Source organism: Coffea arabica, chromosome 3c, assembly GCF_036785885.1.
Source record: "Coffea arabica cultivar ET-39 chromosome 3c, Coffea Arabica ET-39 HiFi, whole genome shotgun sequence".
Classification (NCBI taxonomy): Eukaryota; Viridiplantae; Streptophyta; class Magnoliopsida; order Gentianales; family Rubiaceae; genus Coffea; species Coffea arabica.
This window is the reverse complement of record NC_092314.1, coordinates 7,573,871-7,717,105: the sequence shown is the minus strand read 5'-3', so window position 1 is coordinate 7,717,105 and position 143,235 is coordinate 7,573,871. Positions and strand designations below refer to the sequence as shown.

The following is a 143,235-nucleotide window of genomic DNA, read 5'->3' as shown; positions in this document are numbered from 1 at the left end:
TTTAACAATATATACGTCTTGATAATGAGAGTATACAGGTGTTTGCAGAGCATTTAATGGAATTAATAATGTTTGAATAATTGGTCCAATTATTAATTGGGATATAGTTTAAATTCAGCTGCTTGATTTTTGGTACTTTTGTGTACCTGCGTTGAATTGAACTGTTCCTTTAAACTGCCCATCTTTATATGTTTTCTTAATATTAATTGCATTGGAAAGGTAAGATTAATCAAGGAAAGTAAATAAATACTCCCTCCATCCCACTTTGATAGTCCTGATTTTTTTTTCCACACAGTTTAAGAAAAAGTAGTTAACTTTGTTGGAACAATCAATTTACGTAGCTATTTTCTTAAAATACCCTCACAATAATTAGAGTACAACTTTATGAAAACTTGAATTGATGGTAAAAAAAGAATCAACTCTCATTAAATGGAGTAAGTTTATAGTAACAATAACTTACACTGAATAAGGGTATTTTAGAAAAATTAAAATACAATTACATTCTTCAATTGGAAAGTGGATTACAATTTGGGACGGACGAGAAAGGAAAATAGGACTATCAAAGTAGGATGGAGGGTGTATAAAAAATGGTAGGTAAGATTAAATAGAAAAAAGTATATAAATACAAGGAAAGATAATAATTATTAGTATGTGTATATGTACATGATAGGTTACGTGAATTTTAAGTGCGTTATCGAATGCTTAATACACATCCGTGGAACACCTTATGTTACTCAAGTAAAACCGACTGTAATTTTTGAACCCTGAACATTAACATACCTTGAATATAATTGTTCAAAATTTTGGCAAGGATTTAGATAAAGCATAACAGGACATTTTACCATTAAATTTAACCAAAAACGATCGATTTTATCCAAATAATCTTAAATAATATGAGCAAACATTTTTTCTAATGCATTGACAGTGAATTTAATAGATCTTTTATTTGTGAAATTCCTGTTGTAATTTTGTCAACTTATTGTGTTATTTTATTGATTCTTCCTCATGATTAAAAGAAGCTCAGAAAAGGGAGTCTGGAAGACTTGTTAAGAAAGGACCCATCCTAGGCGTGTTGGCCAAACTTGTGAAATTGTTTTATCTTGTGAAGGCCACAATTAATTCTCCTGTCTATTTGAATCATCGACTTTTCGCCTTTGGGAGTTTGGACATGTGCTTTATTTCTGATATTAATACTCATTCAACAACCATCCTATTTATCTTTGTTTGGTGGTTGATAAGAGATATTTCTTCTTTTGAGTAAATTATCTGAGAGACAATTAGAATAGAATAAATATAGGCGAACAAGGAGAGATCAATATCTCTTGACAATTCAACTTTTCTTCTTCTATATTATTTTTCTCTCAAGAAAACAAACTCTAGTTTTAATTTTTCTTGGGGACTTTCTCCAGGAGGAGTGGCTAAGGTGTTTTTCTAGATAATCAAGGCTTTTAAGTTCAGCAATAATTGTGAAATCTAATTTGTTTTTACTGTTTTATATATTCATGAGTATTTGTATACTTCTTGAATTAATTGTTGATGGTTATGTTGCTTGACTAGATATGAAGGGCTCTCGATATTTAATTAACTAGATAATCTACTGCCAATTAACACGTCAAATCCGTAATTGTTTGATAATTTTAATATTTGTGGTGACTAGCATAATTGAGGTCGTGTCAAGAGAGTGCATAATCTAATCTAAATGAACCAAACTTGTGAGTTTGTTAGTTAGTATTGGTGAATGTTGTCGGTATATTAAATTCTAAGAGTTTATTTAGAGTTGTCTATTCACAAGAGAAGTAACTAAAGAGTTTGTTTTAATTACCGAGAAAATAAGAAAAGGCAAGGAATGTTGATGACCATAACCAATTGATTTGTGAATATATAAATTGATTTTTGCATCGATGATCTATTGATTGAATCAAAAGCCAAGATTAATCCTTTGACTAAAAGGTTTGTTTTCATTGATTTAGTTTTACTTAATTTTTCATTATTAATTTCTTTTATAGTTATTGCGTGGTTTAATTTCTCCAGAACCCTTCATTTTAATTCTTGAAATTGCAAAGGAAATAAATTCACCAATCCCTATAGATACGACCGTGCTCACCATTATTCACAAACTTATATTTTTGTTGAGTAGGTATTTTTACTTTGTTGGATTTGATACCCACCAGTGCACCAATGAGACCTTGATCTAATAGTTAAATTTGACGTCTTAGGACTTAGATGCCCTAGGTTCGAATCCCCCTTCTCCATCCCTCACTTCTTAAATCCAACCTCTCCCCTGCTAGAAATTAAAAAAAAAAAAAATGAGAGCATGGGAAATGCAGGACCACTTATACTCGGATTAGGAATTGATATATACCTTCAGACTATCTCTAAAACAATGACCGCAAATTTAAGAGGTCATTTGACAAACAAATGCAGGTCAAAATGAGTGACCTATATTTTTCTGTAGTGGGCCAAAGAAAATGAACTTGATTTTAACTTTCGACTTAAGGCATGTTTAGCTAGAAATAAGTAATCAGTTACGTAATACCAATAGTACCATCTTCCAAAGGATGTAGAGGGGATAGTGATATAATATCCATCTCTTTTTTTTTTTTTTTGTCAAAATATAATATCCATCTCATTGCACCTAACATTGACTGAAAGCTATACTGAGGATATCAAACCTTATATGTGTTTTATCTCCTCCTAAAGCATAGGGCCCATCTTTGAGGGGAAAATGTTAGGTTTTTTTGGCTGAATTTGGGACAAGGACAATGCACTACCGTCACGCCTTCTATAGGCAGGTTAGAAAAGGCGCAGTTTTGTGCATTTGAAGGCACGCATTTAATTTAACAGAGAGAGCTTAAAGCCTACGTTTTCGTCGCGAACATATGTTTCACGCCTTTTAGTAGCGCATGCGAAGGCACAGCTTCATGCCATCAACAGATGATGCCATTATTAGGAGATTTTGAAGCCATGTTTATTTTGCGCCTTCATCCCACCTTTTGAGTCAAAGCATTCGAAGCGATGGGCTCTATCTGAGTAGAAACTCCATCGAAACTGATCAATGAAAACCGTCACATATTATGACAAATTTTGTGGAAGGCAAGGTTCGAACCTTTGATCTCCCGCACCTCCAAGCCTAAGAAGGCTTGGCAATTCTGACACTCATTTTTGGAATTTAATGATAAGTAGTGATGATTTCTTACATAATTAAACCTCAACCACAGCAAACCAACAATTCAAAGACGAATGCTAAATTTTGCTTCGAGCCCTCCAACTTACGCTCTACTTCCGCTGTTAAACTACATCCACCAAGTACTTAATGATTTTCTTGATGCTTAGAGAAAATTACTAATTATGCTTTTGTGCATACAAAGGCATAGAAAACTGGTTCGGCAGTGTACTGACAAAACTGCAATCTCCCAACCTACTCTACAGCATTCTGTAATGGGTGCAGGAATCTTACTTCATTCTTGCTAAAAAACGGATTAATTCTCAACGGTCAGGCTAACTTCAAAGCAAACAACCAGTAACCATTGCAGAGTTATATACACCATCATCGGTCATAACAATTATAGTGTGAAAAATGAACCTGTTTTGCTTGATTCTGATCTTTTGTAGGAGAGTCGAGCGATGAAATGTTTGGGTTTATGAATCACCACAAATGACTCGCACTTCAGGAGGAGGACATGATTTAGCACAAAGTATAATCAACTCTGCTGATGATAGAAAGAAGAGGATGATGTAAATTTAGACAAACAACCAGGTATTTTATCATGCCTATTACAATTTAATCAGAAACCAATGGCAGTATCCAGCCAGCCGTACAGGCCATTTGCCATCTATGTCTTCAAGAATTAACAATCATAGAGCTGCGTATGGCGGTGGAAAATACGCCCTTTAAAAGAAAAAGGCAGCTATAACTTTGTGATTACAAGCCGATACAGCCTAATGTAAACCAATTTGGCACCCTTTGTCGCCCTCATGACATAACAGCACATTTAACGTTGATTTGCATGAAGAAAAGCAGTCTAAGCAAAGCTGGGAGCTGGGAGGACCACCATGAAACTTGCTTCGCTTATGTAGCTACAGCTGCCAAAGCCAATTGGGGTTGTGACAGATTGAGCTCATATTTCCTTGGGAAAATACCCAATGAGAACCACAAATGCACTGATTTGAATTCTATAGTATACTTTTGCTCTGCAGTAGTCGATATATCTACATCCAGTCACCTCATACGCTTTATTTTTCTAGCATCGTCTAAGATCTGGTCTCGCAACCCTTGTTCTAGCTTCAATAATCTGGAAAGTTTGTCGGGAGCTTGATGAAAACAATCATCCTCAAAGCCAGCCTCTGTATTAAGAGCAAAAATAACTATATTGACATCCTCCTCAAGTTGAAGGTAGAAGACGTGGGTGAACACCTGATGGGGATGAACACAAAACAGAAATCAGTTGGCATGCTGATAAAAAGGCAAAGAATAGGCAGCAGATCATTTTGCTAATTAAAATAGAAACGTTTGCCAACGCATATTTTTCATAAAGCATCTCTCTTTGGTTCAACCAGTAACCTCAAAAAAAAAAAAAAAAAGTACAGCAAGCACAATTCAATAGCACTTAGACAAGAAACAAACCACTAACTAAGATAACCACAATTCAGTGGAGACTTTCTTCCACTTATATGAGATTAACTTCATCACATAAAACTCTGAAAACATATTGCACTTAGACTGCCTCTCATTCCAAAATTCATGTCATTCAGAGTTTTTCCAACACAATTATTCAATGAAACTAAACAGCTAAGGGCCATTTGATTGCATGACTTGTATTAAGTGTTATGTGTTAGGTACACAAAAAACAAAAGTCATGTTCTGTTCTAATGATAATAGAAATACCAACATGTTTGACCAAAAAATAAAATCTAAAAACCGTGTTCAAAAAAGCATCGGTAATTTTGCCCAACCACCTCCAGACCGTGCAGGCTTCCACCATCACCCGTACTCATGCTGTATGTTACCCAGACTTTACAAAAGTCCCTTAAAAATTTCCACTCCTCCTATTGGAAGAACCATCTATCAGCTGCCATACTTCATTACCCATTCCTGGCAAAGAGATCTGCTAACCTATCCAGCACCACTCCACCAAAAAGTTTGGGTAACCCAAGTCTTCACCAAAACAATTTGTTTTGAAATATTTAGACTTTGGGATGCATCATCATCCATCATGCTCATAAGAATCCATCACAATCAAAAACTCATTATTGAAATGTAAAACACTACAATAACAATAATTGAACATATGATGCAGGAGCATGCTAGAACTCAGAATTTGTAGTTGGCCAGTTATGCTTTATTGCCAGCTGTTTCACAGTTTTAGAAAGTGTTCTTTTTGTTGCTGGAGCCATGTGCTAGGCATGTACCTCAGTGAGGGTATTGCCAATGTGTTTGGAGCCCCAAAAGTACCCACTATAGGTACTCCAGCCAGCAGAGAAGGTGAGTGCTGTTGTAGAGCCTAGATACCTTATTTGTAGCCAGTGACATCTAATGGCTCAACCTTATTAACAAAAGTATGGTTGACATCCAAATTTCAAATTACAAAGTTATGAAATGATAATCACCAAACACCTTCAAAGGGCTTAAAAGTACTTTTCAGTGAAAGCATCACCATCAAACAGGCACTAAATATGTATACCATGGATGCTTGATGAAAAGCAAAGCTGTTAAGTTCATACCAATTTCATTCTTGAGAACACCAAATCTTTGATAGTGGACGATCTTGAAACCAAATTAATCACAAACAGACCTTGCTCAGAAAGAGAACTTTTGGCAGTCAAAAGAAAAGACTCTTCAATGAAGTCTGCAGCAGGGCAGGTCAAACCAGAGCTGTAAATTAAGAGAATGTGAAAGGATGTACCAAATTACACCAAGGAAACACAATGATGACCGTATCATTCATGTATCAAAGTATCAAAATTTAGCCACAATCACCTAGAGTCAGAAGAGTCCACATCCACAATAAGTAGATCAGTTTTTCTCAGACTTGTGCATTCTGCAAGGGGTACAGTGCAACTTCCACTTGAAACAGAGGATTTTCCCTCAACAAGACAATGATTGAATGTCGTTAAATTAGCCAACTCAGAATTTGCAATCTCCATAACATACTTTATCCCATCGGTAACATGTACCTAAAAGACAGAACAGAATGAGGAATAATATGCATCACAAAGATGACATATTGCCTTAAAGAAAATGACGACGGTATTGCCCTAAAAAAATTATGACAGTATTCGCACATTCATAGGAAGATATTAACCAAAAGCTTGTAAAAGGAGGGAGCTCTCTCAGTAAAAGATTGCTCTGATAACTCTCAGAACACTACATGATAGGACATCCTTTGTCTGTTCCAAACCCCAGACAGGATTGGCAAAATACCACAGTGAGAAAGGAAAACATATAAGACACAATGGATTACCTTCAAACGTGTATCTTCTTTAAGACCAAAATAATCTCTGGCAATATCTAGAACCATAGAATCTAACTCCACAACCTGCCAATTAAACACTTTGGCATGTAATTATAAGAAGTTAAAACTTGATAAAAATCCATGTCTGCGGCTATCTTACTTCGATCTCTAGAAAGGGCAAGCATTCATGCAGAAACATAGGAAGTAATCCAGCTCCCAGTCCAATTATGACAGCTTTGGCCTATAAAAGCAAAAAAAGGTTATATAATTTAGCTTCCTCTCATACTTGAAGTGCACACCAAGATAAAGGTGGCAGAGAACACCAAATGCAGTAATCTTATAAGCCTCCATTTTGACACATTTTATAAAAGTCTGCACATGTAAAACAATCATAAGTTTACAGCAAAAGAATCATAACCATTGCAGTCATTCTAGAAACCAAAGGTACCAGCTACTTCCTAAAAAAAAGAATATCAGACTTTCATTTACCCATTAAATACTGATAATGCAAACCAAAACACAAAGATATTAAGCAAACATTTGATGCATTGAGTGGCCAGCATCCCGAATCTAGAAATCTCCTCCCATTTCGTGATTGCATCCTCTATATGCTAGTTTGTTGTGAAAAGAAATCAAGATCTCTTGTAGCATGCATATCAGCATGTCAAGTGCCAATAATTTTGCCTCAACTCAAGCCTTGACCTTCTAGAACATGCTAGCAGCCCATTGGGAGCATCAATAATATCTCGTCACAAGCTCAGAACATCTTTTAAGGAGGAGTAAGAAATGAGGACTGTCTATATAAATCCGACTCTCAGTATCTTTAACCAAACAATGTGATGATACCTTAAAAACCAAACTTAGAACATAACTTTTTTCTTGAATGATTAAAAAGGGAAAAAAAAGTTATGATCTCATAACAGATGTATATACAAGAAAAACAAGAGAAGAGAGAAAGAGCCTTGTTACCATGACTCCCTTTGATGCCACGATGTCCAAATATGAAGAAATCAATAAAAATCCAGAGATAGTTCCAGAGTGATACGAACTTGCCAAGTAATTGTGGTTAACTCTTAAGTCATTGTTTGGTTCTGTAACACAAGAAATGGAAATGAATATAGTGATCAAGGGAGATGCATGTGAAATTGAAAAAATGGATGCAGTTCACTTGAGGAACATTGACATATCAACTCTCTCATATAGCACTAAGTGAAACTGCCATCAAATATATGTGCTGAATTTAAATCCTTTTTGCAGGATTTTGAAAAAGATTTTATGCAAGTTGATTACTAGCGGCAGATTAAAGATGCATACCTACAGCCTTTTAGATTGTGCCCCGAAGCAAAAAGTACAAAAATAATGTACCAACCAAGATCAGTTAGAATGTGTGGACAAAAACAGTTCGGAACCAATTATCATGCTGGAATCCAAGTTAAATTTAGATCCTATCAGACCAAGGTTCAGCTGATTAAGATGCTGGGACTGTTGGTTTCATTATGTCTAGCCAAAAGTAACATCATTATCACTTTAGCAGGACTAGTTGGTTTCCTTTTTTATAACACCTACAGCATTAATATGGGATTAATATTTGACCATAACCTTTTGAGCAGCCTCCTCTAGAAGCATGCCACCTCCAAATGTCCATCAACTATAGATGGTCTATCAATGAGAAAAGTTCAAAGTTTGCATGTTACCAGCCACGACTGATCTTCTCTGGTTTCCTTTTCTTTTGTGTTTGGTAGAGATACGTGTTTTCTTCTGCCCAGTTTCACCAACTTCTTGTGATCCTACTCTTGTAAGAAGAGCCTCAGATTGAATTAAATTCTTGCTCCTTTCAAAAGTGAGGCGGCGAAATATCACATCCATGCACGGAAACAGACGGCTGATATACTCATCATTGTTTTCATAAATTACATCTTCTACCATGATTGGACCAGTCAAGGAAGATGTAGCCTGAAAATTCCCAAAAGAGAGATTCAAGAAGATAAAGTTAAGTTGGTTAACTTTATCAAGATTGACAACACAATTTCAAGTCATTAAAGTACATACATGACATTAGCTATTCAAGTGAATAAGCACAAAATCATAAGTGCAACAATAGCCTCATTCTGGACAAACAGGTAACCAAATTGCAAGTTGAAAGGTTCATTTCTTTGACAGCTGCAGTCAAACTCTAAGTAGCGAGTAGAAAGATTTGATCAGAACTTTAATAATAAAACTCCCAAAATAACCTTATAACAAGTCCTAAGTTCTCATTCAACCAGCCCATAGAATTAATGGGATAAGAAAAAGAAATGAACAAAAGCTATCAATGTGATAGAAAGCCTTGCAATCTTGGTGCCAAAACATGTGAGTAGTCAAGGCCCTAATTTGCTTTCAAATCTCAGAAAAGTGTCCGCATTGGTTCCTTTGATGCTGCATCAATAAGTCCTATTTTCTTAAATACCTCAATGTCCTGAACACCTTAAGTATTTCTCTGTGAAACTAAGATAATCAATCCAAAAAAAAAAATTGCAAAAACATAAATGGAACTAAATTGCAAAGATGAATTCATTCACTCTAGCAGCATACAAAGGACAACTTTAAACTGATGACACAGAATCAGCAAGGAATAAACTGACAAGTCGTTCAACCCAGAAAACAAGAGATAAAACCACTTTTGCACATAGAAATGATATCCTATGTCCTCCTGTACTAAAAAACCTTTCTCACCACAGAAGCATCACAGTAAACATGATATAATAGTTAACCATAGACAGTAGCAAAAAATATCTGCATCCAACAAAGTCATAGGACCTTTAGATATGGTCTTTGTACAAAGAGCAAAAACAAAAGTTTGGGGAAGATGAACCTTCAAAATTAAAAAAAAAATTTCTTATGAACCTGATGCACAATCTTTCGTTGCTTGAGTCCATCACTTGCAGCCATAAACCTGAAAAAAGTAGCATTTAGCAATCGTTAGTTGTTAATAACATAAAATCTTCAAACAAATAATTCTTACAGAAGTTCAAGCACATATAGCAATGCATATCTAGTTTAAAATCGACAAAAATATTAACTACATTGGTAGCTTAAGTTTATTCTTTTCTGAACCATAAAACTTGGCAAGGAATAATGCTATAGTCAAAGTCCAACTTATCAACAAAAAGAACCAAATCAGTTGACCATTCCAAACCTCCAAATTGAAAAGTGTAGGTATATGCAAAGAGTGCCCATAGATATAGATCATTCTAATATTGAACGCATTTATTGCAAAAAATTCCAATTATCTTCATTCATTTCAATTCTTGCTATGTATAAATTTTCTTAGTCAATCAGCAATTTTTTCATTACTCAATACACCTCATATACTTGAACTTATTTCCATTTGAGATGTAAAAAGTGTATGCCTGCTTTCTAAGCTTTCACATGTGAAAGGTGCTTAAAAAGAAGCATATCCAGCTGGAGTTCTACAATAAAGTCTTAAACCATTTTGTCTTCCAAAAAGCCACAAACAAGTAGGATATGGAATCAACTAAATCAGTAAGCAAATACCAATACATGGAGGAAAAATATAACAGGAGTATGGAGGAGGTGAAGATTGAGAGAAAAAGAAATAAGACTCCTTTGAAGGGAAGACGTGCCAAAGGATTCCATTGAATTGCAGCAGAAGTTTAATCATAGTACAGAACATACGGAATTTGAGCTCCATTCTCACAATCTTCAGGTTCCAACTGCTTTACCAGTGGAGAGAGATCCCTCTGAAAAAAGACAATGATGAAAAAGTACTGTGACTGTTATTATCTAGTTTCTCCACCATATTATACCAACCAGAAGTAAAAGAGAACCTGGATATCATCCATGCTTGCATCACTGTGGCTGGAGTCCAGTAGAATCTAAAGTCAAACGAATATGAACCGGTTAAAATATAAGATCTAATTTTCAAGGGCAAAGACTATAGAAGCCATATAAGGTTTCAAACGTCACTTAAGTACCATGATTAGACGAGCCGCTTTTGAATTATCAACAATCACCCATTGCCCTTCTTCTGAAGAATATAACCACTCATGAGCTCGAGTCTGAAATCTAAACCTCGGTTAAATATTTCAAATTAAAAACAAATAATTCAAAAAAAATAAACATAGCTAAATGGCGGAAAGTGAGATTTTTGAGATCAATAAGGGAAGAAGCAATTAGGAAAACATTCATAGGCCACATTGCTCAGCCTTGTCTCCCCCTCAGAACTACCTCCCACACAATACTACACTAGTCCTTTTATGGAATCTATGTCCAACACTACATCTAAAGTTTTGGAAGTGTCTTGAGGGGTAGGAAACCAAGAACGAAAAGCGAGAGGGAGAAAAGAGTGAAATGAATCTATTGTGGTTTAAACAACCAAGGGTGCAGGAGTTACAAATTCATTCTGATTGCAAAGTAATCTATGCATCGCTTTTAGGTTTTTTTTTTCCCTATATGCTATTTTCCTCAATGCATTATCAACAAAAATATCTTTTTTACACTTGTATTCAAGTTATATGGGCCATAAAATATTTAATAGTCAGTTGTAGATAGTAATATTCGTGTAATATATCACTTACAGAAGATCATATAAGACACACCCCTACCAGCTTCTGATCTTTGACAGTGTCACCCTATCCTATTAGAAATTTAATGAATCTCACCCAGGAACATACCCATGTCTAACACTCGTACCTGAGTCCAAGCAACATAGATGTGCATCTATGGTTGTTACATGTAAAATATAGATGCAATCAGTAACAAGAAAGCTGGAGGTCTTTAGTATTTCAATCAACAGACAAAGTAAGCCCAATTAGAAATTTTACGGAATAAAAATATAGAATCAGTAACCATAAGAGTATAGGGACTTATATATGTGATTCACTTTGTGCCAATGATGGTAATGACTGTACCAACATTCTATGCAAGACATCAAAGAAACAGCTGACAGAAAGATAAGTTCCCCTTCCAGATTTTCATCTATTAACTCATTTTGGAGAATAAGCCCCAAAAAAAATTAATTTACTACTGGTAAGAGAACTGTAGTTAAATCAGATTAGACAGCGATCGAGGCAAATTACCTTTGGCACAAGAAAAACTCCACAATGATATGAAAAAGGTCCAGAGCTATGTGAAGCATCGAGAAGCACAGTCTTATAAGTGAAACGAGAACAACCGGGTTCACCTAAAGTGAGTTGGATCCGCCTACCCGGATTGAGCTCTGCCAAATTCCCTTTAGCTCCTAGTTTGAGATCTTCAAGCGAGTATAATACATCAGAACTGCTGGAGTATGTTGAACGAATTTTATTTTCACTTTGAAGTACTTCATAAAGCCCACGAGCCTAGAACAAATCCAGGAGCTTAAATCAAATTTTCAAGCTGCCACATAGCAGACTTTGCATTTCATTTACATCAAACGGAACTATACTCACCATAGTCAAAACCTGCGTCTTACTTACAATAAGCATGGTACCATAAACCAAACTTTGTCATATACATCAGGTCACTTGTCAAAGAAGAACAGAAAACCAACAAAGAAGCTTAATGAACCATCTCGGATTGGAATCATTAATTCTTTGAATTAGAACCATTAATACTTTTCATTTTCTCATTAAGTAGGGTATACATCTGAAAATGTAAAAAGTCTGCTGAGTGGATTCTTTGAGTGGATGCCCATAGTAGGAAAACTTTGATCTTGTGCACTCATCCTATCTGTTTTAATTTGGAAATACTATTCCAGATCTGTAACATAGTCTAATATGTGAAAATTCAACGAGACTGTCCTTGAACAACCAAGAAGGATGTATTTTGATTGACTTTGGTGCAAAGGAAGAATAAAGTAATATGAAATGTTATTTATGCCACATAAAAGCAACGTATTCATTAATGTTTACACCTCCCATTACACCCCCCCCCCCATGTCAGTTATCTCCCAGGTGCAAAAAAGTTCTGTAGAACACAGTAATTCCAGAAAGATAACAGACACAGGCTTCTACCTGATTCCCATTCTTCGCAATCAATGACTGATCAATGGATGACGATATCTGGGAAAAAGAAGTCAAGTTGTCTTTCTCGGCAATCACCATGAAAGTCAATAGGCTAGACCTATCAGTTGATTTTTGAGGAATAGCATAAATACTCATTCTCCACCCACATCGAAACTTTGGGAAGAATAGACCTGATTATAAAGCAAAAGAAATTAATAAGACAAACACGACAAATAGCATAAACAGCTACCCAAATGAAAGGGCTAGACTAAAGATTCATTGAACACAACAGCATCTTCCAGAACTCAGATGTTTCAATACTCACAAATAATCTGAGCAATTTACCTAATACATGAGCTTCTGCCAAGGTGAGACATATAAACTTTCCCCCATCTTTGAGAAGTCTTTTCACCTGATGATATGACAGATAACCACAGAATCAAACACATGAATGGTTACATAAAAATAGCCAAAGTTGATCCCTACAGAAAAAAGTTGTAAATAAATTAAAAATATACATTAAACTTAAAAGCCAGGCACCTCTGATAAATACTGATTTCCTAATTTAGGGCCAAGCTCTGGCTCCATTAAAGCATCCAATCCTCCTTTGTCAAGAACAATGTCAAAGCTCTCCTTTTCAAACTAAATTCCAGTTACAAGCATTAGAAAGGCAGAAAGAAAAAAGAATACCATAATATCATGAAAAGAGGTAAACTGCCAACAAAGAAACTAATTACTTGCAAGCACAAAGGTTAACCATGCAAGTAGAGACGATTAGCTGCCACCTAGTAGAAATGCAACTACGTCCAAAGAACTAATCACCCACAAGCAGAAAGGTTAAAGATGCTAGCAGAGATGGCTAGCTGCCACACTAGAAGAAATGTGTATTTACATGACCACAATATGGCAAAATCCCATTGTTCAGATCCCTGGATATATTATTCAGCATAACATTCACAGACACAATCACAAGAGTATATACATGATGATAACATTACAAAATCCCATTGCCAATCACCTGTACATCAAGCTTATCACATTCATAAACATGACCATATGTGTATATACATGATCACGCATTCCATAGCCAAACCCCTGTACATAAGTCAAATGTACAATAATCAAAAAGTGAAAATTGTAAATTTACATCCACAAAGCACCTGCATTTGAGTCATATCCATAACCCTCCACTTCATTTCCGGCCGCAACCTCACATTCCTCCTCAGCATATCCAAGATCACAACTTTCGAGAAATCAATATTCGTAATATTTCGATAACCTTCATCGTAAAGATACTCAGAAAGCTTCGAATTCCCGCAACCAGGTACTAATATCTGAATCTTCTCCGCCTTTCCACGGCTGCTGCTGCTGCTTCCACCACCGTCACTGGTGGCTGCCGGTGGTGATGAGAGGTGGGGCAAAAGAATATCTTTAAGCTGCGGCCACTCGGCATACCATTCAAAGGAATCATCATTACCTCTAATTGTGAAAAATTGGTCCCAATTCTCCTTGCTGGTGAAGTCTCCTAGGGTTTTGAGGAGCTCCTCTTGCTTCTTATTCTCTTTGTTCGTCCCCATTTTTGGAGGGCTTTTGTGGGATTTAAAAAAAAACCAAAAAATAGAGAAAAAAATTCAGGCTGAAAAAAAGGTTGTAATGCAATTAGGGTTTTAGCTAGGGTTTTGGGAAGGGGAAGAGATTTGGGGAGATGGCCTAATGATCAATTTAGTGTAAATTAAACAAGAACCCTCTTAAGTTTCCAATATTTCTAGAAGAGTCATAAATTTCTAATAAATTTCATTTATAGTTAAACCTTAAAAGACTCTTGAAATATCCCCGTTTGGATTGCTATTTTTGGAAATTTTTGTAAAAAAAATATAGATACCGCAATGATTTGATGTATGTGAGGTAAAAAAATAATTAAAAAATATGTTCACGAAAAATGTAAAAACTTTTCTACAAAAATCACAATACAAACTTTCATGTCTTGAGGTACTATTTTTTTTGAGGATTTTTACCTCATAAATGCTTAGTAATTGAGAACATTCCATTTTCAATTGTTGTGCTTAGGGATGGACAAAATTATCTACTAACCCGAAACCCGCCATATCTGATTTGATCCTATTAAAAAATTAGAATATCCAATTTGTATTATTTGATAGAATCAAAAGAGGGTCGGGTACCTGCTAAGATGTCGGACGAGTTAGGATCACATAATTAAAATCTAGCGGGTACCAGATTCACCCCGCATATATATATTTTATTTTTATACGCATACTATAAAATAATATTTTTAGAGTTAAATAAATAATTTCATTGAACAAATTGCATTATAAAAATGAGAAACTATAGTTTATCTATAAGATTCATTTGTAAAGGTCATGATCTTATGTTTTATAGAAAAAGTTTAATTACTTATTTCAAAATTTTATTGATTTTGAGTTCTTTTAATTTTTTACCTTTTATCTTGTATTCTCTTCGCATGCTTGTTTCTTGGTGGGAGACCTTTTTGAGAAATTTTTTTTAATTAAATCTTAGATGAATATATAAAATATAAAATTAAATTAATATACATAATTTTTTAAAAAAATTAAATGATAAGTGGGATGGGACGAGTGCCTATTGATCCGACCCTATCGCAACGGGTATATTATAATCGCCTACTTGCTGATATGCAGAACGGATAAGGGTCGGAAAATGACTGACTTGCAAAATATGGATCGGGTCAGTAAAATGGTGGACGGGACGGATACCCGACCCGCGCCCACCCCTAGTTGTGTTTGTATAAATTATGCAATTACAATTCTCACATAAAATTTGAGAATGAACTATATGTGGTGCTTGAATTGTAGTGAAGTAATAGAACAATGCGCAATATATTATTTAAACTTTTATGACAACTTTTACTTTAAGTGCACCAGAAAATTAGTATAATGTAACCGTAGCACAAATAGTATTCCTTGAAATCATTTGACTATTCAAGGGGAAATGGAAATACAATATGAATTTCTTACCAAATAAAAGTGAAGCACATACAAGTCCAAACAAAGAAAAGAAAGGAAAAAGAAAAAATTGAGAGAAGATTTTTTAACTTTGCCTTTCAATTATTAGAGATATGGCTTACATTTCAAAATCGACCATGAGTAGAGGTCAAGAAATGTTACTGCTCTGGTTTTGAAGCCACTTAATTAAATGAAACAAGCAAATGTTACTTTTGCACTTTTTCTTTGCTTCCAATTTTTCCCTTTTTTTCCCTCCTATCTTCTTCTTCTTCTTCTTTGTGGTATATTGAGTGGAAAACCGGGCTGCATCTTCATTGTCACTCTGATTATGCATGTTCATATTTTTTTTGCTTGGTCATTAGAGTACCACTGTCAAATAATTTTGTACCTAATTACCTACCTCTTGGCTATTAACAACTAAATTTAGGGGACCCAAAAAAAAAAACTAAATCTAAGATTCAAAATGGTAGCCATACAAAGCAGATCTTTGCAATCATTCATGGGTAGAACGTCAAGAAGTTAGTAATTGCACCATAAGTGAACTATGTCTCTCTTCCTCTTACCCTCTAAACATGTTTAGAAAATGTTGAAGAGTACATTAGCGTCACTCACCCTTGTCTATGAACAGATTTTAACAATTAATAGTGGTATTGAACTTTGATAATCTATCAATAAAAAATTGTAAATTAAGTTTTTCATTCAAGTGAAAGTCAATATTACACGTAGATGCGTATAACACATTATCATCAACCCGTAAGAAATCAAATTATGGTTGCTATTTATCATATGCAAAGGTATTTTTATCAATGACACCCAACCCCAAGACCCCATATAGACTGATATGATTTGATGGGCTAGCGTAAATGTGCTTTTTTTTTTTCTGTGCTCATGGCTTATACTGAGAAGAAGTAGACAACCGTCATATCCATCCTACCTAAAAGTTAGTCATGGTTCACTTGCTATCACAAAAGGATCTGTCAAACACAAAAGATTTCAACATATTTTGTCTCAACCCTTACTGGCTAATTCTGTTCTCAGTTGAACATGCAAGAACATCGACCTTTGATCAAGTTTTTGTTGGATTGATGAAACCTAAACCTACCTAGATGCCGATCGAGCCTAAGTTTAACAGCAATGGTTAATAGTTGTAGAATTTCAAAGTAAACAAATTCTAGCACAGGCAAGCAAACAAAAGATTGATGCCAGATAAATTGAAGCCAGTAGTAATTGTCCATGGCCATGTTGCTATGCCTACCAGATGGCTGTTTTTTTTTTTTGGTAAGAGCCTACCATATGGCTGTTGGTAAGTCTATTGGTAGATAATTCCAAAGAAGTACGTGAACATGGAAAAGTTCATTGCTACATTGTGATAGTATTTTTTCAACTTTTTGAACCAAATTATTCTTTTTCACGTCTCTCCAACTCTTATTGTATTGAGAGTAGAGAAAGTACAATGTAAAGTCCAAATAAGCACATGAAATGGACATCCATGTGAGGAAAACCCTAAAGAGTAGAAGCCCTTTTCTCTAGCTGACCATTGGTGTCAAAACAAACAAAAATAAAGAGTGAACAAAGCCAAGAAAGGAGGCGCAATTGCATGTTTGTCTAATTGTGCCTCTTCAAATTTTTGTTTGTGGGCATTCATTGTATCACTAAAAGTTAATGTGGATTGTAGCTGATTCGAAGCTTGGAAAGGTACTTGTGTGTGAAGTGTTTCACCTATTTAAGGCAAAGATGAATATCGGGGATAAAGTTTGATTGATGGTTGTTATTACAAGCTAGGATGATGATGTTTCTGCCACATACGTTGGGCTCAGAACACACACAAACAGACATTAGAAGATTCTGATGCCCTCAGGGCCATGTCAAACAAGGGTTTGATAGGCTTTTTTGTACCCATGTTTCAGGTGAAAAAGACTACTTTTATTATGAAAAGTATGGCTCAATTGCTCATTCGAAGAATCAAGCCACTGCATGATTTGTGGAGTGATAGAAAGTTTACCAGATCTCAAGCATTTTTCTACATTTTCCCAATTGTTGGGTATTTGGATGAGTTGCTTTCCAGCAAGGCTGAACTACTATTGTCCCGAAAGAGTCAATTATCTCAACTCAAAGATTAATTCTCTCTTAACCATTTAGTACTTTGGTTAAATGTACTGAAACGTGTAGTTTTTCTGTTTGACAAGCAAATAAAGCAAAGTTAACCGGTCAAGGCAAGTGACAAGGATGGCACTTATTCAGGGTGCCAAACATCACAAAATCCAAACAAACTTTTATTATAATTCTAAGGTAGATTTAACATTGGTATATGTCAGAAACTAACATATATATATATATATATATATATATATATATATATATATATATATATATATATATATAGATAGACACACACACATACACACAGAGACACGCACACATTTATGACAAAGTTAAAAAATGGTAATAATTTGTTGGGGTATTTTAATAAAATAATTAAATTCTCAATTAAATGTGCATGTTACAAGAAAAATAAATTGGTAAAATTTTCTGCAATTTATTGGTGTTTGAATGGTTTTGAAGAAAGACTTATTATATGCAATTATGGCTTCTCAATTACAATAAGTTTTTGTAACCTACAATACAAATTTGAATGTATTTTGAATGGCCAATAATTTTAGCATTTACTTGGTGTCTTATTAGTAGTCTAGGTTATATTTGCCTAACTTTTCTTCACCTATAAATATGCATAGTTGAGATGGCAAAATATTACCACAAACAACTTATGTCTTGTGAGTTTAAATCCACTATTTTCTATCTCATAGTTAGGCAAGAAAAAAGGTGTTTGCAGAGCTATACTCTCCTAGTTGTGCAGACTAGAGAGAGTGTCAGCAAGTATAGCTGGACCGTTGTATCCTGAGGGTGACAAGCCGAAGATTCTGCTGTACCAGAGTTGATTATTTCACAGAGGCTTGAATTACCTTAAAGAAAGCGAAATATCCGTATCTCAACCCTCCATATTTGTACATCATTATTATATTAATATTTTAACTATTTTATTATAGTTAATTTTATGAGTGTTATAATAATTATTATTATTATAACTATTGTTAATTTTTCTATTTAACATTTGTAATTTTTATTCTAGCGAAACAACATAATGTATGAGTAACATATGGATCCCTCAGCTGGCAGTTCAATCACTGAATCTTGAGAGTGGTAAACTATTGTAATGTTAGGAAGCATCCTGTCTTAACGGACTGATCAAAACCTCAAAGAATTCAGCTTCATATGCTGCTTCAGATGCAAGTCTAAACTGAACTGCAGGTTTATATAGTGTCATAGTTCTTTTTGTGGCCTTTTGGCCATTACCATAGCAATAGAAAGAAAAAAATCACCAAAATGGTCCCTTGCATTTCCAAAAAAATGTTTCATTGACGCAGACATTACAAATATATCGTTGATTCTCTTAAATGACTGTGTTAGCTAGAAGAGAATCAGATCCCAGAATTTCCAAGAACACTAAAGCCATAAAGATTCTGATTAGCAACAATCTCTTGTTCTGATATGGTTGTAGAATTATGTATGCGTGCATGGTTGGTTGTTCATGCAGTGTTAGCCGGCAAAATGTACTTAAAAGTCATTTGGTAAATGAGCTCATGAATTATAATAACTTTCCTCAGATGTCAAAATGATCTCATGAATTATAATAGCTTTTCTTAGATGTAATAATATTCACGGTTAGACCGATCCATGGCCCTTTTGGTCAGTAAAGTGGAAATATTTATTCATGGTTCTCTCTTGAGTCTTGAGGCAAAATAAACTTTAGGGAGAAAGAAATCAAAGCATTAATTATTAATTCTTGCACAAACTTTACATACAGGAAAACAAGAATAGTTACAATGAATTCTTGCATTTAGTTGTAAGAGGAACAATTTGAACACTATTTAGTGGACCAAACCTTTTTTTTCCTTTTTCAAAATTATCGATCGAATTTTAACACTTAAATTAGATTTTTAAGTTTCTAAGCTAGAAAGTGCCAAGAAAATTTCATTTGACCACCTACCCTTTCTATTTTCTACCTTATATTGATAAACCATTAGGTAATTTGGAATTGATATTTCATTGCTTTCAAAAATTGCATTGAATCTTCCATATGTGTATAAATTAGTTTTTTCTTGTTTTAAAAGGCAATTTGGAAATAATCTCGTCTAAGTAATTACTCTTAATCTTTTATCACCAAATAATTGTGGAGAGTAAATTACCTATTATTTAGTCCTCCAAAGAATCTTAAAATGATAAATCACATTTGTCTTTAGGCAAGAAATCAAAGCTCTAGATTTTTAACACTTAAATTATATTTTTAAGTTTCTAAGCTAGTAAGTTCTAAGAAAATTTCATTTGACCACCTCCCTTTCTATTTTCTATCTTATATTGATAAACCATTAGGTAATTTGGAATTGATATTTCATTTCCTTCAAAAATTGAATTGAATCTTCCATATGTGTATAAATTAGTTTTTTCTTGTTTTAAAAGGCAATTTGGAAATAATCTCTTCTAAGTAATTACTCTTAATCGTTTATCACCAAATAATTGTGGAGAGTAAATTACCTATTATTTAGTCCTCCAAAGAATCTTAAAATGATAAATCACATTTGTCTTTAGGCAAGAAATCAAAGCTTTAGATTTTTAACACTTAAATTATCGATCGAATTTTAACACTTAAATTAGATTTTTAAGTTTCTAAGCTAGTAAGTTCTAAGAAAATTTCATTTGACCACCTCCCCTTTCTATTTTCTACCTTATATTGATAAACCATTAGGTAATTTGGAATTGATATTTCATTTCTTTCAAAAATTGCATTGAATCTTCCATATGTGTATAAATTAGTTTTTCCTTGTTTTAAAAGGCAATTTGGAAATAATCTCGTCTAAGTAATTACTCTTAATCTTTTATCAACAAATAATTGTAGAGAGTAAATTACCTATTATTCAGTCCTCCAAAGAATCTTAAAATGACAAATCACATTTGTCCTTAGGCAAGAAATCAAACATGGGCTTGAAATTTATTGTGCTTAGTATTTCCAATTCATAATTTCTATACTCTTTTACTCTATTTAAGTGCAAGGGTTAACCTAAGTTTTAAATAGGCTTTATACTTGCCTACTTTTATTATGTTGAAACACTTATTTATCATTCGCCTCAATGTCCTAATAAAAAAGAAAACAAAAAGTCTTTATGTTTTTAGAAAAAAAATAATAAATAAACATTTACTAAGATCTTGCTTTAATCCCATAGGCCCTTAATATAAAGTATCTCACTTAAGATCAACACTGATGAAAGAATTCTTTAATAATTAGTATTAATTACTGCATTACTTCATGCAATTTTGAATTTCCATGAGGAAAATGCTAGTGCATAGCATCCATCACACCAAAATAAATCTACATAATATTGGATCTCTCAACATATAAGGCCTAATTAAAATGTTTTCATTGTATTAAAACTCCAAATTCCCAATTTACTCTTTTTTGTCTCACATTATACATGAAAACACAAGTTTAGCATCTTAATATTTCATAGAAAATACATTTGCTCATATTTCTTCATTTATAGTGTACAAAGAATTTACCATCTAAAACAATTGATAGCTCAACCATTTCGCAAAAATATACCATCTTAATAAAAGGAGAAACATACTCCACTTTAGATGCATAGATATAGTAAAAGTAACAATTATTATTAGTTCTTTATAAATAATCATCATGATAAATATTTTTTTTGAATAAAAAGTTCTGTTTTGGTGTTGAATTCAACAACAGCAAAAATCAATATTTTTGTCTCACATACATCATATCAAAAAAGTATTATAGTATTTTTTTCAAAAAATTATCTCAAATAATTCTCGATCCAGACACGCTTAATCAGTATTCATTACTTGAGCAACACATCTATTTAACCCTTAAACAATTCCAATTTTGTACTTTTTTGATAAAATATTCATTTATTAACTTTTCGATTCTACTTGACTGTGTGAAAAAAAAATCTATCATTTTTAACAATTTAACCCCAAAGAATTAAGGTGTATCTTTTTCAAAAAAAAAAAAAAGAATTTGGATGCAAATAATAGTACTCCCTCCGTCCCAAAATTTGGGATGTTTTTTGGGAAACGCACTTTTTATGTACAGTAGCATTACAGGACAGGCTTATCTGATTCTTCCAAGCGTACCCTTTGCTGTTTGTGGAGTGAAACAACAAATTGGTGGGACTACTTGCCATTAAGTCACTTTGACTAAAAGGCGAAAACAATCAGAAGGGTATAACTTCCGATGATGTGTTGTGGTTGGGTCCATCAGAATTGATTAGTGCAATCTTGACTTGTCAATAGAAGGGTATAACTGGAAAATAATTATAAAAATGATTTGACTTTTTCAAAGTGACTCAAATTTTGGGACAAATAAAAAGTGGAAATATGACATTAACAATTGACTATACATGTTTATATTTCTCTAGGTGGATGATGCACAGAAACAAAAGCGCCCACCTCGCATTGGGAAGCGGACAACCTTGAAATTTGTAACAAAACAAACAAATTATTCTCCCAAAATCACTCACTTCTATTTTGGTTATGGGGCCCGGAGGGGGAATGGGGTGGGGTATGGGTAACTGGGTGTGTGGGGCAGGGGTGACCCAATGTATCTATATGTATGTATATGCAATATCGGTGCATGACCCATTAAAACTTCATACAGATCCGTAATCCACGTGTCACTCCGTTGGCCCCACATTTAACTGCCATCTGATTCTCCCTCGCCTCCCTCCCAACCAATCTCCCCTTTCTTCCCTATCGGGTTTATTAGCTGAGCTCACACGCACAACACACAGTCACACAGTGACGCAGCACTCTCTGTCATATATCACCTGAAAAGGAAGAATGCTAGAGTTCAGTCCTAACAAAACTCAAATGGCCCAAAAGGGATGTTGCATGTTGGTTTTTTTCTTCTGATTTTTAACGCGAAAAAGAAAATATAGGATCACTATAAAAATTCTCCTTTCTCTTTTTTTTTTTTTTGTATGGTTTATTGGTTTTCTTGGTTTTTTCCCCCTTTTTTGAGCGCAAAATTTTATATCCCAATACTAGTCTAGTCTAGAAACGAAAAGAGATCTTGCATGTCGGTTGTATTCTGATTGTTGACGTGAAAAACAGTTGGAAAAATATCATGTATAGGACGTTATATAAATCCCTCATTTCCTGGTTTCTTGATTTTCCTGGACTTTTTCAGGTGAAATCTTTGCTCCTAATACAACAGTAGAGACGAAAAGGGATCTTGCATGTTGGTTTTTTTATTTCTGATTTTTAACGTGAAGAGGAGGGGGAAATAGAAATTTTATTAAGCTGTAAAAATCCCTTCTTTGGTGTGCAAGTCTTTTGACTTTCTTGAATTTTGAGGTGAAAATTTTCCCTCCTAATACAAGAATTTCTTCGTGGAAAAAAAAGTGTGGAAACTATCAGAAATATCAAGCTATAGAAATCCCATATTTGATTCTTGTTTTTTTCTGGTTGGCGTTTGAGGTGAAAGAATTGATAAGATGGCTGGGAATGAGTGGATAAACGGGTATTTGGAGGCAATTTTGGATAGTGGGGCAGCAGCTATAGATGAGAATAAGGCCATCAGCTCTGTGAACTTGAGAGAAAGGAGTCATTTCAATCCAACAAAGTACTTTGTTGAAGAAGTTGTTACAGGGGTGGATGAGACTGATCTTCACAGGACATGGATCAAAGTTGTTGCAACAAGGAATACAAGGGAGAGGAGTTCAAGGCTGGAGAATATGTGTTGGCGCATTTGGCATCTCACCCGCAAAAAGAAGCAGGTAATTTTTGGTTTATTGACCATATATACATGCATATTGTGTGTGGATTCTTTTTATTTGTTTGTGGGATTCAATTTTTTTTTCTAATGTAGTTTGGCTCTTTCTGTAATAAATGTGCAAATGTTCTTGTGAATAGGTAACTGAGTAATATGTATTTTTTGGGAGTGCGGATGTGTATTTGTTCGTGTTATTTAATCTGTATGTCATTATTTGTTTTGTACTTTCATTCTTGTTATTGACTGGGCGATTAGTTTCTTCATACATGTAACACTGTCAATTATCATAATCTTTTTTTTTTTTTTGTAAGTTTTAGGAGAAGGGGTAGGAATAATTCTTTATGTGTTTGTGGGTTTTATTTTTTTTGAGAGGATGGAGGGTAATGTAATTATGGATTGCAAATTCTTACTGTCCCGGATTAGAAGAATCTGCCACTTGATTGGGATTTTTTAAAGGGAATTATTAGGAATATAAGGTGCTTTTAGTGATCTCATGGCCTTTTCTCAAGTAATTGTGGCTGAAATCCTAATTTTTCTTGAACAGGGTATATATTATCTATTTGCTCAAGTAATTGTGGCTTTAAGTGTCGCAGTTACTAAAAGCTGTCTTCTTGCAACTTGAGAATGAAAATCTCTAATGTTCTGTCATTCTTGCAACTTGAGAATGAGAATCTCTAATGTTCTATTCTATTACTTGGTATTAAACTTGATCCTTTGCATTACGCACTTTAACAGCCTCCATTTGAGCTAGTATCTTGCAGTTCTATCACCTGCATATAAGTCAAAGAAGAATAATCATCTCAAGAATTGCCATAAGATATATAAGCTTCTATCTAGGTTTTATTCTTTTGGGGTCTGTTGCGAGTTTTGTTCTCATATGTCATTGAAAAGGCATTATGGATTGTTAGCTTCTCTGATATAGCAAAAAGATTTTTCAGAATGCTCATTGAAGAGTCAGGAATCACCATTATTTCTTAATTTTGTATAGTTGGAATTGGAAGATATCCAACGCTTGGCCAAACGTAGGTGGGAACGAGAACAAGGACGCAAGGATGTGACTGAAGATATGTCTGAAGATTTGTCTGAAGGAGAAAAAGGGGATGTGTTGGGAGAGGCAGTATCGCTAGACAGCCCCAGGAAAAAGTTCCAAAGGAATTTCTCCAACTTGGAAGTATGGTCAGAGAAGAACAAGGAGAAAAAGCTTTATGTTGTCCTGATCAGGTACAGTACCCCTGTACCTGTTAAGGAAGTAGCACATAAATTATCCAATTTCTACCAAGTTCACCTTTGTGGTAAATACTTCCTAAGGAAATGTTTGCCCATTAAAAGGATTTTTCTGTTGCCTTTTCATATCCCTTTTTGCTCTAGTGTGGGTATTGCCAACAATAATTTCCACAAAAAATCAACTCACAATTTTGGGCACTTCTCTTCTACATTGACCAATTTCAACGTTCATCCATGACAATCCTAATCACTGGTTTTTCCAACTTGTGCCAGTGGCTTGTTAAGCATAGTTGGTTACTGGCCTAAAAGAACAAGTTGATGTTGACATCTTTTAGTTTGACTTTCTGAGCCACTGATTAAGTTTCTCTTGTAATATCACACACTTATGATATAGATTCTCTAATATCTCACTGAAGATTTCGTGTTATCCTTTTCATCAGTCTGCATGGTTTGGTTCGTGGTGATAATATGGAGCTTGGTAGGGACTCTGATACAGGTGGCCAGGTAAGATCAGCATTCAAGAAAAACTAGAACTCCTTTTACCTGTCAACTCTCATCTTATTTGGCCTGACCTGCTTTCATGAAAAAATGCCAGATTAAATATGTTGTTGAGCTTGCTAAGGCACTTGCTAAGATGCCAGGTGTTTATCGGGTTGATCTGTTCACCAGGCAAATCTCCTCTCCAGAAGTAGATTGGAGCTATGGGGAGCCCACAGAGATGCTAAATACTGGTCCCGAAGATGGTGATGGTGCCGATTTGGGAGAAAGCTGTGGGGCTTACATTATAAGGATACCATTTGGTCCTCGTGACAAGTACCTAAGGAAAGAATTACTGTGGCCTCATCTTCAAGAGTTTGTAGATGGGGCGCTAGCTCACATCCTTAATATGTCGAAAGTTTTAGGTGAACAAATTGGAGGTGGACATCCTGTTTGGCCTTATGTAATTCATGGGCATTATGCAGATGCAGGGGATAGTGCTGCTCTTCTTTCGGGTGCTTTAAACGTTCCGATGGTTCTGACAGGGCACTCACTCGGTAGAAACAAGCTAGAACAACTTCTGAAACAAGGAAGGCAGTCAAAAGAGGACATTAATTCTACATACAAAATTATGCGTAGGATAGAAGCAGAAGAACTTTCACTTGATGCTGCAGAACTTGTTATTACAAGCACCAAGCAGGAGATTGATGAACAGTGGGGACTATATGATGGATTTGATGTAAAGCTTGAGAAAGTTTTGAGGGCCCGTGCAAGAAGAGGGGTCAATTGCCATGGTCGCTACATGCCAAGGATGGCGGTAAGCATATTGTTGAGAAATTAAATTGATGTGCTATTGCTTTAGCTGAAACTTGTGCATTAGTGTTGGTTCTTAAAATAAGCAAAGCAATTTAGATAGTTATTGCTTCTTTGTTTTTTTGTTCAACTAAAGTAATTCCCTGGAATGGTAAGCTACTATGACAAGGCTCATTACTCCAGTGCAGTAATGGTTTTTAATTGATAGCATGCCTCTTTTGAGGAACTTAGAAGATTTCATTAGACATGTACCTTTGTTATTTCCTATTAAGCACTAGTATGGCAGTTGGCTGTTGTCAGCGAGACTATGATTTTCACTGAGGTTCTTGAATTCTGCAGCCAGGAGAGCATCATGAGAAAGTCTAGACATCTGCTCAAGTGTATATACATTTATGAAGGTTCTAATATCTGCTAGTTTTAGCTACATTTTTCAGGTTATCCCTCCTGGGATGGACTTCAGCAATGTCATAGCACAAGAAGACACAGCCGAAGTCGATGGTGAACTTGTAGCACTAACCAATGGTGATGGTGCTTCACCTAAAGCACTCCCTCCAATATGGTCAGAAGTGAGTAGGTGGTTTTCATAACTGATTTTGCTCTTATCTGGGAATGTTTACCTTACATCGTAGTAACTGTTTTGACAGGTAATGCGGTTTCTCACAAATCCCCACAAGCCAATGATTCTAGCATTGTCAAGACCAGATCCAAAGAAAAATATTACCACACTTGTGAAAGCTTTTGGAGAATGCCGCCCATTACGGGAGCTAGCTAATCTTGTAAGTAGGCAGCCACACTTGTCGATGAATTCCATAGAACATTTTAAGAACATGGTTGAGCACCAATAACAAGCTAATAACAAAATTAACATCCTCGTGTGCAGACACTTATAATGGGAAACAGGGACGATATAGATGAGATGTCTGGAGGCAATGCCAGTGTGCTCACAACAGTGCTGAAGTTGATAGATAAGTATGACCTTTATGGGCAAGTGGCATTCCCAAAACATCACAAGCAAGTTGATGTCCCAGAGATTTACCGTCTAGCTGCCAAAACAAAGGTTCATTAGGACTTTCAACCTTACATATGTTGAAAGTTTCTGGTAGTAAATACTAACCAGACATTACTGATATAACAGGGGGTCTTCATAAATCCAGCTTTTATCGAACCATTCGGACTTACCTTGATTGAGGTTTGGCTCTAATTCTACAGTTTTGTTTATGCTATATTTTTCTGTAATCTTCTTTACCATATCTTGAAAGTAGTTCAGAATTCCTTTATAAAATAATGTAGGCTGCAGCACAAGGGCTTCCAATAGTCGCAACAAAGAATGGTGGTCCAGTTGACATACACCGGGTAAAATTATCTTTGTCTTCTGCACTCAACATATTTTGTTGGATGAATAGTCCCATGCCCTCCAGTATTACCGTCACATATGTCCACAATCCACAGTTGAACGGTTCACGGATACCGTAAACAACTAACTCTTGTGCAGCCTTTAATTTCTGAATAGGCAAAAAAAGGTAAAAAAAACTCACAAGGTAAATAATGGAGTTTTCTACAACTGGAAGATGAAAAAGATGGTTCAGCTGGTATATATAGGCTAATTATGGCCTTGATTGTCATAAAAGCTTATTCTCCCAATTGTATGCCTCAGTTAAGCTTCAACTTTTGTATTGTAGTTGATAACTGCAAGAAAGCATTTTTCTCACCCCACCCTTCCTGCTGCTCACTGAATATTTTAAGCATATGGGAACTAGTTAATGTGCTTTAAAGTGCAAGAATAAGAAAAAGGAATAAAGAATAAAGCCATTGAGAGGTTGACCCCCAAACTCAGTATGCCGTCTTCAGATGGGAACCACTACATAGCTAAATTCTTACCCTTATATGCATTTGATTTCTTCAAAAGAATAAGGCAAGTGAACGAGCATCAGCTGGTGCAACTGACTTCTGAATTAGATAGGCTTCTAATATTTTCATACAGTCTAGGGCCTTAGCTATTCGATTGACATCTGTTTCTTCATTTTGACTAGGCACTAAACAACGGTCTGCTCATTGATCCTCATGATCAGCAGTCAATTGCGTCTGCATTACTTAAACTTGTATCTGAGAAGAACTTGTGGCATGAGTGCAGAAAGAATGGATGGAAAAATATACACCTATTTTCATGGCCCGAACACTGTCGCACATACTTAACAAGAGTAGCTGCATGCCGAATGAGACACCCACATTGGCAAACTGATACTCCAACTGATGAGTTTGATCCACAGGAGTCCTTCAACGATTCACTAAAAGATGTGCAAGACATGTCTCTCAGGCTTTCTGTTGATGGGGAGAAAACATCATTAACTGAATCACTTGATATGGCTGCAGTCGGTGATGACCGGCAACTGCAAGACCAAGTGCAGAGGGTGCTGAGCAGAATGAAGAGGCAAGAACCTGGAGCTCCTGATTCTGAAGTTGACAGGAAACCAACTGATAATTCACCAAGCAAATACCCAATGCTTAGGAGGCGACGCCGATTGATTGTTATAGCACTTGACTGCTACGACAGTAGAGGAAATCCTGAAAAGAAAATGATACAGATTGTACAGGAACTCTTTAAAGCCATCAAGTTGGATCCGCAAATTGCCAGATTGACAGGATTTGCTATATCCACTGCCATGCCAATCTCTGAACTGATGGAATTCTTAAAATCTGGAAATGTAAAAGTTAATGACTTTGATGCTTTAATTTGTAGCAGTGGCAGTGAAGTTTACTATCCTGGTACATATAGTGAAGAAGATGGGAAGATTTGTCCAGACCCAGATTATGCATCACATATTGAGTATCGTTGGGGCTCTGATGGTTTAAGGAAAACCATTTGGAAACTGATGAACACGTCAGAAGGTGGAGAAGCAAAATCTATTCATAGTCCCATTGAGGAAGACGTGAAATCAAACAATTCGCATTGCATATCCTTCTTAATCAAGGATCTCAGTAGGGTAAGTATAAACTTCACATAGACCAATGCCCAGGTTAATTTGTCGTGGATATGGGCTAGCATTTTATTTGATGGTTTTTTCAGGCCAAGAAAGTAGATAATATGAGGCAAAAACTTAGGATGCGGGGTCTTCGGTGCCATGTGATGTACTGCAGAAACTCTACAAGAATGCAAGTTATTCCACTTCTTGCATCTCGATCTCAGGCTCTCAGGTAATAATTTTCCATGGAAATGTAAATGAATGGGAGATTGCATGGTAGAAAAACTATAAGGAAGCCATTGGCTTTCCTACCTGAGTTGTCTGGCCAAATATTTTCCAACAAAATTTACCAAAAAGATAATGGTCCCATGTCATTTGAAAGGAAAGTGTCATTATTAAGTAGGAAATCTATTAGGCCAAGCAAAAGTATGTTGAAACCAGAGAAAAGTGAAACGAGAAACTGCAGAAGTATGGAGATGAACCATTTTTTCCCCTAATTTCTTGGTGGGTCTAGTAATTGCTTTCCTGCATGGTGAAATGTAGAGAAATATCACCACCCTAAGCCCCACACCCCTTTCAAAGTGCTTTGCGAGTTTCCCTTTTCATAACTTTTGATATGGTTCATTCTATTTCCTCATCTCAAAATATTAATCATCAGACTAACTTAAAGAATTTAATCAGTTGTAAATGAACTAGTTGTATTCCATGTAATGTTAGCTTATGATGGTTGATTGTATCTGAAGATTCCTTCTTCCCAAAGATCATGGATCCTTGTCCAAAACCACTAGAATAACAGAGCTAGGCTAATATTTTCTGGACTGATTAATGGCCGCTTATTGTGTGCATTCAACGAAACATTCTGCAGACTTGTTGCAATTATAATTAGAACTCCCTTGATTTTTATTTTTTTTTATTTCAAACAGATATCTGTTTGTCCGCTGGAGGTTGAATGTTGCCAATATGTTTGTAATTCTTGGTGAAACTGGAGACACTGATTATGAGGAACTGATCGGTGGAACTCATAAAACGCTGGTCATGAAGGGGGTCACAGAGAAAGGCTCTGAAGAGTTGCTCCGAACAGCAGGTAGTTACCTAAGAGATGACATGATTCCAGGTGAAAGTCCATTTCTGGCCCATTTAAACGGGGATGCAAGAGCAGAAGGAATTGCCAACACACTGAGGCAGCTTTCAAAAGCTGGAATGTGAGACATCTGAAGGGCACTTAATCCTTGTGTTTGTTGTCGAGCAAGACTTCATATACAAACAGGAGCATTATGGAGTAGTTTGTTGTATAGCTGTTGTCTCAAAATATTTTGCAAGAGAGGCAGCACTTATAGAATTGTTCTATAAATGTTACTTTGGAGAATTATTTGCAACAAGGTCGTGAAACAATACGTTGTTTTGTTCATATTTTTTGTGCTCAAATGATAACATATGTCATGTTGTGGAAGTGCTGCTCATGAGATGTCCTAAATTCTCTCATTGCATCTCAAGAACTCGTAATATTTTGCCCAAGATTCAGGAATTTGATTGAATGAATATTCTGAGCATTAGTTTGAAGAGGTTCACATAACTGTTGCTGCTAATTTCTTGGTTAATTTTGAGGTCAGAGCTTAACATGCTCAAACAAGTCATCCGGAATTCTTCAAATTTGAGGTAAGTGAAAAAGGGAAAATAGCCATTTTAGTCCTTTCAACTTTTTACTTATGTCAATTTAGTCCCTTAACTTTGTTTTAGCCTTAATATAGTCCTTTAACTTAAATTTTGTATCAATTAAATCCTTTTACGGTGGCACCTCCAATTAAAATAATTTTGATCCAAATGTCTGCGGGTAGTATAGGAAATACAGGTGAAGCCCAATATTAAAATGAAGAAAAATAGTTTTTTCATAACTTTCGGGAAGAACGTAAATTTACTATTGAATTAGGGGGATAAGTAGAAAGTTCTTGCAAAAACAAAACCCTACAACAATTGGGTCATCTTCTTCATAAACTCACAAAAAACTTTGAGGATGAACTAGAAACACCACCTATTTACATTCTTCATCAACTTCAATTAATCATCCATCACTCAAAAACAACTACACATTCTCTTTCTATCTCTAAACTTAATGAAGTCTCACATACTTTCCAACTCCACCACCGTTCTTGAGCTTCTACGGCTGTAAAGGTTCACAACCACCTCCTCCACCACAGCCGCTCACATCCACCATCATCCATCTCCAGTGTGGGCGCATGATTTGGAACTACACAACCCATCATTGAAATCATTGGAGATGCTGCAAGTTCTATGACCATCCCTTGTTACTTGCAAAAGTTCTATTACATTTTCATTAAAGTAACTTGATTAAAATAAAAATCTATTGGATAAAGGAAAAATAATAGGGGAAAAGAAACACTACTCAAATAAGGGAGAAAGATTCTGGTAAGAAATGAAAGTGACAAACAACAATGATCTAGAATCAAGATTGGAAGAATTTTGGGCTCTTCCAATGACATAATCCATGTTGTCATTGCATTTGGCTTCATATGAGTAGAGTTACTCTTTGGAGTTTGGAAACTTCATTGTGGGGATTGGCATTGGTGGTAGTAGTGTCCCAGTATTAGTGCTTTGAGAGGACCATGATGTACTAGGAGTTACAGAAAAGGGTGCAATTATATGCAAATTCAATAGAGCTAATGTCACTACAATTGTAGCAGGAAAAGTGACAACAGGATAACAGAGGACGAGAAAGAAGTATAGGAGGCTTGAATAGTGAAATAGGGACATGCATTGAAGGTTTTGGAGCAAGGACGTGTAAGAGGTGCTGGTCGAGTCAGAATGGGTGCATAATTGGATGCTTCTTTGGACTGGTACTTAATATTAAATCTTCCTCCCTAATTAAATTAAAAACCAATTTTTCTCCTCTAACTGACCAAATCTTTATTTTCTTCATTTCAGTATTGGCCTTGACATGTAGTCCCAATATTACCCTTGAGTGGATGGTGACTTTTGTACCGAAAATGTTTTAATTGGTGGTGCCACCGTAAAAGGATTTAATTGGATACAAAATTTAAGTTGAAGGACTAAATTAGGCTAAAACAAAATTAAGGGACAAAATTGATATAATTAAAAAATTGAAGGACCAAAATGGCCATTTTTCCCAAGTAAAAGTCGTAACTGGATTTTTCACCTACCAGTCTATCATTGAGTGCATTATTTCACACATTCCGTGCTGAATGCACAAAAGGAAAGCCCGATCGTTCATTGCAACTTGCAAGACAATCATATCAAGTTTCTTTACCATATTTTAAGGTCCTAATATCCTTCAGTTTTGCCTTGGCCTGCAAATGTAACTAAATAATTCCAAAATCCCTGTGAAGTGGCGAAGAAAGTACTCCACAATGTACAGCGCTCCAAATCCACAGGACCTTGTGATTTCTACAAGCCGCATTCACCCTTTTTCACACCTCCCTATTCGCGCTCCAGAACTTCAAACTTTAAATTGTAACACATATATAGCACGTAGTAGTTGGAACTTCGTAGTGAACAGCTATTTGTAAACAAATAATAGACTATTTCAAGTCGAGTGAGTTTCGGCCTCCAATGTAACTGTCCATTTTTCAATTCAAGTGTCCAAGGCACTTCGAACTAACCTATGTCCTCAAAATAAATAAGTGTAAACGGAAAATCTGTAACTGCAATTAAGCACCAATCTGCCAATAAATCTTGTACTCTTGTCAATATATTACATTTCATAATTCCAAAATTGATCTGACAATTGAAACATGACAACCAAGCAGAACATTAAAATATCATAGAAAGCAAAATTGTAATTCAAATGTTTTTCATTAGCAAATTTCAATGCAGCAATCACCTAATCTTCGCTTCGTTGAGTGATGAGACTTTGCAAACACCAGCCGAGGTGGTGAACGGGATGCCCTTATAGCAGGCCACCAACTCCTCATCTGTCCGCAGATCGGGTTGAACGGTTTCCCACACCTTTTTCTTAGGGTTCAACTGGTCATCAGGACTGCCTTCACATCCTGGAAACTTCACTCTTTCACCAATGACAGCACCTTCAGGTGGCTCAACCAATTCAACCTACCATGTGATAAGCATTCACAATGATTAACAAGTACTGTGAACCTATAAGACTTCTTTCCAAGTTCACCAATGCATTTGGCACAAGCACTCTTATCCGTTTCAACAGATTGTCCAAAAAAAAAATGCGATCATCCGCTTTTCAATTAACTAGAAGCCAAGCCCTTAATTCAATGCACCATGTTTTGCAGTTTAAATGTATGTACGCTGAAGGACACATCAGCCCAGACAAACGAATAATCTGAAGCTGAATAATGGAGGTAAGCAACAGAGGAAGAGATGAGCTATATATGTATTTTTTGGATCAGTAATCAGTGAAGGTTGTTTGACTACAAGTAATCCTCTCAGTCTTTTCGGTCCTTTGGCGAAAGCAATGAATGCCTGAAGGAGCAATTGAAGGGTAGTCGCACTCTTGAAAGCACGAGTTCCAGACTAATAACTTAAAACAGTAATATTGTTGCTCACCTTGGTGTCCTCACTATTAGAAGCACAAAGAACCATGGCTTCAGATTTTACTCCCCGCATGTTTGCTGGCTTGAGATTGCAAAGAACGCAAACCTTCCGATTCTGACAGATCAATCATCATTAAGAATATTAAACAAGGAAATCATAAACCTCAGAAATTTTTAAACAAGCACATACAAATATATGGAAAAGAAAAAGGTGATGCAGAAACCTGCATTTTTTCTAGAGGAATGTACTTGACAAGGCCACTAACTACTTTTCGTGGTTGAGGTTCACCAACATCAATCTCCTCCACATACAGTGAATCAGCAGAAGAATGTTTTTCAGCTTTTTTAATGAGACCAACACGGATATCAAGTCTACTAACTGATATTTCTGCTTCAGCAAGGGAAGCAGTCTTAGATGCACCTTGAGCGGATTTTTTTGGCTTTCCCTTCTTTGCATTCCCATCTAGAAGAAGAGGCAGAAAAACTTCAGGTAAGCAACAATTTCACTAGTCAGGTGTCACATTGTATATTCTGTAGCCAACTTGCAAACAGGTTTTCATCAATCATGCAAAACATTCAACGAAACTATTTTACAGACAGTACTTGACACATGATAGTTGTGGTAAGCTGATTGGGAGCACTCCAGTCAGCATTGGAACATATAATGCTTCCACTGACAATAGTCAAAGGTGTCACAAAGCAAAACACCACATTGAGGATGCTGAATTCTATAAGAGACAACTGATGCTGAATTCTATAAGAGACAACTGATGCTGCAATGCTGATGAAAGTATCAAAAAGGCTGGTATCCACATTTCAATTATTAACAAACCTAAGGACTGCAGAAGCCTGAGAATTCACCTCAGACGTACTGCTCTGGACTGGACTCATCCAGCCATTGGAAATTAAAGAAAACAGCCAAGGAAACAAGATGCAGCAAAAGCTAGCCCCATTGAATCTTATGTTGGTAAGTTGCAGGAAGTGGAGTAGAATTGTTCTGAAAAGCAAGTCAAATTCAACTTTGGAAAACTAAATCATGAATTTCTTAGGTGATCTTGCAAAAGGATGAACTTGTAGGATATGTAAATCCAGTCATAGGAAAAATGATTGCCCATCAAACGAAACCAAAAGAATAATACTGTTGACACCTATTAATGACTCTAGCAAACCAGGACAGAGATTCAAATTGAAATTATATCACCCCATAAACTGCCAAGACTGTCTATTTCATATTTCAATGGTCAAAATATCATTTTAACTGCTTTCACTTAGCTATAATCAAATCAGAAACCACTAAAGCAGCTAGATGAAGCAGCTTCGAGATTTAACCCCCAACAAAGTGGCATATAACAAAAAAGGTTGCCTAACATATTTTGATAATGACAAAATATCGAGATACACAGAAGGAAAGCACTCCAGAACAACTTATGACCAATCACAGGACAGATGATAAATATAAAGCAGCAAAACCTGAAAGTTTTGCTTTGTTTAATTGTTCACTAATCTTTGCCTCGGCTTCTTCCTTCAATTTCCTGTCAGCCCTATCAGCTTGACTTCCAGAAAATTTCCCTCTGTACAGTTCAGCTTCATCTTCTTTCTGCAATCACAGGATTTTCAGTCATTATAATCAATCACATGTTTGTTGCATCTTAGATTAATTACAATCAAAACAGCCAATCCAGGACATATCCTCCAACAAATTAGAATCTATACCAGCTCCTTGAACAATGGTTTAGGAGTTCCAATTCTATGACCTGCAGAAAGAATCTCCCATGGCCTTTTGGCCCTTTCAATATCACCTTTTTCATCACAAAGTGAAATTTGTTCAAGAGGCAGGTTGAGCTGCTTTAGAACCTGTGTATCACATAGAGCAAGACATCAGAATTTCAGAAAACAAGTCCTAAAACAGAATCTAGTTTACAATGCTACAATCAATTACCTCGATGGAAAAAGATGGCATGAAAGGTTCTAAAAGAGAGGCAATGAGATACACTAGTCCAGCAGAAGTTCTCATAACTATGGAACACGTAGGTTGATCATCCTTGTAGAGTCTCCAGAATTCATTCTCCTATTAACAAGATTGAATAAGTTATTCTTATGCTTTAGGCAAATCAACAATGAGAAACTGTCAAATAGCCCCATGTTCATCTTTGAGACAAGAAAATCTCGAAAGTAACCCTGAATCAGTAGAACTCAAAAGCCAACATTGACAAATTGAATTCTCACAAATGCAAACATGTTAGAGGCTTACTTGCAGATAACCATTTCCCTCTGTGGAAATAGCCATAGCGATCTTCAAACCTTGCTTTAATTTTACCTTCAAGAAAAGATGTTTCATTGATAGCATGAAATGGAGAAAAGTTTTCCAAGCAAAACAGTTCATTTACAGGACCACATGGCTCAATCACCTTCTCCATGGCTTCTACATATTGCTCAACAAGCTCACCAACTTTATCTCCCAAAGCTTTGGTTGAGGGATGTGATTCTGCATCCTGTGCATCAGGAAGGATGGAACCATATCCTAAACCTGTAGCACCATATATTGCAATTGAATACAACATGAGATGCAACAAGGAAAAGTTCAAAATATGGAATATTGCTATCAATACATAATATGTATAAGATAAGTCATACAGGGACAAAACCTACCTGGAGCTTTTGCAATGAAGTTCAATACCCGATTGATGAAATTGCCAAGATTTTTCAGCAACTCATTATTTAATTTTGCTCGTAAATCATCCCAAGTAAATAAGGCGTCTGATACCTATACGTGCCAGGTCATAAGAACTGCTGACGGAAAATATGTGCATCTATATTTGTGTATGCAGGGAGTGGGAGCAGAAAAAAGATTGGTTGCCAATGTCCGTCAAGTGAAAAAACAATATTGAAGATGGCAGTAAAAAGAAAGCACCTCTGGCCTATTTGTCAGTAAGTAATATCTCCATACTTCTATAGGAATATTTGTATCTTTTGCATCATTTCCAAAAACTCCAATACCCTTACTTTTTGAAAACTTTCCTGCATAAAACCAACCAGAAAAATCAGACATGGCAAGCTATTATAGAATGAAGAATGAGCAAAATGAAATGCAGAAATTATTTGTCACATTTTGGCCTAAAAAATTATCTTCAGGACACATAGCATATTCAATTTACAAATCTAGTAGTTTCTTTGTTAACCTGATTCATAGTTCAGGTATTCCGTTACGCTGATCGTCTTCATCAAAGTCCAATTTTCACCAGTCCCAAGAAGGGTAGAAGGGAACATCACCTGAAAGGGGGGGGGGTTTAGAGAAGAACTGTACATGATCATGAGCAACATAAAAGAAATGAGACACAATAATAGAACTTTTAATAACAATTCCTCAGGCATTAAGTTGATTTCTTTTTACAAATCTAACAAATCAAATCTTAATTGCAGTGTCACAGAAGAAACATTGTTTGTTTAAAGGGGAAATGACCCTTTTTTTTGTTTTTTTTTGGTTGGGGGGGGGGGAGATTGAACTTTGGAACTAAGAACTAGCCAATAATCCTACCAACAAGGGTGCATTTTAGTACCCACTCAAACAAGAACAGCAAAATCACACCTGTTCTAGGAAAAGAATTTCGTTCACTGTAAAAAAACCCAAATAGTTATTTCCTTCTTGAATGGATTCCAAAAAGATGACACAAAATACTGTGCAGAAAGGACATAAAAATATACACGCATATAGCAAGAATTGTCAATTAATTTAACCCATCACTTAGGTTAAAATCACAACCATTTAATGCAAATGCATGAGTAAACCGGTAATCACCACCCCACCATCCATGGAAAATGTTAATATTGCTCAAGCATCTCAAACTTCAAGAGCAAGTTACATACAGTGTGAAAAGGAACATTATCCTTGCCCATAAACTGAAACAACTCCACTTCTTCAGGGTTTTTCCACCACTTTTCCCACTCTGTTGTGTAGCATGCAGTGATTGATACATATCCAATAGGCGCATCAAACCACACATAAAAAACCTAACCATAAAAAATAAGAGTAAGTTTAACAGTTTAAATATCAAACAAACACTAGAGTCAATAGTATTCTCACCATTTATAAAGGAGATACTAAGCAAGGCATTAACCAACCCTTCAAATTTTTCCTCAACTAACCTTGTCCTTATATTTCTCATGTGGAACAGGAACTCCCCACTTCAAATCTCTAGTAATGCATCTTGGTTTCAGTCCTTCTCTAAGCCATGCATTTGTTGCTTGGATGGCATTTTGACTCCATCCTCCAGCCACTGACATTTCGTTTATATATGCCTCTAATTTGTCCTTCAGCAAAGGAAGCTCCAAAAACAAGTGATCCGTGTCTCGAATGTGTGGAGCCGATTTACAAACCTGCTCAGAAAATAGAAAATAAATTGTCATCACTCAATTACGCTGTATGTAGCTCGAGCAAAAGGAAGAAAAACAATAAGCATTCTTTTTCCTTCAAGTTTCCACCAAATTAGATTTGTAAAAGTCAACACTTGAGCCTTGAAAATTTTGGTATTAGCTAATTGCATGATAGAATTCTTGCAATAGATTCAATTAAACAGCTTCATTTTTTTGAAAGAAAATAAAAGAAATTAGTGTATCTTCTTTCGGCATCTATGAAGTAGGTCACCGTCAGCAGAAGAATGGCTGTTACAAACCACCTTGCATTTTGGATCCAGTAATTCTGTAGGATTTAAAAGCTTTCCACAATTTTCACATTGATCTCCTCGGGCAGAATCATAATTACAATGTGGACAACTACCCTCCACAAATCGATCAGCTAAGAATCTTTGGCATGTATCGCAGAAAAGCTGCATTCACAATGTAGTTCTGGTCAGCACGCTCCCATATTGCAAACATGAAAAATTGCCAAATGAGGCTGATAAGAGGAATTAAGATCAGCAGCATTATCCTGTTCTCGGAAAATATTCAGGCATGCCATAACCTTTTACCTGCTGCATTGTGTTCTCGGACAACCAATTGTTTTCCAATAATTTCTTGAAAATTGCTTGGCAAACCTTGGTCTGTTCAGGACTTGAAGTACGTCCAAACTTATCAAAACTAATATCAAACCACTCATAGATGCTTTTATGGATTGCATGGTATCTACAAGAAGAAATAAAATACCTCAGTACAAAAACATGCTCGTAGTAAAAGTCAAAGTGATCATATTGATGAGTGTTGTATCATATAATTCAAGTAATGAAGAACTGTACACACAAATGATACAGCAGCAACAGCATGTCATTTTCTATCGAAAGAGTACCTATTACCAGAGAAGCATGAGAACACTCAGAACTCTAGAATCAAACTGCCACCAAAACCCATCTTGTCAGTAGAAAATGATGAAGTGCTAACAAGAACTTTCATAATCTCAAAATCGAGATCAATCCCTTTGCAGTTCATATCTTACATGAAAAAAGAATAGTAATAGCTCAACTAGATGGACTTAAACTCTTTAATTTCCGAGTTCTCAATGAAGCATGGAACTAAGTTATTACATACCTAATCTGTATAAACTTTTCCATTTTCTTAGTGCGACCTAAATTTCCAATCAATAACAGGAACTGTACTTTCTCTAACAGATACTGAATAATTCTCAACATAACAGGCATAAAGTAAATGCAAAAAGAAAAGGATAAATAATAAAATACGAACTAAGCATCTATGTAGAATCAATACATACATCACAATTAACACTCAAAAAATTAAAACTAATGAACCAAAATTGTAAGCCCACAAAACCCAAAAAAAAAAAAAATTACTTATCACAAATTTCCTGAGGAGTAACTCCCTCTTCAAGAGCCTTATTCTCTGTAGCTGTTCCGTACTCATCCGTACCACATATGTATATCACATTGTACCCTCGTAACCTACAGTACCTCGCAAACACATCCGCACTTAACACACCTACACCAGAAAAAATTTAAACACAGAATCACAACACCAATTACAGCACAAGGATGGATACATCAATTTAATTACATAAAAAAAATTCATCCAAAAAAATCAGTAAAAAGAATTTTAAAAAAATTTAAACTTGAGAATACAAAAAGGAAAATTCAACCATCACAAACATTACACACAAAAACCAAAAGAGTTGTTCAAGAGATAAACATATTTATCAACACTTGTAACAAAAAATCACTAATACCCCAAAGCTGAAAATTGAAAATCAAACAAACAATTTAACCATGTCATGAACATACGCAAAACAATTTAACAAAAAATCATTAAAACCCCAAAACTGAAAATTGAAAATCAAACAAACAATTTAACTATCTCATCCATAAACGCAAAACCGACTAAATTGGTCAAGAAGACCACATATTATAAAAAAAAAAATTAATCAAAAAATAAGTAAAAATCCAAAACTAAAACTTGAGAGTCAATTAAAAAAAAAACAACGACTACATGCACACAAAACAAACTAAATTGTTCAAAATATTCATCATAAATCAATGAAACTTACAGCCAATGATATTGCCGAGATGAGGAACATTGTTCACATACGGTAAAGCACTTGTTATCAAAATATTCCGCTTCCCGGGGATCGGTAGCTTAACATTTTGGGGAGGATTATTCTTCCCCGAGTTTTCCAAGTCGCCCATTTTTCTGGTAATTGTCGAAGAAAAGCAACGAAAACTTAACAATTTTGAAGGCGGACAACAGTGTGTGAGCGTGTGTAGTCTAAGGAGGTGAAACGGACCGCGGCGGAGGCGGAAGAGCTGGTGGAGGCGGTGGCAAGAGAGGAGAAAGGAAGCTATGGTGAAAATGGGAAAAATGAGGAAAGTGTCAAGGCTAGACTTTTTGGCTTAGTGAAGGAATTTAGGGTTTAACAACAGAATCAGAATAGATAAATTTCGGGTAATAAATATTCGTTTCTTTTTCTGGATTCCGTTATTGCCGTTAAACTACGCGATCATATGCAAGGAAAATGAATATAGCTCAGTAATTTCAGACTAGAAAAAGTTGAAAACTTAGGATGAGAAGGACGTAAAATTAATATTTTAAAAATAAATGTGAAAATTTTATTTAATGAAATATGGTAGACGTTTTAAATAATTTTTTTCAAATCAAAATCATGAATGATAAAAAAATTTATTTAACGAAATGTAATAGACGTTTTAAACTATTTTTTCAGATCAAAATCATGTTAAAGCATTTGTTCAAGAGTGACACTCAATTAAATTTTTTTTTTTTTTTTGTATGCTAGAATAACTTTTACTAAATCTAGTATTTTAAGATGGATTATGTTGAATGCTTAAAAAAAAGGATGGATTATATTGAACTAATTTTTGCATGTGAGAAGGTTTCATTTACAATGAAAATTTTGTGTTATTTTCGTTATTAAGGAACAAAAAGTAAAATTTGATGCTTGATGCTTTGATAGTTTGCTAAGATGATTTTCGCATGTTGCAAATGGAATAAAGTGTTGGTTCTTTAGTGGTAGCATAAAAGATGTTGACTTTGACTTTCTTAGTGGATTTCCTAATTCTTAAAATCATATAGTAACACCGCTCAAAAATATCTAAAAATACATTTAAAAAGCATCTGAAAATTATTCAAAAAATACATTCGGACAAACTGATCAACAATGTTTGAATAGGAGTTTATTTAAAATATTAGTTAGAATAATTATTATAACATTTTTTATGATATGATATATGTGAAATAAAAAAATTGTTAAAAAGATTAAAATATGTATTAGAGAATATATCTCTGATGATCCAAGTAAATAATTTTTGTGCAAATAATAGCTATCCAAGTAAATAATGTTGGATATTTCAGTTTGTTTGGATTGGCATGATTTCAGATAAAATAATTTGTTTCACAAATTTCAATCACCTTTTTATCTTTTCAATCATTTTTTTATCCTACATACATTACATAACAAAAAATACTATAATAATTATCTCAAATAAATTATCCAAATAAACTTCCGTCCAAACAAATGTAATTCCTTTCCACCTTAGCCCACACCTCTAATCCCACCTTGCTCCCTTCCGCAACCCCTTCTCCCTTATTTTTTTTTTTCCCTTTTATTTGGTGGCATGACCTAATCACATGACTCAACAAATTATAAAGTGAGGGGCAAAATGAAGAAAGGCGGCTTGGAATAGGGCTGAAGAGAAAGGGCGGAGGGAATGCGAGGTGGTAAGGAGCGGAGCCACAGCGCTGTGATGATTGGTAACTGCCCCTCCATCTCCCTCAAATTTAACAAAATTAAATTACAATTTCAAAATTTTCAAAAATTTTAGATTTACGCCCCTTACATTTTATAAAATTCTTTCCTATGGATGAATTTACCCTTACCTTTCCATTAACTACATTGACCCCTAGAAGTACACAAACTTTTGTAATAGTAATTATTTTAATAGAAAAATAAATTTTACTCCAAAACTAAACATTGCCATTATTTTAATGGAGAAATAAGTCTTTGATCTATTTTATTCAGATACAAAGGATAAAGAGAACCATTTAAACTTAAGATATATACAATAAATTGAAATGACAACAAATTTTAATTCATTTATATTACATTTAAGAGTTGACCGTTGCTTCTTTTTGTTTGAAGTCCTACATTAGTAGAAGAGGAGGAAAGAGAGAGGTGGCAAAGGAGGACGAGAAATGGAGGCATTAAAATAGAGGTGGCGGCAAAATTAGGTCATTGTCTCTTGAACAAGAAAAAGAATTGGTACTAGAATGTGTCAAAAACAATAAATGCACGGGCCAAATTAGGATAACCCCAAAAAAGGGGGAACTAAACTCTCACTTTTTGAGAAGGAAACCAAGTCACCTGAAGAGTGACTAAGCTCTAACATCGCCACATCAACACTTCAATTCACCACCGTCGATTCCCCACTCCGACGCTAAAAACCACATCCAATCCAACGGCCCACAACGCCCACAGGTGTCTGTCGACTCACACGCTGCACCGCGCTATACACTCGCACACGCGCCTAGGAAAGTTAACGTCTAAACCGCGTGTACAGTGACGAATCTAAAGACCGGCGTTTTGGGTTCTTCTTTTTTAAAAGTTGAATTGAATCCAACATCCTTTTCCCCAAAACCCACCCAAAAATCAAAAAAATGAAAGGAAGATTTTTGTTTTTTTTGGAATAATAAAAATTCCGACTGATATTCAATTTTTTGAGATATAATATCGTTGATATATCTTGTAATTGACATAAATTGTAGGGTATAAATAGGGGAGAGATAGTGTTGATTCTGTTGAAGGAGGAGAATGGTGGCGAAATAGATCTGATTTTCGAGAAAGGTTAGTCGTTTTTTTTTTTTGCATTTTTTCCTCTCGAGTATGTGTGGTTCTCTGTGTGTGTAGTGTGTGTTTTTGTAGTAAAGGTACCATGTTTTGGCTGGATTGCTATTGAGAAAGGTGAAGGGTTGAATTTTTTGTTTTCCTGGTGATTTTTGTACTTAGCTTTGATAAATAAATTGGAAGAGTATGGAGCTTGATGTTGGTGAATGCATTGTATTTTTGTTTTATTATGTTGTTTGATAAGTGTGTGTTGTGTGTGTGTAGAATGAGGGTTTTGTTTATATGGTAAAACACGAGAGGATTTATCCAGTTATTGTAACTTTTCTTGTTTTCTTTTAATTAATTGCAAGATTTGGTTTTTATGTGTTTTTGTTCCTTTAGTCTGGGGTTTTTATCAAAAGTTGAAAATTTTAAAGCTGTTGAATCAGTTGAATATGTGTTTGTTTGATTTTAGTGAATAGCTTCAAAGTCGAATTGTAGTAAGAAAAATTACCTTTAGGGGTGGAAGCTGTATTTTGGGGCAAAGGAATTTAAATGATGGGACATGGTGAATGACAAGGTGGAAAATTTTGGTGGTACTAGTCCAGTCCGCTAGCGTTGTTGGACAAGTGTTCGAATTTAGGCAAATGAAACTATTTTGGAGTTTAGGGAAAGTCGCTTGCATTGGATGAATGTGGAGTATTTATGTTAGTCGTGTTAGTCATCTCGTCACACGTTTCCACATTATTCGCTGTGGGGCATGTTAGCAGTAACTTAGTGTAGTGAAGATCTTACTGTGGTGCGATTGTCTCCTTTATGTTTAACGGCCTTCTTAGTACTTAAGAGGAGATTTGCTGGAAATTTGGTTACTATTCTGGATTATGGAAACAAAGGTGTGGATAATATGTATGCAAGTGCACACATTAGAATCCTGTTTGTCTTAAATAGGTTGTCTCAGTAATTTTTGTTGATTTGCTATGGTTGGCGCAATGTGCTTTTTTCTGGACAGACTTATGTGCATAGCGTTATGGGATTCACGGAGATTCTATCTTGTTTTGACTTTTCCTTTGGTTCAATGGCTTCTCTTCGTGTTGCTTCTACAGCATTTTGACATTCAGGAGAGACCTTAAAATGGTTTGCTTAGAGTGACTCTAAACTTTTAGGAGAGAAGCAATGGATTTTCCCTTTTCTTGTATAGTTATGGTTTAGGACAGTGTCAATAGTTTATATCTTAGCTAGGGTGGAGCCATACATAGTACTTCCAAAAATGGAATCTAATGAAAAGGAATGTGATGTGTCAAGACAGTTATACTTGACCATGTGATGAGAAACTCTTAGGGGGGTCGTGGATAGCGCACCCTGAACTTGCTCTAGACAATTTTTACAAGTCCCCAGTAGAATGACTTTCATGTTCTTTTTGTACAAGTTTCGTGTTTCTTATTTTTCCATGTCTTCATATTCATTGCAGCAATAAGTGTGGTTGGATTGGGGATTATTTGACATTATTTTTTGAAAAAACATTGTAGCACTTTTTTGATGTGACGTATGTGAGATAAAAAGGTAGTTGGGAAGATAAAAAGGTTATTGAAAAATTTTATGATGCAATCAAATAATTTTTGGCAAATGGGAAGCTATCCAAACACACAATATGTTTTAAATATCTTTTGTCTTTCTTTAAGCTGTAGATTTGGGATACTTGTTTAACTTATGAAGATTTTGTTTGCATCAAGTCCATGTTTTCTGGATCTTATGGTCTACATAGCTCTTACCATTTTATTGTCCGGAAACGGTGTTATGATAATGATAGAAATGATAGTGGGTGGTTGGATTTAATCTTATCAATTATCTGCGATTTTCTTCATATAAGTGTCATTGGCTTGTTTCTTGCAGGTCCCCTGAAATTATTAGCTTCTTATAGCAAAATACAATTTTAATCAGATACTGATATAGTAATTAAGGGATGGCAGATGGAATATCAAGCTTCTGGGGTCCTGTCACATCTACTCACGAGTGGTGTGAGCCAAATTATCTCTACTCCTCCTATATTGCAGAATTTTTCAACACTCTCTCTAATTTGCCAGCCATTCTTTTGGCGTTGGTTGGTCTTGTGATTGCCTTGAGCCAACGGTTTGAGAAAAGGTTTGGTGTTCTTCACATATCAAATATGATACTTGCCATTGGGAGCGCACTCTATCATGCAACATTGCAGCGCATGTAAGTATCTCGTGCTGTTGTTTTTCTTGATTGCATGGATAACTGATTTTGCTGTTTCTAGTTGCTAAAATTGCTAAATTTCCAAATTGGCTGAAATATTCTAGTTAGTTCATAACTACAAAAGCCTGCATAATAACCTCATGCTTTATCAACCAACTGGAAGACATCTGATGTAACGATGAATAGTCAGATTAGAACCTCTGTTTCGGCTAGTACGTGATGCATTTTGAAGATTGCAACATGTAGCGCTCCTCAACCTCCAAGAGCATATAGATTTAGGTCTTTCTTGAAGTTCCAGCCTACACCTGCAAGTGTCTGATATCTTCCAAGTGCTATTGTTTGAAACATGATTTCAAGCTTGTCAGTTGTAAGTTTTATAAAACTCTTAGTGATAAGAAGTGCACGATATATGCATGACATTCGTGTCGCAAGGCCTTATGTACGTGGACCTTGTTTTCTCAAGCTTTGAGGAAAATTTCCTATTATCCTCTTCCTGAGTGTTGGATATGTTTCCTCAGCGTCATTAAGAGTTACAACCACCAAATTTGTTTTGTCAGCCTAACTTCTGTTGACTATAATCTGGTCATTAAAGGGCTCATTTCATGCCATTCAGCCTCCTTTCATCACATTACACCAACTCCTCTGTTCCAGTCAGTTGTAGAGCTGGTTCTTTGTCTATTTGCCCCTGTGGCTTATTATGTCATGGCCAGTTGTAGTTGTTCCGAATGGATTTTGTGGTGTAATGCTGAGTAATTTAGAAAATCTTGATCAGCGGAAATACATCCACAGTCCTTTTCATTTAGCCTAATTTTCTGTCACTGTTTCTTTCAGTAGCGTGTGATTTCTTTCCAATTGCTTGCTAAAGTTTAATCTTTCGAAGTCATGCATATTTTTCTGGAGACTCAGATATTCAAGGCCCTCATCAAAAAAGATGGTCTTCAAGCAAATATTTGCAGTTTTTCAAAAATATGGTCTGCAGACTCTGTTATAACCCATTGTGAGGCCATAGCATAGCTTTTCAACACCTGAAAATAGATATGGTAGGCTCTGTATTTTTCATATAGAGATATGTTCAACCAGTTTTTTTTTTTTGTTTTTTTGTGGGGGGGGGGGGTATGATTTTAGAAGGCTGTTACATTAGTTATCTCAGGGAAAGGAAGTTGAAAAAACTCACAATTATGGCAGAGATGAATATATATTTCAAATTGTAATCTCTGTATCATCTTTGTTTGGCAAAGTGATAATGATTTCAAATATTAACACTCCTCTTGTAAAAGCATACCTAAAACAACTAGTTTGCTGCACTTAATAGTGGCTTGTGTTTTTAAACTGCATTATTAACACCTTAGCTTTGAGGGCAAGTCTATGGTAGGAAATTGCTCAACAGATTCTGTCTGAGACGGTGCTCAATGTTGTGAGGTAAAAAATGGTTGACTCTCTATTGATATTATTTACATGAGTTGTTTCTTTTGTGTTGGGTTGTTTGATGATTTAACTTAGGGTATTGTTATGTTAAATGCCATTGGGATGAAATGAAATTGCCAGCATCAAGATTTGATGTATTTAAAAACATTTTTTTGACGTGATGAAGGCTTGTGTGTCAAGGATATAAATCTAGGGTCACCTACCTTCTAAGAATTGCTTTGCGGTAACCGAATCCCGGTATTCTTTTCTTTTTTATTGGTCTCATCTTACTATGTCGCGTTGAAGAACCAAATAATCTCATTTAAATTTTTATCTCATGCAACTTTTAATAAATCTGTCTGCTGTATGATGTGTTTGTATACTCATTGAGCTGGCATAATATGGTTCTTCTATCTTTTATGACTTTTGTATGTCCTAATTGCTTCAGTGGTCTTAATCTGCAACTTATTTTTAGGCAACAACAAGGTGATGAAACGCCTATGGTATGGGAAATGCTTCTATACCTTTACATCCTTTACTCTCGGGATTGGCATTATCGTAGTACAATGCCCATTTTCTTGTTCCTCTATGCCATAGTGTTTGCCTTTGCACATGCGTATGTCCGTTTTGGCGTTGGGTTTTGGTTGCATTATGCACTACTATGCCTTCTGTGCATCCCTCGGATGTACAAGTATTACATTTACACAGAAGACAAACTGGCAAAGCGGCTAGCAAAGCTATATTTAATCACCCTAATAGTTGGGAGTGTCTGCTGGCTCTTTGATCGACTATTGTGCAAGGGCATTTCACGCTGGTACTTCAATCCACAGGGCCATGCTTTGTGGCACGTCTTCATGGGTTTCAATTCCTACTTTGCAAATGAATTTCTGATGTACTGCCGTGCTCAGCAAAGAGGGTGGGATCCAAAGGTCAAGTATTGGGGAATCCTCCCATATGTGAAGATTCAAAAGCCGAAGGAACAGTAGATGTTCAGCTGGATAGGAAACAACCCCTCTTACAAAGACAATAGACGGGCAATGACTTTGCAGAAGCGCGCAAAGAAAAGTGGTCGTGATTCTTTTTTCTTCGTTTTCTTTTCTTTTTTTTTTTCTTCCAGCCAAGACATTTTCAAAACGCGATGTAAATGACTGCTCGAAATTGTTTTGTTTGTCCGGACGGTGGCTCAATTTTGACTGTAAAATTAGTAGTTCCCCAGTGTACCATATTTATGTACTTTTCGCTGGATACAACAGCAGACCGGTTAGCTTGATACAACACCTGACCGGTTAGCTTCTTAGTGTTTTCTTCTTCTCCCTTTTCATTTGGTCTCTAGAAAGCTTTTTCGCTGAAATTTTGACATGATTTTCACTCTCTGTTCCTTCATTTGTATGTTTAATTCTTCGACCTGAAGTATCAATACACGTCATATGTTTTACTAACTGATAAAGAAGGCTAATCACTTGGCTGATTATGTTTTGCTCAATAGAACTTTGTCCTGAACTTTTATGTATATCAAATCCTATAATGTATCGTTGGTGACTGCATGCCTGGTTGAAACTTTGCAGATGTTGAAGTATTTTTGTAGCAGTGCTTCAACGACTTGAGGTTGCTAATTGCCTTAAATCTGCTACAGCTGACTGAGCTGCGATACAGAGCTCAAGGCCAAGGTGATGGACTCCCAAACTAATATGCCATGGAAATTAGAGTTTGATACTCAAGTACTTTGACAAATTTCAATTGTATTGCAAATGCAAATGGCTTATGAAACGAGGATATCTACATTCTTGAGTATTTATACTCGAACAATTTAAAACAACATATTCAACAATCTTGAGGTTCCCCAGCCTTAAATCCACTACAACTAAGATACAGAGCTCCATCAAATCTTCCTCTTATGGATCTTAGCAGCGAAAACTCAAAACCTGGCACAAGCATTTGGCTATCCATAAGCGAGCAAGTCAAGAATGCACTTGAGAATCATGGGTTCTTTCTGGCAACTTATGACAAAATTGCTTCAGAAGTGAAGAATGGTTTACTCCTTGCACTAGAGGATCTCCTCACGGAGAAGACAGAAACTAGTATGGAAACTGTTGAATGCTTCATAGTTATGTTTTGATCCTCTGGAGAGAAGGATTATGCCTTATGCCAGGTAAATATTTATTTACACTTTGTAATCATGTAACAAACAGTATAATTTATGTACACAATACACATTTTTTAGTCAATGATATCGACAAATTCTTTTTGGGTTCTTGCACACATTTTGAATATTTTTTTCAGAGAAAATAGCGAGCATGTATAATAAGCAAACTACGTCAATCATCAGGGTGTACGAATACCATTGATTTGACTGTAATTAGGGAAACTCTGAACAAAAATCAAAGTTGTGGTGCAGCTTTGTTCTAGACACAGGTAACAACCCATGAGATGGGAAGGAGGTAAGAGTAACTTTTGAAAGAAAGGGTCAATATGCTTAGGATAATTTAACATCATGAATGTCTTTGTAGTTTACTTGTTTTTGTTGTTTTCTTTTGCAACTGTTTTTTTTTTTTTTTCAAATTCTTGTTTCCTAATGATCAGCGAAACTATGCATTTCTAGTCAATGCAAGTGGCAGAGCTGTATGAGCTGATACTCAGAATGGCATTTGAAAGCTATGGTGTTGAGAAATACTATGAATCTGTGAAAGAATCACCAGCTTATATATTTCGAGTCATCGAGGATGGAGCGGCCGAGTTGAATGAGAAAGGTGCAAGTTTGTTTCCTCATCATACAGACTTGAGTTTTACAACCAGACTTCATCAAAATCAAGTCAATGGTTTGGTGGTTGAGTCCAACGATGGAAGTTGGATTCCAGTTGATCTCCATCCCTTATCCTTCGTCGTCCTAGCCGGTGATGCATCGATTGCAGGCCCTTTCTTCCATATCCTACTCTCCCCCCCCCCCCCCCCCCCCCAAAACCCCCTTTTCCCCAATAAGATAACATTTCAATAATAAAATGAATATCTACAACTAGAGAAAACTGCTCTTTTAGATCATCCTGAGTAGCATTCATCAGCCAGGCAGGGAAAAGGTCTCCTTCCAAACTCCTCCATCACACAAAGTTCTGGCAATTTTTGCCAAAATGTGACTAGTCTTATAACAAAAGAAAAACAGCATTCTTGAAACATTTCACTATCTTCCATGTCTTCTAAAACCCTGTCATATAGTCCTTCATAAAGGATTTCCTTCTGGATATTCATTAGTGCAATTTGACAGTAAGACTGCACCTGAATGCGTCTCCAGCTTCTCTAGCTCTGTGTAAAGAACTTCTGATCATTGTTGCTCGGACTCAAGTATGGTTGTTCAATACAAGTATGTGTCTACTGTCTATGTATCCTCAGTTGTAAGTAACATATTTTGGAAACAAGGCAATATCAGACTTGTCATGTCAGATACAAATTATGGTTGGAAAGGAGAAGTGTCAGAATAGCAGAGCTTCTGATGGCTAATAGTTCTTCCAATGATGGCTCAGAGCAAGTATTTTGAGGTGCTGTCCAAGTAGTTACTAATCTTCCTTCCGAGTCACGAACCATTACACCCCGGCTTGCCCTATCATTCAATTTACAGCATGCAGGATTGGTATTCAGCGTTAAACTTGATTGTTCCAATTCCTGGGAGAAACCAGCCAGCATCTTCTGCAGTTTTGTCTACCATATTTGAGTCCCTCATCATTTTTCAGCTCTTCCTGGGCTTTCTGATTTGATCATTACCTGTTGAAAACTCAATAAACAGACATTATCTTGAAATGCATCAAACCTCTAAATCAATTCAATTACATATAGCTCATTGTCTTTCATTGAAACTATGCTAACAAATTTCAACAAAAATTAACCAGAAAATTCTCCATTTCTATGTTCAGGCACCAGGATTATACTACAATGTTTCAACCACTTCTGGACGGAGTAATCACCCTATTACATGAGTACTTGGTGCAGATAACTCCAAAAATTTTCTAATGATCAAAATTCAGTACTGAAGCCATCGTTATGCAATCTAGAACCTCAAGAATCCTACAAATAAACCCATCAATATGTTCAAAGAGATGTTATTATGTAACTCCAATTTTAGGAGATGAAGGGAATTTTCAAATAACTCTAATTGTATATAATAACTAAATATGATTGCAATTCCATACAAGGATAAATTCTTTGATTTGAATTTCTTAATTAGTTACCATACTGATTTCTTCATAGAAATCCAAGCAAAAGCACATGCTATAAGTATGATTGATCAAAATTTTGATCAAGAATGCACTCATAATTTGAAAAATGCAAATACTACTATCAAGTAAAACAACATTCCAATTAAGGACTGAAAATTTGTGCCACATGCCGAATCACAAATTACAACCTTTCAAAGTGACCACACGAACACAAGTTTTACTGAGCACACATTGTAAATAATTAGACCACCTTCGAATTTGATCTTTTTGATGATTTTTCTTCCCTAGGCTTGTCAGTTGCTTTCCTCTTCGTCCCCTCAGGCTCGACGGATGCTTTCCATTCCAACCCAAAGTGAATCAACGCATTTGAATGAGTGTTTACTACCTTCAAAAAATTCTCCCAATCCAAAGCTTCCAATTGCTGCTCTCTTTGTTTCCCTGCGTAGTATTTTCTTAAGTCCCCCTCCCAAACTAGACGGCTCTTAAAGATCTCGACTTTCAGTCCCTTCAAATTGTTCTGCCAGAACTTCAATTGTTGCAAATTGTGGGATTGTTCTTGATTTTTTCTTAGTATTAACCCGTCATAGAGGAGCTTCAAAGTCTCAATGTTCTTCCTCAAGATGTCAATCCAATGTTGCCTTATAGTTTTTGGACGACAAATCTGAAAAAGGACGTCCAACACGGGGACTGGAGATGATAACAAAGACTCCCTGTGGCTGTTTAGAGTCAATTCGTGCACCTCTTGAGGTCCATGATATGTCAAATTATCTCTAATTTCATTGAAATCAAATGACATGGTGCCTCCAACCTCAAGACTAACTGAAATTTTCGACTGAACTAGACTTGCCAACAATCTCTGCAATTTGAAAAACCATGAAGTGTCTAGATTCCCAACCCAGGATATACTTATATCAGAAGTCCAATGACCTGATGCAGCTATAAAAGACAAAACTGGTATGATCTTGCATTCGTTGTCAGCAAATACAAATCGAACAATGCTTGGGATGTCAAATTGTGCCTTGTTCAATCCCCAGTTATCTGCCAACTGTATTTCTTTCAGGGAGTCGCTCTTAATTTTGATTCTTTTCAAGTCTTGGCAATATTGGATTGTCAAATTTTCAAGGTGAGGAAATCTATGTTCCATTTGGATCAAAATCTTGTAACAGTGGCCAACAGCATACAGAACCAAAGTCTTCAGATTTTTGTACTGAGACGAACGCAAATCAAGCCAACAAGGTGTCCAATCATCAATATTGCGGATAAAGTCTTCATGACTCGAACAAAATAGTGATTCAAGGTTTGGAGCCTCATGCAGGATCAAACTTTGATCACGCTTTAATTTCACAGTAAACTCCCAAAGATTGTCTAAATCAGGCACATCAAAGTACTGAGAAAATTCGTCACCACCACAATAAGTAATTTCCAAGATCTCAATTGATAGGCAGCATGAAATCATGTGCTCAAACGTGACATTATCTAATTGAACCATGTATAGAGAGAGTCGCTTGAGATGATCAAACCCTCTAATGTTCTCCATCGATTGCTCAACCAACTCGAGCTCCCTTAGGCTTACATCAACTACTGATTTAGCTTCGAAGAAGATTTCAGGCAAATAACTTCCGCAGAGATCAAGATAGAGTTTCTTCACACCGCTTGTAACAGCCACCTGCAAGCACCTCTTAATAAGAGAATCCCACATAAAAATACCCCTTACAACAAGCATGAACTCCTCTATGCCCATCTTTTCTTTGGTGCAGTTCTTCAGGGTTCTTCTGACGTGTTTGCTGAACTTTCTATTTCTCTTATCTTTTGTTCTCGTATCCCAAAATCTGTAACCTCCTTCTTCCTCCAATTCCTCGGAGAAGTTTTCATAATCCAACGTCAAACTGACCGTGGGGCGTGCCCGCCATGCATTCAGCCATGATTTGGACAAAACACTTGTTTTAGTTGCTTGCTTGTATGAGAGGAAAGAGCTAATATGATTTATAATGTCTTCTGGCATGTCATCCATTGATGCCATCTCCAAGCTTGATCCTCGACGTAAAGGCTGAAATTTTCTGCAAGGAAAAAGAGTTGCCGCAGCGGAATACTACTACTGATTTTGAATAGGCGGCTAGTCTTGTATTTATACGTTTACCTAAGATGGGCTTTTACAGAATCAAATCTGTATAATGGGCTTAAATATCAGCTCAGCGAAATTCCATCAAGTTCGTCGCCCTCTTTTTAGTCCTTATCAAGGAAGGAGGCATTTTAAAAAAATATACCTACATTTATTTTTTTTTATTTTTATAAATAAAAAATCTTGAATTTAAAATCTCTTACTTACAATCACTCGCATCAAATCAAAGATAGTTATTCAGGCCAATTTTCATTAGAGTAATACGTAACATATAAATAGACTTAATTAATCAAAATTCTGATGTATGTTACAGGATAAAACAATAGAGAGCCTCAGCAGTCGGCATCTCTCAAACTGTTCCCGTAGTGCTTAGTTTATGGTCTAAAAAGTTGTCAATTGAAGTCAACAGCTCAATTAACAAACTGCACTGTGACAAAAATGACATTTTCTTCCCCCAAATAACTGTAGCAAGGGGCCAAATTTTATGCCCTGAATGGTTTAACACAGCAAACTTCCAGTACTAGTAAATAGTTCACGTACTTTGCAGTGAATGTAATGACATCTTTTATATACTAAAATTCATTGTGAAATTTTGATTATATATCTCATAATACAAGTTTTGTATGTTTTTCAGTTTCTTTAATCCATTACGGCTATAAAGATTATTCAAATTTAAACTTTTTGACCTAAAGCTTTTTAAACTTTTTTGAGCATTTTTTTTTATCAATTTTGGATTGAACTTTGATAACGATTATTAACACTATCATATTTTACCAAAAGTGTTGTGATTACCAGGACTAAATTACAAGATTGTATTTTAACAACTGAAAAACTAAGATTTGGATAAATTATTAAACACTTCTGAATAGTACTTACAATATCGATACTTATGACTAATGATCTTTTTGTTTTTGTTTTTCTTGTTTCTTTTTGGCAAAGACAAACAAAATTTAATTGTAGACTCATAATTTATTGATTATTTAGGAACAAAGCACATGAACAATATTTCCTTTTTCTTTATACTGGAGTTTTCTACAATTTTTATTTCACATCAAAATCTAATTCTTAGTATGTTAGACATTATTATTTTTCATGTTATATGAGTCGAATTAGTTAGTAGCTTTCTGAATTCAATGTTTGACTCTATGATGTTTTTTCCTTTGATTGCTATCTACTTAATTAAATGAAAATGCACGACAACTATTTTCCATGGGCTCTTCAATATAACATGAACATGGCATGATTTTATCTACCAATTAACTTTCAAACTTATAACATTAAAGTATTGGTTTCCAAAATATATACGGGATCTATCCTTTTTTTAGTATCCATAAATATATACTTTAATTTCTTTGAGAGCCCAAAACTGAATTACATATATATATTTTTTATAATAAAATAGAATAATTTTATTAATCATGAGATCAAATCTGCAACAAGTGCAGAACAAATAAAAGATGGAGGAGAGTTTCTCCATATACAAGAGTCTGAAAGATTAACAGTATACTTAGCAAGGTTATGAGCAGGAACATTAAACGACCTAGAAATCCATGAAACTTCCAAACACATGAAATCTTGACATAAGACAATGGTATCATCAATCAACAAGCCACATGATGAATCATCAGATTCCAAACGGTCTAGCATTTTGATGACTTTTTGTGAATCTCCTTCCAAAACAATCTTATTGAGACCCAAGAATTGTAGTAATTGAATAGCATGTTTGGCCACAAATGATTCAACCACTTCTGGTTCCAATATCCCAGGAATTTTCTTGGAGAGGCCAGTAAAAAAACTTCCTTTATCATCTCGGATAATAACACCAACCCCTGATGATTTATCATCCATAAACACAGCTCCATCAAAGTTTGCCTTAAAAAAACCCGCATTGGGTTGTATCCAATGACCTATTGATAGCCTTGATTGAAGAGAGGTAGGCATATTGCACTTATCTTTGGAATTTGCTTCATGGAATTGATTCGAGAATGCTATGGACAGGGAGACCAAGCTAAGAGGATCTCTGTAGGGCCCATCAAAGATTGCTCCATTCCGATTATTCCATAAATTCCAAAGAATAACACCCACCAATTCCATCTCTTTGCTTGATAGTCGTAAAAACTGGTGGGGAAGCTAGGATGTTATATGATCAGTCGATTGCAGTTGAACTTTATGGGTTAAGAAACTAAGCACCCACTATTGCACAGCTACAGGACAAGTTAAGAAGGTATGATCAATATCATCAACTGGAGCGAGACATAAAGGACAAGAGGTATCTAAATGGAGCCCTTTAGTATTGAGTTTTGTGCTGGTTGGTAGTATATCTTTACATGCCCTCCATAAGAAAATTTTAATTTTCTCAGGAAGATTCAAATGCCAAAGCCGAGACCAAACATTTTGCTTTAGAGTACTACTACTTGATGGCAAATTCTCCCAATTAGAAGATCGTTGCTTGATCAAGTGATACGCACTCTTCACAGTAAAATATCCATTCTTTGAAAAGTGCCAGATTAGCTTATCCCTATTATGAGTGTCTCCAATTGGAATGCTTTGAATTAATTCAATCTCCTTAGGCCAAAAAATTTCCTGCAATAAGTCAACTCGCCAAGTCTTTCGCTCGTAGTCTATTAGGCAATCAACTGTGGAATTCTCCAGCAATGCAGTAGACCGCGACACGATTTTAAAAGTAGATGGCTGTGGAAGCCACCTATCTTTCCAGATTTTGATAGACTGGCCAGAACCAACTCGCCATTTGCTTCTTGCTTGTGTATACTTCCTGACCTCACATAGTTCGCGCCAAGACCAGGAAGGCCGTGATCCTTCTTGAGCCTGGAAGAAATCAGTATTGGAAAAATATTTAGCTTTATATACCCGATGAAGAAGGCTAGATAGTTGTGTAGCAATACGCCACGCTTGCTTAGATAACAATGCAAGATTAAAAGTCTTAAGCTGCCTAAAACCCATTCCTCCATCTTCTTTTCGGTTGCAAAGTTTATCCCAACTAACCCAGTGAATTGGTCTAGCCTTATTTCCATCACCCCACCAAAAACTGCTCATCATTGATTGGATATCCATTAGCAAAGAATCTGGAAATTTGAAACAAGACATCGAATTTGTGGGAATTGCCTGAACCACTGCTTTCAGCAAAATTTTCTTTCCCCCTTTTGATAACCGTTGTTCATTCCATCGTTGAATTCGTTGCCAAATTCTATCCTTGATAGAAGAGAATACGTCACATTTGGAGCGTCCAATAATGGTGGGAAGACCAAGATATTTTTCATGTGCAACCATTTCTTTAATATTCAGGAACTGAGTGATATCTTGTCGGGTTGAGAAATCTATGTTACTACTGAAAACCACAGCTGATTTCTCAAGATTGATCTCTTGCCTAGAAGCTTCCTTATATAGTTGCAAGATATCCTGAATATGTTGAGCTTCTTGTAGGGTTGCTTTGCCAAATAACAAAGTATCGTATGCAAATAATAAATGAGAAAGCTTGGGGCCACTCTGACCTATTCAAACTCCTGACAATGTACCACAAGCCTCTGCTTCTTGTAATAGATAGGAAAAAATCCTCTGCACATATGAGAAATAAATACGGAGAAATTGGATCGCCTTGTCTAATGCCCCACTATGGTCGTAGATAACCAAATTGAACACCATTCAGCTGAAAAGAATATGAAATAGTAGAGAAACAACTGGAAATAAGATCAACAAAAGATGGATGAAAACCTAAAGCCAACAACATTCCTTTAAGAAAAGACCACTCAACCCTATCAAGCGCTTTGCTCATGTCCAATTTAATGGACATGGATCCCTTTTTGCCTGTAGACTTTGATTTAAGAGAGTGGTTAACTTCGTAAGCGATCAAGATATTATCTGTAACAAGACGACCAGGAATAAAAATAGACTGAAAGGGCGAGAGAATTATTGAAAGAACTTTCTTTAATCTATTAACTATAACCTTAGAAGCTAATCTATAAACTACATTACATAAACTAATTGGAGGAAATTGAGTTATATTGGATGGACATTGGCATTTTAGGATAAGCAAAATGTAAGTGAAATTCAATCGATCATCAAAATGCCCATTGTTCAGGAATTCAAGAACACGTTTCACTACATCCTGACTAACAACATGCCAAAATTTCTGATAAAGTATTGGGGACATGCCATCAAGACCGGGAGATTTAAAATGATGCATTTGATTTAAAGCTTGTGTTACCTCAAAAGCTGAGTAAGTTCGCATCAGTGAATCATTCATTCGTTTAGATACCTTAGGTTGCACTCTTTGCAAAACCGCATCAATTATCTCAGATGGCTTTGAACTGGAAAAAATGGATCCAAAATGATCTAAGATAATGTTCTCCAGATCATCATAAGAGTTGCACCACTGCCCCGCATCATTGAAAAGGCCATTTATTTGATTTTGTTTTGTCGCTTGGATGCCTGTGCATGGAAGAAAGCTGTATTCCGATCCCCCTCTCGATACCAGTGAGTTTTACTCCTTTGCTTCCACATAGTATTTTCCCGATCCAAAATATCCTCTAATTGATTTGTTAAAGTCCCAATTTGAGATTTAACAGCATCAGAGAGAGTCCTTTGCTGCAGCTTAGCAATCTTTTTCCTTAGGTCGTCTACTGCAGAACAAACATTACCAAATCTTGATTTGCTCCATTGTAAAAGACCCATTCGACATTCATCAGTTTTCTTTAACAAATTAACACAAGCATTATCCGCAGATGTACTTTCCCAAGATTGTCGAATTACATTTTCACAATTATCTGCCTTTATCCACATGACTTCGAACATAAAACGTTTAAATTTCTTCGTCTCATTTGTAGTCTTTGAAGATTTAATGAAATTCTCAAAGCTAAAAACTAGAGGCAAATGATCAGAGAATTTAGAATGCACATGCTTGAGTTTTGAATCAGGGAATAAGTCCACAAAATCTTGAGTTGCACAAGCGCGATCAAGTCTCGCTCTAATCGTATTTGGATATGTCCGACTATGGCACCATGTATAAGTGAAACCTTCATAGCCCACATCATGCAGATTACTATCCATCAAGGCCCGACGAAAATTCATGATTTGCCTGTTATTTCGTGGACCAAAACCTTGAAATTCGATTTGGCTAAGGACTACATTATAATCACCAATACAAAGCCAGGGGAGCCGAGATTGTGTGCTTAGTTTTCGGAGAGAATCCCAGGAATATTTTCACTTTGAAACATCAAGGATGTCCATAGAAGCCAGTGAAATGCCATGTGTAATTTGGCATATGAACATTGGCATCAATAAAATTACTTGCAAAGCAGTTCAATGATATGTCAAGATCTTTTTTCCACAGGAGAGCTAACCCACCAGAAGTGCCCTGTGCATCCACACCAATATCAAACCACCCAATTTGCTACTTCAATTTCTCCACAAATCTACTAGAACACTTAGTTTCTATCAAAAAAATAATTGAAAGTCTTTCCCTCCGGATAAAACTCTGGATCGAGTTCATGAACTGTGTGGAGGTTTTTCAACCCTCGATAGTTCCAGCTTAAAAGACTCATGATTCTTGGCGGGGCTGGTGACCAGCCTCCGCCATTGATATACCATGTGATGTGGTTGAACCAGCTGTATTAGATTTCTTGGAAAGAGGAACATCCTCCATATCAACATCATCAGAGAGGGAAAAATTTTCAAGATATTTCACCTTGCTGCCTAATAACCTTTTATGAGAAGATTGAGCCGTAGACGACATCAAACTTGATTTGGGACTGTCAGTGCTCTTTCTCCGTTTGAAGGTACTAGCCAGAGACCAGAGTTTATGGGTGTAGATGAATGTTATACTCTTTCTAAGATAAGAAAGATAATGTCATAATTCTTTCCACAGGCACGGAGCAATGGCCGGACAAGTTGTAGTGTTCATCAAGTAACAAACTAACAATAATGTCCTCAGAAGAGACAAGGCAGTGGATCGGATTGTTTTTGTTAGTGGTATATTGACTTTTGGTGAAAACCATCACCTATTGAATCCAAAATCTTTATAGTGATTATTAAGAAATAAATTAACAGTAAAATTGCAGAAGCATACCTGGATTCATGTTGACTAACTGGTACTTGAATTCTTCGAGATTTTGAGATGGCCTTCCAGGTCAACACTTATCCGCTAATCCCTTGAGAGAGCTCTTGGGATGACGATCTGGTATATTTTCTGATGATGAGAAGAGGTATTTTGTGATACTAAAAAAAATATGAAAATAAAAATACGTATGATTCGGTGATCATAACTCTATTTATAGATAACTTTCTTAATATTTTTTTTTAGAACTCTTATTTCATCCCATCATAAAAATAGAAATTATCCTTAAGTTTCTATACATTAAAGTCCCACATCCTATTAGATACAATAAAGCTAAACTATAATTGATCACTTTAATTGGATTTAAACTTATTTGACTGTCTGCAACATAATTATTCACATATAAATCCAACGTCAAATTAAGGATCCAACAGTTTTCCTACAGCAAAGGGATAGTGGAAGCACCAAAACAGCTAGTTGATGAGCAACATCCTTTATTGTTTAAGCCATTTGATCATTTTGAATTGGCTTCTGTGGTCTTCACAAAAAGGTTGAACGGAACGTAATTGAAGATAAACTCATAGTCCTGTGTGGCAATTAAGGAAACCATTTGTCCATCTTAAAGTGTTTTTTAATTGAGGATCAAAATTGTAATAGTAGTAAAAGATTGTTCAGTTCTAATGGTTTGGATCAAATTAGTTTTTCTGTTAGTACGTACTGTTGTCTAGTTGTGTGGAATGGGGATCATTTCAATCTCTTCCTTTTCTTTTTGGGGAAAATGCAGTTTTAATTTGATGGGAGCATACGAACATAGTTCAAAATGTCCTGCAGCATTTTATTCAGTTGGTGACAACATAACTAATTCAACTTTTTTAATTGGAAAAATTAATCTATTTAACAAGTATATACTTTATCAACACTTCAATAACTTTGAGGTTCCTTGTAGCCTTCAATCTGCTACAACTGAGATGCAAGGCTCAAGGCCAAAGTTATCGACTCCCAAACTCCATCAAATCTTTTCCTCACGTAGGTCTTAGCAGTGAAAACTTAAATCCTGGCAAAAAAAATTTTTTTGGCACAAATATTTGGCTATCTACAAGCAAGCAAGTGAAGAATGCACTTGACAATCATGGGTTTTTTCTGGCAATTTATGACAAAATTTCTTCAGCTGTCAAGGATGATTTTTGCCTAGCAATAAAGGAGTTTTATGAGCTCCCCAAAGAGAAGAAAAGCCAGTCGTGATGATCAACTTCCTATTCTTGAACTTACAGCCATTGGAGATGCAACTAGTATACAAGCTGCAGAAGGTTTCACAAATCTCTTTTGTCCTCTGGGAAGAAGACTGTTTAAGGTACAATTTTATCCGTCCATGCTTATGTACAATAATTTACTAACACACACACACACACACACACACACAAAGAGTAATGGTCCAACTTGTAAGTTTAAGAGAAATCAATGTTGTTGGAAAGGTTATAGACTAAGTCACATGATGTGAAATTTGAAGAAGGCAAATGTAATTTTAAAAGGGGATCATTTCAACATTTGAGGTTTTGCTAGCCCTGAAGTTTATAATATTATACTGTCTCCCCAATTTCGAGTTTAAATTTTAAAAAGTTAGTAAATCGAAGTATCTATATAAAATGCTGAAAGCAATTTTTATTGCTAAATTATCCTTGAATAGCTCATGAAAAAAAGTGATATAAAAATTTAAATTGAAAAGGGTATGACTTGAACTAGTTGAAAAAAGGGAAAATTTTAAAGTCAAAAATTATTTTTGGCGGGGTGAAGAGAAATAAATATGTTAGTCTTGATGCTTGGAAACATTTAGGCTCAAAGAAACTAGAATAACACATTTGACTTCAAAAAAGGGTTTGAAAATGCAAAAGCAAAAATGAATAAAACTAAGCGTCAAATGAGTTTTAATTTGAAGAAGTCAGCGAATCCAAATATATTTTTGGAGTGCATTTGGATAATTGCCATAACCGGAAGTACTTTTCATCATTGGTTCATTTTGCTTTAAATAAGAGAGGAATTGTGTAAATATTTTGAAACGGTAGAGACGTCATGTATTAATATGCAAAATCTCATGACATTATTGATAATTTACCCTAACAATTATGATGTTGATGCTTCAACAACTTCATAAATTTGAATATTACTGTAAATGCAAATGACTCGTTAGACAAGAATATCTATTTTAACTTTTTTAATAAATGAAATTATTTACTACTAGTTAATACTCCATATGATAGTGTGACTTGTCACTTGTATACTGAGAAAGAATTTTTTAGCCACACTCGAACAATTTACTTATTTTTCTCTTGGCTTGTTCTGTTTGGCAGCAAAAGCGGACTGGCTAAATGTTGACCTGCTCCTGATCATTTTAAGATCGGCATCTTCCTTCCCATTCTTGTACGTTGAAGAACCTATCCACCAATCTTGAGCTTCTTTGTAGCTTTAAATCTGTTACAACCGAGTTTTTTTTATTCCAGGGCTCAACAACATAGTCATGGACTCCCAATTAGCTCCATCAAATCCGCCTCTCATAGATTTTAGCAGTGAAAACTTGAAACCTGGGACCAGCATTTGGATCTCCACAAGCAAGCAAGTGAAGTGTGCACTTGAGAATCATGGGATTTTTCTTGTAACTCATGACAAAATTTCTTCAGAAGTCAAGAATGGTTTTTACCAAGCAGTAAAGGAGTTCTATGGTCTCCCCATGGAGAAAAAATGTCAGTTCACTTCAGATAAACCTTATTCGGGTTATTTGGGGAAAGCTGCTGATGAATTTCCCTCGTTTGAAACTACTTCTATTGAAGATCCAACTAGTGAGGAAGCCTTTGATGGCTTCATTAATCTCTTTTGCTCCTCCGGAAGGAAGGATTATGTCAGGTTAGCATTTGTCCTTGATCATGATCTAGTTATTTTACTTATATGTACTGTTTATATATATATATCAACCGACTCTAGAGGCACTTGGGATCCTCGGTGACATGTTTTCTATGCCAACCCAATGCCACCAATAGTGTTGCGCCAAGTGTCTTGTTATTATTTAAACTTTAATTTTCTAATAATTCAATTTGGCTTGGTTTAACACAAGTTTAAATAATAACAAGACACTTGGCGCAACACCATTGGTGGCATTGGATTGGCATAGAAAACATGTCACCGAGGATCCCAAATACTCTAGAAGTGGCCCGATGAACCTAAAAAGAAAACAAGTCAAACTCAGGTCAGAAATGGGTTGACCCATTATCCCGTTTAGGAAATAAAATAAGTTAATAAATATATAAAAAAATTTATCTAAATAGGTTTTTGTATCTGTTTCATGTGGATTGTAAGAATTGATTTTAAACTTGTATTTTGCTAGCCGCCTTTTGTTTAGATTGTTCTAATTTAATTTGTTTGACTTGTGTGAAGTTGGAGTTATTATTTTTGGATAGATGAAGTGTTACATTATTTTCTACTCTTAAGGTGTCTTAATTTACTTTAGATCTAACTTGGGATTGTTTTATTATGGTCTTTATTATTTGATTATGTAAGTAGTCTTGTGTGGAATTAGTTTTGTTAGAAATTATAGCAATAGATTAGTAAATTGGAATTATATTTCGGATCATTTGGCGGACTCGCCAATCTGAAAATTTTGTATTCAGGTCAGACATGTTGACCCACCGCGGGTTGGCAAGTTGTGTTCAAATCAGTGGGTCTCCTGTTATATCTAAGTTTTGACCCGACCCGTCAATCCGTTTTTTACCCTATTGCCACCCCTAACCAACTCCTTAAAAATTGAACCAGAACGGAACTTGCTGCTCCAAAAACGGCTGGTGATATGGGGAAATCCCAGCTTTTTGATTTGCTTTTGTATAACACATTTGAGGCCTTTTCTTAAGCCTTTCCTGTTCATAGCCGAGTTTTTTTTTAATCAACTTTGAAGAAAAAATCGTTATTCTAAGAACCTTGTTTGGATCATGATTTTTTATAAATACATTTCTCAATTATTTTTTTATTTTATATACATTACAAAACTCCTAAAAATAGCAATCTCAATGGGATAAAAAAAAATTTTGGCTAAGCTTCTGCAAAAGTCAAAACTATAGGGACCGATGTTCACCACAGAAGACGGACTTTTCTTGCTAATGGGTATTCAATTTTGACTATAAGGCCCACATTTACACTATTTACCAATATACCACAAAAATATTCCTATATACTAATTTTAGCATGTTTATATTTTACTACACAACTAATTCATTAGCTTCTCGAGATAAAACAATTTATGAAAGTAGAATCATTCATAACTTTTCATTTGGGGGTTGGAGGGAGAGAACCAACCTCCAACCCCCAAACCAAATAGGTGATTTAAATTACGGCTCAATTCACCATTTAGATGCACATATTTACATTTCTCGTCCCTTTGCATATATGAATTTGGTGGATTGAATTTCACTTTTGGAAACACAGACACCTTAGGCCCTTCTTGACCAATGCCTATTGAGCAATCCTTACATAAATCTTTTTCTACAGTAACAAAAGCTTGTCAGAAACTAATTCTTTTATTACACTAAGAAAAATTGGTTATCAGAAATGTTATAGATATAACCCGGCCTGCAGTTTTGATCCTTCTCATGTATAAGTAAATATGATTGTAATTGTTCCTTTTTTCTTCTTTTCTATTTTGTTTATTGAGCTTAATGATCAGTGAAATCATGCAATCCTACTCAAAGCAAGTGGCAGAACTGCATGAGGTGATAATCAGAATGGTATTTGAAAGCTATGGGGTTGAGAAATACTATGAATCTTTCAGAGAATCAATAGCTTATGTGTGTAGAGTCAACAAGTACAGAGCAGCAACCAAGTTCACAGAGAAATATGTAGGTTTGGTTGCCCATACAGACTTGAGTTTCATGACCATACTTCATCAAAATCAAGTCAATGGTTTGGAGGTCAGGTCCAATGATGGAAGTTGGATTCCGGTTGATTTTCCTCCCTCGTCCTTCGCTGTTGTTGCTGGTGATGCATTGATGGTAGGCCATTTCTTTCATCGATGAGTATTTTCCTAATGCAAATTTACTTGATGAGTATTTTCCTTTCACTGATAATGATTATTTTTTAATCTCGATTTAAGCCTAAATTTCCTGTTAGAAGCATGATACGCAATCTCTATTTAAATTTTAATCCTTTTTTGCTAGGAGCGTTAGAGTCATGGATTTATTCTTCTTGTGTAAGGTAAACTTTACACTGTCTATATATATATATATATATATATATATACATATATATATATGTATATATTAGCCAAAATGATTGAAAAAGCTAAAAATAAGGAGTATTATTCCCTTACACGAGCGTGTCTAAGTAGATAATTCCTTTGACATTTTTTTTTTTAACTGAGGAAAGCTGAAAATTGGGAGTACTACTCCCTTACATGCACACGTTAAATTCCTACATAGATGGTATTGTCCAAGTTAACCAATACTATGCCTGAATATGTTGAGGCAATTTAGAGAAGGAGTCGAACATTCCTTGACCCCCACCTGAGAGGCTCGCCAGAGCATCAGCAACCGCATTGGCCTCTCTATAAATGTGGCGCAACTGCCCAATTTCGCTCGCTAACAGGATCCTTATATGCTGAATGACATTCCTTACACTGTCTATATGAAAAATGTTACTCTTTTGAAAATGTCTGAGTGACTAAAAATAGACGGTAAATATAATCTCGAGATCTGAAATTTGGAGGGAATTCAGTGGTTCAAAAAATCAAATATGACAAGTATAAAATATTGAGTCTTGAGTTTTGAAGCTCCAAAAGTAGTGAAATGGTCTCTTGCTGCTTCCCTGACTTTCACACAATGCAAAACCAAATAATGGGAGGAATATTAGCCAATTGAAGATTACAAGAGTCTAATTACATAGTGCTTATGCAACACCACCTACTCTCAAATGAAGAAAAGTACTCCATGGAAATCGGAGAATTAACAGTGGAGATTACGGAATTCCATCATATATTCTATCCTTACCTTGAATTGCCCAGTTGAATTACGGTAAAATTCTCGCTGGATGATCTAAGTTTAACTTTATGACATTTATCCTTTGGTTCTCATCTACTTGTTACATGCAATTGTGCCACAAATATTTTGCAATGGCATGCATAGAAATAACGTCTTTTGAGAGCCCACAACTCGTAATCATGTAACAAGTGATGTGCGTTGATCTATGTTTAAAAATTAACTACACTGCCAGCGCATAAAAAGTTAATCTTTAATTAGTAATCCTTTCCAAGATAAGAACGATTATGATCAAATATTTCTTTCCACAGGCATGGAGCAATGGCAGGATACATTCCATTCTTCATCGAGTCATGATGGCATCAGAAGAGCCAAGATACTCGATTTTGTTGTTCGCCTACAAGAAAGGGATGGTGGAAGCACCAGAAGAGCTAGTCGATGAGCAACATCCTTTACTGTTTAAGCCATTTGATAATCTTGATTTGGTTTCTTTGGCCTATGCAGAAAGGGTGATCGTAACTGAAGATAAGCTCAAAGTCCTTTTGGCACTTAAGGACGCCATTTGTCCCTCTTGAAGTGCTGCTGCTGGCTGCATTACCTAATTTACATGATACACATTGGTGTTCAAGAACTACATATATATTATAAAGGATACATGTTTCTGATTTCCAATTCTTAATTATGCTTCAGAGTGCTTAATGAATTGGGCACTTATGGTTTGTAATTGAAAATCAAAATTGTAATAGTAATAAAAGAATGTTCAGTTATAATGCTTGGATCAAATTAGTTTATCTATTAGTACCTAATCTTCTTTAGTTTTACCTTTCCTTTTTGGAAAATTGTAGGAGTAGTTTTAATTTGATGGGAGACATGACACGCATAGTTCAAGATGTCAGTCCAACAGCATTTAATCACAACTAAATCAACATTTTTCGTCGGGAAAATTAAACATGATATGTAAACTTGCCAGATGTTGTATAACAAGTAATTTCTTTAGTAATACTTCAATAACCTCAAAGAGCATATTCAAGAACCTTAAGGTTCCTCGTAGCCTCAAATCCTGCTGCAACTGAGAAAATAATCTACTTACACGTTTCTGTATGTGTATATATGGGTATATAATTTGCTCATATTTGCATAGAATAGACAGACATGCATATGTTGTAATGGCAAGGTTATAGACAGAAGTCACATAATATAAAATTTAAGAAGTTAAATGTAATTTTCGAAATGGATAATTTACCCCCCAAAAAAAAAAAACCTCTCTTGGGGTTTCTAACAATTTCATTTTGCAGCCTGAAGTTTAAGCTATTATCTTGCGTCCATTATTTTGAGTTTTAATTATGACAAAGTCGGCCAAACTCTAAAAAGATCCATATCAAATGCTAAAACTATTGTTACTCCCAAAGTATGCTTGAAGGCTCATAACAATTTGATACAACAATTTAGGTGTAGGAGAGCATGACATGAAAATGTAGGAAAAAAAAAGGGAAAAGTTGATTTTAAATAATCATTTATGGTATATGGCTCACAACAATTTGATACAACAATTTAGGCTCATTTCCTAAATGAGTTGAGCTTGGCTCGACTCGCAATTACTTCGTTTAAATTCATCTACATTTATACATTTATGCAAGCTAGTATTACTAATTTTTCTTATTAATTATGTAAATTTATCACATCTCTATTGTGTAGGATTTCATTTTGTTTAAATATTGGGGATCTTCTTATATCTGCAAAGAAGATTTTTTCATTCAATAGGCAAATTAAATTGATCATTTTTTTTTAAATTTCAGAGTTGTATAATATATTCGAACATATTTGAGTTTTTTGAACTCGAGCTAGTTCAAACTTAGCTTATTTACGTCATACAAGTAGAAAATTGTGTTCAAGTTGAAAATTTTCTTCTAGATTTTATTTGCTTAAATAATTATTAGAATAGCACGGATAATTTGATATGCGGTTGGTGTAGAAAGGTTAAATAAATGGGATGGTTTAAGTGCAAAAAAATTGTTAAAATAGCCATTTTATTTTAGCATTTTTTATTTTTCTCTTCCATATTTGTTTGCTTGAAGAAGTGTTATAATGGCGAAGGTAATTTTTTTTCAATGTTGTAATAGTGATTAGCGGTCTCATCTCCTGACATAGAGAGGTAAATGATGATTTTGAAACTTCAAGAGGGCCAAATAATATTAGCATATACTTCAGGGGAAGTTTCTAAAACTATTCCAATTATCTTTACTCTCCAAAAATTAGTTCTTAAAAGTTAGGGATAATTTCACATACCTGCCCTGAGATTTTTAACAATTGTAGAAAACACCCCTCAAGTTTTGAAAATTACACTTAACTCCTCTATTTTCATTGTCTAAGCAACATTTTAAGTCCAAAAGGCTAGACTTTTTCTTAAAAATCCTATAATGCCCTTGAGTTATAATTCACAATAAAAAAAAAGAAAAAAGGGTTCACCGTCTCTATTTTATTCATCATTACTTGCTATCACCATTGCCTACCTATTAATATCCAAATCATCACTAAGTAAACACTTACCTTTGTTCTAACGTCCTTATTTTACCTAAAAATGTCCAATGCAAACAATCCTATCAACTACAAAATACCACATCAAATACCTAAAAGCTTACTTACAATCTCATATCAATATCAAATTTTGCTTAATACAAAGCAATAGTCATCAATATATCTAAATTTCAATTCTACAGCTGCCACATTTCTAATATAAAATAGTCTAAACCATCACTACTAATATCAATATTCAATATACTCCATCTGCATAGAGTTCAAAATCAATCAAATTCTCTCTATAAGAACAACATCATTAATAATTGCAAATAAAAAATAGAAATACAATGAAGTTATAGATATACAAGGAACACTTTTTTTTTTCATAACAACCATAATAGTATAATCTTTATTTAGTCCCTATTTCACTTTTTATCCTTAATTCCTTATTTTTTATACTGCCATTATCTTCATCTCCATCTAGTTATATAACGAAATCATCACTCAACTATCATTTGACAATTTCAATTTGCTAATATCCATAAAAAATTGGAAACAAAAATGTGTGCAAAGAAGCTATTTAATAGTAATGAAAAAGAGAAAATTGGGAATAAACATCAGAATAGTTAAGCATTAGTGGTTGGAATGTATGATGGCCTTGTTACTAGCATTAGTACACATTTGATCAATAATAATAAATAAATGTGTTTGGAAGGAAAACAGATGTAGGAGGAAGAGGATAAAAAGTTAAATCGGAAAGATTATAGTTTGAATTATTGATTGATAATAGATGAAAGAGCTTTAATTTTTTTTATTAAGTTTTTCAATAAGTTGACAATTAATGAAGGGCATTGTTGTCTTTTATCACACCAAGGGAGGTCCTCATAATTATATAAAGCTCAGGAGAGCTAAGTGAAATTATTGGAAACTTCAGGATAGGTTTCTGAAATTATCCCTAAAAGTTAAAGCCATATTTTAAAAAGGGCAAATTACACTTTACCCACTTGTGGTTTAGTATTTTTTTACATAACTTCCCTATGGTTTCAAAAGTTATACATAATCCCATCATGATTTGAATTAAAGTATCAAAATGACGAAAATGATCATTCGTTATGGAACCTTTAAAAATGTCGAAATTACCCTTATAAATACATGACACACTAATCTCATATGATTTTATGTTTTATCATATAACCTCTTTATGGTTTAATACTTTACTATATAACCCCTTTACGGTTTTCAAAATACATACATAACCTCCCTTAGTTAATAAATAGTTTTCAACTTTGCATAAGGGTATTTTTGAAATTTTAGGTTACTGTGTTACCAATGATGAGAGGGATATGTACAGCTTTTGAAACCATAGAGGGTTATGTAAAAAACACTAAATCACAGGGGGTAAAGTGTAATTTGCCCATTTTAAAGGTATGCTTCAGCCCTTTAAGCCAGCTACGACTGAGATACAGAGGTCAACAAAATAGTTATGGATTCCCAATTAGCTCCATCAAATCTTCCTCTCATAGATTTTAGCAATGGGAACTTGAGACCTGGCACCAATATTTGGATATCCACAAGCAAACAAGTGAAGAATGCACTTGAGAATCATGGAATTTTTCTGGCAACTTATGACAAGATCTCTTCAGAAATAAAGAATTCTTTTCACCTTGCACTAGAGGAGTACCATGATCTCCCCAAGGAGCAAAAAGGTCAGTTCACTCCAGATAAACCTTATCTGGGTTATTTAGCTGATCAACATGCTACCTGTGAACTTACTGCTATTGGAGATCCAACCAGTATGGAAGCTATTGAAGGCTTCACAAATCTCTTTTTCTCCTCTGCAAAGAAGGATTATGTCAGGTCAGTATTTTGTACTTGAATCATCAAGTCATATATAATTCTATCCTAACATCTTTAAAGGGACAGAGAGTGCCCTTAGGAACAGTGCATCTTCGTCCCTTATACACACCTTCACCAGTGGGCCGATGAGGAATTTTACTTGTTGGTTAGATGGGTAAATTGTCAATAAAAGTATGGAACACAACATGCCCATATATCAGCTGGTTTCTTTCTTCAAATGCATCTTAGTGTTTGTTTGTTGTTTCTTTTAATGAATTAGCTTCATTCTTACTAATGATGAAGTTTTTTTGGTTGTATTAATGTTTAATGTAGATCAAGAACTTAGAAGTTTTTGAAATAAGGCAGTAGTGGATAACAATCTCTGTTTTTGTTAGTCATATAATAGTGCTTTCCCATAGGATTCAGCTAACACTGGTCATGCCTAACTTTACTCTATACAAATTTAACTACTCGTTAATAGTGCTTTAATTTGCTTTCAATTATAATGATCAGCTTCCTTTGTGCGTACCATACAACAAACTCTTTACGCTACAACTCAAACACAGAGAGGTGGAGAAAACTGACCTTTTGAAATAGCTTGAGACTTTTTTCTTTACATAAGTGCAACCATTTGTTCTTCACTTTGGATTGCTCAATGGGACTGTTATTGATGGAATGAAGTTTCATTTTCTATGCAGTGGCATGTTAAATTATGCCCATATTGAACTTTATATTACAATTCCAATTGTACCATACTACCTAAATGAGAAACCTGATGTTGCCCAACTCTCAGTCAAAGACATCGTAACTTTACATTGTGCTTCTTTGATTTCATCTGGGAATTCTTGCGTCCCAAATTAAAATAGCTTAATTATATGTGTTTCTGTGTATATAACCGGTGCCCAGTGGCATGGATCAGTTCATATTTTGTTTCTACAAACTGCAACAATATTGATATACTCCTATATTACTGGGAGTAGAGGACGCCAAACTAGGCCATTTGCAGGATGGAGGGAGAAAACCCGCTTTAAGACCAGAAAAGTAATTGCATTACACTGAATTTTACCATTTAAATGCACACAGTGAGATTTCTCGTCCCTTTTGCATATAAGACATTCTGCAGATTGAATTTCACTTTTCCGAACACAAACAACTTAGACCCTTCTGGACCAATCCCTATTGAGCGCTCATTAGACAGATCTTTTTATACACTAAGAAAAGTTCAATTTATGATAAGCTAGGAAGTATAATGAAAACCATCAGAAAGGTTATAGATATAACCCTGCAGTTTTGATAAATCTCGTAAATATCATTGTAATTTGTTCCTTTATTCTTCTCTGTAATTCTGTTTATTGAACTTTAATGATCAGTGCAATCATGCAATCCTACTCAAAGCAAGTGGCAGAACTGCATGAGGTGATAATAAGAATGGCCTGTGAATGCTATGGGGTTGTGGAATACTACGAATCGCTCAGAGAATCACTAGCGTATATATGTAGAGTCAACAAGTATAGAGCAGCCAAGTTGGATGAGAAAAATGTAGGTTTGGCTCCTCATACAGACTTGAGTTTCATGACCATAGTTCACCAAAATCAAGTCAATGGTTTGGAGGTCATGTCGAACGACGGAAGTTGGATCCCCGTTGATATTCCTCCCTCGGCCTTCACCGTTTTTGCCGGTGATGCATTGATGGTAGGCCATTTCTTTCATGTGTTACTTTAATCCATGTAATCGACTGTGCCCTCGTTTATAATCATTTTCATTACAATTCGAGTTCTCAGTTTAATATGAAAGAATTCAGGTTAGACATATTGGAAGTATTTTAAAGAATCATCTTGTGCTGTTGAGTTGAATTTGCAAATCGACCTGCTCAAAAGAATTATCCACATACACGCCATTATTTTTACTTGAATACTAATATGGATGCCAAATTCCAAAAACTCCTTATGCAGTCTTGCTTGATGAATGTTTTCCTTTTCTTGATAATGAAGATATTTTTTACACAAGGGTATCTAGAAGCATGATTCACAATCTATATGTAAACTTAAAATTCTTGTTTCTGAAGGCGTTACGAATCTAGATTTGTTCTGCTCGTGTTAAATGAGGATTAAATTCTCATTAGAAGATCTGTGTTTGACTTTATAATGACGTTTGTCCTTTGATTCTCATCTACTTGTCACATGCAATTCTGCTAATTTCTTATGGTATATACATAGATATTGACACCGCCAAAGTCTCCTGAGAGCCCAAAATTCGTATCTATATAATATTATGATAAACAATTTCTTTCCACAGGCATGGAGCAATGGCAGGATACGTTCTGTCCTTCATCGAGTCACAATTTCATCAGAATTGCCAAGATACTCGATTGGATTGTTTTGCTACAAGAAAGGGATGTTGGAAGCACCAGAACAGCTAGTCGATGAGCACCATCCTTTACTGTTTAAGCCATTTGATAATCTTGAATTGGTTTCATTGGTCTACACAGAAAGGGTGGTCGTAGTTGAAGATAAGCTCAAAGTCCTTTTGGCGCTCAAGGAATCCATTTGTCCATCTTAAGTGTTGCTTGCGGATGCATTACCCAATTTACATGATATACAATTCGTGTCCATAAACTACATATGTATGGGATACATGTTTGTGAATTCAACTCTTTTTTTATAAAAAAAAAAAAAAAAAACAAAAGGATGTATTAATCAATTAGATTACTTGAAATCGTCTAACACCAACTGTTCGACAAAACTCGGGGGAGGGGGGGGGGGGGAGAGGATTTCCAAGGAGATTCAAGTAGATTGGATGATTTAGCAAAATTTGCTAAACTATACACAACCTTATTTGCATCTCTAGGAATCCATGCTACGTTCACAATGTGTTGGTCTAACAAGGAAATGTGGATATCCTCAATTACAGTTCCTAAGTTGGAGAGGATCTCATCTGAGCTGCTAATCTGATTTATAACTGAGGACGCATCTCCTTCGAGAATGAAGCTGGGGATCATCAATATCTTGGCAAGCAAAACCGCTTCCCTTCTGCACTAGTTAGGAGGTGCGCTTTCTTGGATATGCCAGCAATGAACTGACCATCATAGCTATGGATAACCACACCGATACCAATAACTTGGTGAATTGTTGATATAGAAGCATCAAAGTTGATTTTGAAATGAGGAGCGGGAGGTAAAGACCAAAATGAAGATTGCCTTGGTGACCGGATGGTTGGGGAATGAGAGGTAAATTCAGCTCTTAATTGTGCTTCAATTTGCATGCTTTTAGTCTGGTTATTTTGGCATGCATAATTAATTGGGCAAGTATGGTTTGTACTTGAGAATCAGAATTGTAATGGTAACAAATGATATTTCAGTTCTAATGGTTGGGTCAACTTAGCTTATCTGTTAGTATTCTTGTTTAGTTTTGTTGAATGGCAATCAATTGACTCATTTCCATTAATTTCTTTTGGGGAACATGCAATTTTAGGTCCAACCTTAATATGTCGTCGACATAGATTATTCCCATATATGTGATAAGTAAAGATGGTTGTGAGGGATGGTCGACATAGATGGTTGTGATAAGTAAAAATTATTTTGTCGCCTGCTTATTTTGAGGGGTGGGTTGGGTCAGTTACGTGATGAGTTACCTTTATATTGGATGGTAAAAACTCAAATATTTTTTTGGGTGGGTTGGCTTTTTAGTTGGGCTCTCACAGGCCCAAATTAACCAAATACAATAAAAATGAAAAGAATCCGGCACAATGAACTATATTGTCTTTTACATCCTAAATATTTCCTTGTTATTTAGAGTCAACTAAAATATCAATTTTTCAATTTTTGGAAATCGATGAAATGTTGAAATTGGGTCTTAAAACCTAATGAAAGAACACATAAACGTCTAATCACTGGCTTTGGATGAATGCTTGCTGTTACCGAGCCATTGGGCATATAGCCATATTCTCTATCTTAATTAGCACTTAGAATTGCAATGCAAGCTGCTGGCTGGAGATTTACAGGATTACCAAATGCTATAGCATTTTGGTAGTTCTTTCCATTTTAAATGTACATGCTTCCTGCCATCGGAGAGATCCACACCTTGGCACTCAACAAAATTGATCAGAGTTTAGACAGCTGAATCTTCTACAAACTCATGTTGCGGGTGTAACATCCTGAATATCAGGAGGTTGTTGTAAATAGGGCTGCAAACGAATCGAGCGGCTCGCGAGCGGCTCGAGTCGAGCTCGAGTCGAGCTCGAACTCGAGCTCAGAATATTAAGCTCGTTAGCTCGCGAGCCGGCTCGTGAGCTTGAGTATATATATATTTTTTTTTTATTTTTATTTTTATTTAATAATAAAATTACGTATATTATATATATATATATATTTTTTATTTTTTATTTTCATAGTGAAATTACGGATATATCCTTAATATTTTATTATTTATTCAGAAAAAAATATTATTTTATTTTTTTTTTTATAAATAAAATATATTTTTTTAATTTTTTTCGAGCTCGAGCTCGGCTCGACTTGATTCGAGTCGAGCTCGAGCTCGAAAATTGCCAGCTCGTCGAGCTCGAGCTCGAGCTCGAGTTTTGTAAAATTTAGTCGAGACTCGGTTCGATTAGCTCAAAACTCGACTCGCCTCGACTCGTTTGCAGCCCTAGTTGTGAAGAAAATATTAAAGTGTATTTCTTTGGGGTTTGATTTAAAACCTTATTTTGTTTTAAAAGACTAGAAACCCTAATATTTTAGTCAAAAACCCTAGTTTACTTGTGACTAACCGGTTTTCTTAAATCTCTCACATTTTAATTGAAACCCTAATTTTAATCACTGGAATTGGAAAATTCCTCACGTTTTCTTAAAAATTTTCTTTTATTTGGAAATTATAATTTATTAAAGCCCTACTATCCAATTATTTCATAATAAGTGCAATTGAGCCTAGAAAGTAGGGTTTCACTCTTCGTTTTCAAGATTGGGGCAAATTAGGATTTTCGCGATTTTTTCGCCGGATGAATTTTCGGTACTGACCAAGGATCAATTTGGTGATTAAAATTGACTTTTAAATGATAAATAATATGTGATTAGGAGCAATGAGATAAGGTTAGTGAATAGGAAGTAAAAACCCTAGTACGTGTGTTTTTAAGAAAAACGGCGCGAACCGGCGGGTCCCGCGCATTACCGATTGAACGCACCAATTGACCACCACTTTCTTACCATACAAGTTTATTGATATTTGAGCAAAATATCCTCTTAATTGTCAGCTTGTTTGACCGAAAATTAGAGGCTAGAAATAGCAAGGAAAGAAAGAGAAAAATGAAAGGTGGAGGTGGCGACACTTGTCGCCATCCTAGAGTTTCTTGGCCAAGTGAGCAACTAACCTTCTTAAACCAATTTTCTGCACTTTTCCTTCATTATTTCTGCTGCTGGCCGACCAAAAGAGAGAGAGAAAGGGAGAGCAAAAGAAAAATTCTTTCTTCTTGAATCTTAGCCAAACCAAGTGAGAAAATCAAATTTTCAAACCGATCAAAGTGCTAATTGTGAGTTGGGAAGCTAGGGGAACCAGAAATTTTCCAAGGAGGTTGATTATCACTCATCCAAGCTTGTCTTTGAGGTATGAAATCTGATCATGGGCTTTGATCTTTTGAATCTTGTGTAAATTAGCTTAGCAACTCAAATTTAGTGGTGAATAATAGATGCTATCATGTTTTGGAGATTTTCCCCTTTTGATATTATGAATTAGGGTTTGAGGACTTGCTGCCAACTTGATGTATGATGCATATATGTTGTAATTAAGGTTATAAAAGGGGCTTTGGTAGTGATTAGAACAAGAAAATTGAGAAAGTTCCATTAAATACCAAAAAATTCCAGAATTTGGAAATTTTTCCCATCTTTCTGTCCGGTTTTGTAGCCCTATGTTAGAGGCCGAATTGGCCTTAGGTCAAATCATGAAAATTGTAGTATTCTGACTTATCTTTCAAACGCCTCTAAGAACACCTTAATCCGACTTTTGTAACCTGAGATATGACCATTCCAGTGCAGTGTGGTTTAATAGCCGACGAGTTAGATTTTGGTTCTGTAAATTGAGGATTTGACTAGGTTTCATTGGAAACTGGACTAAGTGACCTTCATGAACATTGTAGCCCTATGTCTTACCTTCGAAACAGCATAAGTTGTGCCTCAATCCGATAAGCGTAGCCTCGGATATGTTATTTCCGCATCCACACGTCAAATCTGTCTTGTGCTAGATTGTATTTCTGCACTTGTTATTATTGTGATTCTTATTCTTATGATATGATGAGCCTATGGAACGGCTTTTGACTTGAATTATGATATGTGTGACTTTGGGTTGTGGCTGAGGAAAAATAATGAAGCCTAAATGGCTGGAAAATTAGGTAAACACAAAGGGCATGCTGCCCAAATTTACGCTCGATGGCTATAGAAATACCCTTGTGACTTGGGTCGAGTTGAGACGACTAGTACTTGAACCATCTAGGGTACTTGAGTATTCTTGTTCCGAGGTATATAAGAAAGGATTTGGCCGAGCTTGTACCCTTGAGAAATGAAATAATGACTATTTGGAATATGTTTCTCTTGTACTTTCGACTCGCATGGCATTTTCAAGTATAAATGTTACAAAGTTTTACCGTTTAAAAAGCGAGCAAGTGTTTCACGACTACTATCCGAGTGAATTTCAATTTCTTGATTTTATTGAACGAAACGTCTAAGTTTCGAATCTTAGTCATGTTTCAAAATTCTCAAACTGAGTTTTATCGCAGATTTGGACTCCGAACCTGGAGTATAACCTGAAAGTGACCAGTAAAGGCACTATATCTTTTGGTGAGTGCTTTCAAATACCGAATTGCACTAGATACTTGAACTTGATACGTGACCAATATGATTACATGTTATATACGTGAATTGTTAGGGCAAGCGTGTACTTTATCGCATTTGCCCTTACGAGATATACTTGTTTATTGTTGCAATTGACCTGATATACTTGTTTATGATGTGCGCACTTCCTGGAATTCCCAAAACCCTGTGGCGAGTTACTCTAGTCGAGCCGGCAAGGGTTTGGTCGATTGGGTAACGAACCCTGGGTCTTTTGTATTGTCGAGTGGAGTGATATCTCCTCGACTAATCGATATACTCGAGTATTACCACCCGTGTTTCTTGAGGATTATGGGCCCGGCTGAGGGTTTGAACGGTGGACGGAGAGTCGTGTAAGTGGTGTTCTACTGGATTGGTTACTTACTTGAAAGTTGACGGAGTGTCAACTACTACGTGATCAAGCTTCTGGTAATGCAATGGGAATTTGGCTCTTGAGAGTCATCCGTATCCTTATACTTTGGAGTGATTATTGTTTATTGGATTATTGTTTCTTTTGAAAAACTTCTACACTCGCTCATTTTAAGATTGCTACTTGACGTGTTATTGCTCACATTTATGAACTCTTCATGCTCGTTACTTTGCTATATCGAAAACTTGTACTTATAAATAATAGTCAATTTGCTATTTGGAACCTCACTGGGCTTTTAACTCATTCCACTCCATTTGTTTTCCTTCCAGGGGTACGAGCGAGGTGTGAGATATGTAAAGTCTAGCATATCCTAATGGTTTGATTTTTGACTTGTAGTCGCGCTATTCCTCGGATGGAACAAGTTGTACTTGGATTGTATACGTTTTGAACTAGTTTGGTGTATTGAGACTTTGTACCTCGATTTCTATCAATGTAAATTATAAGCTTGAATTGGGAATGTTATTTATGGTTCATGGATGTGTGTACATGACTCGATTGAGATAGTGAGTGAGTCCTGGCGAGAGTTGGGTAGGCGGTCCTCCGAACCCTTTGGTACGTCTTAAGAGGAGGTGGGGTCGTCACAGGTGGTATCAGAGCTCCTATTGAGCTCGTGCCAGGAGAAGGTTCTCGGACTGTGGGGATTGGCTTGTTAAGTGTGAAACAATTGTTTATTGTTGGGGACCTTAGACATATATGTTGGGTAGGAATCTCTAATACGGGTGATTTGCTCTTGAGTCTGGCCAGCTTGAGTGGTGAATTATCATATATTTGGATTCTCGTCCCCGAATACCAAAGAGTGATACCTTTACGATAAGTTGAGATCTCGCGTAATATTGAGATAAGTTTGGATTGCGAAAGCAAAGGCACGGAGAATGCGAATAGTATGGATTTGAAATATATTGAAGATATTCATGGGATTTGGGATCCTTCTTATCCACGTGTTTCGAGCCTTGATTAAGTGTAGTACCTGAGCGATACGTAGGGTTAATGCTCTATAAGTTATGTGACTTGTCTTGATTGAATATGTTGTATTGCCTTGCTCTATGATTTAGAGAGGTTTATGATTTGCATTACTCTGTTTTATGTTGTTTATATTTATATAGTTACTTAGTGACTATATTCTATTATTGATTAGTTGGTTATATTGTTCTAGTTTATTAGCTGCAAAACATGGAAGATAAAAGAAGTCGGACCAAGAAAGCTAATCGAGAATGCGGCTCTAGGCGAGGCCGTGAGGGTGAACAAGCACAGGAACCGGTGCCAGAACCGAGAGAGGAGAGGGAGGCAACGGTTGAGCCACAGCCTGAACCCCAGACTGCAGGAGGAAATCAGGTAGCAACTGCCATTCAACAGATGACAAACATTTTAGCTCGGTTGGTGGAACAACAGGGTCAAGCCCCTGTAAATCAACCTAGGAACCCCGATATGGGGCATGATAGAACCTTGGAGAGATTCCAAAAATTCTCCCCACCCAAGTTTTTAGGAGGGTCAGACCCGTATGAGGCTGAGAAATGGTTGGAGGCCATAGTAAATATTTTTGCTGCCCTAAACTATACAGAGGAGAGACAAGTCCAATTCGCTGTTTTTCAGTTTGAGGGGCCAGCTAGGGCCTGGTGGAATGTAGTGAGGGCCAAGTGGGAGAGAGAGAGAACTGCATGGACTTGACTAAACTTTGTACGGAATTTCAACGAGAAATATCTTCCTCTTATCGTCCAAGAGAAGCGAGAGGACGATTTCATTAAACTCCGTCAGGGAATGATGAGTGTAACTGAGTATGAGACTCTATTTACAAAATTGTCCAAATTTGCTCCCGAACTGATAGTTACGGAGCCGAGAAAAGTACGGAGGTTTATACAAGGACTGAATGTGGAGTTACAAGAAGCCTTAGCGGCAGTCCAAATTAATACATTCACGGAGGTTCTAAAGAAGGCCTTAAGGATAGAGACTGCTAGGGCACAAGTGAGAGCTTTTCATACAAAAAGGAGAGGTGCGCTTGGTTGGAGTCAAAGGCAAGGACAAAGTGATTTAGATATGCCACCTTCTAAGATAGGCCGAGGAGATGGTAGTGAGAAAATTTCAGGGATATCTAAGGAAAGTACTCCAAGAGGAGCTTCGCGTGGCTGGGGCCAAGCAAGAGGTGCCTCACAAGGAGGTCAGACCTCAACCCCTCAAGTATCTTGTGGGTACTGTGGGAAGGCCAATCATGTGGAGAGTGATTGTTGGCGAAAAGCGGGAAAATGTTTATGGTGTGGTAGCACCGAACACCAGCTTGCAACCTGTCCCCGTAGATCACGCCTAAACCCTGAACAAGCAAGTGTAGGAGGGACTAATCCAAGAGTGCCGGCTAGAGCGTATGCCTTGAACCAACAGGCAGTACCTGAACCAACAGAGATAGTAGAAGGTACGATTCGTAATTTTTATTGTTTAACTAAGTTTTGACTATAGTGAGACCTGAGAGCCGGAAACGAATATATAAGGAAAATACCCTCCGTTATTCGAAGTGCATGTATGAATTTTGAGAACGAAATTCTTTTAAGGAGGGGAGATTGTAGCATCCCGAATATTAGGAGGTTGTTGTGAAGAAAATATTAAAGTGTATTTCTTTGGGGTTTGATTTAAAACCTTATTTTGTTTTAAAAGACTAGAAACCCTAATATTTTAGTCAAAAACCCTAGTTTACTTGTGACTAACCGGTTTTCTTAAATCTCTCACATTTTAATTGAAACCCTAATTTTAATCACTGGAATTGGAAAATTCCTCACGTTTTCTTAAAAATTTTCTTTTATTTGGAAATTATTATTTATTAAACCCCTACTATCCAATTATTCCATAATAAGTGCAAATGAGCCTAGAAAGTAGGGTTTCACTCTTCGTTTTCAAGATTGGGGCAAATTAGGGTTTTCGCGATTTTTTCGCCAGATGAATTTTCGGTACTGATCAAGGATCAATTTGGTGATTAAAAATGACTTTTAAGTGATAAATAATATGTGATTAGGAGCAATGAGATAAGGTTAGTGAATAGGAAGTAAAAACCCTAGTACGTGTGTTTTTAAGAAAAACGGCGCAAACCGGCGGGTCCCGCGCATTACCGATTGAACGCACCAATTGACCACCACTTTCTTACCATACAAGTTTATTGATATTTGAGCAAAATATCCTCTTAATTGTCAGCTTGTTTGACAGAAATTTGAGGCTAGAAATAGCAAGGAAAGAAAGAGAAAAATGAAAGGTGGAGGTGGCGACACTTGTCGCCATCCTAGAGTTTCTTGGCCAAGTGAGCAACTAATCTTCTTAAACCAATTTTCTGCACTTTCCCTTCATTATTTCTGCTGCTGGCCGACCAAAAGAGAGAGAGAAAGGGAGAGCAAAAGAAAAATTCTTTCTTCTTGAATCTTAGCCAAACCAAGTGAGAAAATCAAATTTTCAAACCGATCAAAGTGCTAATTGTGAGTTGGGAAGCTAGGGGAACCAGAAATTTTCCAAGGAGGTTGATTATCACTCATCCAAGCTTGTCTTTGAGGTATGAAATCTGATCATGGGCTTTGATCTTTTGAATCTTGTGTAAATTAGCTTAGCAACTCAAATTTCGTGGTGAATAATGGATGCTATCATGTTTTGGAGGTTTTCCCCTTTTGATATTATGAACTAGGGTTTGAGGACTTGCTGCCAACTTGATGTATGATGCATATATGTTGTAATTAAGGTTATAAAAGGGGCTTTGGTAGTGATTAGAACAAGAAAATTGAGAAAGTTCCATTAAATATCAAAAAATTCCAGAATCTGAAAATTTTCCCCATCTTTCTGTCCGATTTTGTAGCCCTATGTTAGAGGCCGAATTGGCCTTAGGTCAAAGCATAAAAGTTGTAGTATTCTTACTTATCTTTCAAACGCCTCTAAGAACATCTTAATCGGACCTTTGTAACCTGAGATATGACCATTCCAGTGCAGTGTGGTTTAATAGCCGACGAGTTAGATTTTGGTTCTGTAAATTGAGGATTTGACTAGGTTTCATTGGAAACTGGACTAAGTGACCTTCATGAACATTGTAGCCCTGTGTCTTACCTTCGAAACAGCATAAGTTGTGCCTCAATCCGATAAGCGTAGCCTCGGATATGTTATTTCCGCATCCACACGTCAAATCTGTCTTGTGCTAGATTGTATTTCTGCACTTGTTATTATTGTGATTCTTATTCTTATGATATGATGAGCCTATGGAACGGCTTTTGACTTGAATTATGATATGTGTGACTTTGGGTTGTGGCTGAGGAAAAATAATGAAGCCTAAATGGTTGGAAAATTAGGTAAACACAAAGGGCATGCTGCCCAAATTTACGCTCGATGACTATAGAAATACCCTTGCGACTTGGGTCGAGTTGAGACGACTAGTACTTGAACCATCTAGGGTACTTGAGTATTCTTGTTCCGAGGTATATAATGAAGGATTTGGTCGAGCTTGTACCCTTGAGAAATGAAATAATGACTATTTGGAATATGTTTCTCTTGTACTTTCGACTCGCATGGCATTTTCAAGTATAAATGTTACAAAGTTTTACCGTTTAAAAAGCGAGCAAGTGTTTCACGACTACTATCCGAGTGAATTTCAATTTCTTGATTTTATTGAACGAAACGTCTAAGTTTCGAATCTTAGTCATGTTTCAAAATTCTCAAACTGAGTTTTATCGCAGATTTGGACTCCGAACCCGGAGTATAACCTGAAAGTGACCAGTAAAGGCACTATATCTTTTGGTGAGTGCTTTCAAATACCGAATTGCACTAGATACTTGAACTTGATACGTGGCCAATATAATTACATGTTATATACGTGAATTGTTAGGGCAAGCGTGTACTTTATCGCACTTGCCCTTACGAGATATACTTGTTTATTGTTGCAATTGATTTGATATACTTGTTTATGATGTGCGCACTTCCTTGAATTCCAGAAACCCTGTGGCGAGTTACTCTAGTCGAGCCGGCAAGGGTTTGGTCGATTGGGTAACGAACCCTGGGTCTCTTGTATTGTCGAGTGAAGTGATATCTTCTCGACTAATCGGTATACTCGAGTATTACCACCCGTGTTTCTTGAGGATTTTTGGGCCCAGCTGGGGGTTTGAACGGTGGACGGAGAGTCGTGTAAGTGATGTTTTACTGGATTGGTTACTTACTTGAAAGTTGACGGAGTGTCAACTACTACGTGATCAAACTTCTGGTAATGCAATGGGAATTTGGCTCCTGAGAGTGATCCGTATCCTTATACTTTGGAGTGATTATTGTTTATTGGATTATTGTTTTTTTTGAAAAACTTCTACACTCGCTCATTTTAAGATTGCTACTTGACGTGTTATTGCTCACATTTATGAACTCTTCATGCTCGTTACTTTGCTATATCGAAAACTTATACTTATAAATAATGGTCAGTTTGCTATTTGGAACCTCACTGGGCTTTTAGCTCATTCCACTCCATTTGTTTTCCTTTCAGGGGTACGAGCGAGGTGTGAGATATGTAAAGTCTAGCATAGACTAGTTGTTTGATTTTTGACTTGTACTCGCGCTATTCCTCGGATGGAACATGTTATACTTGGATTGTATACGTTTTGAACTAGTTTGGTGTATTGAGACTTTGTACCTCGATTTCTATCAATGTAAATTATAAACTTGAATTGGGAATGTTATTTATGGTTCATGGATATGTGTACATGACTCGATTGAGATAATGAGTGAGTCCTGGCGAGAGTTGGGCAGGCGGTCCGCCGAACCCTTTGGTACGTCTTAGAGGGAGGTGGGGTCGTCACAGCGGGAGTTGCTCCAGCTTGCTCATGCATGCATGAAAGTTTCTTCATTTGTGTCAGCTCCTAATCAGTAGAGAAAAAAAGGAAGAGCTCAGCAGCCTTTTTCCTTTGAGGATATCCTGAAATTTCTCATAGGTCGTAGGACTGTTACCTATGCAAGATTCTTGGACTTTTGATCTCAAATTACTGCTTTTTTCCGTAAACGGTAAGAGCACACACCCAACTAATTTAGACAAATGCAGGAGTTAATCGAAAAGCCGGCCCGAAAGCAATCTACGGGGGACCCACAAAGAACCATTGTTCAGCCAATTGGTGACAAAATAGGGTCCATGTGGATCTTAAACCCAGGTAAAGATCCCACGATCTTTCGATATGATATAGGAAGCCCTAACCCCCCCTCCCGGCGCACACCCTCACCAGAGATTGGTTTGTTTTTTCCGTAAACGCTAAGAACACACACACACGCAACTAATTTAAACAAACGCAGGAGTTAATCGAAAAATCGGCTCGAAAGCAATTTAAGGGGGACCCACAAAGAACCACTGTTCAGCCAATTGGTGACAGAATAAGGTCCATATGAACCTTAAACCCAGAGTAAAGACCCCACGATCTTTCGATGTGAGATAGGAAGGATCTCAAATTACTGCTGCTTTTCTCTCTCTTTTTTTTTTTGTTTTAAGGAAAAAATGATGGAGCTTTAATATGTCTGGCATGCCGGAAAAAATGATCCATATATCTTAGGATTAGACAAATGTGATCCTGTTAAAAGAGTTTTGAGGAACTTAAGAAGTACATGTGTGTTCACATGCATGGAAGTGTTTTTAGTATGTGAAATTATGTTTATATACGTGAAAATGAGCTTATGTGTGTCAAAAAAATCATTTTGTGAGTGTAAATATGTATGACGGTGTATTATGTATCAAAATAAATAAAAGGGTAAAATATTACAATCAACCCTCTTGTGGTTTACATAAAGGTCAAGAAATCTCATTATTATTATTTGAAAACACCCAAAAGACCGCTTGATGATTTGGACTAATTTGGGAGAAGGACAGAAACCATCTAAATTACGGAAGCATGTAAAATTCTTATACTAACCTTGTTTTCAAACTATACCAAAAGTTGGTTAAGGAGTCAATTAAAATTTTAATAACTTTCTTGAATCCATTAAGAATAAAGTAAAATGTAGGGCTTAATTAAAATTTTAAAAACTTGTTCATCTTCTGATTCTTCTCCATCATCAAAAGCAGCTTCTATTTTTTTTTCATTTGTTTTTCTGTTTTACATATTTTTTTCTTATTTTTGTTTGAATTAGTTGTTTTTAAAATATTTTTGAAATATTTTACTATTGTAATGTGTATGAAAAAGTAAAAATTTTTTTGAAATATTTAATATATTATATAAATAATATATTTTTTAAGTTATTTTATTTGTATAATATTATAATATTATATTTAAAAAACTTATTTTTGAAAAATAAGCTAATCCAAACGGATTCATTCGATCTAGCGGACACCACGAAGGTCGCTGCTTCCATCATGGTCATCCCATCTTCATCATTGAATGGTCACCATCTTCATCAGCCATCTCCACCACCGCCTCCCTAGGTCATCTTCGTCATTTTTATCATCATCATGTGTTTTTTGTGTTAAATTGATGCTATAAATTCAATCTATGGCTCCTAAGGATGATTTTAGTATCAATTTTACTAAATTTAGTGGTGATCTAGTGGAAATAGAGGACTAGACCTATTTTGATTGTTGGCTACTTTCTGGCCATTTTTAGCCAAGTTGGTTGCCATAATTCAGATCTACGTGAAAATTAGAATTTGAATTGAGGAATTTGTGAAGTTTTGATCTAACAGTGATGGAAGCGGTGGCGCCACGAGGTTGACGGTGGCGACAGTAGGTGGCTGATGGCGGCGGCATCTCCATTGTTGCATCTTGGATTGTTACATGAATTAGATTGGGAGCGAAAATGAAAATTAAAACTAAAAAGAGAAAAGAAGAAAAAGCAAAAATGTTGTTCTGGTTCGTGAATAGGACAAAGGGAAAAAAAAAGACGAGAAAAAAGCGAAAAGAAAAAGAGAGAAGGAAGAGAAAGAAAAGAAAAGAAAAGGAAAGTAAAATAAAGGGGAAAGAAAATGCACGTTTCTGACTCCCGGTTTCCATTCAAAGCAAGAGAGAAGGAAAGCAAAAGAAATAATAAAAAAAAAAACGGAAAGAAAACAAAAGAGGGTATTTTCGGATGAAAAGTTCCAACTTTTAGGCAAAACATTGCAATGGACAATCGTATTTACGTATTAGGCGAGTGTGGTTCACTTTCCGTATTCTTCGTCCAAATTTTAATTTAGTCCAAAGTATAGGATGTATTAACGGGAGTTTTCGAATATTTAGAAGGTTTCTTAATCATTTTGTAAATTATAAGGAGATTTACTATATTTTATTCTAAATAAAAGAATAAATTAGATCATATTTGGATTAAGAATTTTTATTAATCTAGTGTGACCCAAATACGAGCATCAATCCATAAAGATTCTTAAGATTTTTGTGGGATGAAAAATCAAGAATTTGGCCTTTACGTCTTATCAATTGATACGTAGCTTTTTGAAATCCAGCATCCCTTCTAGTTCCCAATGATCTAGTTGGATGTATCCTTCTTTCGGAGTGGAAATATGAGTGGTGTAGGAATAAATGGTTGCCAGTTGTATAACAAGACTTTCGTATTTTCTCTTTGAAAGGAGCAGTTCAAAGAAACGTATTCAACCAGCTAAGGAACTTATTCAACAAGTCTTTGTCAGCAATAATTCAGCTGTTAAACTACACTTACCTTTTTGCCATTTTTAATCTGCAACAACTCAGATACACTGCTCAAGGCCGAAGAAGTTATGGCCCCCCAAACTCCAAGCCTTCCTCGCATAGATTTTAGCAGTGAAAACTCAGAACCTGGCACAAGTTCCTGGCTATCCACAAGCAAGCAGGTCAAGGATGCACTTGAGAATCATGGGTTTTTTCTGGTGACTTACGACAAAATTTCTTCAGAAGTCAAGAATGCATTTATCTTAGCAATGAAGGAGTTCCACGATCTTCCCGAAGAGCAAAAAAGTCGGTTCACTTCAGATAAGCCTTATTTGGGTTATTTTGGGCAAGCTCGTGATGGTAAGCCTCCTATTCTTGAACTTACAGCCATCGGAGATCCAACTAGTATACAGGCTGTTGAAGGTTTAACAAATCTCTTTCGCTCCTCTGGGAAGAAGGACCATTTAAGGTACAACTCAAAACTTTGTTTTGGGATGAAATACAGTTTACTTACTTGTGATTTAGTGATTTTTCGTATAGTTTCTATTATTTTAAAAGTTATACACAATCGTTCTCATAGTTTGGACTAAGGTATCAAATTGATCCTCTATAACGAAATTCAAGGAAATGTCAATAATATCTTTGTTTAAAAACTAAAATAACTAAAATGACCAACATGCACAAACGTAAGGGATAATCTCAGAAACCTCCTCTGAGGACAATTTCACTGAACTCCTTGAGGTTTGAAAAATTATACATATCTTCATTGTCATTTAAAATGACAATTTTACCGTTAAATATTTTAATAAAATTTCCTTATTCGATATGTTTATGCTTAGAATGAGTTTTAAAATTATTTTTCATTCATTTCCCTTCTTATTCCTTTTTTTTTTTCAATTTTTCTCTAATAAAACTGTAAAACTGTTACTATTGCTTCTAGTTTTTATTATAACCAAATGTCGAACTAGTAAATTTTTTGATGTGTTAATTTTATTTGTAATCCAATATTTTTGCTGATCTTTGTTTTTTATTTTTTAGTACTAAAATTAACAATAAATAAAAAAGAAATGACTCAAAATCACTGCTAAATTATGATAATCTCACTATGCAAAAAATTCATAAAGTCTAAATGAGTTATTTCAATATTTTCTATTTTATCTTATAAATCTAAATCCATAATAAAGTAATATCAAAAGTATCCTATCATAGTGATAACATTGAGCATGTTTGGATAGGAGATTGTTTGGAAAAAATTATTTGAAATAACACTCAAACACTTTTTGTAATGTGATGTATGTGAGATAAAAAGATGGTTGGGAAGATAAAAAGGTGTTTAAAAAATGTATTTATGATGCAAGCAAAAATATTTTGGCAAATAAGATCATATCCAAACAGTTTCATTATTATTATAGTTGTTTATCAAATAGTAGGTATGGATATGAAAAATTTGACATCTTGTCCTTATAATTATCCTAAATAATCTTATAATTGTATAGGTCAATAAATTAAAATTCATTATGTAAGGGCATTTTTGGGTATTCATTTAAAAAATTAACCAAGTCAATATCATTTTAAGTTTTTGTTACTAAAACTATCAAATCAAAGGAGGTAAGTGTAATTTTTCAAATCTCAAGGGAGTTCAGTGAAATTGTCAGAAACTTTAGGGGAGGTTTCTGAAATTATCCTTAAATGTAATATGTATGATACTTTAACGTTTTATAATTTTATATTTTATTAGATAACCCTCTTATAGTTTATTTTTTTACCACATAATCCCTTTGTGGTATTTAAAATATATACATAAATCCCTGTAGTTGATTAATAATTTTCAACTCTACAGAGGTGTACTTTTGACATTTTAGTTGATTCTGTTATGGAATGCAAATTTCGTAATTTTAATACTTTAATTCAAATTATGAAGAGGGCCATAAGAGGGTTGTGTGAAAAAATGCTAAATCATAGGGGAATAAAGTGCATTTTTTCCTTTTTTTTTGGTACTTCATCATGCTTAAGTAAAATAATTTAGTTAAACACACACATCAACACATACTAAAATATACAGTAATGGAAAAAGTTGTTTTACTTATGGGCTTAGAAAAAAAAATCAATTCTAGCATTTACATGATTTTTTTTCTATTATAGATGATGGGTTGTATTGGTTACATTAAAATTAAACCGGTAAAACTCAACATAGGAGTGGCCAATGCAGCATTGAAAACTCCGGGGGTTCCAACTGACATTATCCAAATTCTCAAGAGAGGTTTATGAAATTATCCCTTTGAAAAGGCAAAAGAAAAGAGTCCCCACATTTATGATAAATAATCTCATTAAAATGTCATTGTAGTAACATAGTTTTCTCCTTTCGTTTATTTTGTGTGCTTTCAAATTAACGATCAGGGAAATCATCCTTTCCTACACAAAGCAAGTGGCAGAACTGCATGAGCTGATACTCAAAATGGTACTTGAAGGCTATGGTGTTGAGAAATACTACGAATCTCTCAAAGAATCATTGGCTTATATATGTCGAGTAAACAAATATAGAGCAACAGAGCCAAATGAAAGAGATGTAGCTGTGGTTCCTCATACAGACTCGAGTTTCATGACCATACTTGATCAAAATGAAGTCAATGGTTTGGAGGTCAAGTCCAAGGATGGTAGTTGGGTTCCGGTTGATTTTCCTCCCTCATCCTTCGCCCTGGTTGCTGGTGATGGATTATTGGTAGGCTGCATTTTCCAAGTATTTATTAATTTGATGAATGCATTTATGATTGATCTATTCTCACATTTTGGTAGGATTAGGATTCTTAATTTGTTTACGTAGTGGAATTGGTTAATGGCTCAATTTCTTAGTATTAAATGCTACTCCTACCCTCCTTCCCGAAAAAATTGTTACTTTTCTTTCTTTTTTTCGATAGTTGGTAACCGTTTATTCTAGATCTACTCCTATTCTTATTTTACCTTATTTTAGAAAGGATCAAACTGGACCTATAGAGAGATCGACGAAAATTAAATCACTGTTAGACCAAACTAGTGTACTAGATACTCATTTGGATTTAAAAAGCCACTTATGTAACATTTGATGGGAGGTTAGGTAACCTCCCATCCCACCAAGCCTTAAAGGCTTGATGGTGGCCACCAGCTCAAAGCCAAAGGCTGGTGGTTAGGTTGTCACTTTTCAGGAGAAGTGCTTTTTTTTATCAACAATGAAGACAATGAAGACAATTTGGTCAAATTTTGGACTACTTTTCCAGTTTTCCTATACTAAGCCCTCACAAAGCGCACTCACTAGCAGAGAAATGTCTTGGAAGTGAGCATGTGTGGGTCAGTTTGTTTGGTTTGTTTCAAGAATGTACGTATGATATGACCCCAGTCACTCAGCCATGCATGTAGATAATGTATCCTCCAGATTGAGTGGTGTATCTCACACACTAACTAACCATTGACTGCTTTTAATGTTTCACTGACTAGTGAATTAAAGGTTTGAGGGCTCAAAGTTTTTTAACTAGTAAGATAAGATAACTTTTGTCAGGTAGAGAAGGGAAAAGATTGGAATTTGGTGAGAAATACTATTTCATTTTAGGTAAATGGCAATAGATTTGACACTTTTAATGGAACAACAGATGGAGCTAGTATAAGTGGTAGATTGATAATTATGGTAAAATACCATCTCCCTAACCAACGCCTTGGGTGGTTGGCCACCATGAAGAATTTATGTCTCCATGGGGTGGAAAGTCAAGAATGTAAATCTTACTTTTCGTTACTTTGACATTAACATGTGACTTTTCCAAATTCATATGGGTGCTTAGTGCGCCCACCTATTCCGAAGATGGTTCAGCTTTCGTCGATTTTTCGTGGTCCAATTGATTATCCTTAAAATAGATTAGAATAGGAGTAGGAATAGAAACAGAGTGGATATTGCAGATTGATAAAAATAAAAATAAAATTAAAATACCATCTCTCATTTCATGATGTTTTATCTTTTGATTGTCAGTTCCTCAGTTACTTGTGCAATTATTTTTGCAACTATTTTCTGATGATAACTAACTCCGTTTGGCTTGACTTTTGAAAGCATAAAAAAAATATATATATATTTATATATTAGAGTGTGTGAGGCGTTTTTCTTTCCACAGGCGTGGAGCAATGGTAGGATACGCCCTAAGGTTCATCGAGTCATTATGGCAGCAGAAGAGCCAAGATACTCGATTGGATTATTTTGCTACACGCATGGGACAGTGGAAGCACCAAAAGAGCTAGTTGATGAGCAACATCCTTTACTGTTCAAGCCATTCAATCATTTTGAATTGGTTTCTTTAACCCAAACAAAAAAGTTATACCTAATTGAAGACAGGCTCAAAGTTCTTTATGGCGTTTAAGTAAAATATTTGCACATCCCAAGTGTTGCAGGTGGATGCATTGCCTAATTTACAAGACTTGAGTTGGTGTCCTCAAATAAGGATAGTCTCATTCTGCTATGGCTGTCAAGTTTGTAAACTTTATGTGATTTCAGTTCGTAATTATTATGTTTTAAAGTGCTCTGAGTCTTGTTATCTTGATATACATAACTAGTTGGGCAAGCAGGGCTTGTTTTTTGAAGTCAAGGGTTCCATTAGGAAGATGTTTCAGTACTAATTGTTGGATCAAGTTAGTTTATCTGCTAGAGTTGTGTGGTTTTATAGAATGGGAACCAATTACTCCGACACTGCGAAATGCAGCAACGGTAAGTCCTAAAGGTTCACATTTAAGCAGCAAATGGCTATCTGACGAACGGAAAATAACTAGTCTTTGGAGACAAGGATTACAGGAATTGGGCACTGGTAAGAAACCTCGAAAACGGAAGAAGGGGTGGAAAGTGAGGAAGAAAGGGATGTCGCAATAGAAGCAACTTCCAAAATGAAGGGGACTAAATAGAAACAAGAGAGATCCACCGAAGAAGATCCTCCTTCTTCCCTTTTTTTCAGACTAAAAAGAGGATACGAACAAAATCGATGAAACAGAAGAAATCCGAGTGAATGGAAAGGAAAAAAACAAAGGATGAATTCCACTTTCATTTCACAGATACAGGCTATAAGAATATGTCATTTTATGATTATGAGAATTCTTATTGGAATATGAATGAGAATCAAGAAAATTTGAATTAAAAGATAAAAGAGCTGCTAAAAGAAAGGAACTCTTCCGCTTTGAAAAAACTCTTGTAACTACCCTATATATATATATATATATAAACCTCAGTGAACTTGTACGCTGGAAAACTTTCACCTTACAGTTGAACATGAAATTGAGCAATCCCAGCCGAGAACATGAGTTGAGATTTTCCTTGTTCTATATATTATTGACGCACCACCAAGTCAGAAATGGTTATGCCAGTCATGTAATCTTTTTTGGTCAACTTTGTAAGTAAATAGATTCCATGTTCTGGACCGAAAAAGAAAAAGGTAAAAAGATTCCATGTCCTTAGGGGCCAAAAAAAAAAAGGGAAAAAGTTTCTCATGCTGAACTCAGTTTTATCTAAATTCATTTGACCTTATGAGCTATATCCAGGTTTTCTATTACAAAGACTTGACTCATTTGAAGCTCTTCTTGACAGAACTTCCTACAAAGGGAGTTTCACTGCCAGTATACCATTTAATCCAATAAAGGGAGTCACAGATACAATTAAAAGATAATATGAAAATTGCAGACAGCATCAAGAACTCATCATCCTTATCCTTGTGCTGTCCAAAAGTTATAATGTAGAGAGAGAAAGAGAGAGAGAGAGAGATCTCCTCAAGAAGCATTGCGAGTCGACTTTGATACCCTATAGGGGAGTACCATCAACAATAGCCTCGAGGATCTTCTTCTCCAAATCAGCTTCATTAATCCATACTGAACTTTGTCGACGAAGAAGCTCATTCTTCTCCTCCACCTTTTCCTCAACTTGTTTTGTTCTCATTCTCCAGTACTCAAGCTTCTCAGCTCTTTCTTTCAACTGCAGCAATGATATACAGAACGTCAGGGACAATATAAAGATATATATCCTACATGAACCAATTCGTATAAAGCAAACCACAACGTTCAATTTCATACAAACTGGTATTACTAGGGGGGCTTTTACATTAAGCTAGACCATAACGAACGAGGTTGTCAAATGCTCTGCAACTTCGCATAAGGAGAACAACATAAATAAATAAATAAATAAAGAACAAAGTGTAATCATTAATGCCTCCACAATAAAGCAATCTAAGCATCAATAAATCATTAATGCTTTTCTTAACATTAATACCATTAACATACATATGCATAATGGAATCATAGTCAAGTGGAGATGGCTCTACAATAAAGCAATTTAAGCATCAATAAACCATTAATGCTTTTCTTAACATTACTACCATTAGCATACAAATATGTAACATGCATGTCAGATTTTTACTGCTGCTATCAGTGTACATGAACTCTACATGGAAATAACTCTCACTAAACAAATTCTGGCTTTATCTTTACATGAAATCCATTTCCCTAAACTGGTATTACGAGGTCCTGTATCAATTAACTGCACTGTGCAGTCTTATGAAAAAACAAGCAACAAACAAATTTTCCAAGAAAAAAGAAAAGCAACAGATGATGTCACAGTGGAAAACCAGACACTGATTCCATTAACTTATTACAGAAGCTCAACATATGTACACATTTTATCTTCAAAATAGTTTTCCTAATGCAAGAGAATCACTTCTGCACAGCACACTGCAGCAGTATCAGTACATGTTCTTTGTACCTTCTAGTTGTGTGATAATCTCAAAAAACTCTTTCTTATCAGTCTCCAGTCCTATCCTGGCCTCCCCACTTCTCCACTTCTTAATTGGTCTATTTTTGGTTTGATCTTATTTCCTTGCTAAAAGGCAAATAACTTTATTCAATCCTAGAAAAAATTTTTTGCCATAAATGATGCACTAGCTCCAAGTTTGTTCAGATGCAAATTTAGACAGATTTTATCATTCCAAACTGTTTACAGGTCAAGGACCTTCTCTACGCATTCTGGGACATGAACTTCAACCTCAATTCCCCCTTCCACCTCCCCTTCTGGAACAAAAATTAAAACAGAAAAAGAAATCAGACAAAACATGGAGCTAGGAATGAACATCACGAATTAAATGGAAGGGAATAGTATCAAAAACCATTCACACTCTTATGTTCCTTGAGGTAATGTCTGATGAGAATGGTCCATGGAATTTGTAAAAAAAAAAAAAAGCATACTTATTGGCAACCAAGACTTTTAATGGCAACCAATATGGGAACCCAAATTTGACCGTAAGAAGGAAAGTTGAAACATAGCAACCACTCAGATTAAAAGGATACCCTCAACCTTCAAAGCTCAATAAATAAAGCCAAAATCACACAGTTAAGAAAGGACAATTAACCAAAAGGCATGCCGTGGAAACCTCTCTTTGGACCAAAAGCTTTACTTAAGCAATATATTCCTGATCTTGGGTCTCCAGAGAGCTGTCTTCTTCATATTCATAGATGAACTGCTACATCATCAAATTACTCCTAGCAATCAATACTGCCTGTGTCTCCAAACCCAATTCATTTGGTACCGACACTAGCTAGGTGACCCTGATTCCCCTAGTTCGACCCTCAACCCCCTCCTTTACCCTTACCCTTTGTAAGGCGTGAAGTCTCCCTTAAACCCACCTGTAAACAATAGTGTCTTTATCACTCTTCACCGCTTAATTCCAGGTTTTGATTACGTTCTGTTACTTTAACCATATACATTGGCAGAAATTTGACGCCATACATTTACCACGTGACTGCAACATAAAAGATAATACAAAATTATTACAACCTATGATATCAACTCCATTACCATGTAACCTGTATGTCTGCACAATAGCAAACTAACCTGGATTTCAAGAAAATACTAGTTCTCTTTCTTATGGGGAAAAAAAGAAGCAACTTTTCAGGATCCCTGACAGTAACATGACTGAAAGTAAAGTGAAGTTCAATCTTGAAAGGTCAACTTTACTCTAAAACTTCTGTAGGATCCTTTTGATCATAAGAGAAAAACACCAAAACTCACATACTACGGAAGGCTATTGCTGTAGAGCGATGCATTGTTTGGTTCAACTGGGTTTGGCCTCCAAGTCATACTTTCATGTAAGTGGTAACAAAGAAGCATCGGCAAGAACTTCATTTCATCTCAGATAATCACTCAATCAAAAGCTCTTCACAGACCTGTTCCTCTCCTTCTACATCCATTTTAGTTTTCTACCAAAACAAGTAAATGTGTACAGCACTTTAGAGCCCATTCTAGCTCCATAAATCAGCTTGTTCACAGTAGTTAATCATAGGTTCAACTTCAAATCCACAACACAAGAAAAAAATTTTTGGCTGGAACCTTGAGAACTATTTCACATCAATAAACATCTTCTTTATTGTAAATTTCAATAACGAAACATAATGAGTGGTATTTTCTTGGTAGTTAGGCCTCAACTTTAACAGAAACTTTTGGACAAGAAGGCAACTATTTTCACAGAATTCCCAAGATCATCTTTCCTATGTCCTTTACTCAGTGATTCTTCAACGTATATACATTTCTTGACTAACAATATTTCAAAATTACAAGCACACATATTCCAATTAGGCCATGCACCCATAGGATTCATGATTCAGAACAATCAGAGCCTTGCTTGTTATTTACTAATCAAATATATCATCAAATTGTTCAAGATTATCACTTATTCAGAAAAAGATTCGTCCTTCAAAACTCATGTCCTAACACTCAAACAGCTATTGTGTGATTTTATAGGAAAACTACAAACGCATCAGTATCAACATTTTACCATAAACTTTAAACCAAGTAAACGGAAAAGAGAGAATGAACTGAACCAAAGGAGGACAAAACAGTAAATTGACAACATACTAGCGTTTGTCGGAACTCCTCCTCGGCAACTTCTCTTTCTTTCGCCTTGGCCTTCTTCTCGGCCTCTTTCGCCGCTTTCCTCTGTTCACTTGCGATCCTCAATGCCTCTTTCTTCGCTTCGTCCTTCTTAAGCTTTTCGAGCTTCTGAAATTCCATTTCGCGAATGTACTCTTTGCGGACGGCTTTGACCTTCTTCCCATACTCCCGCCGCAACATCGCGAGCTTCGCCTGAGCTTCTTTGGGGTCCTTTGGGGCTTTCCATGAGCTGAGGTACTTGTCTGGCGGGAGAAACTCGTGATTACGCTGGTGATCGACGTGGTGAGTGGTGGTAGTGGAGAAGGCGTTGCGGAGGTGGAAGAGAGGGTTTAATGACGCTGCCGGGGGTGGTGCGCGGCGGAGGAGGTGGCGAGATAAGGACATTTTATCTTTTATTTTTTCTGTTTAGCCTTCAAATTTGAGAAGGGGAGGGTTCTACAACTTCTAGCTGGGGTTTATCATTCCGGCTTCGCGTGTAAAGTACTGTTTGGGAGTCCAACCAACAATTTGACTTATATATAGTCTTTTACTTAAACACAACTTTTCTTCTTGAAAATACAAACGAAGTTGGAGATGCGAAGTTTTTTTCTAACACAAGACTAGAAAGATTTTAAATTCTCAAGATAAAAAAGTCAATAATGTCTCCTCTTGTTTAGAGTTTTCGTATAAATTTTCACATAAATTTTTTGATGTTTCATTGAAAAGATGCTACTTTATTATTGTAGATGTGGTGAATTTTTTCAAACTTTATTGAAAGATGATCCATTATTATTGTAGAAATCGTAATATTTTGAAATATTTTGAGTGCTCGAGAGAAAAAAAAAAAGAGAAAATTTTTGAATATTATTTGCACTCCATATTTTGTTATTTGCGCTTTCATTATTTGTTATATTTATATAGTCTAATAAATTAAAATTATATGATTAGAATGATAATGAAAGTGTGATTAACAAAAATCAAGAGGCAAATAACATCTCTATTTTATTATTATATTTTAATTGAATCTTTTGAAAATTATGTTGTGGAGCCTACTTGAATCATGATAGAAGACTCCTTGAGGCTTGAGCGGGGATATTTTCATAGATTCAGTTAGTGCATTTGAAATAAAATAATTTGCTTTACAAATTTCAATCAACTTTTTACCTTCTCAATTATTTTTTTTTTATCTCATATACATCATATCACAAAAAATATTACAATAATTATCTAAATAAATCATCCAAATAATCTCCTATTGATTGAGCCGCTTGACTTCCAATTTAGTTTATTCAAACTCCCGATAGTTTGTGCTAAAATGGATTAAATGCTATGCAGAAAAGACATTACTGATGTACACATAACAACATTCATATGCATTTTGCATTTAGTTGAAAACAAACTAATGATGTATCGTACGAAGGGAAGTACTAAATCCATATTTCAACCTTTGCATATTTGGTTACAATTTTCTTTGCTCTTAAGCTGAAAACCATATTTCTTCTTACTTCTCCAAGCCGTCCGCTCATTTCAGTTTCCCGTGCTGGACTTCTAGCTTTCTGTGCATTCCTTTTTTTGTCACTCTCCTCATTTCTCCCCAGTGAGGTCACAGTTCTTGCTCGGTTGGTTATACTGATCTTTAGAAATTTCAGTACCATGTCAACGGACTGTCTGTGACATAGATGCTCAGCTATCTTTCCTAGTTTGAGTTACATTCCAACTTGGATTCAATGATATGCCCCCCGTGGGCCCCGTCCACGTATTTAACTCTTTTACATCCTCGGTGCCCCTGATCTGATGGCAGCTACTTGATTTTGTCTGCAGTTGATTTACACAGGCAAATTAAAACCAGAAGCAGTTTTGTCATCTAGGGGTTGCCAGCTTGAGTTGATGCCATGCCTCCTCTCAGATTTAAAAGCATTCGACTCATCCGTCACAGTGAAAGAATTCTTAGTGTGCAATTTGTCATTCTCAGTTACTGAAAGAGAGACCAGATGGATTCTCTCCATCAGGAAGTTCTGGCACCTTCCGCCGTTTAAATCAGACACTGTGCTGTTGCGAAGACTAGCAACCAGCACGTAGAAAAATAACCCCGTAAGTTCAAATAAAAGGGTAGCAGCTTTAGTAGAGATTGGACAACTCCAGCTGTCTTGGCATGATAACGGCTAACCGCAGCTTACCAAGCTGACACAGTTTTACTGGATTTTTATATGTTGTGACCCTTGCTGTGTTGTCATCCAGGAGAATGACGTGTGCAATACTAAAAGATTCACCTTTCTCAAATGCAAATTGCCACTCTCTCACAGATATGAAAGCCAGGTCCCTTGTTGCAGATCTGGATTTGGTTGCTTTAACTTCAACGTATTCCCAGCCATTTTCCTCATTTCCAACGAGGAGGTCATAGGGTAGCCCAGTCTCACTGGCTTCATTTACCCATTTAACAGATCGCTCACCAACTCTTGCTGCAAAATATTTGAAAGCAACAAACTCTCCCAGTTTTCCTGTTAATGCTGCCTGTGCACCAGCATTGCCCCAGGATAGTTGATTTCTCAGACCAGTATCAGAAAAAGCAAAATGAGAGCCATCAGCTGCATTCGCAGCATCAACAGAATCAAATATCTTAGCTGAACTACAAGCAGCCATAATGCTTGCATGATCAGATTGGTCTTCTGGAATTACAGTTTTTTGTAAACATGCTCCTGGTGTAGTACCTGATGGGGCATCTTGATTTTGTATGCATGCTTCTGGTGCTGTAGATGATGGGCCATCTTGAAATTGTAAACATACTTCTGGTGTAGTAGATGAGGGGCCATCTTGAAATTGCAAGTTTACTGCTGGTAAAATAGAAGATTGGCCACCTTGAAAAGCCAAATCAGAATTCAAATTAGCTAGAGCCATCTGACCTGTCTGTATGGTAATTTCTTCTGCATCCTCAACCTCCCTGATTGGAAGGCTATCACCTGCTTGTGTCTTCAAAGCATTTGTACAAGCAAAATTAAAACTGGGGGCAGTTTTCCAACCAACTGGTGGCCAATTTGAATTGATGTCAAGCTTCCTCTTATTTGTGTGTGTGTTTGACTTGTCAACTAATGCGGAAACAGTACTACTGGTATGCAATTCATCGTTCACTATTCCCGATAGAGAAGACAGAGACCAGATAGTTTCTCCTTCAGGTAGTTTTGGAACCTTCTGGCTGTTTAAAATGAAAAATTCTGTCTGCTCCTCAGAGGAACCTGCTTCTGCCATGGTCGTGATCATGTGAAGGAAGTTTGCCAAATGCAGTTGAGGAGCATCCTCAAATAATACACGTGAAAGTTCCATGAAAATTGAGTGAGAATCTGATTCTGGAGTGGCATACAAGATATTGTCCTGTGGAATGGATGACAATGTCATATTAGATTTTGAAGTATGCATATGTAGCAAACAGCTAAATGGAAGTGTTCAATCCAAAAGTAATTCAAAACAGGCAATTCTGTTAGAGTTGTAACTTCCGCTAAGATGAATATGAACCGATGTATATAATTAAAAAAATGCCCAGGACGCATTATTGCTCCAGGAATTAAAAAATATCAATGCAAAATGAAGCAAACAGAAATGTTGTATCCTAGGTAACAGAATAATACGCTATATACTCGTATGATCCATAAGGCTTTTGGTGAGAATACAACTATAGTAGTTCTGCCAACATGTAATATTAGCTAGGAGACCATTTGCCATTATAAGATGAAAAACATGCTTAAGCACGTAGGTACCTGTAGAAGACAAGTGCACTCAAAGCGTTTCTTAGAAACAACTTCATGTCTCTTAACAACATTTCTATAGAACAGCTTTTCCACTACAACAATCTGCAGGCATCTCAGATTCTCAAATCCACAATTCTTGAGCTGAAGATACTTATCAGGATGCACATAGTAAATGTATCGCTGAGCATAAGGAAGAACCCAATTAATAAGAGATGCTTTCAAGCTAGAGTCTGTAGGACCATAATAGATGGCTTCACGACTCACAACCTGCAAGCAAGGGAAAATGTTAAGAAGACAATTACTTCAGGCATTATTTGTCCTCAAACTAGTTTAAAAGATAACATCAACGAAGAGTTATGTACTTCATGTGCGAAGGATGCAAAATGCATATTATAGGTCATTCAAAAGCAGATATGAGCAGAGCACCAAGAAGATTTTTATTTTTTCGCATTTCTAAAGAAGCTAATGCTATAAAGGTCAGGCCCATAGAACACTTTAGCATGATATTTTATCACCGTGAATTTTTATACAGTTTAAGATACACTAATAGAAAGTACAAGGATTAAAATAATTGGCCTCTTAAAAAATTTTGATAAATTTGAAGCCCGCGCTTGCCACATACAGAACTATAAGGATAACTTAGAGCCTTCTGAAAGACACGGTAACAATTTTATCTAAGAGAATGCATCGGAGCCTTCTATGAAACTAACCGCAGGAAAAGATTTCTTCAATACAAATGTATTCTGCCTGGCATTTCAAGTTAGGTCAACATTTAATGGATATCAAGGCCACAAAAGGAAAACAAAAATAATAAAAAAAAAAAGCAGCAGCAGCATTTTGTCAATCACATTATTAGCTACTATGCAAGGGAGAGAGATTACAGCTGAAAGGGCAGGTATCCCCAGCATTCTCATGAGGTTTGCAACCTTAGTCTGAAGCAATTCTGTCTCTTCATCCATGAGATTCCCAAAGCTAAGCACGTCAATACCATCAAGATATTTAAATTCCTTTCTTAACTCGTCATCATCTGACCAGCATATGAGACCAAATGATGGGTGTAGTGAAACCCATTTATCTTGTGCTGTGGGAAACACTGCACATTCTTTTTCCAGAAATCTCCCTCTTAAGTATTCCACATCTTCATTACTCAACAATCCACAACTCAATCTATCAGCCCACTCCGAAAAAACATTGAAAACCTGATACGCAAAGAAATTCTTTAACATAAATTTCAGGAAAGTTAATGATATACTAGTATCTGAGGATAAGGTGTTTTCCAATACTCACAGTCCTAGCAACCTGTGAAGGCAAAGCAACAGTTGACAACTCTATCAAAATCTGAAGATAACCATTAATAGGAGGGAGTTCTTCTACTCCACATTCATTTACGAAGAAGTCGTGAAGGGCCGGATAAACTCTGCTTAACATTTTGATGCAGGGAAGACTAATTGCGTGTAGGGCAAATTTTGGATGCACCAACTTCATTTGGTCCATGGAACCAGTTGTATCATGCCAACATACTTCTTTAGGAGACAAAAAAACACCAGTGACAACATCTTCAAGCAAGAAACCAGATACGTGGGGGAAAAATATGAAAGGCCCAGAAGATAATTCCTCCACAATTTTTGGCTTTGATTTAGCCATTTCGCCCCAAATGAATGTGTACAATCTTGACATCTGTGCTATGCTGGAATTAAATCATCCAGATAAACATGTCATTGCAAATTGTTCAAGAATAGGTTTGAAAGGGAATATAATATGCTAATGCAACATTTCTATCAATATTTAACAAATTATGTATTGAATAATATGATCAAAGAATGGAAAACTCTCATAGAAAATGACATTTATTTTTTTCAGATTAATTATCACAAAAAATGAGGAAACAGGTTTCAAGCATTTCCCAGGAACCATAAGTTATGCAAAAGTAGTAGTAGACAACCGATGTGTAGCTTTCTGCAGAATTTTCTTCCCTAGCTACTACCTTTACACAACTGAAACAGGAGAAAGGTGTCTTAAGAGAAGATACTGACAAACTGACACTTAGTAAATACCAATCACTGACTCATTTGCGCATTATTGCATATGAATATAGATGCATCTCAAATATCCACAAACCTTAGTAGTACATACACCAATTCTTGGATGCATAAATCGCCTTCAGAAAAAGAAAAGAAGAAAGAAAAAGGAATTTCAGGGCAAAGAAGATTGAAGCCCTATTCACTCCCTCACTGTATCATATGGTTGGCATTCTCTAAGATACACTACAATATAAAAATGACAAAGCACTCCTGTAATAACCTAATAGGATAATCCCACAGATTTGTTAAGAATTTATATGTGCAACTAGAAGAAAGCGAAAATAACCTTTTGTTATCCAAGGAAAAATTCCAATCAACCACTTTTTTTGAGTTATCTTTCTGCCTTTTATCCTTTCCTATATTCCTCGACATTAAGAGATATAACGCTCTTCTTGATTTGCAGAATCACCTTAAACTCCATTACAATACCCATAAGAGGATACAGAACTTCAGAACTTTATTACAAAAAGAGAAATTAAAATCTCAAGCTATATCTGAATATTACCCTCACGTAACGATTAGGCTGGCAACGGAACAGTAATTCGGCCCCTACAAATCATAACGCTCTTACCATTTCAGGAAGAAAGAAGTATATAAGGGCTGGATTTACCTTGTTTTGAAGGGTGCTGCCGTCCTCCAGACTTTAAGAAGTGACATTATGTCGTCAATTCTAACTTGAGATTTTAAACGGAGGGTATCTAGCAGCTTTTGACTTCTCACCTGCACCAAAAAAATAAATAAATAAATAAATGAGGTTATTTATTGATATTATGTGCCGCTTCCCGCAGAACTATCCTAATTCTAAAATGCTGCATTACCAATCAAAATATATGCAGACTAAAGCACCCTGTTCAAAATGAATGGCCCTTTCAATTTCTTTTTGGTAAAAATGATTCCTTGAGCAAAATTGTGCTTATTTCACAAGGCTTTCCAAAAAAAAAAAAAAGAAAGAAAGAAAAATACCATGAAATGGTACTTAGGTTAGGTTTCAGGTTGTTAACCATTTTCTAAAACAAAAATGCTACTCCTTGAGAAAAAGGTCCAGCATCCCAAACAAGTCAAAAAGGACAATCTGCGGGAGTAAAGACATTTATAACATTAAAATGCAAGGACAGGTCCCTAACTTGCACGTCAAGGCAAATCATGCAGCAACCAAGAAAAATCGTCCAGCAAAAGGTAGATTTGTATTTGCATGACAAGATCTAAATAGAAAAGGCAAAAGAATACACCAAGCAGAGTAATCGACCATTAAATTTGGGACACCCAAAGTAAATATCCATAGCAGTGTCTCCTTCCTTTGCTTTTTTCGCAACATCCGCAAATGTGTCAAATTGAAACAAGAAGATATAACTTTTGGTACCCACTGAGTAGACAACTATCACATTATCACTTTACAACTATTTTACTAAACGTTGATAATCTTATTTGTTAAGACCTGAATTCTTAGCATCACCGTCAGATTCAAATTTAATCCACTCACATACAAGTGGCATATGCAAAACAACTTATCAATACTGCTTGGAAATTTCTTTCCAAGGGGGTGAGGGAGATGGATGAGGAAGAAGATAAAAGTGATTATCGAAATCAGACAACCTTTGGAACAGCATATGGAGCAGTGGCACCAATAATAGATCGCACCGCTTCACAATCAAGGAATAAATCTCTAGGATAGTGAAGGTCATCATCCATAATTGAGACCATCCACTTAGCATTTTGGAGCATGCTAATAATTGATGACTCAAAAGGCTTGCCTGCTTCACAAGAAGTAACCATGCAGCAACTAGTAACTTTGTCACTAAAATAATCATCCCATAGTGTATCAATAATCTCCAGCAGGTACTTGCACTTCTCACGGTCACCTCTGGAAGAAAATCGTGATAACAGATGACCCAACTCCCAAGATTCCCAGTCTTTTACAGTTGGCCCCATGGAAGTCAAGGTTACATTTGCAATAGGTTTTTCAACTTGTACTATTTGAACAAAGTCCGTGATGCCTAATTCCTGGAAAAAATTTCTCCACTTCAATATTCCATCAGGAACTGATTTCGTGATTGGATGTTCCAGGTAGATACTATCAAGCTCGTGCCATATCATATCGATACCATTAATTAACTTATTCATGTCAATTGGATTTCTGAATTCTCTGCTAAAATGTATTGGCACTTCATTAAGTCGTTTATAGCCATAATTTGTTAAAACTAGAGCTTCAGTCCGCAGATGCGACATAATCCAATCCCTTTCAAGGCAACAGCTTGGGCAACTTGATTGCATATGGAGCAGTATAAACGCAAGGTAATCTGTCAGCAAATCCTTATCCCTGGAAATATTTCTATCATCAGAGATAGATGGTAGGATGTGCATTTTCACAATTTCATGTGCAGATAATCGCTGGACACCAACTTTGATAAGCAGCCTAGTGACGTTCTCTACAATAGATGCATCCAAGCATGATTTGTCAGCAGCTACTGCTGCAGAAAAGAGTGCTGGATTCACAATTCGAAGCTTAGAATAGAGTTTTGGAAATGCTTTGAAATCATACTCATTACCAACCCCAATGGTGTCGCAATGCAACCAAATTGTACCTCTGTCAACAAAGCAATATTTGCCATCTGAAAGAGGTATAAATGGAACTTTTCGAAGACTTAAAATCAGATCAGATTCAGTCCCAGAATTGAGGGACATCAGATAAACTTCATTTATCCAGGAAGATAACCATCCCAAGCCCATATCCTTTAGACCATTCTTAGATCGAGACAAAGATGACATAACGTGAAACAAGGTTTTTGGCCCATACTCTTCTATACCCAATGCCCTTGCCAGTGAATCTGGCAAAATTATATCCTTCTTGAGGAACCCAAGGCCAAGGTGCTTGTGAAGCAACCAATTAGGCAGAAGCACATGAGCTTGTTCATTCCAGTTTCTCAAAACTTTGCACGGAGGAACCCACTCAATCTTATCAGCTTCCAGAAGTAGGCAGTTTGACATGCGTAATTTGGAAATTATCAAGCGAGGAAGACTGGAAAAAAATCCTTGCACTTCTCCAACAAAGGGAACAAAGCTCATAAAAGCTGTAACAGCTTTTGCAGCATTCTCCCTGAAACATGAAAGATCACAAAAGGATTTCTGTGCCGTAACAAACAACTCAGGAATCTCAGACAGTAACCACTGGTTCCAAGGGCTATCTCCATCAACTTCTTCCCTAGATGAAGGCAAGACAAAATCACCTTGAACAATAAATTTTAAGCCATAAGTTCTCAGAGGAAGAAATGAAAAAACAGGCTGTTGGTGCAGTTGTGGAATGTATTCCCCATCATTTGCTTCTTCCAATGAAAATGCTATGGAGATCTCTGTTTCATTGACATCATGACGAATGTTGTCAGCTTGCAATTTCTGAGATGCTACAAGCCAGACCATTTTCTCTTTCCCCATGGACACCTTAACAATACCATCTCCAGTCACTTCTTTTCTCATAACAGTTAAAGAATTATCAAGCATGTTCCTTAATTTGATGCATTGAAGACGATGAAGAAAGAGCAACAAAGATGGATGAAGATCTGAAAACATTGATATGATGTTCATCGCGAGACCTTGAGAAAGAGTTGCCTTGAAGGGAAGCACAATGCAAGTTCTCCAAGAGTTACAATCCATATCATCAATATTCGTCGATAACAGTCTGCTATATGATTCAATATCACAAGGAGGAACTACAGTTGGCAAAACAAAACCAATCTGGCCCTCAGTTATGTCAAACTTTATATGAAAACCATTGGAATGTATTTCAGGAGCATCAGTGACCTGCATAAAAGTTGCCCAACTTAGTTAATAGAATCAATGACATAAAATTACTAATCCAACAGCTTGACGACCACAGTGCCACAAATTAACAAGTCAAATTCTGTCTCCCAAAATTTGGTTGAAAGTATTCTTTACTATTTATCAATGTAACCAATGATAAGTTGAATGCTACCAATTTCATTCTTATTTCTGCAGTCTGAAAGAATGTAATAGAAGATCATAAAATATATAGTGCAAATGTTTTTCCACAATACCCGAAACACTGATTTGAAGCCAATGCCTTTCTTTCCAATATAACCAGTACTGCATCCCCTTTTTGTTGAATTTCCAACATCACAAAGAGCTCGGACGTTTTCGGCAGAGAACCCCATCTCGTTATTAAGGACTACAATGCCTTTTTCCTGAACAATGAATGTAAGAGATGGTTCCACGTTTTCTGGGTAGATATTATCATCAGCATTCTGGACCTGAAGGAATTTTTCAGAGGAAATGTACATAAAATCATCATTACAAATATGACAAATTTATCAATCCAAAAGAAATTATAAATTGACATTAGTTCAACATACATAACTATCCACTAGATTACAAAGCTCAGTATCCAGAAGCCTATACATATGGCTCGGATATTCAAAGATCCCTTGGGCAACAAATACTTTCCAGTGGGGAAAGGATGAAAAACTCTAACCTATACAGAATATCAGATTTTCATCTCAGTGATTCTTTCCATGTATAATAAGAATCTCCAGGTAGAAGACAAGTATACCACAAACCATTCAAGTAATTTGTACAAAACACAAATAGAGAAGTAAACACAAACTGCCTGATTAGGCTTTCCCAGGATTCCCACCCCCCCCCCCCCCCAACCCCTTTTTTCCAAAAAAAAAAAAAAGGTTCTTTCACAGAACCCATAAATTAGCAGCTGTCAGCTATCTTCCATAAGAAGAATGTAGCACTCTGAATACTTGGCTGAATCTATTTTAATTGGACTCGGTATGGGTGTTGGATTTGGGTATGTATCGAAGTGTCTAATTCATCAACTATCTAAAATTAGGATGCGGTGACACTTCTAAAGACTCGGACATGGGTACAGAAAAATTTCTAGTAAATGTATCAATTATATAACACAGCCAACATACAAGTCATAGCTCAACAAGGATTGGAGAATTCTTAAGTAACAAACAAGCCATAGCTCAATAAGGATTCCAGTGCAACAAGTCTTCAACATCCATGAATTTTTCTCACCCATGTCTCCTCCTCTTCCATCTACATCACACCTCACAAAAGTCAATGTCCAAAATATTTCTAACATGTCAGAAACATATTGATACCAGCCCCAGTGTCATGTTGTGTCAACACAGGTACTTTGGGGTCAAATGAAGCGTTGGAAGTAACATAGGGCTCAATCGTGCAAGCAATATCAATTTACAAATTTTCTTACCTTACCTTTAAATTACAGTTATAGGGATATGAACTCGAAAAGAAGGAAGAAGTTTGCAATAAAGATCACTTAGTGTTCTCAATTCTAAAGCATCGAACAAAACAGCGAAGTCAGAGAAAACAGGCCATGATAAACAGTAGGCGTGAACACATAATAAGCACAAGGATGGAACAATATAAGGTTCAATTACCAGCTCCAGAAGAAAATGTGAATCCTGGGAATACAATTCATGAGAAAGACAATGGAGTGCCCTCCCTAAGCGAGCATGTTGCTTCATTAACATTCTACTTTCTGTAGTCGAAAGACTCGGATCTAGACCAAATTCATCTCTCCTAATGGAGTCAATAACTCCAAGTGGATCGTGAATGCAATCTAGTTTGCATAATCTAGGTGCAGTATCATCAGGTGAAAGCTGGACAGAAACATCAGCAACTTGCTCTATGGAGTTAACTTCTTGATGATCATTATTCTGGTCTGATTTGATAGGGACTTCCATGCCACCTAAAGAAGGAAGACAATCCTTAAGTCTGCTCCGCAGAAATAATGTACCCCTGTTACATTCATAACTTGCATCTTTTGAGCAGGAAGAATCCAAGGTGCACATTGAGTTAGTCAATGCAGAGGATGAAAACTGATGATAATCATCAATCCATTCCAATATCCCAAGTGATAATCCAACTTCATGAAGCATGACACGTTGCTCTACATTCTTGCATGCAGTGAGAATGGCTGAAGGAGCATCTTTGACCAAATTGTGCAATCCAGCAAACAACACGGTAGCAGCAAAACTCCAGAATTCAGCAGGTAGGTAACCCAGACAATCCAGAATAAGCCCTGAAATAACCTGAACCACTTCATTAACTCTATTCCTATCTCTGTGTAACTCGTCACCTAAATTCCTTGACGTTCTTTGTTCAAAAACATCATGTCCAGGCATGGACTCTCCCTGCACAAAGCAACCCTGATCACCATGGAATTCCTTCCCCATCGAATTCTTGATTATTACTTCAAAAGCTTTTTGTGCATGACACTTTAGGAGAGATAAAGGAACATTTCCTTCACCACCATATAAAGCTAGTAGAGACAGCAGTGTAACTGCTGTTCCAAAGCAGGATCCTTCAAGTAAAACATCTAAAAAGGACTCAATAGTAGCTGTATGATCAAGTCGCATGACTTTGCCACCCTTGCTTACTAAACACAATAATTCCCTAGCATTAACCTCCTTCAACAACCACGTCACAAGAGAACCAAGTGAAGGAGCATAGTTGGTATCCCAATGCGCCCAGATATGTAGATCTGTCAGCATAGGAGCCCTAAGTAAGAATTCAATGGCATCCTTAGTAGTGACCAAGCCAAGACTTCCAGCATTATGGCCAATATCAAGCTGAGATCCACCAGAATCTAGCAAATTCTCATTTAGAGCACTGGAACCTCCAATACTATGCCTTTTTAACAAAGTCGCAGAAAATAGGACACATTTAGCAGTAACATTACCTTCATTTTCGCATAATATATCCCCAAGATCTAGGAAAGAACCATTTTCCACTGATTTGAAGCAGACTGAAGGGAATTGCGCACTCAACAGCCCCGATACCATTATCTTGCTTACCTTTTCATTTTTCCAAATGCTGTTTGAAGCTTGTGACATTAGTACATCCAACTGAAGCTGAAGCATGCAAGGCTCGAAAGGAAGATTCTCGTACTTGTGCCCAATCAAAAACTTCTGCATTGCATCAGGTAATAGGTGCAAATATCTCTCCAAGAACATTATAAAATCTCCAAAACCAAAACATTCAAATTCTTCAACAGACAACTGTTCAACTAGCCAAGACTCACACTTGTAAAGCTTCCTCAAAATGGAAAGTCTCATTTGCTTAGTTGGATTTGCATAGCCAGAGACATCACCGTCAAAATCAAAATATGAAGAAATTTTCTTTATGATATCATCAACTGTTACACCTGTAAAGTGTAAAGCACGCATAGAGATGAGATAGAGGGTAGCAACAGATGTTTATGAAAAGCATAACTAAGTTACCACCTTGGTAATTAAACCTCAAAACAAAACTAATTTGTCCTCAGAATCTTTCATAAACAATTTCATTTTTCTTACCCAGATTCTCGTATTATATCGAAGGTGCTGCAAAAACAAGGAAAAATAGCGAAACAAATCACATACTGATAGATGTAAGGCTCCATTGAGCCATTTCAGGAAGCAATAGTCTTCCTGAGCTCTACTTTCTAGCTGTATTCCAATTTTTTCTTTCAGTTGAGCTAGGATTCTTAGTTCCCAAAGGCTGAAGTTGATTTAACTTCCAAGCAGTTTTGGCATCCAAGATTGTTTGCTACATACAGTTGTAATAATGTATTGCTAAACTTAACAGATAGAGTTATGTTTTCTGACTTATATATGCTGTATTTTTCTGTCATCTTATTTCCTAATTACGTAGGACTAATCAGTTCCACTCCATCTAAAGCTATTTGCCGAACTCCATCAAGGGTTTTTTGACATATTTAGAGAGAAGTAGAAAGAAGAGAAGGGAAGGATAGGCAAAAGAATAAAGGCATTAAGCAACCAATCTCCAATAAGATTCATTTATCAGATGTAAGGAAGATATCGGCAAATTCTTGTAACCAAACACTAGAAAATTCCCTAGAATTTTGTTTTCTTATACAAATTACTTCAAGAGCTTAAGCATTTTCCAGACAACCACAGAAATTGGTTCCTCTCTCTCGCCCCCCCCCCCCACCCCCAAATCATTCAGCCCATAATTCTAGGATATCTGGATTCCACAATTAAGTAAGTTTCTTGCCTAATACCATGAAACCATAGTAAATAAGAGTCAGTGCATAATGTGTTAGCAATATAAATCATCAGACTGTAAAATTTTAGAAGGAAATAATAGGAAAATGGCTTTTGCCATCGAAAACATTTTCCAAGTGAGGTTCTTCAAATTTACGTCCTGACAATGTATTGGTTGGTTTAGAGAATACAAAGATTTTATATAGACATCTTTCACAAAATTCATCTAATCTCCCTTTAAAATTTTACAATATTCCAGTTGCCAGCCAGCAGCCGAATAAAGGACAAATCAGGTACATACAAAGGGCAGCAAAGAAAAAGAAACAGAAAGCCAGCTTATATCTCATAGCAGACACAACTCACCACATTCATGTTTGGAAGATTTTCCAGCAGAAATTGGGGCATCCTCTTCATCTGATTCAACTTCTATGCTTATACAATCAACTTTTTTCTCAGAAACACTGTTCAATGCTCCTTGATGACCAAGAGTTTGGAAAGTATCATATATACTATCCCACATACCACATTTGATAGATTTGACCTGTGAAAATCCCATAAAAAGCATGCAAGAAATATGCATCAATAAACCAATCCATAAGTCAGCAACTCCTACCAAACCCCAATCCCAAAAACCAATCCACCTCTTTCACTCTTGTGCATTTGGAGTAATATACATCAGGGGAAAAACAAAAAAAAAAGGATGCCCATAAGTTGGATAGCTGTAAAAGAATATTCTTCACCTTTTGGAAGAAAACAAATAATAAACCAGATGAAACATCATTGGTAGAAGTTAATCAATAGAGCAGAAAAGGATGACAAATGACACAAAAAAACAGCTCCAGCCAACATATGTAGTATGAAATAAGTGATTTGAGTTCAAAAGTTCAATCCTACAAGCTTTAGAAAGAAGTTAAAATCCCCTTCGATGCATATAATTCAAGATAAAGCTAAGTTACTCAAGATCAACTCATTGAAATAAAGGAAAAACACAATATGTCTTTTCAAAGATGTCACAGAGAGCGAATTATATAAGAAATAGCATCGCCAGTACATTTGTTTTTTGCAAAGTGGAATATCAAGAAAACTTAGTCATGGCTCAAAGATAGAACATCTTGTAGGCAGAAAATGAAATTTGATTAAGAAGGAAAGACAAATCCCAACGGAATCAAAGTTATTCCCTTACACTAGTCCTCTGAATATCAATAAATAGCCTGTTGACCTAGAGCTAAATTAGAGGAATTAGAACACATGCACACAACATATCAGTTTCCTCCTATGTAAATGAAGCAAGTAGAAAATTATGATCAAGAAAAATTCTAGTGAATAACGTACAGCAACATCAAGTAATCCAGCAAATGGATATGAAGAAAACAATGCTGTCAGCTGCTTCTTCTTCCTTGAACTGTACATGCGGAGCATCCTATCTAGAACCTACAAGTGCAAAAAGGAATGTGTAGAATTCAGCAATTAAAAAAGTAGAAATCAAACAAATAGACTTCCAAAAAGTCACAATTGTCAAGATACACACATAACAACAAACATATAGACAGATATATCCCCTGTTCTCATGTTGCTTTCCTACCCACTCATCAAAATCAGAGCTGTAACACACGAAGCAAAGTTTTAATCTTTCTACAATAGAATAAATCTTCTCACACAGAAGAAATTAGGCGCCATGCAACATATACATGTAAAACTCAGCATTAGAAGGTTTCAATGACAAAATTGTTTCAACTCTGAAAATCAAAGAGCAAAGAAGTGCCAAATGGGGTAATATTCAAAAGCCCCACCGGTATTCAATTCTAAAACCAGGACATCACTGCAAATTCATGTATTGAGGTCTGTAAATGCACAAGCTCACAGGACTCAAGGATTAACAATCAGATTCTAAACATGTAAGCATGTCTTATCATCGTGAAGCAATACCTTCCAACATCCACCATTTCAGACTCAAGGCCCGTTTGGGGTTGCAGTAACTTATCAAAAAGTACTTCACCTAATAGAGCTTTTAATAAAAGTGCTTAGTAAGTGCTTAAGTGCTTTTAAGTATATTGTTTGAATACATAGTTCAATAATTACTTATTGTATTGGATAACGTGTAATTTGAAAATTTTAAATGCATTTATCTCTTTATTTAGTTCATAATATAGGATAAATGATTAAATTTAATGTTTTATTTTTTAAAACACAAAAGCTATTCTAAAAGCACCAAAATTTGAGCTTTTGCTAAAAGTGCTTTTAACATCAAAAGCTCCACTCCTAATTTTATGGGATGATGTTCACCAAACGCCTCAAAAGTACTTTTTAACACCCAAAAGTGTTTTTTAACCAAAAGCACCGGAACCTGAAATGGGCCCTCAGTCATTGGATACAAAAAGTCAGTCTCATCACTCTAATGGCTATCACCTATTTAAACAGCTCAGGGAAGTGTTTTTACAGGAATTCTCCAACTTCAGTGCAGTATTACAAAATCAGGAAAAATGCAGTACAAAGAAATCATCACTAGACTTGGAATTCCAACACAGGAAACTATGATTGAAGAGCAAAAGGACATGCCTCAAAAGATTCATCTGATTGACAGGATTAACAGTACAGCATCAGGGAAAAAAAATACCTCATCTGGACTGTTATTCTGGCATGTCTCCTTCCACGTTGTAATGAACATTCTTGTAGAGTCATTGACAAGAGAAGAATCACTTGTGTCCTTGCTGCCGGATTTCTTTCTCTCATCTCCTGTATGAAAATTGGACTTGTCCTTGTCTCTTTTAGTTAATTTCGTAGGTAACAAAGTACTGCTGCTACCTTTGCTGAATTTTCTCTTTCTAGTTAGCGGCACATTCTTCATGCTATTTGTTTCATCCTCAGTATCATCCCCAATAGAACATTCCAAATCAGGTTTTAACCCAAGCCGTGCCATTTCTTCAGATGCTGAAGGATAAGGACACCTACTAACTCGTTCTGAATTTTCGAGCGTTGGAGATGTGAAGTTGGCATCACTTTTCACATTCTTCAAGTGCAGGTTGTCTTCAAATTCAGTATAATTGTCATTTTTGTCCTCGTTGTCCTCCTCGTCATCATCTGTACTGTCATTATCTGAACTTGAAGATGAAAACCTTACGTGTTTTCCAGAAAAAATTTTCTCCATTGAGGAAATTGACTTCATGCGCTGTGAAATTTCATTGAAACGGTCATCAAGCACCCCTTTTTTTGATGACAAAAGTGGACGCTTCCTGATCCTTATACCATATTTATTTCTCAACTCATCAACATGTTCCTTCAGTGTGGCATTTTCTGATTGTACTGCTTTCCGGATAAGAGTTATGTGCCACCTGTTAGAAAAATTCAATTGCTTTAGTTGGAACCGCATCTGGGCAGCTTGAAGGAGAAAAGATAAAAGGATGAATTTCAGTGCCATTATAAATTAATAATGTTCAAACACCAGTTTTTAGCTATATGCCCCATACTAATACAGAAATGAATAAATTGCACCTGATAACATTTCAAAGAGTAAACCTATAAAATCAAATGTATGATATACAAAAAGGCATAGAAATATCTGATAAATCCATTCTTCCTTTTCATTCATTTCTCAAAAAGGAAAAAACAAGGATTCATTCATTTTTCAAAAAATATAAAGATTAATACTTCCACAAACTGACAAAACCTAAGCTTTGCCTTTATTATGGCAGTGAGCATGTAAAATTTTATCCCAATGAAGAAATTTAAATTTTCATAAAGGAACCAGGTATAGTGCAACCTTCCAATTGCTCAACTAAGAAGGTAATTGATGGTTTTCTAAGTCAGAGATTTTATCCCACTGGGTTTGTTTGGATAGTGTGTTATTTGAAATATTATTTGGAATAATTACTGTAGCATTTTTTGTGATGTGATGTATGTGAGATAAAAAGGTGGTTGGAAATATAAAAAGGTGGGTTGGAAAATGTGTTTATGATGCAAGCGAAATATTATTTGGGATAAGTTTTGTATCCAAACACTCCCAGTATTTTTCAGCCGCTTCTCAAATATGCATAATTCAACTAATGAAACCTAAGACACATGTTTTTCAGATATTTACACATATGGTTATAGTTCTTCAGGCCAAAAATGACACTTGATACATTATTCAACCACTTTTTGTATTCTGAAGTCATAAAAGATCAACTGGCTGCAATTCACCACACAAGGTTTTGTTGAGATACCGAACAGGCAATCCAACAAGCAGCATCATAAGCAAGAAATATAAAGAAAACAGAATATTCATCCCTAACATTTTCCCTGTAGGGTAAAGATCTTATTTACCTGATAGGCCAGGAACGACATTTTTTTTTTTCATCCCTGCCTCCCTTTCTTCCCCTTCCTTCATCCATTGCCCCTACCAACTACCCCCCAAAAAAATTTAAAACAAAAAAGAAAGAAAGGGGAAGCCGCTGAGTGCAAAGTTCTGGCTATCTTAAGGGTAACAAACTCCTTAAATTATCAGATTCTTTGCATTATTCTAACAACATTAAGATGGATTCTAGGGGTACAAAATGATTCAACCAGCTTCTCTTACGAGAGAACATATTGAAATTTAATATTCAACCTATATCATATGGTTTATAAATTTCTACCCAAAAAAATATGGTTTATAAATACATTGATCCTGCATTGGCTGTCAAATACATTGATACTGCATTGGTTTATAAATTTCTACCAGCTTCTCTTACAAGAGGACATATTGAAATTTAATATTCAACCTATATCATATGGTTTATAAATTTCTACCCAAAAAAATATGGTTTATAAATACATTGATACTGCATTGGCTGTCAAATTAGGATTTTTCCCTCAGAGAAGTTATTTTAAGCTATCCCACAAAGCTAATAAATAAATAAAGCTGAGCAACATGTCCCAAAACTTATCTTAGATTAAAAGGGGCAGTTGAAAGGTTTCTATCTAACACATCCATAAAAATATCACATTTCCTCTTTCATTACAAGTGCACCAGCATGTTGACATTCTGCAACTGATTGCATGCTCCTATTGCATAGCAGCAAAATGGATGAAAATGATGAAACAGAAAATACATTCTTAACTGCTAAACCACATGCAAAGAAAAGAAAATGGTCTACTTTCACAACTAAAAACTATAGCTTATAAATCACGTTAAGCAATAAAAAATATTATCAATCTGGGCACAACTCACCTCTATGAGCTTTCATGCGTATATTTAAACAAATTACTAGTTGTACTATGGATATGTCTGAATTGAGATTATTTGAAAGCAGCATTCATCTACATACCCCAAGCTCTGAATACGCACATTAAGCTTTTCCCTGCTCGTCTGAGATTGCTTCTCAGCAATGAAATCCAATAACGCTTCAACTTTTACTTCTTTACCTTGATGAGTTTTCAAATACTCATGAAGGTAAGATATTATATCTTCACTCGTTATTCTGAAAACTTTCTTGACATCAGGAATGACAGAAAAATAATGAACGACAAGTGGGTGTCTTACCAAAGGACCCAATTCCAGCTCCTCAAACAGCCCAACCCCTTCATTCTTGCAAATTGCCAATTCCAAATCATACAAAGTAGTAACTTTTCTAACCCCAACATAGCAATGAATGAATGAGTTTATCTGTGTATGTGAGAGATGGATCAGCAACATTAAAAGCAAGAAAGAAAAAAGGAAATTTAACATAGCATATCTCTTACAAGTCACAAGAACCTAATATGCATTCTTGAAAATAGCTCATTTGACACTTACTATTTCTCAGAGAATATCTACCTACTATTCTTCAACCAGTGTCAATCACTATACACAAGCATACTAATAGTTATGCCACAGAATCATAAATTATCTACCATGATATGGTGCAGGCATAAAAAAAAATTTTTGCATTAGATACTAGTAAACATAGAAAAGCCTGAGCAAAGGGTTCTTCAAATAAACAATGCATATCAAATAAGCCTTATATTCACAACGGACGAATCCAGGTGTGGCCCTGATTCTCTCTGTAAAAATTGTCCAGTTAAATATACTTTCTAGACCTACAATGTCTACAATTAATTTGCAAGTTGAAAATCCATATTTCACAAATCAAACTCAGATTATTTATCTCGTACTATTTATTTGCAGAGTCAAATTTCCAAGTTGAAAATTCATATTTCACAAACCAAACTCCGATTTATTTATCTTGTGAAGTTTCCTACTTAATTTTGCAAACTAATGCACTATGTGCAAGCAACAAAAACCAAAAATGTGTCATGAAGCAGCTGGTTATGATGAATTAATTTGGGGTTTTGGTGTGCAGTCAGAAAAAGGCATGGAAAGGAAGCAGTGGCAGTGGCAGGGTGCAGTTCCATACACGTGAAGGAGCTCTAGTCAGAAGAAAAGAAGAAAGTGGATGGGACACATGGCAGCAGTAGATAGTGCATACAGAATTGTGTTAGGAGTAGCTATAAAAGTAGTAGTTCATTTCCCAGAGGTCATGGAATTTTGCAGAGGTTTTGTCTCAAATAGCTGAGTTTCCCCATCCCCAAGTTTCTTCATCTTAAACATTTTCTCATCTTAATTCATCCCTTCTGATTTCTGTATTGGCGATTGTAACAGATTTTGATTACTCCATGAAATTTCAGTTGTCTCTGGGCTCCATTTCACTATTTTATTAAGTAATTAATTTGTCATGTTAGAGTATCATTGTTTTTGAGCACTGTTCCATCACAAGATATTCATCTCACTTATTAATTCTCCTCCATTATTATTAAATCGATACTTTACCAATGAATTGCTAAACTTTGCCATCATATTCCATCATACTACTATCCACATGATCAAAAACTGATACAAATGAAATATACACGAGGAATAAATTTCCAAAAAAATTCAGGTGATGTATTAAATCAAATATATCACATCATACCTTCGCTTCAATGCTCATAAGGCGATGGAGGGAGGGGACTTGCTGCATCTGAAATCCTAAAGACTCCCACGATTCCGCTTTCAACGCTAACAAAGCGTCCTGCGACACCTTCCAAGCTGAAACATAACCGCCAGAAGCTAAAATATCATGGCGAGCTTTTATTACCCCTCTATCTAACCTCTCCAGAACTTCGTTAATGTTCACCTTCATCGGCATAGCCTTAGCTTGCGCTTGCGGCTGCGGCTTTGACTCCTGAGGCCGCTGTGGACGAGGCTGCGGAAACCGAGGGAGTTGAGCGTTGAGATTTTGCGATTGGAAGTTAACATTTTGGGAGTGAAAGTTAGGGTCTTGTGGCTGAATTGGAACGCTATTGATGTTGTTGAGGAGATTATTAAAAATCAGTAGGTTGGGACTTTGGTAAAGGAGATTGTTAGGATTTTGGAGGTAGTTATGGAAAGGAAATTGTTGTCCTGGTGGCGGCTGCTGGAACGGTGGTTGCTGTGGATGCGGCAGAGGTGGCGGCGCACCACCGCCACCGTGGCGGAAGTGCGGTGGCCGTCCGTACATATTTTTTCTGCGTGTTCTCTGCTTGCTTATTCTGAAGCAACGTCAGGGCTTGATCTTGAAGCAGGGTTTAAGCGTTTGCGATATTTATACGAGTGACTGGGTCTTTTTTTTTTTTTTTGGGGTTAAATAACGAAAAAGTGAAGATAAATTACCAGTGAGATCCTCCAACTCTTTTACTACAACTGTTTTGGTCCTCCATCTTTATTTTTATCGAACTTTAGTCCTTTAACTAATTCTTGGTCGCCAGTTTTGTGAATATTTAGATAAAATTTTACTATAACTAACTATGAATTCGTAGAAAAACTTTTGTCGAGAAATTGACAAAATTTTCTATTTTTCTTTTCCTTTTCTTTTTCTTTTTTCCCTTCCTTTGAGCTCATTCACCACTCCAGCTCCGACACCACTGGCCGCCATTATCGTCGTCGATAGGCACTTTCACTGACTTAACCTTTTCATCCTTTTTCCCCCCTCTTTTCTCTCTCTTCCTCTCCTAAAAATCAAAGCAGCCAGAGTCATTATCTTTGGACTGACAATGGATTGTCACTGAAGATTGAACCACTAGATGACCATCAGCTATAACGATTCACTGTTTTTCAAAAGGTGCATGCGTTTGCATGGTTTGAAGAAGGCAAAATGACATGACAAATAATGAGAAAAAAGTTTGCTTTTTAACTGTTAGCCATCTTGCTTGTTTTTTTTGGTTTTTTATGCCTACACAGGGGGTGTCTGGGCCTTTAGCCCAACTAATCCCCTTGCGGCCCAAAAAAGGGCAACCCAACCCACTCCGGGCAATGTCAACACTGGGACTCGAACCTGGGGTCGGCAGCCTTAACTAAGAATTGGGCGACCATCCGAGCTACCCGGGGGCATCTTGCTTGTTATTGGAACATGTTTTTTTTTTTTTTAAGTTTTGATGCTTTATGTTTATATAGTAGTCATGTAGAGAAACAATAGGCATTAATTCAAAAGTGATTACTGAATCACAAATGATTCTCTAAAGTTTATGTACTATACTAATTGTAAAACATGGTCCCTCCTCAAATTTTAGAAAATGTTAGAGATTAGTAATTACTTTCATTATATTAGTTCTTTAAGTACTATATTGATGACAGCAAACCATCTAACCGAAATGAAGTTTCAGAGAAAATTCAAATAGTCAAGTCAAAGGTAAGAACACCTGCGTACATGAATGGCACATCTATCTTATCCCAAGTAGATATACTAGCTAAGTGAAAGCCTAGTCACTTCCAAATCATATCAATATGATAGATATTCGTGATTTTTTTTTTATTTATGGGTATCTTAGCTTTTGGCTAGACTAATCCCCTAAGACTGTATAAAATTTTGCCCCAACGATACACAACAATATATCACATGAAAGTCGATCACGGGATCTGTTGGTAACTATCAGGTTACGAAAACTAGTTAGATATTTGGTATTATATCTCTTTAACTAACAAAAAATTGTATGTTTGCATGGCTAGAATTAGCAAGATATTAATACCAAGATAGAGAAATCAAAGGACCAACTGAAAAAAAGGAAACAATCAATAATAACTTTAAACATATATCATTGTGTCCTTTTGTTTTCGTTAAACAAATTGAAGTTGATTTTTGATGATAGGCAAACTTACTTTGATCGTAAAATGTACTACTAACTCACGCGTGACTTGCTCCATGGTATGAAATGGTTGCAATCAACTACTACCTAAGAATATGAATTTGTGGCCCAATAATTAAGAATGCGAATTTTTGATATATTGCCCAGTTGGATGTATTGGATAACCTTTCTCTAATTGATGTCAAGAGATACCAAAATTTTCTATATCTCCTTCCTTTCCTCTCCCCAGTTTCTTTCTTTCTTTGCCCGCACCATCCCAACTTTTGACTTCTTTTCCACCCCTTTACAAAACTACATTACCAATTAATGTGTATTGCCTTTTGCCCATTTTACTTTCTTTGCACAACTATTTCCAATACCAAATAAATTGTCCCTCACCCCATAAAAAAAAATTTTTTTTTTGTTTAACGACAATAATCTATATTACTACTATCCTATAAAGAGGGGGAACTCAACTAAGCTTGTATGATGGTTGAAAGGTGAATTGCCAAATCAACAAGTGCATTATTGCACTCTCTGAATTTTTTTTTTTTTTTTTTTAGCAAAGAAAGTACAATGCTTCCTTATAATCCACTAGGTGGAGCTTGAACCCCTGACCTAGTCCACGGCACCCAATAATTCTTTCGCTAGCGAATTGAGCAGCTTGAAATCCATGCCATGCACTTTCTAGAATTCCCTTTTCTTGCCACCCTCGATTGAGCACTCATTTGTTAAGATACCACCCCTAATCACAACTTCATTTGTCTCGTCTTATTTTCTATATCAGCCCTAGCCTACCGTCCTTGATCGTCCTATCACTGAATCCTCTCCAATGTCCAAGCATCCATCTTCAAATTGCCTTATGTGTATTTGTTATTTAGACTAGTGATTTAGGCACATACAAGCATTTATAACCAATAGAAAAAATAATATCTAATTGAAATATTTCTCGTTCCTTTGTAGATTTAACGGTGGAACAATTCAATAGACAGTAGTATGTAAAAATGTGAGTGGGATGTAGATAGACAAAGTCATGTAAGAAGATAAATATGTTAGTAGAACATATATAAAGTCCTATACGAAAGATAACAGAATTTGAATATGATTCATTAACGTGGGTGCCTTGAGGTAGTTTTTGTTGCAGTAGTATCTGTGGAGAAAGCCGTGCATTGATGGATATATCTGAAGCCTCTACAGGTGAATTTTGTCCGATTGACGCAATTTATGCATTATCTAGTATAAATTCATACAAATTTGGTATACTAGTGTAACAAAACTGTATAAGTTTACACACGTCTGGTGATAAAACTAGGCATAGTCTGGAGATACCCTTGACAAGATTAGGAGAGTTTTACGTTTTCAATAGTTACTTTTAGAGTTTCAAGATGAAACGAAATGTAAATCGAAATTATGTATATGACATATGCATTCTAAAATATCTAAAAAAATCACCAAAAAGTACTGCATATTGGCACAAGACTATCCTTTAGCCTAAAGATTAATACTTACAACTGAATAACAATAAATAGTTTATATTTCAAAAACTTCTAAAAGAAGATGAGAATTCCTATTCAACAACTGTCATACGAAATTTTAAACAACGTCTACATGTAGTGCAAACGAAACAACGTTCTTGGATAGTTTGCAACTTGTTTCTTGATGAAAAACAAATTACAAAAACTAAAATGAGTTTGTTTCACTAAGGCAACAATGCAGAGGAGAAAAACGCATCAAGTGCAATGTAAATAATAATCATTTTGTTTTTTTCCCCTTAAAAGTTTTTGAAAGTTTCAAAAAAATCTCCTTTTTAAACCCACACGACAATTTTCGAAAGCTTTTGCCTTAACTTTGATTTCTGCATTTCAATGAAAGTCACCCCGTCAAGTGAAATTTCTGCTTCCGTCCCATATATGCATAAACTGCAAATCACTTGGTTTTGGATTGGCTATATTTGCAAGATAGAAACCATCTTCCGTCGCCAACCAGTAACATATGTTTAGAACCTCAGCACTTTCACCACAATAGTCATCGGCCAAATGTTTGTTGAAAACATCAAAAGTTGTAGTTTTTCGTCCCCATATAAAGTGACAATAAAATCTAGTGGTTGCCCAGAAATTCATGCCAAACTTCCAACTGAAAAATTCATTCACATTAAGGGTATGATATCCAAGATCATCATCCTTAGATTGACAATGGGCTGTCAATAGAGGGGAGCCCCTAGGAAGACCATTAGCTATGATAGTCCTGTAATCTTGAGCTTGCACTTGAGTAGCTTGCAGAAGGCAAAATAATAGGATAGCTAACGAGAAAAAGGTTTTTATGAAACTGCTAGTCATCTTGTTTGTTTAGTGATATGTTTTAAGTTCTTGATGCTGCGTTTATATAGTAGTTACCAAGAGGAGTCACTTGAAATATTATTATAGGATATTGCTCCATATATACAGCATCAAAGGAAAGTAATTATTAAGGGATAAATGCTTCTTCAAAGGAAAGTAATTAATAATATGGTAGATATTCAAATAAAAATCTACTCGAATTCAGAATAATAAGGTAGCTATTCAAGTTCTATATCTTTATCTCTCAATCATACTGGCAATATAATTTTGCAAGTAAGGACAAGCAAAAATTTTGGTTAAATGAATCGATTTTAATTCTATTTTGGTTAAAATAAAATTCGAATTGGTGATTCAATTCAGTGACGGTTTCATATTTCCTATTTTGGTGTTACCCGATAGTCAATTGTTTTTTTTTATTGGTGAAAAAAATTCTCATGCTTATTCTTATAGATCTATGTTACAATTTATTATGAATATATATTTACAAATATACATTGTGTTGATAAGTGACTACCTTTCAGTGTAGTTCAATGTAACATAATTAATGTCACCTAATACTTAATTGCTTGTTACATTGTATGTTAGCATGCTCGGTACACACCACATACAACTCATATAAATATAAGTTATAATGGTCATAAAATTGTACTTCTTTAGATTTTATGAATAATTACGTTATGTTTGTATAAATTAACTTAATAAATTACGTGATATAATTTTTCATATTAACTTGATTCATGACAATGGACAAGATCTACTCCCCTCAAACAGATTTCAGCCTTTGATTAACAACAAATCGATTTCTTTCTTTTTATACCAAATATGAAAATGGATGGAATCAATTAACAAAACTAATTTTAGTTTAATTCTATTTCAAGTTGGTGACGTTTATGTAGAGTTCAGTTTTGGTAGAAGTCTACATCCATCCATTTTGACTAATTTCATTTAACAAATTATTCGATTAACCGATAAACTGTCACTTCTAATTGCAAGGGTATGGTTTTGTAACTTTGTAAGATATACATGACCGCAACACCAGATATCACTGTATCAAACTTTGCCTTCTTTTATTCTTGGTAAATAAATTGTAGTTTGTCTTTATTGGTGGGCACTCTAATTTGATATAATTATTTGGGTTAATTGCAAAATGCCTCCTAAACTATGCTTAATTGTGAATTGCCTAATATTAAAGATTATTGCAATCTATTACCTTACTTTATGGACTTGTACTAGATTGTCCCAATTAGATTTATTTGATAACTTTGCTCTAATTAGAATAAAGAGATACCCAAATTTCCCAATTGTATCACCTTTCCTCCTCGAACTGCACTCCTTTTTTACTGCCTATTCTACCCCATTCACAGTTTGTCAAATCGTCCGAGTATGAGTTAACTTAGACAATTTACAATCAGATTAGGTCCTATCAATACGAAACCAAACCGAATGATGTAATTCATTCATCACGTTGGAAACTTGTCCAAATTCAATTGATATTGCTCCAGTTGATTCAAAACAAATAAAAGAATTAGTAAAACTCGCTCTAGTCTTACTAAATCAACTAAGAAATCAATCGAAACAAAGTAGTAGAGATCATAAGTATCAAACCAACTTAATACGAAAAAGTGATTTTTTTCACCAAAATCATCTTCTTCATCTACTAAAATAGAGATTGCAACGAGGCGATTTTGGAGCCAAAAAAGCCCCGTTCTACAAAAACTCGCCCATTCCCGTTCCCCGGTCCCTTGCTCCCTTAGTCCCCATACCCGCTCCATACCCACTATCACCATGGGTGCATCCACTCTGCCTTACTATCATTATTATTTTTTAGTTGATTTAACTCTTTAATTTAGATAGATCTAATAAAAGTTTTATTAATAATTCTTTTGAAATTTAAGCAAAAATTACATCGTTTTACCGTAACAACGTAACATATTACTTATTTCATATAATATATTTATATAATAACAATAACATAACATTTATTTCATATCATACACACAAAAACATACATACATACATATATATATATTAATGGGGTCGGGGGAATTTTTCTCCCTCCCCTCACTACGTTCGATGAGAGGGAAGAAAAGTTTCCCCCATCCCGTCCCCCTTAAGGCGGGCACCAGGAGGTAACCATTCCTGTTATCATTCCTAATTTTGTATTTGTTAAAAGTTGTTATAAAAAAAAAAGAATATCTATTCAAAATATTTTGTGTTCCTTTGTAGATTTAGTGGTGCAACATTTCAATAGACAGTAGTGTGTAAAAATGTGAGTTGGATGTAGATAGACAAAGTCATGTAAGAAGATAAATATGTTAATAGATAAAGTCCTATATGAAAGATAATAGAATTTGAATATTATTCATTAACGTGGGTGTTTTGAGGTAGTTTTTCGTGCATTATCTATGGGGAAAGCCTTGCATTGATAGATATGAAGCCTTTACAGGTGAATTTTGTCTGATTGATGTAATTTTTGTATTATCCAGTAAAAATTCATACAAATTTGGTTCAATACTGTAACAAAATCGTGCAAGTTTACACACGTCGGGTGATAAAACTAAGCATACCTTAACTAGAGAAGCCCTTGATGAGATTACGAGGGTTTTAGGTTTTCAATACTTACTTTTCGAGTTTCAAGATGAAATGAAATATAAATCGAAATTATGTATATGACATATGCATTCTAAAATATCTAAAAAGTCACCAAAAAGTACTGCATATTGGCACAAGACTATCCTTTAGCCTAAAGATTAGTAGTTAGAATTAAATAACAATAAACGGCTTATATATCAAATACTTCTAAAAGTAGATGAGAATTTTAATTCTAATATATCTTTATTCAATAACTATGATACAAAATTTTAAATAACGTCTATATGCAGTGCAAACCATGCAATGTTCTTGGATAGTTTGCAACTTGTTTCTTGATGAAAAAGAAATTACAAAAATTAAAATGAGTTTGTTTTACTGGGGCAACAGCGCAGATGAGAAAAACGCATGAAATGCAATGCAAATAATAATCATTAAAATGCATGTTATATTGTTCTTTTAGCTGTGCCACCTAAGATCAAGTGACTTTATCCGAAAAATTCAATTGGAGGAAAAATAATTTCAGTAAAATAAAATTTGATTTGTTTATTAAGAACAAAAAAAAAAGAGGCAAAGTTTGGTACATGTTAATATTGATATTTGGTGTTGCTAATAATTGGACAACAAAAACTTTGAATAAGAGGTGACATCAATACAGACTTTATATGAATATCCTAAAGTAACTTTTTTAAAATATTATTACCAAAATTTAGCAACCAACAGTTGACAATAGTGTGATGATCGTAATTAATATTTCATATTTTTGCATTATCTTGTCCTCTCTTTCTTTCTTTAACGATCGTCATAAAGAAAAACTGAAACTAAAATTGAAAATGAACTTGAATGAAGGAGAAACTATACACAAATTTTAATATGTATAATCTTGGTTATTATTATATAATGAGATGATATAAATTACAATCATTTCACCAGTTATTGATCAGATGCAAATCACTTGGTTGTGGATTATCTGTAGCAGAAAGATAGAAACCGTCTTCTTTCACCAACCAGTAGCATATGTTGTCAACCTCGGTGCTTGAACCACAATACCTATCTGCCAAATTTGCATTGAAGACGTCAAAGGATATAAATTTTTGTCCCCATGTAAAGCTACAATAGAATCTAGTGGTTGCAAAAAAGTTCATGCGAAACTTCCAACTGAAAGATTGATTTGGATTGAGGGTATGATATCCGATGTTGTCATCTTTAGATTGACAGTGAGCTGTCAACAAAGCAGAACCACTGGGAAGACCATCAGCTATGATGGTCCGAAAACTTTGAGCTTGCACTTGTGTGGCTTGTAGAAGGCAAAATAATAGGATAGCTAACGAGAAAAAGGATTTTATGAAACCGCTAGCCATTTTGTTCGTTTAGTGATATGTTTTAAGTTCTTGATGCTGCGTTTATATAATAGTTACCAAGAGGAGTCACTTGAAATATTATTATAGGATATTGCTCCATATATACAGCATCAAAGGAAAGTAATTGTTAAGGTATAAATTCTTCTTCAAAAATCTATCTATTCCATACTAATATAGTAGATATTCAAATAAAAATCTACTCAAATTCAGGTAGCTATTCAAGTTCTATATCTTTATCTCTTAATCACACTGGCAATATAATTTTGGAAGTAAGGACAAGCAAACAATTTGGTTAAATGAATCGATTTTAATTCCATTTTGGTTAATATCAAATTCTAAATGGGATTCAATTGTGGTGACAGTTTCATATTTCCTATTTTAGTGTTACCCAACAGCCAATTGTTTTTTTTTTTTTTGTTGAAAAAAAATTCTCATGCTTATATCTATGTTACAATTTATTATGGATATATATTTACAAATATACATTGTATTGATAAGTGACTACCTTTCAATGTAGTTCGATGTAACATAATTAATGTAGTAGTAATACCTAATACTCAATTGCTTGTTACATTGTATGTTAGTATGCTCAGTACACACCACATATAACTCATATAAATATAAGTTATAATGGTCATATAATTGTACTTCTTTAGATTTTATGAATAATTGCTTTATGTTTGTATAAATTAACTTAATAAATTACATGATATATTTTACATATTAACTTGATTCATGGCAATGGATAAGATCTACTCCCCCCAGACAGGTTTCAGCTTTTGATTAACAACAAATCGATTTCTTTCTTTTTTATACCAAATATGAAAATGGATGGAATCAATTAACAAAACCAATTTTTGTGTAATTCTATTTTAAGTTGGTGACGATAATGTAGAGTTCGGTTTCGGTAGAAGCCTACATTCATCCATTTCGACTAATTTCATATAACAAATTATTCGATTAACCGATAAACTGTCACTCCTAATTGCAAGGGTATGGTTTATAAGATATACATGACCGCAACACCAGATATCACTGTATCAAACTTTGCCTTCTTTTATTCTTGGTAAATAAATTGTAGTTTGTCTTTATTGGTGGGTACACTAATTTGATATAACTATTTGGGCTAATTGCAAAATGCACCTTAAACTATGATTAATTGCAACTTGCGTAACATTAAAGATTATTGCAATCCATCACCTTACCGTATGCACTTGTGCTAGATTGTTCCAATTAGATTTATTTGATAACTTTACCCTAACTGGAATAAAGGGATACATAAATTTTCCAGTTCTATCATCTTTCCTCCTCAAACCACACTCCTTTCTCTACTACCTGTCCCACTCCATTCATAGTTTGTCAAATCGTCCGAGTTTGAGTTAACTCAAACAATTTACAATCGGATCAGGTCCTATCAATATGAAGCCAAACCGAATGATGTAATTTATTCATCACATTAGAAACTTGTCCAAATTCGATTGATATTGCTCGAGTTTTTTTTGAAAAAGGAAAAGAGGTTGTATTAATTAGATTGCTGGATATCGTCCAGCACCAATTGTTTGGCAAAAGCCGGGGGGGAGTTCCAGAGAGATTCAGAGAGGCTAGAAGATCTAGCAAACTGTGCTAAACTATGCGCAACCCTATTTGCTTCCCTAGGAGTCCAGACCACACTCAGAATGGGTAGATTAAGCAAGGAAAGACGGATATCCTCTATAACAGTGCCGAGGTCAGAGAGAATCTCATCGGAGCTACTAATCTGCTTAACCACTGAGGACGCGTCCCCCTCAAGTATGAAGCTTGGAATCATCAAAGTGCTAGCCAGCGATACCGCCTCCCTTGCAGCAAGAGCCTCTGCCAGGTCTGCACTAGTTTGGATTGGGATTCTCCTAGATAAGCCGGCAATAAACTGGCCCTCACAGTCACGAATAACCACACCAATCCCAACAACACGGTGAATTGTGGATACAGAGGCATCAAAGTTGACTTTAAAGTGGGGGGCGCGCGGCGGAGTCCAAAGGGAAGAAGGCCGTGGTGACGAGACTGGCGCAGCTTGGAGGTTTGCCTCATGAAAGGCTTGCTGACCATTGAGAGCATAGCTAACCAAAGTTAAGGGGTCCCGAGTCCTACCATTAAAGAGAGCATCATTTCTGTTGTTCCAGATTTCATAACTGAGAACAGCAAAATCCTCACAGTCTTTAGGTAGTAAGCTCCCAAGAATCTCCCGTACCCAAGCTGCTGCAAAGGGTTGACAATAAGCTTGGATTTTCCTCTCCAGGAAGCTAAGCGCCCAGATTTGAACCGAGACAGGACATTCGAAAAGAAGATGGGTTAAGCCACCTGATGGTTCATTGCACACCGAACATATGTTCTCGACAGGTATCCTTCGTTTTTGGAGATTGTCTGGTGTGGGGAGAGAGTTGTGACAAATACGCCAAAGGAAATGCTTCTTCTTGTTCGGGACATCAAGCAACCAAAGCTTCTTCCAAATTGCATCGATCCCAGCACTAGAGGATGCCTGCGCTGTCTGACCAACATCAAGGATGTCAGAATCCATTATTGCATGATAAGCGCTTCGAACCGAGAACTTGCCATTCTGTGTAAAATGCCAAATCCATCTATCATTCGTCAAGTGTTTGGAAAGAGGCAAGCTCTTAATCAAAGAAGCTTCCTCCTCCCAAAATATTCCATCAATCAAAGCGGTGTTCCAGCTGCGGAGGTCATGATGGATAAGATCCGCAACGCGAGCATGATAACCCAATACCCGGGGAGGAGAGCAGATTCGGAAGGATTTAGGACGGGGTAGCCAACGATCATGCCAGATACGAATAGAGCTCCCAAAGCCTACACGTAATCTGCAACCAAGGTTTAGGGCTTTCCGTCCCTCAAGGATTCCTCGCCACGTGAATGAAGGACGATATCCCAACGTCGCATAGAGAAAGTCCGTCTTAGGAAAATATTTGGCTTTGAGTACACGATGAAGAAGGGATGTTGGTGTAGTAAGAATCCTCCAAGCTTGCTTCCCTAGCATAGCATAGTTGAAGGCTTTCATGTTCCGAAAGCCTAATCCACCTTGATTCTTGGGCATACATAATCTATTCCAGTTGACCCAATGTGTCTTATGCGTCTCTGTCTGATCACCCCACCAGAAGTCGGCAGCCATGGATTGGATGTCCCGTAGGATGTTGTCGGGGAGGAGAAAACACGACATAGTATATGTAGGAATGGCTTGGACAACAGCTTTAAGCAGTACTTCCTTACCAGCTCGAGACAAGCTCTTCTCCTTCCAGCCCTGCAAACGCTGCCAGACACGGTCTTTTATGGATGCAAAGATTTGAGCCTTGGACCTCCCAATCACCGACGGGAGCCCCAAATATTTCTCGTGCGATTCAACTATTGGTACCTGTAGGAGTTGGGAAATAGTAGATCTAACATCCTGTGCTGTGTTGGGGCTAAAAGTAATTGCAGATTTATCAAAATTGACACACTGCCCCGAAGCTCTTTCGTATAGTTGGATGACCTGATGGAAGGATGCGGCTTCCTCCAGAGAGGCACGTCCAAAGAGAAGGGTATCGTCAGCAAACAGAAGATGCGATATTGACGGAGCATGTGCATTGATCGAAATCCCTTCCAACTTGCCACATCTTGTGGATTCCTGCAGGAGACAAGAAAAGGCCTCTCCACAAATAATAAATAGGTAAGGTGAAAGAGGGTCACCAAATCGAGTTGGTTCAAAAAACTAAAAAAAAATCAGTGAAACTCGCTTGAGTCATACCAAATCGACTCATAAATCAATCGGAAAAAAGTAGTAGAGACCATAAGTATCAAACCAACTAAATACAAAAAAGTGGATTGATTTTTTCACCAAAATCATCTTCTTCATCTATCTAATATAGAGATAGCAACGAGGTAGTCTTGGAGTAGGGAACAGTCCCATTCTACTAAAACTCTTTTGTCCCCGTCCCCCGCTCCCTTAACCCCTATACCTGCTCTGCCCTACTATCACCATGGGTGCATCCATCCTACCCCACTATCATTATTATTTGTTATTTGATTTAACTTTTTAATTTATATAGATCTAATAAAAGTTTTATTAATCATTCTTTTGAAATTTTAGCAAAAAATTACATCATTTTATCATAACAACATAACATATTTTTATTTCATAGAATATATTTATATAATAACAATAACATAGCATTTATTTCATATTATACATATAAAAACATACATATATATTAACGGGGGTGGTAGTGGGGGAGGAAATTTTTCTCCCTCCCCTCGCTACATTTGATAAGGGGGGAATTCCACCCCCCCTGAGATGGGCACCAGTGGGCAACCACTCCTGTTTTCACCCCTAATCTTATATTTGGTAAAAGATGTTATAAAAAAAAAAGAATATCTATTCGAAATATTTTCCGTTCCTTTGTAGATTTATTTAGTGGTGGAACATTTCAATAGACAATAGTATGTAAAAATGTGAGTGGGATGTAGATAGACAAAGTCATGTAAGAAGATAAACATGTTAATAGATAAAGTCCTATACGAAAGATGATAGAAATTGAATATGATTCATTAACGCGGGTGCCTTGAGGTAGTTTTTGGTGCATTATCCGTGGAGAAAGTCGTGCATTGATAGACTTGAAGCCTCTACAGGTGAATTTTGTCCTGTTGACATAATTTTTGCATTATCTAGTATAAATTCATACAAATTTGGTATAATAGTGTAACAAAACTGTATAAGCTCACCTATATTGGGTGATAAAGCTAGACATAACTTAACTAGGGAGGCCCTTGATGAGATTAGAAGGGCCTTAGGTTTTCAATAGTTACTTTTAGAGTTTCAAAATGAAACGAAATGTAAATCAAAATTATGTACATGATATATGCATTCTAAATCATCTAAAAGAATCACCAAGAAATACCGCATTCTGGCACAAGACTATCCTTTAGCCTAAAGATTAATATTTACAATTGAATAATAATAAATGGTTTATATTTCAAAAACTTCTAAAAGAAGATGAGAATTTTAATTCTATTATATCTTTATTCAACAACTATGATACAAAAATTTAAACAACGTCTACATATAGTGCAAACCAAGCAATGTTCTTGGATAGTTTGCAACTTGTTTCTTGATGAAAAAGAAATTACAAAAATTAAAATGAAATGAAAAAAACGCATCAAGTGCAATGTGAATGATCATTAAAATGCGGGTTATATTGTTCTTTTAGTTGTGCCACATAAGATCAAATGACTATATCTGAAAAATTCAGTTGGAGGAAAAATAATTTCACTAAAAAATAATTTGATTTGTTTATCAAGAACTAAAAAAGGCAAAGTTTGGTATATGTTAATATCGATATTTGGTGTTACCAATGTCTGGGGCAACAAAACTTGTAATCAGAGGTGACATCAATACAAGCTTTATATGGATATCTTAAAGTAACCTTTTAAAATTATTATTACCTAAATTTAGCAGCGAACAGTTGACAATAGTGTGATGATCGTAACTTATATTTCATATTTTTACATTATCTTGTCCTATTTTCTTTTCTTTAGTGATCATCATAAAAAAACTAAAAATGAATTTGAATGAAGAATAAACTACACAAAAATTTTAATATGCATAATCTTGGTTAATATTGTATAATGAGATGATATAAAATACAATCATTTCACCACTTATTGATCAGATGCAAATCACTTGGTTGTGGATCATCTCTGGCAGAAAGATAGAAACCATCTTCTTTCACCAACCAGTAGCATATGTTTTCAACCTCAATGCTTGAACCACAATACCTATCTGCCAAATTTGCATTGAAGACATCACAGGATCTAATTTTTTGTCCCCATGTAAAGCTACAATAGAATCTAGTGGTTGCAAAAAAGTTCATGCCAAACTTCCAACTGAAAGTTTGATTTGGATTTAGGGTATGATATCCGATGTTGTCATCTTTAGATTGACAATGAGCTGTCAACAAAGCAGAACCACTGGGAAGACCATTAGCTATGATAGTCGTATATTCTTGTTTAGCGTGCAATTGGATAGGTTGAACAAGGCAAAGTAAAGGGACAATTACACAGAAAAGGTTTTTCTTGAAACTGCTCGTCATCTTCTTGCCTGTTCATGTGATGTGTTTTTCGACTTCTTGATGCTCAAATCTACTATATATAGAAGCGTTAAACAAGGAATTAGCAGTAACTTATTGTCCGGTTTTAGCTTGAATTTTGTTGCCATTTGAAACAATCATTTCATTTTAGTTCACATAAATTAGTTGTAGTTTTTTCACTTTCTCCCTTAGGCATCTAATCTGGTCTTCAACTACCATAGCTCCTCCTCTTCCTCCTCGCCTCAATCACCAACTATTAACAACGCAAAAAAAAAAAAAAAAAGAGTAACAAAACAACGACACAGTTTCTCTGCCTTTCTGTAAAAATGTCAAGATTTATAGCTCCTCCTCTTCGTCCTCGCCTCAATCACCAACTATTAACAATGCCAAAAAAAAAAAAAAGCAACAAAACAACGACACAATTTCTCTGCCTTTTTGTAAAAAATGTCAAGATTTTCGCATTTAGCTTTCTTATTTGGTGAATTTCTACAGTCACAGACGTGTATGTAGGGATTTTATGTAATTAGTGAAGTGATCTCATGAAATGCATTTGAGTTAAAGAAAATGTTTCGATGAAAATTTTCTCTCATTATAAGTGCTCTTAGCTTAACAATTATTTTTCTATCTTGCATTTACATACTTTTTTTCATGTAAATTACATTTTCTTATATTGATCTATGAAAGAGTTAGATAGGCCGGCCTATAAAACACTTATTACAATACACTAAACTACCCACATTTAAAACTATTACAATATGAGAGACCTCATAGACACTTTCTAAAAGTTAAGAGATCAAGATCATCGGTAAAAATTGAAATACTGCTGGTGTCATTTACCCCTTTCTTAAATTTAGGAAAAAAGATAATTCCGGATTTGTTCTGGCCCTCCGTAGAAATGTGGCTTGTAACATATGGCCCGAGAAAATGAGTCAACCCAATCCAAAAAGTAGCCTAAGATGAACCAAAATTTTTTCTTTGCCTCCAGAAGTTGAATTTTTAAAATTTAACCATTTCACAAGACCATTAATCATTTTTCCCTCTTTCATGAAATAAAATAACATACCAATCTATTATCTTATAATATTAACTTAATGGAGTTCTTATTTTGTTTACAACACACAAATTTATAGCATTCATCTTTTACTCTTTTGTTAATTTCTAGTTGCATGCCTTGTCATCATTAGTATAAGATTTGTTTAAGACTCCTCCCTTTTTTATTCTATTTGGTTTTGCAGTTTCTCAAGTAGGTTTTACCAATTGAGGCTACAAAAGGCGGGGAAATCATTGGGAACTGTAATTTTTTTTTGTTGTAAATATAGATATTTTAGCCTGGGGATTTTATCATGTTTTGTTTAATCTGTGTCAGGATATTCATTTTGATTTGGAGTTTGAAGACTAATTAGTTTTTTGGGCAAATTGTTGTGCTGTGAATATAATGGAAATATATATATTTTTGTAATCAATATATGTTGAAAATATGCAACCTGTAACATATGCTAAATATGGGTTTTAGACCTTTGGTAGCATATTTTTCTTGGTATAAGCTTGTGTTTCTTCCTCCTCTTCGATATCATTCACTTTCGAAAAGTCATAAGAATTTACTTTCTACTATTTGTCTTTTTTTAAATTCATTTATTTTTTTGAAAATTTTTTCTAGCAAGGATAGGAGTCAGGGGATGAGATTTAAAAAGTAGAAAGGAAGTAAAAAAATAAAAACCTAGAATCCGTTATTAACCTTAGCCATTAGACTAAGATTTCTTTGGCCCATGAAGGCTTTAGCCACTGGGTAATGACCAAATCCAACTATGAAGGTCAAATTTTGAGTCATTTTGCCTCTGCAGCCTTAATTGACATCTTGAGGTCAATCTTCCTAAAATGTTGAAGACAACAAAGAGCAGAGAATCAATAGACTTTGCTTTCACTTGTTTAACGAAAAATTCTGAATACCTTCCCCAAGGTTTTCTAACAATTTCCCTTAGTGCCTCAGAGATTTTCAGTACTATAATTAGCACTCATACATTACACAGTTGGGCAACCAAAAATTGTAAAAAGAGTGACATCCACACAAGCCATCATCTGAGTATCCTAAACCACCCTTTTCAGACATAGCTACCCATAGTCAGCAACCAATAGTTGGCAATGATATAATGATTGTGCTCAATCAATTCTTCACGTTATCTTGTCCTTGTTTGCTTCTTTGTTAACAATTATCCAAAAAGTGAAGCCAATATTTGATAAGAATTTAAATGAAGAAGAAACTGAAGAAACATTTTGATATGTATAATAGAGATTGTTATATACGAATAAGATGATGCAAAACGCAATCACATCACCATATACAAGGATGGAACGAGAGGGCTGAAAATCTCCTTTTTAAATCACACTTTTTGCCCACACAACAATTTCGAAAGCTTTTGCTTTAACTCCTCCCGTCCCATGTATGCATAAACAGCAATTTACTTGGTTTTGGATAGTCTGTATTCGCAAGATAGAAACCATCTTCCTTCACCAGCCAGTAACATATGTTTACATACAAAGTACTATCACCACAATGCTCAAAGGCCAAATGTTTTTTGAAAACATCAAAAAATGTAGTTTTTCGTCCCCATATAAAACGACAATAAAATCTAGTGGTTCCCCAGAAATTCATGGCAAACCTCCAACTGAAAAATTCATTCACCTTAAGGGTATGATTTCCAATATCGTCATCCTTAGATCGACAATGAGCTGTCAATGGAGGGGAGTCACTAGGAAGACCATTAGCTATGACAATCTTGTATTTTTGTCTTTGAGCATGCACTTGTGTGGCCTGCAGAAGGCAAAATAATAGGATAGCTAACAAGAAAAAGTTTTTGATGAAACTGATAGTCATCTTGTTTGTTTAGTGATGCGTTTTAAGTTCTTGATGCTACGTTTATATAGTAATTACCAGACAGAGTCACTTGAAATATTATTATAGGATATTGTTCCATATATACAGCATCAAAGGAAAGTAATTATTGAGGTATAAATGCTTCTTCGAAGGAAAGTAATTATTAAGGTATAAATGCTTCTTCAAAGGAAAGTAATTATTAAGGTATATATTCCATACTAATATGGTAGATATTCAAATAAAAATCTACCCGAATTCAGAATAATAAGGTAGCTAATCAAGTTCTAAATCTTTATCTCTTAATTACACTGGCGATATAATTTTGCAAGTAAGGGCGAGCAAAAATTTTGGTTAAAAAATCAAATTCTAATTAGTAATTCGATTCGGTGACAGTTTCATATTTTCTATTTTGATGATACCTGACAACCAATTGCTTTTTTTTTTTGGTTGAAAAAAATTCTCATGCTTATTCTTATATCTATGTTACAATTTATTATGGATATATATTGACAAATATACATTATATTGATAAGTGACTACCTTTCTCATAAATATATATATATATATATATATATAGTTGAATGTAACATAATTAATGTAATAGTAATGCCTAATACTTAATTTCTTGTTACATTGTATGTTAGTATGCTCAGTATATATCGCATACAACTCATATAAATATATGTTACAATGGTCATATAATTGTACTACTTTAGACATTACTAATAATTACTTTATGTTTGTATAAAGTAACTTTATAAATTACATGATATAATTTTACATATAACTTGATTCATGACAATGGACAAGATCTACTTCCCCCAAACAGATTTTAGCATTTGATTAACATCAAATCGATTTCTTTCTTTCTATACCAAATATGAAAATGGATGAAATCAATTAACAAAACCAATTTTAGTTTAATTCTATTTCAAGTAGGCCTGTCAATCAGGTCTAATGAGTCGGGCTTTTAAGCTCGAGCTCAACTCATTTAATTTGTAACACCTTCGGATTTCGGGTTATAACTTTCAGATTAATAAATGTGAAGTTTATACTCAACTCACATAATATTCGGGTTGTGAGCTTTATTCGAGTTTAGACCAAACTTACTTATTATTCAATTTTCATAATATAATTGCTATAACTATTAAGTTGTAAAACTAATTTAACATTCACATGACTACAACATTGAAACTAAATATGAACGAGTAATAGCTCTTAAAAAGTATATAAATCAAGATTTTTTTCAACAATATTTATATCTAATTCGTTTAAAGTACATAGAAAATAGTAATAAAATATGTGATCATAAACCAATATATTTTCAAATATTGGAACTTCTTCATAGCCTTGTGACTTGAATCCAAACATGACAACACAAAAAGAAATCAATCAATATTATGTCAACGTAAAAATTTACTCAACGAATAAAAAAAATTTTCTCAACACAAATATTATATAATTGGATATAGATTTGATTAATTGTGTATAACATAATACCAAAACATATATATTATATATAATACCTATATATATAATTATAAAAAAAATATAAATATTACCTATATTAATATATTATATATATAGGGCCGGGCCTGTATCGAAGTTGAGTCTAGTTAAGCCCAAGTTTGGCTTATATTTAATGTGAGCCTAGTTTTGAGGCCCAACCTCAGCCCGACTCATGATATTGTAGGCTCATTGGATTTTTTATTAGGTCGAACAAGTAGAACAGATCGGGCTCGGGTTGGTCCGACCCTATTGACATTCTTAATTTCAAGTTGGTGAGGTTTATGTAGAGTTCAGTTTCGGTAGAAGCCTACAATCATCCATTTCGACTAATTTCATTTAACAAATTAATAGATTAACCAATAAACTGTTACTTCTAATTGCAAGGGTATGGTTTACATTCTTTTATTCTGGGTAAATAAATTGTAGTTTATCTTTATTGGTGGGCAGGGCATGCTAATTTGACATAATTATTTGGGTTAATAGCAAAATGTGCCCTAAACTATGCTTAATTACGACTTGCCTAATATTAATGATCATTGCAATCTATTACCTCACTGTATGCACTTGTGCCAGATTGTTCCAATTAGATTTATTCGATAACTTTACACTAATTAGAATAAAGAGATACCCAAATTTCTCAATTGTGTCATCTTTCCTTCTCGAACCCCACTCATTTCTCTACTGTCTATCCCGCTCCATTCATAGTTTCTTAAATCGTCCGATTTAACTCAGACATTTACAACCAGATCAGGTCATATCAATATGAAACCAAACCGAATGATCTAATTCATTCATCACATCGGAAACTCGTCCAAATTCAATTGATATTGCTCGAGTTGACTCAAAAAAATGTAAAAAAAATAAATAAATAAATTAGTGAACCTTGCTTGAGTCTTACTAAATCGACTAAGAAATCAATTGGAAGAAAGTAGTAGAGACCACAAGTACCAAACCAACTAAATACAAAAAAGTGGATTGATTTTTTCACCAAAGTCATCTTCTTCATCTACCTGATATAGAGATAGCAACAAGATGATTTTGGAGCTGGGAAAGGTCTCGTTCTACAAAAACTCCCTCGCCCCCTATCCCCCTCTCACTTAACCTCCCATCCTTGCTTCGCCCCCCTATCACATATAAAAACATACATACATATATATATATATATATATATATATATATATTAACAGGGGTGGGGGGAATTTTTCTCCTTCCCCCTGTTACGTTTGATAAGGGGGAGAAAAATTCCCCCCACCCTACCCCCCTGAGGTGGGTATCAAAGATCCTCTCAATGGCTTTCAAACTTCCCACTCTTTTTTTTCTAAATTTTGTATTTATTTTAATACATAAAATCTAATTAAAAACTTTATAATAATGGGTTATAATTAATCCTATCACTAGTCAAATTTAAAATTTAAAACTTTCCCATTATCTCTTTCATAAATCGTTTATAGTTTGTTATTCATACTTTAAGTTCTTTTTACTCCTTAATTAAATAAAATACATTTGTCAAGCCAAAATTCTCAAGGATAATTGATTAGTCTCATTTTAAAATTATTCACCCTATTATATCTTTATCACTTTAGCCCATTTTATTCCTTCATTAAAGGGGATTAATTTATCTAGCCAAATCCTCGAGATAGTGTGATTAGTCCTATTTTTTAGTTGTTCACCCAATTATTTCTTTATCACTTTCCTTCTTGGTACAATAATCATTTGTCAAAATCTTCTATTGATATATTCGATTACTCTTATTTTTTAATAATTTATGTTACAATTACTAAATCAATTTTCTAGCAATCTTAAACTTATCCTTTTTTTTTTTGTATTCAGCAAGCTTAGGCACTTTAATGCATTTGCTTTTTATAATTTTTATGTTGGATTTTATTCAGTAGGTTTGTTTTTTTAAAGTTTTAAAATTTGAATGTTGAAAATATACTCTAAGATTAAATTGGAGTATCTAAATAACAATTATGATATTTTATTTGCACTTAGAATAACTTCAATATTAATATCGTGCAAGCATCTAGATGACTTTTCATCTAACACATGTACACCAAAAAGTGCATGTAAAGAAAAATTTATGTATGAATTTTAAATTAATAAAGGTGTATTTAGAAGGTTGTTTTTTGTGGTATTTTAGCAAAATTTTGATAAAAATGTTGTATTTCACCAAATTTACATCCGACAGTTTACTTTTTCTCGATGATTGCAATTCTAGCTTTTTATTTGATTAAAAACACTTAAAAATGAGGCAGCAACTTGGAAAAATAATTCTAACTTTTTATATGTCCAAAAACACTTAAAAAGAGAGATAATGAACCCTAAATAGTGAAAGGATTAGAAAGATAGGACTGTAGGGTTAGAGAAGGTAAAAATTAGGGGAGAGTTATCAAATTAGATGATTCATGTAAGTTTGGCCAAGTTATAATTAGGTTAACCTATATATTCCTACTTAGTTAATGGTTCAAAATAGACGAGTCGTCAATGAATATAGTTTTATATGGGTTTGGATTATTGAATCACCCATTCACGGCCCACTACTAAATTTTATTTACTTTTTCATTCATATTTTGTTTAGTAACAAAATAGTAAATCATATCAACATATCAAGTTAATAAATCAATTTTTACCTAAAGAAAGAGAAAAAACATTAAAAAAAATTGCTTAAAGGAGCCTAAAATGGTCATCATTATGAGTTTCAAATTTTGTCACTTTACGACAATCTAAAAATAATTTAGGTATTAATGCAAACAATCAATTAACATTCACATAATTTATTAAACTTTTATGAAAGGAATGGAGGAAGTAGGATAAATTTAAAAAAAATAATAGAAATTGAAGAAGAGGAAAAACGATGAATACATCTTTGCAGCATTTAGAAAATAATTATTAGAGTAATTGTGACAGCCCCACCTCACCCTAAGGTGAATCAAAGGGTTCGGCGGACCGCCTGCCCAACTCTCGCCAGGACTACTAAGACGGTTACACAACTCAAAACGTGCCGGAATACAGTAGCGCGCTTAACCAAAACAAAAATCACGAAACAAGAAAATGAAAATCGAAACGGAAAGTGAATAGTGTCTGCCACGTCACAATCCGACCGGGACCCAATCGAATACAAGTAACTTCATATAATCCAAGAAATGGATATATACAAACCAAATATAACACATGAACATGAGTACATGCTTTTATAAACCACATTCATATTTTTTACAAATCAAAAGGAAACATTTGAATCTCAGTACAATTAGGGTTTCCAACCATTGAGGAGCTATACAAAATATCTAAACTGGTTCAACTCATTCTTCAAAAATCAAAAGTTCAAAAGATGATTCCCTGTAAGGGAAACAAAATTAATGGAACGGGGTGAGCCAGAAACTCAATGAGATATCAAAAATATAACAGTAGAAATCATGAGAAAATACTTTCAGGGCACATCTACACATCAAGTAAGAGAAATGAACGAACACCACAATTTAAAGGATACAGGTGGTTCTCAGGAGCCAAATCCCCGTTGCAATACTTGATCCAGTCTCGTTGACTCTCCGTCAATGTTTAATGACACACTCATGTCTGTAGACCCCTCTTACGCCAAAATCCCGTTCACCAAATATACCCCTTACCGGGCCCGAACGCCGAACAGGAACAGGAATGATAATACTTGAGTATATCGGAATCAAGAGTCTCAATACCCAAAGATTTTCCAGGAACAGGCACCCATGGATTGTCAATTACCTCGACTAAGCCCTTGCTGGCTCGACTTAATTAACTCCCCATGAGGTTGAGTTCAAGTTAACAGAAAGATCGTTGGACACACTTCCAAACGATCTCATAACAAGTTCAAGTTCATAACAAGTACAAGTAACAGATTTCAGTTTATTCAGTACAGGCAAGAGAACGAGTGTGATAAAGTACACTCTCGTCTCATTCAGAATAACAGAGTTCATAGTTATCCGTGTCACACATTTCAAGTATAGATGAACCAATTAAACAACAATTCAGGAGAGTGGTATACTCACCAGTTAAAGCAGACTTTCAACCAAGGTAGGGCTCTAATCACCATGAAACCCTAGAATAGCCAAGGTAAACAATTATGGTTCCCATAGCTACAATTCTAGTAAATAAAATGCACAAATGAGGCTCGACTACAAGTCGTAGACCTCGCCAACTAATTACTCATGCAGGTGTGCAAAACATGATTTCGGGAACAAAAGGGTAATATGAAAACTGATAAGTGAATATTTAACGTACATTTTGTACGAATTTGGCATGAATTTTTGGTATGTTTTGAGAAGATTAAGCCATATTTGAACTCTTTTGGTGATAATTGCTTAAATATTGATTAAGGTTTCAAAAATTGATAAATGAGTGAATTAATGCGTTAATCTTGTGAAATTGTGAAGGTAATTGATGTATGAAATTCATGCACAAGTTCAAAGAAATGTAAGGGTCATCCAGAGGACAAAGTACACAAGAAATTGGGAGCAAAAATGTAGAAAAAGAGAAGAAGTGAAAAACTGGAAATTGGTCAACACGGATCCGAGCCCGGATCCGTGTGCACAAGATGGATCCGAACCCTCGTCTGTACTTCTGGCGGAGAGCATCCGAGCTCAGGACGATCCGACCTCGGATCCATTATGAAATCTCTCGGATCCTGAAGATCCGAGCTCGGATCCATTTTCACTCCTCGGATCCGAGGCTCGGATCTGTCTCTCTCCTCAGCAAGTGCCACAGCCGTTTTTCTTTACCTTTTTCACAACTTTCCAGCTATTTTGAGGGACAGAAATCGGTGGCACATGCTTCTGCAACAAAAGAGAAGACCAAATGAGTATGGACAAAAGGAAATATCATATCTTTGACTTCTTTTTACAAAATCTGAGTGGAGGAAATTATGAAGTGAGAGGAATGGAATTTCTTCCACCTTTTATGCAGAAACACAGAGGAGAAGCCTGGATGACCATACGTAGCTAGTTTTTTCTGGTATCTAGTTTTCTCTCTAGATAGGAGTTCTTGGAGAAGTACTTGGAGTTTTTACTTGTAATCATATTGTGCAAGAGCATAGCAGGAATTGGAGAGCTTCACCTTCAAGTGGCTAAGCTTTCTTTTATCTTTCTTGTACTTGTACTTCATGATGTTTGGCATTAATAAACTTGTGAGTTTGATTGTTAAATCATTCATGAGTAGCTAAACCCCTTAATCTAGGGAGTAGATGAAGCTTATGGTTAAATAATATGAATGGAATGTGATTTACACTTGTTATATCTTGTAGTAACTTGTCTACTTGTGTAGCTGTGATTACATGTTGTTGATTGATCACCAATAGCATGTTTATAGTGTTATTATTCAATGAGAATTGGTAATAACAATTGAAACACATGAGTAGAGCTTGAATTGTATGTTCATGAAAATAGAGATACACTTAGGTGGATTAGTGAGCATTTCATGAAATAAAACGGAGTAGTAGTAGTATTTCACCATGATAATAGGGAAATCTATATTGCTCTAGACCATTTCATCATGAAAATGAGATTTGGTAAATTTGGAAATGAATCTCTGGTTAAATAAGAATAATAGTAAGAAGTAAATCCATTCATTTGTATTGTTTATGCCATAAGTGGAATCTACATCCCTAGAATCTTCCTTAAGTAAAATTTCTCTATTTGTATTCAGTATTTGTTAAACTAGATTTGTATATCAGATTTGTAGATTACAGCATTAGACTTTCTCTGCTCAAATTAATTGTAAGTCTAAATAATAGAGAGAACAAGGGCTTAGTAATTGTTTAAATTGCTCCTCGTGGGATCGACCCGATACACATCTTGTACTGCAATTGCGACCTGTATACTTGCAGTCCAACGGGTGTAAAATCGGATTTAAACTTGCACTTATAGTAAACACTCGTCAAGTTTTTGGCGCCGTTGCCGGGGAGCGGCAATATTAGGGCCTAATCATCTCTATTAATTTAGATATTTTCATTTTTTTTTATTTATTCAAGTGGTTGAATTTAAACTGCAAAATTTCTCTTGTTTGTGTTTGTCGTGTATGCACCGATCAAATCGAGAAGTTGCACATTTCGATCCTGAAATTGAAAGAACATTACACAGAGAAAGGAGATGTACATCACATCAAGAGGAACAAGAAGTTTGGCAGCCAATAGAAGACATCTTAATAGAGCTTCCATTTGAAGAAGACATGGCAGAAAACGAAGCACATAGTCGAGTTCTACGAGATTTTGCTTTACCGGGAACACAAGGATCTCAAACAAGCATAGCAAGGCCTACGGTAAATGCTAACAATTTTGAGATTAAACCAGCGCTTATCCAAATGGTTCAACAATCTCAATTTGGAGGTAATGCAGTAGAAGATCCTAATACACACTTAGCTACATTTTTGGAAATTTGTGATACAATTAAAATGAATGGAGTTAGTGATGATGCTATAAGGCTAAGATTGTTCCCATTTTCATTGAGAGATAAGGCCAAACTTTGGCTACACTCTCATGCTCCTAATACTTTCACTGGATGGGATGAATTATCAAGAGCATTCTTAAATAAGTATTTTCCACCAGGTAAGACTGCTAAACTTAGAATGGATATCACTAGTTTTAGCCAATTGGAAGGTGAATCATTATATGAAGCATGGGAAAGGTTTAGAGATTTGCTTCGGAAATGTCCGCATCATGGACTGCCGGAGTGGTTAATCATACAAACCTTCTATAATGGTTTAGTTTTTTCTATTAAAACTATGATTGATGCAGCTGCAGGTGGAGCTTTAATGGGTAAATCACCCCAAGAAGCTCATAATTTGATAGAAGAAATGGCAGCAAATAACTACCAATGGGCCAATGAGAGAGGTAATACAAGACGTCACGCAGGTATGATAGAAATGGACACTCTCAATATGTTGAGTGCTCAAATGAATAATGTGATGAAATTGCTAAGTAAACAAGGTGGAGTTGGTCCAAGTTCATCTAATGCACATGTAGCATGTTGTTCTATATGTGGAGGTGAACATGATACTAATGAGTGTGTTGATTCTGAGCAGGTACAATTCGTCAATAATTACAATCGTAATGCTCAAAATAACCCCTACTCAAATACTTACAATCCGGGGTGGAGAAATCATCCAAACTTTGGATGGAAGGATCAAGGAAATCAACCAAGGCCAACTAATCCACCGGGATTTCAATCAAGGCAACAACAAGCTGAAACTAAACCTGGTTGGGAGATGGCAGTGAAAAAGCTCACAAAAGTTACTTTAGACAGATTTGAGAGAGTAGAAGGGAGACTGGATCAACTCACTACAATGTACAGAAACTTGGAGGTTCAAATTGGTCAAATTGCCAATGTAATCAACAATAGAAACCCTGGTGAATTACCAAGTAAAACCGAAGTGAATCCGAGAGAGCATGTCAATGCAATCATTCTTAGAAGCGGTAAAACGGTTGAGGGATTCGATTTTGAAAATTCAGGTGGTGAAAAAGACAAGAAGCAAGCAATTGAAGGGGAGCAAGAAAGTCAAAATGATCATGTTATCATTGATATTGATGCACTTCATCCCAAATTAAATTCTAATGTGATACCTTTTCCTCACAGGTTGAAGAAAGATGGACAGGATCGGGAGTTTGAAAAGTTCTTCAAAATGTTTAAACAATTGCACATTAACATTCCTTTCATTGATGTTATAACACAGATTCCCTCTTATGCATGTTTCTTGAAAGACATCATGTCAAAGAAGAGGAAAATTGTAGATAATGAGATGATAGCATTAACGGAAGAGTGTAGTGCATTGATTAAGAATAAACTCCCTCCTAAATTGAAAGATCCGGGAAGTTTTTCTATTCCTTGCACTATTGGTCAATTGCATTTTTCTAATGCTTTATGTGATTTAGGTGCAAGTGTGTCACTTATGCCGTTATCGGTTGCCCGGAGATTGGAACTTCAAGAGCTAAAAGCTACCAATATTACATTGCAATTGGCGGATCGGTCAATCACACGTCCCATGGGTATTTTGGAAAATGTGCTAATAAAGGTAAGACAATCTATAATACCTGTGGATTTTGTTGTCTTAGATATTGAAGAAGATGTGAGAATGCCAATTATTCTAGGACGACCGTTTTTAGCCACTGCACGAACTATAATTGATGTAGAAAAAGGTAAGCTTATATTACGGGTTAATGGTGAGGAATTGGAATTCAATTTGGATAATAAAGATGGGAGTATAGAGCCTACTGCTCTTGTTTCTAATATGCCATCTGATGAAAAGGTTAACCAAGAAAGGACCGAAGAAGTTAAATTTATAAATGTCCTTGGTACTAACTTTCATGGTGTAGGAACAAAGGAGGAGAAGACAAGGATGGAAGTTGGCTTAATAAATTCACCATTCCATGAAGAAAATGGTGAAAAGTTGAGCCAATTCAGAAAAGACAAGCAAAATCCACTCCAAGGTGAAGTTGAGCCTCTCTATGACAAGTCTAATATTCCTCCTTGGCATTTGAGGAAATTGGATTATGAAGATCAATGCATGGATCACCACATGGTGGATTGGCTCGGGAGTTTCGATCCATGGGAAGAAAATCTCTCTCTAATGCTCTAAAGTGATTCAACTTTTTCAGTCGAGCCAACGACTATAAACAAAAGCGCTTGTTGGGAGGCAACCCAATAATAATAGTGTATTTGTGTGTTTTTATGTGTTTCTTACATTTTGGTGTGATTTAATTAACTAATTAGATTGATTTCACTTGTTTGTAGGAGATACGGGAGTTTTATCATCCATCTTGGAGGTGCACTTGAAGAACATGTTGGCAGGGAGTTTTTCTTACCAAATTGTGTTTTGAGTGCTTAAAATTTCTATGCCTATACATACATTGTGCATTTCAAGTGAGTTTTGGTGATATCATGGTTATAAAGGTTCATGGATTCATTTGATGTGTATTTAATGCTCAAAATTGCCATTTTGATGTAAAAATGCAAAAATGATCAAAGAACCTCACCCCTCGATTTTCAATGTAGATGTGTTTGTTGTGTTTTGAGAGGTTGGATATTATGTTTATGGTATATTACATGTGCATGGGACGTTGGAATTGAGAAAATGGATGTCCAATGTGTAATTTGGAATTGGCCGAAAAAGGGAGAAAAAGTTTAAAAAATTTGCAGTTTCTGCAATTAGTGCAGAGAAATACAGATCCGAGCTCGGATCCTAAAAAGCCAGAAAGATCCGACCTCGGATTTATAGATCCGAGCTCGGATCATTTCCAACCCAGATAAATTCGAGGGCTCGTCTGTGTTTCTGTTGAAACTGATCCGAGCCCTGTTGGATCCGAGACCTTCCAGAACGGATCCGACCTCGGATCCTTTCGCGATAAGAATGGAAACGAGGCCTCGGTTCCTCATTTTCCAGATTTCTTTTCTCTCTCTTTCCGAAACCCTATCCCCTTTCCTCCAATCTTCCATTTCATCCATAAAATTCCCAATTTTTCACAATAAAAACCTTCCCTAACCTTTTGTGAGCATTAACCCTCAACAATTTGGAATCAAAAACATCAAATTGAGGGGTTTTGATCTTCAAGACGTGAAATAGGGCCAAACTGAAATCTTGTAATTTGAGGTCAAATTTGGGCTTGTTTGTCTTCCATTTTTACATCATTATCATCCTCCATCATCACTCTACACATTTGAGGTAACAATTTGCAATTTTCTTTGAGTTTCCATAATCTCTAATTTTGCATTTTTCTATTTCTTGGGTATATTGTGATAAATTTGTATTTGTTAGAACTTCTTGATACAATTGTGCTACATTGCACTTAAATAGATTGTTACAACTA

General features: G+C 35.5%; 10 protein-coding genes and 1 non-coding gene across 19 annotated transcripts; 5 read left to right on the top strand and 6 right to left on the bottom strand.

Moving 5' to 3' along the window:
- Window positions 1-3,714: 3,714 nt before the first annotated feature.
- LOC113734474 (uncharacterized) lies at window positions 3,715-14,165 on the bottom strand. 2 transcript variants are annotated; one of them, XM_027261039.2, is made up of 16 exons: window positions 13,597-14,165; window positions 12,977-13,078; window positions 12,782-12,848; window positions 12,446-12,627; window positions 11,531-11,791; window positions 10,427-10,510; window positions 10,280-10,327; window positions 10,128-10,192; window positions 9,336-9,384; window positions 8,147-8,405; window positions 7,422-7,543; window positions 6,613-6,693; window positions 6,462-6,536; window positions 5,978-6,174; window positions 5,722-5,872; window positions 3,715-4,414 (listed from the first exon to the last, which is right to left on the bottom strand). In XM_027261039.2, exons 1-16 carry the CDS (start codon window positions 14,011-14,013, stop codon window positions 4,220-4,222), a joined length of 2,355 nt encoding a protein of 784 aa, XP_027116840.1. In that variant the 5' UTR covers window positions 14,014-14,165; the 3' UTR covers window positions 3,715-4,219. The 2 variants fall into 2 exon arrangements, with proteins under 2 accessions (XP_027116840.1, XP_071938262.1); XM_072082161.1 differs by lacking the exon at window positions 3,715-4,414 and having other exon boundaries at window positions 5,811-5,846; window positions 13,597-14,150.
- An 8,122-nt stretch (window positions 14,166-22,287) lies between these two features.
- Window positions 22,288-30,205, top strand: LOC113734473 (probable sucrose-phosphate synthase 2). Its single transcript, XM_027261037.2, has 12 exons — window positions 22,288-23,285; window positions 24,270-24,502; window positions 24,946-25,009; window positions 25,101-25,799; window positions 26,230-26,361; window positions 26,440-26,571; window positions 26,676-26,852; window positions 26,931-26,984; window positions 27,086-27,148; window positions 27,826-28,776; window positions 28,860-28,987; window positions 29,679-30,205. Exons 1-12 carry the CDS (start codon window positions 23,004-23,006, stop codon window positions 29,959-29,961), a joined length of 3,198 nt encoding a protein of 1,065 aa, XP_027116838.2. The 5' UTR covers window positions 22,288-23,003; the 3' UTR covers window positions 29,962-30,205.
- Window positions 30,206-32,433: 2,228 nt separating this feature from the next.
- Window positions 32,434-40,206, bottom strand: LOC113734472 (probable methionine--tRNA ligase). Of its 2 annotated transcripts, XM_027261034.2 has the most exons (17): window positions 39,775-40,206; window positions 39,068-39,212; window positions 38,255-38,408; window positions 37,964-38,113; window positions 37,434-37,664; window positions 37,155-37,298; window positions 36,470-36,560; window positions 36,202-36,308; window positions 35,940-36,054; window positions 35,699-35,817; window positions 35,542-35,607; window positions 35,230-35,358; window positions 35,004-35,144; window positions 34,761-34,887; window positions 33,515-33,753; window positions 33,304-33,405; window positions 32,434-32,838 (listed from the first exon to the last, which is right to left on the bottom strand). In XM_027261034.2, the coding sequence occupies exons 1-17, from the start codon at window positions 39,911-39,913 to the stop codon at window positions 32,608-32,610; spliced, it is 2,430 nt and encodes an 809-aa protein (XP_027116835.1). In that variant the 5' UTR covers window positions 39,914-40,206; the 3' UTR covers window positions 32,434-32,607. The 2 variants fall into 2 exon arrangements, with proteins under 2 accessions (XP_027116835.1, XP_071938261.1); XM_072082160.1 differs by lacking the exon at window positions 39,068-39,212 and having other exon boundaries at window positions 39,775-39,905.
- A 1,226-nt stretch (window positions 40,207-41,432) lies between these two features.
- On the top strand, window positions 41,433-47,500 carry LOC113734471 (alkaline ceramidase). Of its 3 annotated transcripts, none has more exons than XM_072082158.1 (4): window positions 41,433-41,492; window positions 42,504-42,582; window positions 44,452-44,775; window positions 46,655-47,500. In XM_072082158.1, the coding sequence occupies exons 3-4, from the start codon at window positions 44,522-44,524 to the stop codon at window positions 47,163-47,165; spliced, it is 765 nt and encodes a 254-aa protein (XP_071938259.1). In that variant the 5' UTR covers window positions 41,433-41,492; window positions 42,504-42,582; window positions 44,452-44,521; the 3' UTR covers window positions 47,166-47,500. The 3 variants fall into 3 exon arrangements, with proteins under 3 accessions (XP_071938259.1, XP_071938258.1, XP_027116834.1); XM_072082157.1 differs by lacking the exon at window positions 41,433-41,492 and adding an exon at window positions 41,918-42,216; XM_027261033.2 differs by lacking the exon at window positions 41,433-41,492 and having other exon boundaries at window positions 41,918-42,582.
- A 3,122-nt stretch (window positions 47,501-50,622) lies between these two features.
- LOC113735494 (putative F-box/LRR-repeat protein At5g38386) lies at window positions 50,623-52,401 on the bottom strand. Its single transcript, XM_027262496.1, has one exon. The coding sequence runs from the start codon at window positions 52,399-52,401 to the stop codon at window positions 50,623-50,625; it is 1,779 nt and encodes a 592-aa protein (XP_027118297.1).
- An 8,452-nt stretch (window positions 52,402-60,853) lies between these two features.
- LOC113733694 (probable 2-oxoglutarate-dependent dioxygenase AOP1) lies at window positions 60,854-65,361 on the top strand. 3 transcript variants are annotated; one of them, XM_072082156.1, is made up of 4 exons: window positions 60,854-60,985; window positions 61,066-61,465; window positions 63,261-63,597; window positions 64,890-65,361. In XM_072082156.1, exons 2-4 carry the CDS (start codon window positions 61,083-61,085, stop codon window positions 65,151-65,153), a joined length of 984 nt encoding a protein of 327 aa, XP_071938257.1. In that variant the 5' UTR covers window positions 60,854-60,985; window positions 61,066-61,082; the 3' UTR covers window positions 65,154-65,361. The 3 variants fall into 3 exon arrangements, with proteins under 3 accessions (XP_071938257.1, XP_071938256.1, XP_027115692.1); XM_072082155.1 differs by having other exon boundaries at window positions 60,887-61,465; XM_027259891.2 differs by having other exon boundaries at window positions 60,889-61,465; window positions 63,273-63,597.
- Window positions 65,362-68,552: 3,191 nt separating this feature from the next.
- Window positions 68,553-71,631, top strand: LOC113734927 (probable 2-oxoglutarate-dependent dioxygenase AOP1). Its single transcript, XM_027261703.2, has 3 exons — window positions 68,553-68,952; window positions 70,302-70,623; window positions 71,227-71,631. Exons 1-3 carry the CDS (start codon window positions 68,579-68,581, stop codon window positions 71,488-71,490), a joined length of 960 nt encoding a protein of 319 aa, XP_027117504.2. The 5' UTR covers window positions 68,553-68,578; the 3' UTR covers window positions 71,491-71,631.
- A 13,116-nt stretch (window positions 71,632-84,747) lies between these two features.
- On the top strand, window positions 84,748-89,388 carry LOC113734468 (deoxypodophyllotoxin synthase-like). The gene is made up of 3 exons (XM_027261032.2): window positions 84,748-85,264; window positions 87,193-87,514; window positions 88,926-89,388. The coding sequence occupies exons 1-3, from the start codon at window positions 84,885-84,887 to the stop codon at window positions 89,166-89,168; spliced, it is 945 nt and encodes a 314-aa protein (XP_027116833.1). The 5' UTR covers window positions 84,748-84,884; the 3' UTR covers window positions 89,169-89,388.
- An 887-nt stretch (window positions 89,389-90,275) lies between these two features.
- LOC113734467 (uncharacterized) lies at window positions 90,276-94,220 on the bottom strand. The gene is made up of 2 exons (XM_027261031.2): window positions 93,689-94,220; window positions 90,276-90,760 (listed from the first exon to the last, which is right to left on the bottom strand). The coding sequence occupies exons 1-2, from the start codon at window positions 94,106-94,108 to the stop codon at window positions 90,590-90,592; spliced, it is 591 nt and encodes a 196-aa protein (XP_027116832.1). The 5' UTR covers window positions 94,109-94,220; the 3' UTR covers window positions 90,276-90,589.
- Window positions 94,221-95,055: 835 nt separating this feature from the next.
- On the bottom strand, window positions 95,056-115,129 carry LOC113734466 (protein NO VEIN). 3 transcript variants are annotated; one of them, XM_072082153.1, is made up of 14 exons: window positions 114,670-114,810; window positions 114,466-114,581; window positions 112,843-113,180; window positions 110,175-110,889; window positions 108,893-108,991; window positions 107,924-108,101; window positions 104,951-106,719; window positions 103,574-103,786; window positions 101,118-103,319; window positions 100,135-100,244; window positions 98,731-99,130; window positions 98,325-98,642; window positions 97,453-97,710; window positions 95,056-97,069 (listed from the first exon to the last, which is right to left on the bottom strand). In XM_072082153.1, exons 2-14 carry the CDS (start codon window positions 114,511-114,513, stop codon window positions 95,822-95,824), a joined length of 7,896 nt encoding a protein of 2,631 aa, XP_071938254.1. In that variant the 5' UTR covers window positions 114,514-114,581; window positions 114,670-114,810; the 3' UTR covers window positions 95,056-95,821. The 3 variants fall into 3 exon arrangements, with proteins under 3 accessions (XP_071938254.1, XP_027116830.2, XP_027116831.2); XM_027261029.2 differs by having other exon boundaries at window positions 114,466-115,129; XM_027261030.2 differs by lacking the exons at window positions 114,466-114,581; window positions 114,670-114,810 and having other exon boundaries at window positions 113,058-113,176.
- Window positions 115,130-139,991: 24,862 nt separating this feature from the next.
- On the bottom strand, window positions 139,992-140,098 carry LOC140038199 (small nucleolar RNA R71). Its single transcript, XR_011841994.1, has one exon. It is a non-coding gene; the product is annotated as a small nucleolar RNA R71 (small nucleolar RNA).
- Window positions 140,099-143,235: the final 3,137 nt, after the last annotated feature.

What these genes read in the sequence shown, in the direction of transcription:
- LOC113734468 (XM_027261032.2), top strand. Translation starts at nt 84,885, where the DNA reads ATGGCCCCCCAAACTCCAAGCCTTCCTCGCATAGATTTTAGCAGTGAA. An exon ending in GGGAAGAAGGACCATTTAAG is followed by an intron (nt 85,265 to 87,192) that starts GTACAACTCAAA and finishes ATTAACGATCAG; the next exon opens with GGAAATCATCCTTTCCTACA. An exon ending in TTGCTGGTGATGGATTATTG is followed by an intron (nt 87,515 to 88,925) that starts GTAGGCTGCATT and finishes TTCTTTCCACAG; the next exon opens with GCGTGGAGCAATGGTAGGAT.
- LOC113734473 (XM_027261037.2), top strand. Translation starts at nt 23,004, where the DNA reads ATGGCTGGGAATGAGTGGATAAACGGGTATTTGGAGGCAATTTTGGAT. An exon ending in ACTCTGATACAGGTGGCCAG is followed by an intron (nt 25,010 to 25,100) that starts GTAAGATCAGCA and finishes AAAAAATGCCAG; the next exon opens with ATTAAATATGTTGTTGAGCT. An exon ending in GTCTAGCTGCCAAAACAAAG is followed by an intron (nt 26,853 to 26,930) that starts GTTCATTAGGAC and finishes CTGATATAACAG; the next exon opens with GGGGTCTTCATAAATCCAGC.
- LOC113734467 (XM_027261031.2), bottom strand. Translation starts at nt 94,108, where the DNA reads ATGTCCTTATCTCGCCACCTCCTCCGCCGCGCACCACCCCCGGCAGCG. An exon ending in AGGAGTTCCGACAAACGCTA is followed by an intron (nt 90,761 to 93,688) that starts GTATGTTGTCAA and finishes TCATTGCTGCAG; the next exon opens with TTGAAAGAAAGAGCTGAGAA.
- LOC113734927 (XM_027261703.2), top strand. Translation starts at nt 68,579, where the DNA reads ATGGATTCCCAATTAGCTCCATCAAATCTTCCTCTCATAGATTTTAGC. An exon ending in GCAAAGAAGGATTATGTCAG is followed by an intron (nt 68,953 to 70,301) that starts GTCAGTATTTTG and finishes TTTAATGATCAG; the next exon opens with TGCAATCATGCAATCCTACT. An exon ending in TTGCCGGTGATGCATTGATG is followed by an intron (nt 70,624 to 71,226) that starts GTAGGCCATTTC and finishes TTCTTTCCACAG; the next exon opens with GCATGGAGCAATGGCAGGAT.
- LOC113733694 (XM_072082156.1), top strand. Translation starts at nt 61,083, where the DNA reads ATGGACTCCCAATTAGCTCCATCAAATCCGCCTCTCATAGATTTTAGC. An exon ending in GGAAGGAAGGATTATGTCAG is followed by an intron (nt 61,466 to 63,260) that starts GTTAGCATTTGT and finishes TTGTTTATTGAG; the next exon opens with CTTAATGATCAGTGAAATCA. An exon ending in TTGCTGGTGATGCATTGATG is followed by an intron (nt 63,598 to 64,889) that starts GTAGGCCATTTC and finishes TTCTTTCCACAG; the next exon opens with GCATGGAGCAATGGCAGGAT.
- LOC113734471 (XM_072082158.1), top strand. Translation starts at nt 44,522, where the DNA reads ATGGCAGATGGAATATCAAGCTTCTGGGGTCCTGTCACATCTACTCAC. An exon ending in CATGCAACATTGCAGCGCAT is followed by an intron (nt 44,776 to 46,654) that starts GTAAGTATCTCG and finishes ACTTATTTTTAG; the next exon opens with GCAACAACAAGGTGATGAAA.
- LOC113734472 (XM_027261034.2), bottom strand. Translation starts at nt 39,913, where the DNA reads ATGGGCGACTTGGAAAACTCGGGGAAGAATAATCCTCCCCAAAATGTT. An exon ending in ATACCTGAACTATGAATCAG is followed by an intron (nt 36,309 to 36,469) that starts GTTAACAAAGAA and finishes GGTTTTATGCAG; the next exon opens with GAAAGTTTTCAAAAAGTAAG. An exon ending in CTAATAGTGAGGACACCAAG is followed by an intron (nt 32,839 to 33,303) that starts GTGAGCAACAAT and finishes ATCACATGGTAG; the next exon opens with GTTGAATTGGTTGAGCCACC.
- LOC113734466 (XM_027261029.2), bottom strand. Translation starts at nt 115,032, where the DNA reads ATGTACGGACGGCCACCGCACTTCCGCCACGGTGGCGGTGGTGCGCCG. An exon ending in TTATGAGCATTGAAGCGAAG is followed by an intron (nt 113,181 to 114,465) that starts GTATGATGTGAT and finishes TCACATACACAG; the next exon opens with ATAAACTCATTCATTCATTG. An exon ending in GTGCGTATTCAGAGCTTGGG is followed by an intron (nt 110,890 to 112,842) that starts GTATGTAGATGA and finishes TTTTTCTAACAG; the next exon opens with GTGGCACATAACTCTTATCC.
- LOC113735494 (XM_027262496.1), bottom strand. Translation starts at nt 52,401, where the DNA reads ATGGCATCAATGGATGACATGCCAGAAGACATTATAAATCATATTAGC.
- LOC113734474 (XM_027261039.2), bottom strand. Translation starts at nt 14,013, where the DNA reads ATGGGGACGAACAAAGAGAATAAGAAGCAAGAGGAGCTCCTCAAAACC. An exon ending in GAGTTTTTCTTGTGCCAAAG is followed by an intron (nt 10,511 to 11,530) that starts GTAATTTGCCTC and finishes TTTAGATTTCAG; the next exon opens with ACTCGAGCTCATGAGTGGTT. An exon ending in AAGCGGCTCGTCTAATCATG is followed by an intron (nt 10,328 to 10,426) that starts GTACTTAAGTGA and finishes GTTTGACTTTAG; the next exon opens with ATTCTACTGGACTCCAGCCA.